The sequence below is a fragment of the Pinus tabuliformis genome, chromosome 1_1, assembly GCF_031772625.1.
Source record: "Pinus tabuliformis cultivar Carrire ecotype Pingquan chromosome 1_1, CPIR1, whole genome shotgun sequence".
Taxonomy (NCBI): Eukaryota; Viridiplantae; Streptophyta; class Pinopsida; order Pinales; family Pinaceae; genus Pinus; species Pinus tabuliformis.
Genome location: NC_142297.1, coordinates 798542066 through 798686244, shown reverse-complemented (window position 1 = coordinate 798686244; position 144179 = coordinate 798542066). Strand labels below are relative to the sequence as shown.

The following is a 144179-nucleotide window of genomic DNA, read 5'->3' as shown; positions in this document are numbered from 1 at the left end:
CCCAACTCAGCTAGCGATTCCTTCTTTGGCCTTAGTTCAATATATTGATGAAACACCAACCTATTCCTTACAACTAAGGCAACTGCAAATCCTTAAGCTAGAAGAGCAACGAGAACAGGCTAAAATAACTCATGCTCATCACCAAGCGTTAGTAAAAGCTTCTTTTGATTCAAACATGATATCCAGAAAGGACTTTCAGATTGGAGATTTAGTTTTAAAATGGGACAAGGTTGATGAGGAAAATGGAAAACATACGAAATTTCAACGAATGTGGCTTGGCTCTTTCCAAATTGCAGAAATCAGAGGTCCATCTACTTTTATGTTACAGCATTTAACAGGAAAAAGAGAGTCTTTACCTGCTAACGGGCAGATCCTCAAAAAATACTTTCCATAGGAGATCATTCTTCTATTTTTGTAAATTATTTTTTCCTTTATTTTGATAATAAAACCAGTTGTAAATGGTTACGTTTGGAATTCACGAAAAAGACAAGTATTTCTTTTAGATTTTGTTTTTTTGCTTGTATAAATAGAACTGATTTAGAAAATTTGTCATTATTATTCAAAGATACAGTCAAAGGTTATAAACCTGAAAATGATACTAGTTTCAACCTTGTAAATTTTGATAAAAAACGACCTTTAGTGGGAATTTGTTTTATATCAATCAAATGAAAGGTATTAATAACAAAACGAAGATTCTCTGTAGAAAGGCTCTTTCCAAAAACTCTACCATTGTCATCCAGAGCTATTCTTAAGGAAACAATGACTTCCTCCCCACCTAGGGAATTATGAGCTTCAAGGAATAATCCAGCAATACACTTTAACTTAAAGAATAAGAGGTCTCATCACGAGCCGACTTATCATGATCATAGATATTATAGCTTGCTAACTTTGCCAAAACTGCATACCACAACAGGGCAATGACTCAGGATTATTACAATCAAAAGACAAGGGGTCTCATCATGAGCTAGCTTGTTCAGCAAAGTTATAAATCAAGTGAATGACACTGTCATAATTTGGCTACCAAACCAAGGCATTGTTCTTTAAGGATTAAAAGAAAATGAAAGCAATAAGTGTGGATATGGATTTCTCTTTGAAAATTGTATATTTCTCCAAGTAGGATACATGATCATTGCTGGGTAATAGGTAACCCTGTTGAGGCTATAAACGCCTGCTGGCAGCAAAGGCTCTACCTACGACAAATGAGCATATTTAAAATGAATTTACAGAGAAGCCTTTGTTTTTTATCTTTATAAACCAAGTAGTGACTGATGTAGATACAATGACTAGCTTTAGGAAGTTAATAACCAAAGTTAAACATAGAAGGAACAAACTATCATTGACAACTAAAAGCATGATGTACTTTATCTTTCTATAATAAAGTTTGATTTTCTAGAAAAATTTCTTGTTTTGGAAGTTTAGAAAATTCAAAAGAGAAGCATAGATAACTAGTTCTTCCAAGTGAATCTCTAATTGTTGTGGCCAGCAACAACCCCCCTTCTTATTTAGTTTTATCACTAATACTAAATAAGTGGGGACCCTTATTCAAAAATTAAAAAAAATTAATTAGGGCTTGTATTTCCTTTTTGAATAAAACTTACTATCATAAACTTAGGAGAATACCCTCGAAAAATCTAAAAAACTTAAGTTTTATGATAAGTTAGAATAAAATCACTCCTTAAAGAGTGTCGCATCGCAAAAAGGTAATGGATGCCTTCATACGAGTGGTATTCTAAGTTACGAAATCGCGATGCGAACCATGTATCAAAAGACCCTCATCGCATCTCATGCCTCAAACATCACTAAAGCTGAAATGCCTCAAACCGCCGATATGCGATGGCGCATCTGGCAAATCGCATTTCACAGAAAACACAACAACAAATGATTTTCATATGCAACGGATTTGTGATATTGCGATTTGCGATATTGCGATCTGCGATATTGCGAAGCAAATCACAAAATCGCCTCATCGCAGATCTATAGGGCTCGCCGTTCAAAAAAGCTTTTTCCATAAATCAATGCCCAGTTATGCGCGTTAATATTAATTAATGAGTTAGTTGGAAATCATTAATGAAATATGGTTTTGATTTGATCGAAGAGCCATTTCACGTAAGGTGATATATTTTATATGTTTTCTACATTTAAAGCTTTCCCATCACATTTTTTCTTATCATTACTCTTACCTCATTTGTAAACTACAAGAGCAAAGAGCAAAGAAGTATACATAGCAGTGTTCAGAATATCATGGGAAAGAAGGGTGAAGCTCTGAGTTCTGAAGACAAAGAAATGACGCCCTTATACATGGACACCACCTGTAACAAATATGTCGGTATTACTACTTGGGAAGGCATGTACAGTCTACTCGAGGAAAAATCCAAAAATGATGGGGTTACAGCTACTGCAGGCTCACATGGGTCTTCTAAGGCGTTAATTACAGAAATAGCATGTTCGTTCTTGCACCGAATAGTGGCAAGGCTCAAAAATATTCCATATATGGACATGGTCAAATGGGTACTGGATAATGTTGATATCACGTAGAGAGAATTTAAAGCTCAGAACTACGAACTCACAAAGTCATTATTTTCACAAAATTTAAGCTTTATATCCTCTAACAAAAAGTGCGCAAGAGGCAAAAATCACACCAAGGAAGCCCAGATCGAGAAACAGAGGTAGTTTCCGATCGCGCATCACTGGGAAAAACCCTTTGAGATGGAAAGCCTCTAATTTCTTAGTCGCCTGTAAGCCCGGAAATTTGTAGGAAAAAGTACTAAAGGCGAAAAGCAAAACTTGAACTCTAAAACCAGTGGTATTTATCAGAAATATTCTCAAGTGGTATGAAGATATGTACAACATCTACAGACAAGCTAGAGATAGAAGGCTCAAGAAAGGGAAGAATCCATCAAAAGATTAACCACGTTGAATTGGGATTCTTACTGGACGTACTTGGTAAAACCACACAGCCAGTGCATGACTCTCAAATGTATCATTAATTCTGCCAAGAAGATGGCGCCACCTCTTGCCGATTCCATTTTCACAGGACAGCTAAAGTCGGAAGTCGGCCAGCCAACTCTACTCAAGCAAATGTTGAATGCTTACGACTACAGGGAACATATACATAGATAGTTAGTTGCTAGTTTTAGTTTTAGATTCAGTTTTAGTTTTAATTTTGCTTTATTTTTTCCTGAAATGAGGATGGTCATTTAAAGCATATCCTACATTTTTGTAATAATTTATTTTTAGATTTAGCTAATAGTATTTAAACCCTTCTCATGCATTTAGAGAAGGGTCCTAAAATTTGTCAAAAACTTGTCCTCAGAACATGCACTTTTGCACCCTCTGAGGAGGTTTTGATGAATGAATGGAACAAGATTTATTGATATCTGTGTTTAATATCTACTACTAATGTTGCATTTTTGTACGCTTAGTGGATGTTGGATTAAGAAGAGATAGATCATTATTGCTTGAAGCTCATGAGTAGAACTAGTTATAAATGGTACTTTTATCTCTTAACTATTTTTGCCTATTTGTTAAAGTGATATTCATGTTCAATTATTTATATATGAATGCTTAAATTCTTGAGTTATCATTTGGCACTTTTGTACGGTGATAGCTATTTATTTATGCTTAATATATGAGTAGCTTATTATGCGATATGTTTTTCACAATTGTTTCGTCTAAATTTTTATATGAAATGGTTTATCTTTATTGAATTCTTTTCTCATAGAAGTTGAATGATATTTATTACCAATTACCATTTGAAATCATTTTAGAATGCATAACGAAAAGATTAAATCTCGAGTTAGTTTAGAATTAGATATTTCTATTCGTTAGACTGCAATTAGATTAGATTTAGAATAAAAGCATTTTACTTAGGAATTATTAGGAAGGAAATATCAATTCTCAACACACACACACATAAATTGGGAAACTGGTCCCATATCCCCAGTCCGATCCACTATAACAAACAGAAAAGGAGCTGCTAACCAAGGTCTGAACCGGGTGAGTATCCCCCTTGTTGTAGACCCGATTTTCGGGGCTTCAATAGAACCATGGGGATTGATTCATGATGTTTGTTGTTAATCTTGTGCTTTTGGTATTTTGTGATTCTTGCGCTTGATTTGCATTTTTTATGTGTATAATGCATAGCTATTCCACTTTGTTGTTGTGTCGTGTTATTATTGGTTTTCATGGTTTTTCTTCTTGTTTGTTTCTTGGTATTGCTTTTTATGTCTTGAGTCTTTGGAATTGGTTGGGAAAGAGGAAATTTGATGGAGCTTGGAGAGAGTTGTGTGGTACCCAGCAGGTAATGTAAGATTTGGATGAAGCTTGGTGTATGAGTAAGACAGTGGAAGGTAAGATTGTGACAATTGGTTGGACTGGCTAGGTCCATTGTGCGAAATGGACGATGGCTATAAAGTCATTAGAAAGGTATCCAAAAGAGGTAAAGTAAATGGATCTGTGGTGTTTGATGCCTTGGCTATGTTGGGAACTGTTGTTCTCAATGTTGTGCATGTTGTGCATGAATAAAGGAAGTTCTCTTAACCTTGACCTTGATATATGGTAATTATTTTATGATCATGATTATGCTGATGTTTATATACGTATACACGTATGTATGTATGTCGTGTTCCGATAGGATGATGATTGTTTTATGCTAATGATTATATATGTATGCATGTATGTATTTGTGTCACTGTTTGACAGGGTTGTTAAGGATCATTCTTGTGGAGGAATGATTGCTTACTCAAGTGAATGATAGGAAGAGGTCCTTGATCATGAGGAATCAAGTGGGAAGAGTAGTCATGAAAAAAAATGAGGTCAGTATCATGTGAATATGAATTTATATTGTATGCTTGTATTATGCCTATGCTTATGTTATGGTCAGGTTATACCAAGGGATACAACAGCAAAATGAAAGCAGTGTGGCCTGCGAAATGATAGGACAAGACACAATAAGACACTGGAAGCAAGGTTGCTTGGTAAAGACAATGTGGTTTTGGATGTGTGGTACTATTGTTGAGCACACGTTGTATATGTTGTGCATGTTGCATATTCCATATTGTGCACATGCAGTGTTGTGTATACATAGCATGTGTACATGTTGCTTATGCAACGTTATGTATAGGATGGTACATATAGTGTTGTACAAGTATTGCATATGCAGTGTTGGATATGTGGTGCTATGTACATATTGTATTGTGTGTGGTGAGCGCCAGTATTGCAGCAAGAATTTTGCAACTCCTGGGCTGCCAACTTTACTTTTTTCAACCCGGTAGTTCGTAACAAACTTGGAAACCTCGGTGGTGTATGCGCAAGTACTAATTCTCACTGCAGGTTGTCACTTGGTTAGCTGACACGAGATCACTAGGAGCTCAAGCCAACTTCTATAGATTTCAGAAGAAGCTTTATATGTGATGAAAGAAAAGAAAGATTATTCTACAGAAGCTATTCTGATTGCAGAAAGGAGAAAGACTGGAATGTAAAGCAAGACCTAGTAAACCCTAATTAATAGGCTAATTCTACTTTTGCCAAAAACACTATGAAAACCATTAAATAAATGCCATTACCTACTCAAGAAAGTAAACAACATCTAACCATGATATTTCTAGAATTAAATAAGAAAAAAAACATCTTTTTGGATTTTTATGTGTTTTTATGTGAATTTGACATGCATCTTATTTATTGTGTGTGAGTGTGGCAGTGAACAGGTGGAGTTGGAGGGTGGTTTTGGAGCTTGGGAGGATGGAATATGGTGTGGATGGGTCCTAGGAGGTCTTAGGTGGCCTTCTGGAGGCTTTTTCTACACTCGGCCTTCAAAAGAAAGCCTACAGGAAAAACTACAAGAGGACAATAGGGAAACTACAAGAGGCCTACAGGAGGAGGCTGAGAGCAATTTCCGCTATTTTGAGGGTGTGAGAGTGGGTTGAAAAGGTAGATGAATTTTGTGGTGAGGTCTTAGGGTGCCTAAGGTCTACCATGAACTGCTAGGAGAGAGAAAGATGATTGGGTTTGCTCAAGGAGAGAGGAGGAAGTTCTATGAAAAATGCAGGAAACTAGGGCATAATTGATGTGAGGTTTGGGAGACCTGTAGGGTATGGATCAGATGGAGGATATGATTTTTTATGAGTTTTCCTACTACTGGAAGAGATCTACTGCCAAGGAACTTGACAGTCAACCAAGAGGATCAAGCAACAAATGAAATGAATGCATTTAGGAAAAACAGAGTTTTGCATTAAAATGGTCTAAACTATGATCTATGAAAGGAAATGCTGAGAAATGTTGTAAGAAAGGAAAGCATGAAATAGGACTATTGCAAATCAGGAAGTGAACATGATAAGGAAGATCTTAAGCAAAGAAAAACTGGACTATTAACCTACTAAAAAGCTGCAAACACTAGAAGTCCTATGAATGAGGAAAATCTGTGTTTTTGGGGCAGCAAGAGAGTCTTTGCCTCAAATCATGGTCCTAGAGGGAGGAAGAGAGGCCAAGGCACTATTGCTAGCCTTTTGAATCTTTTATGAACACTGCTTAACCTGCTACAGAAAGCACAAATGGAAGCAAACTACTAAATCATCAAAAGCAACCTATTCTTAACCATAAAAGAAATACATCTAACAGAAAACTAATCTACAACTGAAGCAAAGCATACAAATACAAGTAAAGATAAGCTTGGCTGCTTGGATTGGGCCCTAACCCAAGAGCTTTAGCTCTCTAAGGTAACTCAGTGCTAGCTCAAAAAGGATTCAATCTTCATTATCAAAACAATAGCAAGGTTACATAAAATTGTCACAAAATAATAAGCTCAAAATTTGAGCAGAGTTTACATAAGAAAAAAAAAAATCTGACCATAGTGAGGCCCTAGGCCTCTCTACTTATACATCTGAAGCTACCAATAGCTTCCTTAAAATCAGGGAGGGTTGGCTCCCAAAACTCGAGATAACTATCAGTCATCCTCCACTTGCTCGGCTACCTTCTAGTGCATGATTCGGCTGCTTGTACTCCGAGCTGAATGAAGGGGAATTCGAAGTGAAGAGTAATAAATGAAGGGGATTCCCTCCTATAATTCCTCTCCCTTGTCCACTTCGAGTTATTGATGCCATTTGACCACTGGATCCTTGACATTGACCTCGAAATCCATCAATAAACTACATTAAATACATGTTAGACCACATGGCATAATAACTAACTCAACTCACTCTATAAGCATAAATATAATAAGAAAATCATATAATAGGCTAAGAGAATGACTGATTTGACTAAGTTAGGAGGTAAAATGAGCCCATATAATTACCCATTTATGAGGCTCATCATCACCCCCCTACTAAAGGTGTTGCTCATCCTCTGAGCAACCTAGTCAATCTCCTCATCTTTTCTGGCCCTGGTGGCCTCCCTAGCATCCCAGGCCTCTACTGTGGTCTACTCATGTTCTCCATAAAATCTTGCCTTCCTGTCTATGTCCTTCCACTGCTCCTCCTCTTCTTCTTCTCTTCTGCCTTCCAGCATGCCTAATAGGAGTGGAAGGCTTAGTTTGAGGCCAATCCAGTTGACCTTCAGCTTTTGCATGGAGTGCTTGTACATTGGCACTCTTTTTAATGCCTCCTTTAGCCTCATTGGGGAATGGTATTCCCTGATCTACAAACTGTGAGGTAAGGTGTTCCATCTCCTCATGCTTGCATGCACATAGTCATCCCCAAGTAGCCTCTACATATCTTCAAAGTGTGCAATGGCTTGTGCCTGATTGACTAGATATCTAGGGGAAATTTGAGGGTCATTGGCAAGCAGGTTGTGTGTGTTCATGAGTGCCATAGGATCTGATCGCTCAGCTCTTATCATTAATGGCTCATTTTGCTCTTTAATCATCAATATTTCTATTTTTTCTTCCCTTAATTCTTTATGGTTCATCCATGAGGCCATGACCATTAATTGCAGGTCCCCTAGCTTGGCATTGGGGTCCCACACATTCATGTCTGTGAGGGCCATGTTGTGTAGGTATAACTTTGCCATCTTTGCCTTATCCTCTAAGGTTCTTTGGTCATACAACTCCATGAACTGCTTATAGTCTTGGAAAGCCTCTTTGTGCCAAAGTATTTATTTGGAATTGAAGCCATTGGTCCTTCAGATAGAGGCCATAAGATTGGGCTGGTGTTCTGCATTGTAATGCTTCCATGGATAAGCTGGCCATGTATGCCAATGGAGTCTCTTTCTCTTGCAGTTACCTCCTTAGGATTTCATTTTCATTCTCAAGGTGGCTTTAAGTGATGGCTTCTCTATCTCTGAGAGCACTCAATTCTCTGCCCATTTCCCCGAGTTTGTTTTCCATATGGCAAACATCCTCAACTCCTTTGGATTTGGCTATTTTCATCCACCTATGTGTTCTCACTCGTTCTTTCTCCAATTCGAACAACTGTGGAATTGCAAATTTCTGTGGGATTATTCTACCTCCCTCAAATAGATTGTAATAGGAGGAAATACTAGGCTGGGGGTTAGATTCTTGTAGCTCTTGTACTTCCTCCTTCACCTGTGTTTGTCCTTTTATCTCTTTCTCAAGCTTTTGGGTCTCCTGTAGTTTGGACAATGTCTCCTGTAAGACTATCTGGGCCTCCTGTAGATCTGGTTTTGGATCTTGTAGTATTGCCTTTCCCTTCCATGTAGAAGATCTGGGAGTCCCTCTTTCATTTGTTATAGGTGTCTTGGAGGGGGATTCTTTCACCTTGGTAGATGGTGAATCTTCAATGGTAATGGGAACTTTTGAAGAGGGTTGAGGTTTTCCTGTTTTAATTTGTGTGCTCTTCCTTGCCCTGAAATACATCGAGGTTTGTCTTTTCCTCTTCTGCTTTGGTTTGATTGGTGTACTGAGGGCAGTGAGGGAAGCTACTCCTTCCCTTTCTAAAGTTTCAGGGGACTCTTCTCCTTTCCCTGCCTTCTCTGCCTCGTTTTCTCCTTCTTCTATCTCTTTTTCTATCTCGTCAACTTTTCCCTCCTCTATTTCTTTTCCTTTCTCCTTCCTTTCTTGCTCTGTTCTGACGCCACTGGCTTCATCTTCTCCTCCTTGTTGTTCTTCCTCCTCACTACCAGTAGGACTAACATCATAGGTTGTTCTTCCTCCTCACTACCAGTAGGACTAACATCATAGGTTAATGCTTTTATGTCATCCTCAGCTGTCATATTTCGGAAAACTTCCCATGCTATAGGGAGTGTAAAGGTATGGAGGATTTCCTCTACTAGGATTTTTATTAAGCCATGGTGAGCTAATTGCCCTAAATTCCCTACTTGTACCTTGGTTCTGGAGTCAATGAGGGACTAAAGGAGAAATTAAGGGATACTGAGCTTTTGAGGTGTTGGGGTATCCATGCCATACCTCAAGTCATGGAGGATTCTGAAATGATAACCATAGACAATGTTGTGCCTCCCCTCACAAGAAGTGTATTTGATTATTTGATAGCTAACCTCATCCTAGGGATATGGTATACTAGCCCTTCTAATTCCATTTTTATCTTCAACAGGGGTTTCATTATTTTGGAAAAATTTCTTCTTGGCAGCCTAGCCAATTGGTTTTTCATCTTTACTCCAAGGCAACCCAAGAGGAAGGGTAGTGACCCTACCGATGAATTCTAGAGTTATTTTGATGGAGAGGCCTCTAATGGTTATAGTGGCAAGTGCTTTTGTGTGAGGGACCGGAGAGAGAGAGCAAATTCTTGGGCAATCTCCTCATCAAACCCTCAGAATTTCTCAAAGAAATTCATCCAGTTTGCCCTTGTGAATATGCCCACTACTTGAGGATGTGCATGGAGCCTAGTGGAGTTAGTGGGCTCCTTTCTCATAAGCCCTCCTATCATACTGCCTATACTTTTTTAAACCCAAATATGGAGGTGGAGACAAAATGCTTTGAGAAAAATAAAAAAACAGAGGAGACTATGTTTTTTTTTAAATAAACAGAATTTTTTTATGTATTTTCTACCCTCCTAAAGACTTATTTCACCCTCAAATTTAGATCACTTATTTCATATATTGATATTCAACAAGGGGCATGCATGAAACCTACCTCTTCAGACTGAATTTTGTGTCAAAAACCGTGTTTTGTCCCTTCAAAATGGCTCACTGCCCCTCCTGTAGAAGCTCGTTGTCCCTCCTGTAGATCTCTTGTAGGTGCTCCTGTAGATTTCCTATAGGTGCTCCTGTAGAAAACACCGAGAGCAAAGATAGGGAGGAAATCGATGGAGGATGGTGGTTACAAGGTTGTGGGGGCACAAGAAGGCTATTATAGCTGAGTTACGAGGAGAAAATGAAGAAAAGGTGGTGATAATACGCGAGGAGCGCTCATTACCCTTTATGGATATTTTCGGTTATGAGTGTTGAACTAGAAAGGTGTATGTTGGCCATATTCAAACCGTTGGTTCCCACCTACTTGGTCATCATGGCCCCTTCTCGTAATCATCCCTCATTATTGCATCGAAGTTCACACTTCCTCGCACTACTTGTCCTTGGCATATTGTGTTTGAATTAACTGTGTGCACGTGTGGGTGACATCTCAGAGGAGTGGAGTCAACTAAATTAAGGTGGCCTATTTGACTTTCCACCTTTCCCTCGTTCAATATCAACCATATCGTTACCTTCATACCACTCCTAATTACACAAATACAAATAGAGGAGTGACTTAGTTACTTTCCTATGATCCGAGTGTATTTGTTGTGAGGTGTTGTGGCTTTCTCTGTTGCATGCCTTCATTTCCCTTTTTGCATGATGTCCTGCTTGATGATGTGTGGTTGTGTGCTTGTGCAGGTTCTTCTCTTGCTAGGGTTGAGCTTCATGGGCCTTTTCAACCTTCATGTGTGCACTCTTTTGCTGCTGGTGATAGATTTCTATGGGATCAGATGCTACAGGAATTCCTACAGGAGCTCCTGTAGCTGCTTCTCCCCTTGAAACTTCAGCTTTATTCTGTGCTTGGAGCTTGAAAATAATGCCATAGGGGTCATGAATGATGGATGGATAATAGGTAAGCTTCAGGTAAGGTTATTGGTGCCTTCCCCCCTTTTTTTTTCCAATATTGGAAAACTGTTTTTTCTGTGTTTTTTTCTTGGATAGGAAAAAAATGATGCTTGGTGTGTGATGCAGGCTTGGAAATGATGGCAAGGAGGCTTGAAGGTGGTAAGAGGGATGATAATTTACTCATGAAACTCTGTTGGTCCCTCAAACTGCCTTCTGTAGGCACTTTTGGCTCTCTGTAATTACTACAAGAGCCTCCTGTAGAAAACACAGTTTTGGAAGAAAAAGGTATAGTGGGGTGAAATACATGCCAAAAATGATGGAGGAAGATGTGGATAAGATGAGATGGGTTCTAGTATGAATGTCAGGGTTCCCTTGGCACCTTCTCTTGCTCCCTGTAATCCTCTTGCAAACCTGCAATGCAAAAAAAATTCTTTTTTTTTTTTTGAAAACAACTAGGGCACCTCAAAGATGTTTTCACCCTAATTTCCTGCCCTGGGCACCTCTAAGGGAGGTTTTCGCCCAAGGATCTTATTCTCTTTTCTCCCTCTTTTTTTTTGACATCACTGGGCCGCCTCAGAAAAGTTTTTCAACCCAATGATAGGACTCAAGCACCTCATGGAGGTTTTCACTTGAGCCCTTATTTTTATTTTTTCTTTCTTCAGTGAGTGGGTGAAGTGTAAGCTAAGACATGCTCCACTACCATCACTGTTTTATTCAAATCTTCAATAAACTCTTGCTTGGAGAGGGGTTTCTTGTATACTTTCAACTAATGTCCATTGAAAAGCATGGGGATGGCTTCATCATCAATGGTTCTGATCAGAACTGAACCATTGTCATTACATTTCTCCATAGTGTAGGGTCCCAGCCATCTTGTCCTTAGCTTGCCTTTGAAATCTGTGTACCTTGAACCATAGAGTAGTGCCCAATCTCCCTCTTGGAATTGCTTCTCCTTGATTTTTTTGTCATGCCATATCTTTCTCTGATGTTGAACTACCTCTGTATGGAGAAGGGCTTGTAGTCTGTATTCATCCAATCCATTAAGCTAAAGTAATCTCTCTTTCTGTGCATGGTTGAGGTCTACATCCAGCTGAGCTTCCATCCTTAGGGTATTGAATTCAAATTATATTGACAGCAAAGCCTTCTTCCCATAGACTAGTTCATAGGGTGTGAACCCTGTGGTGGTTTTCCATGTTGTGTTGTAGGCCCAAGTGGCCTCAAATAATATGTCTCCACAGTATTTTCTGTTGCTGCTCACTACCTTGGTTAGGATCCCTTCCAATGCTCTGTTAGTGACCTCCACTTGCCCATTGGCTTGTGGACGATAAGGGGTGGAATTCATGTGCTTGATATTATGATGTGTGAGAAATTCTTCAATTAGGTTAGAAGTGAACTGACTACCTTTGTCTGTGAGCAATTCTCTCGGACACCTGAATTTGTAGAATATGTTTTCTCTCAAAAACTCAGCCACTTTTTCTTCTATTTCTGCTTTGATTTCTTTTGTCTTTGCCCACTTGGTCAGGTAGTAGATGCACAAAATGATGTATTGCTTCTGCTTTGAAGGGGGGTTGATAGGCTCCACAAAGTCCATGCCCCACTTCTGAAATGGCCACTTGAGGTTGCATGGGAATTTCATCCTCTGGAGTGGGTTTCCCCAGCCTCTGACACCGATCGCACTGGCTCATGTATCTCCTCACATCCTGATGAAGAGTGGTCCAGTAGTAGCCTGCTTGCAATATCTTGAAGGTGGTTCTTTTTGCTGCAAAATGACCTCCACAAGGCCTGTCGTGACAGGTTAGGAGGATGTCAAAGACTTCCTCCTCCCTGACACATCTTCTCAAGATCTGATTTGGGCCAAGTTTGAAGAGATTGCCTATCTCGCTTTTCTCTTTTGAGGACAGGTGTGGTGGGAACTGTGCTGAAACCAAGTAGTTTGCTATATCAGCAAACCATGGAGAGAGTACTGATATAGCAAATAGGTGTTCATCCAGCATTTGGTCATCCACCATTCCTTCTTCACCTGCACGCAAATTTACTTGAGACAAAAAGTCAGCAACAACATTCTCTTTACCAGGCTTATCAATAATGGTCAAATAAAACTACTGCAGTAAAAGCAACCATCTAATAATGTGAGCATTCACATCTGGTTTTTTTATTAAATATCTAATTGTAGCATGATCAGTGTGCACAAAGGTTTGATAGACTGTGATATAATGTTTAAATTTGTTTAAGGAATGCACGACAGCTAGGAGTTCCTTATCCGTCACTGTATAGTTTAACTTTGCCTTTGACAAGCTTTTGCTTATAAATTATATGACACAAGGTAACTTTTCATCAATTTGTCCTAAGGCTACTCTTATTTCTTTGTTCAAGGTATCTGTGTGAATGTGAAAGTGTAGGGCCCAGTTTGGGCCTCTAAGAATTGGGGCAGTCACTAGCTTGCTCTTCAAGGTATCTAGGGCTTCTTGATAGTTTTCCAACCATATGAACTCAACATATTTGCCTAAGAGGCCAATCAAAGGAGAGGCTATCTTGCTGAAGTCTTTAATGAATCTCCTATAATATCCAACTAAGCCTAGGAAACCTCTGACATCTCTCACCTTTTGAGGAGGTGGGACCCTTTGGATGATGGAAATTTTGTTGGGGTCCACCTACAGTCCTTATTGAGATATTGCATGACCTAGAACGATCCCTTCAGTCATCAAGAATTCGCCTTTTTCTGCATTGAGGGACAAGTTCATCTCAATACACTTATCCATAACTTTTCCTAGGTTAGACAAAGCATCCTGAAAGTTAGAACCATAAGGAGTAAAATCATCCATGTATATTTCTACTGCATCATGAACCAGTTCAGAAAATATACTCAATACCGCTCTTTGGAAAGTGGCTAGATCATTGCACAAACCAAAAGGAAGAACCCGGTATGCAAAGGTACCCCAAGGACAAGTGAAAGTGGTCTTATCTTGGTCTTCCAGGCTGATCTGAATCTGATTGTACAGGTTAAACCCATCTAGGAAAGAGAAAAACATTTTCCCTGCCAGACCATCTAACACTTGATCTATGAAAGGTAAAGGAAAATGGTCCTTTTTAGTGGCTTTGTTCAACTCCCGATAGTCAACACAAACTCTCCACTTACCATTTTTCTTTGGGACTAGCACCAAAGGAGAGACCCATTCACTGTCAGAAATGGGATAGATGAATCCTCCATTAAGCAATTTCTCCATTTCTTCCTTAACAATATCTTTAAGTGTTGGGTTCATCTTCCTTTAAGGTTGCCTGACTGGTTTGTAATCTTCCTTGATGTATATATTATGAGTGCATACTAAAGGGTGCACTCCCTTCATCTCTTTATAACTCCAGGTGAAGGCATTTAGATGTTTTCTCAATAGGCTGCATAGCTCCTTCTCCTAGGAAGTAGATAGGGATGGATTGATTTTCAATGTTCTCTCTGGGCCGAACTCTATATTTTTGACACGGAGAGAGGTAGGGTCAGCCACACAAAGATCATTTGAAAGGTTTTTTTTGGTTTCTCTTACTATGTCTTCTAATGGTGGTACATTGGGAGGTGGATTCGAATCAAATTTTCAATCATATCATCCTCATCTTGTGTTTTCCTCCCATGGCGATTTCCAATGCACAAAGTGGTGCAGAATAAACTTCATCCTCATCCTCCTCCTCCAACCAGAGAGGTAGATCATGTTCTAGTAGGGGTTGGGCAGGAGGATATAGGGTTAACTATTTGGACATGTGCCCCTTCTTTATAGTCATGTTCCTAGCTCGGTAGCTGATGTAGGCATCGGCTGTAGCCAACTAGGGTCTTCCTAGAATGAAAGGATACCCGGTGATCTTTTCCTTTGGCTGTATAACCAAGAAGTCAGCAGGGTACTCCCAAGAATCAATAGAGACCATCACATCTTCCACAATCCCCTCAGGGGTCACAGTGGAGCAGTCTGCTAGCTGCAACATTGTCGTGGTCTTCCTCAAGGAGCCTTGGAGGTTAAGTTTGAGCATTGTGTCCTTTGTCATCACATTAATGGCAGCTCCCAGATCAATCAAGGTATGTGGGACCATTGTGCTATTGATGTAGACATCAACTACTGGGCTTCCAGGGTCTAGATATTTTGGACAGATTATCTGCCCCAACATCAAGTCAGACAATTGTCCTATGACATTGATGTTTGGGGCATCTCTCTTGCACCTTCCTGGATGCCTAAAGCACTTCCCTTTGATCATCCTATTATAGATAGGCACATCTTTTATGTCTTGGAGAAGTGGTATCTTCACATATAAATGTTTCAATTCTCCCAGGAGTTCAGTCTCTTCTGGGGTAGGCTGGATTGTCATGGATAGTCTCTCAAGAAAGGGTGGATTTGCTTTTGGTTCACTTTCCTCTTTATCTTCCTCAACCTCTCTAGGTGGAGGCTAGCTATCTGGGAGAACTTTCCCATATCGCAAGTTAATTTCTTGAATCTCCACAACATAATTTGGGCATGATGGTTCCCCACTATACACTTGTTGAGCCTTTCTGTTGTTCGGGTTCAGATTTGTATGGGCAGGCATTTGGACTTTCTTTGGTGGAGCAAAAGGTAACGGCTGTGGTTTGGCAGGTGGTGGAGGCAAAAGAGCAGGAAGAGAGTTGTATTGGGGCCTCCACCCTGGATGAGGTGCATTCCACTGAGATTGCAGTTGAGTATAGGATTGAAATGAATGGGTGGCTAGTTGGGCATGATATTAAGATGTGAAGGACCAAGGAGGAGGTTTCAACCAGGAAGGATGAGCAGGGGGGCCCCAAGAAGGTATGGAAGTGACTTGGTTGGGGTTGTAGTATGCCTGAGATGTCCCTTGCATCGCCTGCTGGTATGGTCTAGGTCCATGCAGTCGCCTTTGGTTTATGTAATAGATTTGTTCAGTGACTCCTTCAGCCCCTTGGTATATAGCTTTAAGTCTGGGCAAGGAAGGGCACTTATCTGTACGATGATTTTCTTCACAGACTGAACAAACGTCTATAGAGTTCAATGGGCATTCATTCCTAGGATGCCTCCTGGTGCATCTAGGGCAAAAAATGGCCAAAGCCCTCTCTGCTTCCTCTTATTTTATTTTGATATGTAAGGTATCCATTTGCATGGCAAGAATCTGCAGCATCTCACTCTTGAAGTCTTCTAGCATGGTTCCAATTTCACCTTTAATGGATGAATTGGAAGAAGAGGTACTGGCGATAGGTTGACTCCCCCTACCTTTCTTTTTAGCTGCCCTAGAATGGTTTCTAAAAATAGTCTTTATGTCCTCATAGGATAGTTGGTAGATGTCTCCCCCGGCCAGTAGATGGAGGGTGTCTAGGAGGTCTTCCCGAATTCCCTTGAGCAAGACCAACCTCAGAGACTCAAGGTCAAGTGTACACCTAGCCCTTTTTTAATTAAGATGGAACCTCTCTTCATAGTCTTCCAGGGACTCATCACCTCCCATGGTCATTTGTAAGGTTTCCTCTTTAGTATCTTTTGTCATACAATAGTCTCAATACTTGTTGTTAAAGGCCTGTTGCATCTGAGCCCAAGTTGTGAAGTTATTTCCCCATGAACTAGTGCAGTGCTGCATCCTTGAGAGTAGAAAGGAACAATTCAACTTTTGCTTGTCTTCTACATAGTCATAAGTTTGACAGATGACAGCGAACTTGAATAAGAAGGTGTCAGGATCTTCTGTAGTCAGACCATGGAAGTGGGGTAGGGCTGAAGGACTTATATTCTTCATTTTAGTGTCCCCATTGGTCTCCAGAATGGGAAAGGTACTCTATATTCTCTCTCCATTTCCCCTATCATTTCTGTTTTCAGCCATTGGCTCAGGAGGAATGTTTTCTTCTTCTTCTTTCGCTATAGGTTCTTCAAATATTTCTAGTTGTCCACCTAAGGGTTCTTCTTGAGTGCAGCCACCGAAGAAGAAAGAAGGTTGGCTATGTGAGGTAGTGGGGGTGTTGGGAAAAAAATTTCCTGAGTTATCTTTATTCCTACGAGGCATGAAAGGAAATATTTTTGGTTGGCTTCTATTTCTTTTTCCCCACACTGAAAGTACCTGCAGAACTGAAATTGTGATTGAACAAAACAAACTAAAACTAACTGAAATAAACTTACTGAATGGAAATTTTCATACTTGAAAAGGAAAGCAAGGAGGTGCAGAATTGAAAGAAAAGAAATGACTAGTCTACTTTTGCTGAAATAAACTATTAGAAAAATGTTGTAAGAAGAAATAGAAGAAAGCAGTAATCACAGAATACTCTCACGCTTCCCCTGCAATGGCACCTGTTGAGTTCCAAAACTGCCTCTTTCTTAAGAAATTTCTTCATCCTTCTTCCTTTGTTTTCCCATGCCAATGCATCCTAAACCATCAAAAGCCATTGCATGTTTCTTTGAGGAGTCCATTTCAGTGATTTTCAAATTATATTATTATGTGTGTTATTTGTATAGGGTTTTGTTTTTCAGATATGGAACGTAGCCACATTCCACAACTAACCGGCCATCTCCATACTTTTGCAGGTTATAGGTGTCGATAGAAGAAACGAGCCACATGGGTAGCTAGGAAAATGTCAGTACATGGATGGAGTCCTATCCATTTGATCAAATTCAAGGAGAAAGACCCCGATCAAAGGGGCATCAATGGAGAAGTCCTACAACAACTAGAACTCTATTTTTGCACGTAAATGAATCCGAGGCATGTTCCTGCAGCTAAGGATGTCGTTTGCCACCTGCATAACCAATATCCAACAACCACTATTCAAAGATTTACTATTCAAGCCAACCAAAGAGTAAACTCCCGGATGCACAAACTATTCATGTGTTTGTTGTAGAAGACTCTTCTCTTAAAACAGTTGTGAATTTTTCCTATAAATCTCAGCATTTGGAACGTAGAACTAGTTAATGTTTTATGAGGATGAAGTAGTGCAATTTCCACTTGTAGCATGAGACATTTAGTACTATATTTTTAATACAAAAAACTATGTTTTTCTTATATGGCTACCTGAGAGTGTGAAGTGATTCTGCGTTGCTAGTCCTAGGCCGTGTAGAGGGCACCTGTGTCGTTGAGGTTCCTTTTCATTTCTGTACATTTCCATTTGTTGTCTTCCTTCGTTCAGTTGTACATTTATTGTGTTTTTATTTATGTCCATAATCGTTTCTAACACTGTGTTCATTGCAAATTTTGTCACTTGTTTCTACTAACTCTGATAGGTGCATTCTAGTGTAGAAGTAGTTCTTTAGTTTCCCTTATGCTTTAGCTTCTTAACTATAGTTTTTAAATTGTGTCAAGTAGCATCATTAGACTTATTTCTTCTGTTGTTCCTTAGTTTTTAGCTTTTTTGAATTTAAGTTGTTTCATGCCTTTGCTTATTAGGATAGTCACTCATTACATAAATGTATGTTTCCACAGCCTTTCGTTGATGGTTTATCCTCAAACTAAATGGTGAAATATGGGATTTATGAATGAGATTCTTTTGTTGTTCAGTACCTTTTCCTTTTTATTGTAGTCACTCATGATATAAGCAAATATTTCCAGAGCCTTTCGTTGATGATTGATCTTCAAACTAAATGGCGAAGTGTTGTGTTTATAAATGAGATTACTTGCTATTCATTAGTTTAGAATTAGATAGCTTGATGCCATTTTCTTGTCAATTTAAGCAACTCATGATTTAAAGAGATATTTCCAAAAGCCCTTCGTTGATGGTTGAACCTAAGACTAAGTGGTGAAATGCCTTACTAATGACTGAGTTTTTCCTTGCACTTTTAATGTTTACTTCTTTTAGAATGGTGAAGAATGGAATCTCTCAAATGTTGCTATCATAAGGAGTTAATTTCTCCCTAAATTATATAGCAGAGTGATAACAATGCTTCATTTAGTTTTTCTTTCACAAATAGAATAGTTGCAGTTTCAATTTTGTTTCTTTCCTTTAGTTTAATTGCAGTAGTTCATTAAGACTTTAATTTTGCAAGTAGACTAGACAACAGAAGTAGTTTTGTTTTCAGTATTTCATTTTTAGTTTGTTACAGATAGTTGCAATTCCATTTTCTCACTTAAAGTTTTGGTTTTGTAATTAGGTAGACAACAGTTTTTAAGAGTCTTTTAAGCTCATATTTTGGAAACCATTACAATAGCAAGAAGATAAGCTTTGTTCTTCACTTTCTTGTTTTGAAAACTCCACTTCCAAACTTGGCCTAAAAAGCACTTTCAGACTCTCATTTCATTTTTCTAGGATCTTATCAGCAGTAGATTAAGATTTCAATTACATTGCAGAACTATAGGAGTCAAAAGAACAAAAAACCAAAACAACATAAACTTTAAAATAGTGAGGTAAGAAAGGGTTATTTAGCACATATAGTGCACTAAACTTCATTAGTTTACAACACCCGGATTAATAATTTATGTAGCAATTTAGGACACTAAATTGACTAGACATTTTGGCATTATTGCCGAGGAAGTGTAACTAGGTAGCCTTACTTCTTACATTGATAAAAAAAAAATCAAAAACAAAAAAAATGACATGCATAGAGAAAGAGATTCTAGGGGTAGATTTATAGCTAGGGGTAGAAGTTTCGGTTTTCACAACTCCAACTACTCCACCAAGGATTAGAAAGGACACACCTCCATCCCAGACTCATACTCCCATCCTTACGATTCCTGGAATTCAAGGAGTAGAAACTCAATTAGAAGATTCTCCCACTTCATCTACTAAACCAGACCTAGGAGAGGAACCCTTTTTCACCTCTATAGGGGAGCCTATTGTAGTTGAAGAAGTAGGAATACCTAGAGAAGAAGAAGAAGTAGAAACTCTCTCTCATCAGCCATTAATAGAAGAACCAGAAGATTCTGAGGAAACTATCATGGCAGAAGAAGAGCAAGATGGAGAATTTTCACTATTTGGAGGAGGGGGTAGAGGTAGAGGTAGAGGAAACAATAATGGAGGTATAGGTAGCAATGGAGGAGGCAAAGGAAATAGGGAAGGAGATAACTCATTTGGATTCCCTATAGTAGATGAGGAAACACATACAACAATGAAAAACATTTCACCATCTGTCCTCCCAAACTTTTATGGGTTGAGAAGTGAGGATCCTGAAACATTTTTGTTTGAGTTTGAAGTCTTATGCCGAACGTATGACTACCTAAAATACTCTCAAAATCTCAAATTGTTCCCTTCAACACTAAAATGCGCTGCTCCGAAATGGTTTATGGGATTAGTCACTCAATCCATTAGGACTTGGAATGATATGAGGCTGGCATTTTCAGATAGATATTTGGATTATTGTATGCCTACCAATCATAAGGATGAGGTATTCAAAATGATGTAAAAGGAAGATGAAAACTTAGAGCATTTGCTTGAGAGGTTTAATTACAATTTGAAAAGAGAAAAAATGAACAATTTAGATGAAGAAACCTTGAAAGCTCTTTTGTTGAAGGCCATTAGAGATGAATGGATAGATATCCTTAACATGATGGGGAAGGGAGACATCTCTCAACTTCCATTGAATGATATAGCAGAAATATGTGTCCATCTCTCAAGGGGGAAATCTAAAACTTGGAAAGGCCCTAGAGATCCTTCTCTTATTAGCGCAAACGAATCTGCAACTAGAACTGTAAGTAGGGCAGAAATTAGCAACATGCTTGATGAGTTCAAAACTGATATTTTAGGGAGCCTTAGTGAGAAACTAGACACCCTTAAAATCCAAAACAAGCAGAAAACAGAAGCTGATGCTTTAGCCATTTTTTGTCCAAAATGCAGAAAGAAACATGCTCTAAGGGAATGTCCTTTAGATGCAAAAATTGTAGAAACTTGTATGATTTTTTCAGAAAGTCATGAGACCAGGGATTGTCCTTCAATCCCAGGTCTTAAGGCTATCTTTCAAGAGGAAGTAGTCCCAAATTCTGTAGAACCTCTTTGTTTTATTGCAAGAAGACCTTGGAAAGGGCCACAAAATCAAGGATTTAACAATCCAATGAATTTTCAGCCCCCACCAAACTGGAATTCTTGGCAACAACCTTGGCCTCAACCTCAAAATCAGTGCTAATCTCAACCATGGGCACAAGGAGTACAAAATCCTTATGGGAGAATTTCTCAATATTATCAATATCCTCCATCTTATTAAAGCTATCCTCCCCCACAAAATCAACAATCACAACTCCCAAATGAAAGCCCTCACCTTTCATTGCCATTCCTAGGACAACCTCCACAACAAAGTCAAAATCCTCAACTCTTACTTCCATTTCAACAAAAGCCAAATCAATTACCAGCCCAACCATTGCCAAACCCCAATAATAAAAGCCCTCAGAATGCTTACATGGTAGAAGGACAACAATTTCCTACTTACATGATTGTTCCTCTAGATCTTAATGATGTTCAACTTAGATCTGGTAGGATTTTAGAAAAGGAAAAACCTTCTATAGATATTCAAGAGCAAGATGTTTCTGAGGAGGATTCTCTGAAATTCAATAAAAGTTTTGAGGGAACATCCTTTCAAAACCAAAACATTCAAAAAGGAAAACAAAAAGAATTAATAAATACAACTCCTATAATTGAGCAACCTGCATCTACTTCTACACCTCCTTTTCCTAAGAGATTACAAATTGATAAAGGAGTGGAAAAATAGATCTTGTTGCCCAATTATGACTTCCTACATGAATTAAAGAATGTCTGTATCAAGATTCCGTTGTTACAAGCCATTAGACAAATTCCTATTCTAGTAAAAACAATAAAGGAGTTGAGCATCAAAAGACCAGGAAGAAAACCAAGAGACACAAAAAGAATTCACCTGCTAGGAAAAATAGCAGATATTATGATGGGAAAGATTACCATGGAGAAATATGTGGATCCAGGACCTCCAGTTGTCAAGACACACATAAATGGGATTGAAATTCCAAATACATTGATTGACTTAGGGGCAATTATAAACATTATGAGTAGACAGACTATGGAACAGCTTAAACTTCCTAATCTTCTTTACACACCTACCTTATTGCAACTTGCAGATAGATCAGTAATCAAACCAGATGGTGTGCTAGAAGAAATTTCAGTCTCCTTAGATTCTTGGGAATATCCTGTTGATTTCATGATTTTAACTCCCAAGAATAATCTAGGAGGACACCAACTTATCTTAGGAAGACTTTGGCTGGCCACAACAGATGCTTTTATTAGTTGTAGATCTAGCGACATGTATATTTCTAATGGTATTTCAACAAAGAAATTCACTTTGTATCTTCCAGCAAAAGCAATCACAGAAATAGATGACAGGGAATGGATCGATGATGAAGATGTTATACAACCTATCTTTACTATATCAGAAATTAGTGAAGATAATCAAATTTTGAACACATTAGAAAATTTTGAAACATCTTCAGAATATGATCATGCACAATTTCAGGTAAATTCTAATGTTGAATACTTTTCATCTAGGCAGATGTCTCTTTATTCTATGGAAGAGTTTGGTAGCTCTACAATTTAAATTTTTCCAGGTAGAACATTGAATATAAACAAAAACTTGGAGAAATTACAACAAGAGGAGCTAACCAAAATCTTACAAAAACATTCTGCTGCATTTGCATGGGAATATATTGATATGAAAGGTATTGACCCTAATAATTGTATCCATCATATCTATATTGAGGAAAACAGTAGACCAATCAGACAACCTCAAAGAAGGATGAATCCAAATCTTAGGGAGATTGTGAAAGAAGAGCTCCAAAAACTACTCAATATAAACTTCATTTACTCAATCTCAGATGGCCATTGGGTTTCTCCTTTGGTAATTGTGCCTATAAAGAATGGTAAATGGAGGGTGTGCATTGATTATAGAGAATTGAATAAAATAACCTTGAAGGATCACTTTCCTTTGCCCTTTATAGATCAGGTATTAAATACATTAGTAGGTAAAAAGTACTTTTCATTCTTGGATAGTTTTAGTGGTTATAATCAAATTTAGGTAGCACCTAAAGATCAGGATAAGACCACATTTACTTGTCCATGCGGAACTTTTGCCTATCGAGTGCTTCCTTTTGCATTGTAGTGCACCCGCAACATTCCAAAGAGCAGTACTAGGAATTGTTTCTGATCTAATACATGATTTTGTAGAGGTATATATGGATGATTTTACAGTCTATGGTAACACATTTGAAGAAGCCTTGGAAAATTTGGAAAAAGTCCTTAAAAGATGTAAAGAAACAAACCTTTCACTAAGCCATGAAAAATGATATATGATGTTTACGGAAGGTATTGTTTTAGGACATCACATTTTGGGAGATGGGATTAAAGTAGACAAATCTAAAGTTGAAGTCATCTCTAAGTTACCAATTCCAAATTTCCAAAAAGATGTTAGGAGTTTTATAGGATTTACAAGATATTACAAAAGTTTTATAGAAAACTTTACTAAAGTAGCATCTCCACTCTTCAAATTACTTACAAAATATTGTGAATTCAAGAGGAATCCTGATTGCCAACTAGCATTTGAAACCTTGAAAACAAAAATATCTGAAGCACCTATCTTAAGAGGACCAAATTGGAAACTTCCTTTTCATATTTCTACAGATGCTTCAGATACTAGTCTAGGAGCTGTTCTAGGACAAAAAGATTTGATTCCTTATCCCATTTACTATACAAGTAAGAATTTGACTCCTACTGAGTTGAATTATACTGTGACTAAAAAAGAGTTCTTAACTGTTGTTCATGCAATTAACAAGTTTAGACATTATATAACAGGCTATGAAACTTTTGTTCATACAAATCACTTTGCAATTAGATATTTGATGAATAAACCTATTACTAATGGCAAAGTTACAATATGGCGTTTACTTCTACAAGAATTCAATATTATTGTGCTAGATAGACCTAGAAAACAAAACACATTAGCTGATTTCTTGTCCAGGATTCAGAATATCAAAGAAGACTCTTCGGTTGAGGATAAGTTCCCTGATGAATATCTATTTGCAGTAACTACTCAAACTCCTTGGTTTGCAGATGTTAGTAACTATTTGGTTACAGGGAAGTTACCTTCACATTTATTTCCTAGAGAGAAAAGAAGGATTATTCAAAATAGTTCAAGATATTCATGGATATCTAATGAATTGTATAAAAAAGGGCCATATCTTATGATTAGAATATGTGTTAGGGAAGATGAGATGCCTGGTATTCTCAAAGCATGCCATGATGAGTCGTGTGGTGGACACTTTGCTAACAAGAGGACAGCCTATAAAATCCTTTCTTTAGGATATTATTGGCCATCTATCTTCATAGATGCAAAATAATATGTCAGAAGGTGTGACAGCTTCCAAAGGGTAGGGAAACCTGCTCCCTCAAACGAGATGCCATTACAACCTCAGGTACTTATCAAACCCTTTGAAAAATGGGCTTTAGACTTTATTGGACCTATTATTCCTCTATCCAAGTAGAAAAAGTATACATTGGTATGTACTGATTACGTCACCAAATGGGTAGAAGCCAGAGAATTAATTTTTTCTAATGAAAAGACAGTAGTTAGTTTTCTTTTTGAGGATATTTTTACTCACTTTGGTGTTCCAAGAGAAATTGTGACAGATCAGGGATGTCAATTCACATCCAAAATGATGGAGAGGCTTATGGAAGAGTACAAGATCAAGCATAGGAAATCCACTCCCTATCATCCACAAGCAAATCGTCAAGTGGAGTCTACAGATAAAGTAATTGAAGGAATCCTCACCAAGATTGTGCATCTACATAGAAGAGATTGGGCAGAAAGGCTTCCTAAAGCCTTGTGGGCCTATAGAACTACATGGAGGAACACAACAGGACATACACCTTATGAACTTGTTTATGGAAAACAAGTCATGTTCCCCATTGAGTTCCAAGTTAAAACTTTCAAGATGGCAGTTAAGTTGGGGATGGATTTATCAGAAGCTCAAAAGCATAGACTGGAGCAATTAAATGAACTTGATGAAATCAAACAAGAAGAGTTCAAAGGATTGGTCTAGTTCAGAAACAAAGAGCTAAGTGGCATGACAAGTACATCAAGGACAAAAGGTTTCAAGAAGGAGATTGGGCATTGCTATTTGATTCAAAGTTCAAGATTTTCAAGGTAAATTTCAAACTCATTGGCTTGGGCCATATGAGATTGAAAAACTTTTCAGTAATGGAGCAATAAGAATCAAAACCATAGATGAGCATCAAACTCCTCTCCTTGTGAATGGTCATAGGTTGAATATTTATCAAAAACCAATCTCAAAGGAGGATTTTATCAAGATCTTTCAAAATAATTCTGAAATGAAGTTGGTGAAAAAGAATCATTCTTCTCCACCAACTTAGTATTTGTTCTTTTCATCAATTTAAAAAAAAAAAAATAAAAAAAATATATATATATATATATATAAGGTTGAAAACCAATCACTGATTGACATCCTTATACAGAAAATATAGGGTGATAATCAGAAGACTCTGACACCCTATATTTTCCAGAAAAAAAGGGGTCCTTCATTATGAACTCTGAAAATTCATGGTTTATTTCATTCCATTCCATTTTATTTTTGCAAGTTTCACTCCATTTCACCACCACATCCCATCAATAAAATTTTCTTCAGTATTTCTTCCATATCCAATTTTCATCTTCATTCTACTATATTTCATCCACACAGTCATTTTCTATTTTCATTCATTCATCAAGTCATATTTTATTCACAGTGTTACATTCCACAGTTGTTCTCCAATTCCGCAGTTGTTCTAATTCCACAATTATTCTAGTTCCACAGTTGATCCTGTTCTGCAACTAATCTGACGCTGCAATAACAGTTTGATCATTAGGAAAAAAATAAAAATAAAAAGCCAGATGCAAGTACTGAAGGAAAAATCAACTTTTAAGACACATCAGCACCTAAACACCTACAAAAGCAAACAACCAAAGGTTAGCCAATGGAAAGGAATGGTTCTAGAGGTGAGAATAAAAACATATTTCAAATAGCATTATAAAAGCATAAGTTATATAATTTGAATAATCACTACTCCTTAACTTTTCATCATTCGATTTGATTGTTGTCATTACTCCACCATGCCTTCTGATTTAATGCTTAACGGTCTCATGATTTATTCTTTGACTTTAACTCGTACTTCACTGTACTTCTCTACTCCACTTGTTTAAATGGCTAATCATGTGAAGAAAACCCAGTTGGATACGACTCTTTTACACACCTATTTTTCCATTTTTCCTTACTCCCGAAGCCTTCTTATAAACGCAAAGCACTCAAACTATTCATTTAATTTTCGGTTCTATGTATGAGCAATACTTTGCCTCCACGCAGTCTATGTGTGCACCAGTCCTTACATCCTCCACACTGTTCCCGTGCATACGATCTTCCTACTTCGTATACTGTCCATAATTCATTCTCATATCCATCATTTTTCCCAGTTCCATATCCATCGATTTTATCTATAGTTCTCTGGTATTCCATTTCCGTCCCTATAACTACTCTGTTCCCACATAGCCATTGTTTACAGAGTTTCTACACAGTGAAGAAAAGCATAATGGGTCTCATTATAAGAACAGAACCCATAGGAGTCAAGTTTATGGAGGGATACCCTCAGTTGAAGGGGACATTGAAGAAGGCTGGCTCACTGAATTTTATCAAGAAATTCAATGGCTATCACAAAGAAATCACTAAAACATTTGCAAGATCTTTTGATGGGGTAGAGTAGATATTGGTGATATAAAGTTCTCAGTGACTGAGTCTTCCATTGCAGCTGCAACTGAACTTCCAAAAGATGGAGAGAGGTGGTTCAAAAATAAGGAATTCAATGATGAGGCTTGGAAAGTTATTCTCCAAAACCTAGGTATGGATATCTCAATTTTCAAAAGAGGAATTCCCATCTTTGCATTAAAGGATAAATGGAGTAGTTTGCTCTTGATTATTCATAAATTTATCACATGTGAGGGTAGATATGGTTCAATGTACATGTATCACATAAGGTTGTGAACGAAATTTTTGGAAAACGGAACCATCAATCTCCCTTACTTTCTGTTGAATAGCTTAAGGAAGATGTCCACCACTGTTTAGAAGAAAATAGAAGATATAGAACCTCACCTTTATCACCATGGTCTCATAAAAATTCTAGTTGAAAATTACTTGAAGGATATAGGAGACACATGGGAAAACTTCCTGATCAGGAACTTTTTCCAAGATCCACCTAAGTTACCTGAAGGGAGTTCAATAAAAAAGAGTAGGAGGAGGAGAACAAATCTTGCAATTCAAAACACTCCTACAAGTTTAGCAAAATAAAAAAGTGAGGAAGAACCTCTTTCTGAAACTCTAACCGAGATAATAAAGCAAACAAAACAGAGAGGAAAAATTAAAATAAAAGTTGAGGAAATTTATCAAACTCCTGAGCTTTCATTAGAGGAGGAACAATTACTCTCTGAAAAATTAGTTCACATTCAGGAACAATCCAAGAAAGAGAAAGAAAAAGGGAAAAGAAAACAGGTCATAGAGGAAGAAAACATAGGCTCACAAAGTCTGAGGAGAAGCTATAGGCATAAGGGAAGAATGAAGAAAACAAAGACAAAAGAGGCCCAATTCATAGATTTGGGAGAGGAGACTCCAACTCAATCCCAAGATAACATCTCATTTGAGCAGATTCCACAACATTCTCCTCAACTAGACTTTGAAAGTAGTCCAAGAAGAGTATCTCCAGAGATTGACCCAGTTCAACAGTAGATTTATGACTATATTGAGTCATTGGAGCAGAAGAATACAACAATAGATCAGGGGACCTCATCCAACCCTGAGTAGCTAGCTACATCACAAGAGACTCTGATTCACTCACTTAAGCAAGAAATCTATGAGTTGGAGGTCTTAAATAGGCATATTGAGAAGGAAAATGAAGCTTTAAAAGAGAAAAACAAGCTGGAAAAAATCATTCATGATAATACCATGCTTTATTTGGGTATGTGGCAAAAGAAGAACAGAAAATTGAAGAAGAAAAATAGGAAGCTAAGCAGGGCCCTCATCAACCTTAAATATAGATTCCTCATGAGGAAGCCTAGAATGGCAATGGCAGCAAAGAGAAACAAGAAAAGGCTGGATCTTCTAGCTAAGGTTTCATAGAAGATGCAGTAGAAGAAGGTTGTTACAATTTTGGTTGCGTGAGGACATGCAACAACTTCACAGTAGGGGTATGTTGAGCTCCAAAACTGCCTCTTTCTTAAGCAATTTCTTCATCCTTCTTCCTTTATTTTCCCATGCCAATGCATCCTAAACCTTCAAAAGCCATTGCATGTTGCTTCCAGGAGTCCATTTCAGTGATTTTCAAATTATATTATTATGTGTGTTATTTGGATAGGGTTTTGCTTTTCAGCTACGGAACATAGCCACATTCCGCAGCTAACCGGCCATTCCGTAGCCATCTCCATACTTTTGTAGGTTACAGGTGTCGATAGAAGAAATGAGACACATGCGTAGCTGGGAAAATGTTTGTACATGGATGGATTCCTATCCATTTGATCAAAGTCGAGGAGAAAGACCCTAGTCAAAGGGGAGTCAATGGAGAAGTCCTACATCAACTAGAACTCTGTTTTTGCACGTAAATGAATCCAAGGCATGTTCTTGAAGCTGAGGATGTCGTTTTCCACCTGCATAACCAATATTGAATAGCTGCTATTCAGAGATTTACTGTTCAAGCTAACTGAATACTAAATTCCCGGATGCACTACCTGTTCACGTGTCTGCTGTAGAAGACTTTTCTCTTAAAACAATTGTGAATTTTTCCTATAAATCTCAGCATTTGGAATGCAGAACTAGTTAATGTTTTATGATGATGAAGTAGTGCAATTTCCATTTGTAGCACGAGACATTCAGTACTCTATTTTTAATACAAAAAACTCTGTTTTTCTTATATGGCTACCTGAGCGTGTGAAGTGATTCTGCATTGCTAGTCCTAGGCCATGCAGAGGGCCCCTGTGTGGTCGAGGTTCCTTTTCATTTCTGTACATTTCCATTTGTTGTCTTCCTTCGTTCAGCTGTACATTTATTGTGTTTTTATTTATGTCCATAATCGTTTCTAACATTGTGTTCATTGCAGCTTTTGTCACTTGTTTCTACTAACTCTGATAGGTGCATTCCAGTGTAGAAGTAGTTCTTTAGTTTCCCTTATGCTTTAGCTTCTTAACTGTAGTTTTTAAATTGTGTCAAGTAGCATCATTAGACTTATTTATTTTGCTATTCCTTAGTTTTTAGCTTTTCGAATTTAAGTTATTTCATGCCTTTGCTTATTAGGATAGTCTCTCATTACATAAATGTATGTTTCCACGGCCTTTCGTTGATGGTTTATCCTCAAACTAAATGGTGAAATATGGGATTTATGAATGAGATTCTTTTGCTTTTCAGTACCTTTTCCTTTTTATTGTAGTCACTCATGATATAAGAAAATATTTCCAGAGCCTTTCATTGATGATTGATCTTCAAACTAAATGGTGAAGTGTTGTGTTTATAAATGAGATTACTTGTTGTTCATTAGTTTAGAATTAGATAGCTTGATGCCATTTTCTTGTCAATTTAAGCAACTCATGATTTAAAGAGATATTTCCAAAAGCCCTTCGTTGATGGTTGAACCTAATACTAAGTGGTGAAATGCCTTACTAATGACTGAGTTTTTCCTTGCACTTTTAATGCTTACTTCTTTTAGAATGGTGAATAATGGAATCTCTCAAATGTTTCTATCATAAGGAGTTAATTTCTCCCTAAATTATATAGCAGAGTGATAACAGTGCTTCATTTAGTTTTTCTTTCACAAATAGAATAGTTGCAGTTTCAGTTTTGTTTCTTTCCTTTAGTTTAATTGTAGTAGTTCATTAAGACTTTAATTTTGCAAGTGGACTAGATAGTAGAAGTAGTTGTGTTTCCATTATTTCATTTTCGGTTTGTTACAGATAGTTGCAATTCCGTTTTCTCACTTAAAGTTTTGGTTTTGTAATTAGGTAGACAGTAGTTTTTAAGAGTCTTTTAAGCTGATATTTTGGAAACCATTACAATAGCAAGAAGATAAGCTTTGTTCTCCACTTTCTTGTTTTGAAAACTCCACTTCCAAACTTGGCCTAAAAAGCATTTTCAGACTCTCATTTCATTTTTCTAGAATCTTATCAGCAATAGATTAAGATTTCAATTACATTGCAGAACTGTAGGAGTCAAAAGAACAAAACCCCAAATGACATAAACTTGAAAATAGTGAGGTAAGAAAGGGTTATTTAGCACATATAGTGCACTACACTTCATTAGTTTATGATACCCGGATTGATAATTTATCTAGCAATTTAGGACACTAAATTGACTAGACAACGCCAAAAAGTGGTGAACACTAGTATTGCAGCAAGAATGCTACAACTCCTAGGCTGCCAACTTTACTTTTATCAATCCGGTAGTTCGTAACAAACTTGGAAGCGTCAGTGCTGTATGCACAAGTACTAGTTCTCACTACAGGTTGTCACTTGGTCAGCCAGCGCGAGATCACTAGGAGCTCAAGCCAACTTCTATAGATTTCATAAGAAGCTTTATATGTGATGAAAGAAAAGAAATATTATTCTACAGAAGATATTCTGATTACAGAAAGGAAAAAGACTGGAATGTAAAGCAAGACCTAGTAAACCCTAATTAACAGGCTAATTCTACTTTTGGCAAAAACACTATGAAACCATGAAAGAAATGCCATTACCTACTCAAGAAAGTAAACAACATCTAACCATGCTATTTCTGGAAGTAAATAAGAAAAAAGACATATTTTTGGATATTTATGTGTTTTTATGTGAATTTGACATGCGTCTAATTTATTGTGTGTGAGTGTGGCAGTGAACAGGTGGCATTGGAGGGTGGTTTTGGAGCTTGGGAGGATGGAAGATGGTGTGGATGGGTCCTAGGAGGTATTAGGTGGCCTTCTAGAGGCTTTTCCCGAACTCGAACTTCAAAAGGAAGATTACAAGGAAAACTACAAGAGGACAACAGGGAAACTACAAGAGGCCTACAGGAGGAGGCCAAGAGAAATTTCCACTATTTTGAGGGTGTGAGAGTGGGTGCAAAAGGTAGATGAAGGTTGGGGTGAGGTGTTAGGGCACCTAGGTCTACCATGAACCACCAGGAGAGAGAAGTATGATTGGGTTTTCTCAAGGAGAGAGGGGGAAGTTCTATGAAAAATGCAGGAAACTAGGGCAGAATTGAGGTGAGGTTTGGGAGACCTGTAGGGAATGGATCAGATGGAGGATATGATTTCTGATGAGCTGGCCTACTGCTGGAAGAGATCTGCTGCAAAGGAACTTGATAGTCTACCAAGAGGATCAAGCAACAAATGAAATGAATGCATTTAGGAAAAACAGAGTTTTGCATTAAAATGGTCTAAACTATGATCTATGAAAGGAAATGTTGAGAATGATGCAAGCAATAAAAGCATGAAAGAAGACTATTGCAAATCAGGAAGTGAACATGATAAGGAAGATCTGAAGCAAAGCAAAATTGGACTATTAACCTACTAAAAAGCTGCAATCACTAGAAGTCCTATGAATGAGGAAAATTTGTGTTTTTGGGGCAGCAGGAGAGTCTTGCCTCAAATCATGGTCCTAGAGGGAGGAAGAGAGGCCAAGGCACTATTGCTAGCCTTTTGAATCTTTTCTGATCACTGCTTAACCTGCTACAGAAAGCACAAATGGAAGAAAACTACTAAATCATCAAAAGCAACCTATTCTTAACCATAAAAGAAATACATCTAACAGAAAACTAATCTACAGCTAAAGAAAAGCATACAAATACAAGTAAAGAGAAGCTTGGCTGCTTGGATTGGGCCCTAACCAAAGAGCTTTAGCTCTCTGAGGTAACTTAGTGCTAGCTCAAAAAGGATTCCATCTTCATTATCAAAACAATAGCAAGGTTACATAAAACTGTCACAAAATAATAAGCTCAAAATTTGAGCAGATTTTACATAAGCAAAAAAAAAATCCGATCGTAGTGAGGCCCTAGGCCTCTCTACTTATACATCTGAAGCTACCAATAGCTTCCTTAAAATTAGGGAGGATTGGCTCCTAAAACTCGAGATAACTATTAGTCATCCTCCACTTGCTCGGCTACCTTCTAGTGCATGATTCGACTGCTTGTACTCCAAGCTGAATGAAGGGGAATTCGAAGTGAAGAGTAATAAATGAGGGGGATTCCCTCCTATAAGTCCTATCCCTTGTACACTTTGAGTTATTGATGCCATTTGACCACTGGATCCTTGACATTGACCTCGAAATCCATAAATAATCTACATTAAATACATGTTAGAACACATGGCATAATAACTAACTCAACTCACTCTATAAGCATAAATATAATCAGAAAATCATACAATAGGCTAAGAGAATGACTGATTTGACTAAGTTAGGAGGTAAAATGAGCCCATATAATTACCCATTTATGAGGCTCATCAGTGTGCATGATGTATATGTAGCTTTGTGTGCATATAGTTCTCTGTGCGTGTTGGATATGTGGTATTGTGTACAAATGATGTTATGTACATGTTGGATATGCAGTATTATGTACGAATGGTGTTGTGCGCATGTAGCACATTGGTATTATGTGCATATGGTGTGGCATGCATGATTGTACAAGTGGTGTTGTGTGTATGGTGCTATGTACATGTTGTACAAGTGGCGTTGTGCGCATGTGCTACTATATACATGGCGTGCATGTGGCGTTGTGTACATGTGGTGTCGCGTACATGTCGTGCATGTGGTACTATGTAGATGTGGTATTGTGTACACATTGTACAGGTGGTGTGGTGTACATGTGGTGTTGTGTAAACATTGTGCAAGTGGTGTTGTGTACATGTGATGATGTGCACATGTTGTGCAAGTGGTGCAGTGTATAGGTGATATCGTGTACATATTATACATATGGTATTGGTGCACATGTGGTAGTGTGCGCATGTCATACATGTTGTGTTATGGGCATGCAGTATTATGTATGTGCATCATGTAGTCATGGTATTGCAGCGTGTGTACTCATTGTGTGGTATTTCTTGTAGGTATATGTATTGGGTGGTATTGCACATCAGGTATAGATGGATGCATTTTGTTGTACATCTGGTGTAGGTGCATGTATTGCTTGGTGATTTATGTTGTGTGTGGTTGTATATGTGGGATGCACACTGTGTGTATGTATACACGGTTGAGGAGAAGGCGCTGGCTGTTTGTTGGGTGTGGTAACCAATCTGTTGTGTGTACAGAAAGAATAAAGGCAGAAGTAAGGATCGATTAAAGGATAAGTATCGGTATATTATTTTAGTTTTATTATGCATCTGGTTTATGATTATGGGATGTCAAGATTACATGTGAATTATGATTCTAGTTTATGATGGTTACATGTGTCTTGTGATTTTGATAGTTATGTTTTGAGCTAACTTGATGTGATATTTTTATACATGTTTATTTGGTCAAATATTCTAGTTTGACTTGTTGTGAAAAGAAGCGATCAAGACTTCAAATGTACCTTATTGACGAGCTACAAATGAGGCATGATTTGAATTTATTTCAATTTATTTTAAATATAATGGAATTTATGTGCTTGGTACAGGAATGCATAAACATGCCTCGTTGGGTGCTTGAAATCAACTGCAAGAATTGGTAGTAGCAGCAAAAGAAATTGGATCATGTAGCAGTGTGTTGGTAGAGTACTACAGGAGCAAGGTCATTATGGGAAACTGGTACCCCATAGTGTCCATTGATTTCCATGAGCATGTTATGACCAGTGTGATGGTTTTGAAGCAGGTGTATCCCTTGGGTTTTGTATCTCCCGACGCGAGGAAGCCTTGCCAAGGGATGGACTACCCGAGATGGGGGTTCCAGCAGAACTTGGAAGGTGAGAAATTGCATGGAAGAGGTGATCGAAGTCTTGAGGGACTGTGTAGCGGAGAAGGGAAGTTCACTGATGGATTTGTTTTGGTCATTTGAATTTCTAGGTGGAATCAAATGCACATTGGGAGTGCACCATGGAACTATCAGCCTGTAATTGCTCGCTAAGAGGACAAATGGTGCAGGATTATAACGTTGTACATTGGATGCAGATTTGAATTTTCAGTGGATTATAGAATTCCTGGGAAGGAGGTGAATCTTGGTATTACTTTGAGGGTGGAGGTGTGAGCTTCTAGATTCCCTTGTTGCGGATGCAAGCATCGTATTCATTTGTTTTCTAGTTCAGCAGATGTGCATATCTGTATATGTGGTTATTGTAAATACTATAATGAGTTGCGTTATAAAGCTTCGGTACGAGGTATGGTTTTTATATTGTCATGTTGTCATGATGTTTTGCTTTTGAGAAAGTCTTTCATTGTAAACACTACAACAAGCTTTTTTATAAGGATCCATGGGCAGTAGGTTTTTGTTTTGAGCAGTCTTGTTGGTGTTGGTGTTATTGAACACCAAGGATGGTGTTCCCCCAAGGGGGAGGGTTCTGTAACAACCCTGGTGAAAATTCCATGTAAAAATATATTAAATACCACGAATGATGGGACACGTATTCCAAGCTAAATGGTGGGAAAGCCATCCTAGTGTGTGTTCATTTGATTGTTTATCGCTAAGGCTTTGGAAAGGCAAAATGGCATTTTGGAATTTATGAAAATAATGGAAATTGGGAGAAAAAGGAGGTGAAAGGTCATAGGTTTCATGTGAGAAGGAAAATGAAGGAAAATAATGGAAAATGAAGAAAATAGAGGCCTCGTCCATAAAAAGGCTTATGAGGATCAGTTGGTAACCTTTTTCCAGTTTAGCTTTGGAGCTCTCTTATTATTCTCTCTCTCTCATATTATTGTACACTTAGAGTTTTCTTGGAGCACTTTGGCATTGGAGCAAGAAATGAAAAGAAGGCAAGAGGAAGAAAATATCAAGCAAGAAAAGGCAAGATCAAGTAGCTACAACAGACGTCATTGTAGGTATTGACTTGCATGTATATTTTCCTTACTAGATTTAGCATGCATGGGATTGCATGTGTTTATTTTCTACCATGGCAAGGGTTTTTCTAGGTGTGGCAGTATTTTTAGCCTAGCCTTGCCATATCTTGATAGCTTTGATGAGATGGGTTCTCTCATGCAGTTTATGTGGGATGGCCAGATTGGATTCAAAGCTAAGTGGGGTGGATATCCGAATTGAAAAACACATGGTGGTAGTGCGAGGCTCTAAGTGTAAAGACAGTTTTTGGGAAGCAAGTAATAGATAGATGCGAAGGCATGTTTAGAGGATAAAAGTGGATCTAAAGTGTATTGGGTCATAGTGGTATGTAGAGGCTCTGTAACTATGTGCATAGAGGCCTAGTAGAGTCCGCAGCTGAGTGCGCGGACCCCTACAGTTGAGTGTGCAGGGCGGAGTTGGGTCTGTATTGCACTGAACTTGAAAAGGATTATTAATAAAGCTAATTTGATTCGGCATATTGTGCATCTATTTTGTAGATCTATATTTTGATGTTATGCATTAATGGTATCTGTTTATTTATATGCGCGCACTTGTATGAATGCTTATGTATGAAAACTTTCTAAGTAATTAAGCGAACAGAACCTAATTAAGGAAGACTTGAGTATTTAACACTAGTCGCACTATGGCTAGAGCTGTGTGAAGGCAGTACCACAGGAAGCAAGAAGCTCGGTGGTTGGCATAATCTAGTAAGCGCGAAGGTTGAATTGTGTCCCTGTTGCCACATATCAGACATCCCTAGGGTGCAAAAACCTGGTTCCAGCACCCTCCCATACTACTTTGGGTGAGACCTCAGTCCGCGCTCCGCGGACTATTGCCGAAAGGGCTAGTAGTACTGGGATTTGCTTGGCTAAATCACTTATCAACCTAGGTCAGGCCCCACGTAGCCAACAAATGGTTCCGTTGCTAGGTCCGGGATCTGCCCAAGGGATGTTTGATGTCGTGCCACTGGAACCCAACAAAGAAGGAAATTGAAGAGTGGTTGGACAAGAAGATTCACGAGTTCGTGTCACAGGAAAACAGAACTTCACAGCTATCTGAGAAAAGGTGGCTGGAGTGCTACATGTATGTGGAAATCCATGAGATTCTCTTTGCATCCTTTCCTTTTGAACTGTATGAGTGTATCGTGAGGTTAGCTGACAGTCAGGGAAGGTGTAGGCTCAACCAACTGATAGTGTGGACTCCGGAATTAGTGTGCAGACTAGAGGCATCAAAAGATAAGATCGCACGACCTATGGACCATTGGCTCGACCGAATAATAGGGGGATTCATCAATGAGTTCGCGGTAGACACAACCGTGAGCTACAGCGAAACAGAACGTCGTTTTCTCAAGGGACCACGAGGTAAGTATATTAAATCTTTGAATACCTGGATTAAGATGTTGTTATGTGAAAAGCGAGTTATGTGAATACATTAATGTTTGGAACAATGTAGAGTGGAATTATCTACAAAGGTAGTGAGGAATTAGGAAATAGTCCCTTAATTTCACCTTTGCGAGAAAGCGAGGAAGAGCTCGCTCGGGTCTCTCCGAGAAGTGCGGTCAGTTTGATAAAGCAGTGCATTCCGTAGTTACCACCTCCACCCATGCCACCACCCACTTCACCTCTCTCGCCTCCATCTCCATTCGCTCCACCTCCACCACCCTCACGGTTCAGCATGGCGTGCGCGATCAAACTACCCATATTCAGAGGTGTAGGGAATGAAGATCCTGACCAGTTCTGGTTCGTGGTAAGAGCAATGTGGGAAGCGCAAGGGGTCACGAATGACAAAATTCAGAAGGCTACATTGGTGAGCACATTGCAGGATCATGCATTGACCTGGTATATCAAGCACTCTAACAACCACCCAAACACAGGGATAGTAGAGATCTAGAATGCGTTGAACAGAGAATTTAGCCAGCTGAAATCAGAGACATAGTTAATCATCGGTTTAAATATATCGCGATGCTTCCAGGTGAGACCCCGTGGGATCTGGATCAGCAGCTGAAGAGTACAATTCGTGAGGCCAATATGATGCTAATGGATGCACAACATCGTGCATGGTTTGTGGCATCGCTAACACTGCACTTGAGGATGGCACTGTCACAACAGAAAATTTCCACCCAGGCCGAAGTGTTGGAAATGGCAATGAGGTTGCATGAGACCCCAATATAAGACCTTGGGTTGGGATTTCAACAAATCCACACGCAACTACAGAATCCATGCCTGGAAATGCAGAGTTTGAAGCAAAATAAAGCACCGCGGCCAGACGTGCGCGAGGAAGTATGGTGCATAAAATGCAAAGGCCTGAGCCATGAAAAGGACCACTATCCAATTTTTGTGAACTATTTGGAAGGAGGTGGGCCAATGTCATTGAGACCAGAGGCACAGGCAGGGCCGAGTGTGACACCCGCGTTATGGTGCATGATCTATCAGATAGGAGGAAAACACATGACGGATAATTGTCATTTGTTGCAGAAGTATACACCAACACCCCAGCAACTATTTGTAATTTTTGTAGGTCGGTAGGCCACGACGAGCATACTTGTCGCAGCTGTGAGTTAATGATGGATCAGACCCCAGCCTATAGGATGCAGACAGAAATGCGAGCCCTCGACCTAGCTGCGGGGATGGCTTGCACTAGATTTCAGGGGCAAGGTCGAGGACAAGGAAGAATGGGACTAGGAAGGGGTCGCGTACAGCTAATTTGTTACAATTGCGGAGGACCAGGGCACTATGCCCACGATTGCACCAATCCGATGAGGATATCTTGTTCGTACAGTGCTCAGTTTGATCACAAAATGATAGATTGACCTATGTTGATCACACAAATGCATGCAAAAGGGGTACTATAGCCTCCTCTGACTCAAAATATCCAAATGATGAGGTCTGAACCATGCGAAGAAGACCTAAATGTGAACATGATGCTCAGAAGTGGTGCGACCATAGGGGAGGATAAGGGGAAGTAGTCTGAGGAAGATACATGGGTTCACAAGGCTCCTACAAAGGAACCTGAGTTTGACTTAGAACGCACAAAGGAGACATTCATGGAAGCTAAGAAGAGCTTCGCAGAGGCCTCCACTTCAGGTAGAAAGGACCAACCAGTGCCAGGGATGGATCCTTCTATGCTTACTACCTTTTTGGAGACATGCATGAATCTACTGCACAACAACAAGGCAATTAAGGGACTACAGGAGTTGATCACCAAGTGCGCAGGTTCAGGAGAACCACGCGTAGTCCGGAAACTGGGAAAGCATGCATTGTGCACTGGGAGGGAAATGCGATTGATGATGCAGATTGGTGAGTACAAAATGGATCAGGTCATCCTAGATCTGGGATCGGAAGTGAATGTGTTACCGAAGCAAACACGGGAATGTATGGGAAGGCTTGCGTTACAGTGTTCCCCTATTCAATTACGAATGGCGAACCAACAGAAGATTCTGCCCATGGGGAGGTTGCAAGGGGTAACAGTTGATATTGAAGGTGCGAGCACACAGACAGATTCTGAAGTAATAGAGATTGTTGATGACAACAATCCCTATCCAACATTGTTAGGAATCAACTGGGCCACTGATATGAACAGAGTCTTCAATCTGAAGAAGCGCAAAGTGATCTTCAAGAAAAAGTCACTACGCATAGTAGTCCCAATGGACCAAGCCGAAGGGGCGTGCTACACTGAACCAATGTGCGACGCTGGAAGCGATGATGATCTTGATTGTATTTACAAGATAATTGCGTGAGACCAGGATTGGGTGAATCAGATTGCAGATGGGAGGATATCGTGGGAGCGCAAAATCTCTTGCACTTTGGATTCAGACGAAGAAGCAAAGCGCTGGCAAAATTGGTTGAACGAAGTAACAACACTGAATTGCAACATGATGGTTAGATCACTGCATTACATAACAGCAAGGCCCGAGATCTGCTAACATATGATGGATTGACAGTGGTGGATAAATTCTTGAGCAAGTTTGAAAGCGCAGTACTGAAACAACAACGATTCAATGAGTTGAAGTGGGCATTGCACACAACACCTGCGCGCTGGTGGGGAACACATCAAGGAAGTTTTGAGGACTAGCGCAGATGTAGAAGGATGATGTGCCTATGATTTTGGAAACTGCAGCTATGATTACAAGACAAATACAATGGACAAGATGAACTGTGCATGCACCTCATGAAATGGGCCAAGGCCTATGGAGAAGAACCACAGCCTGAATGGGTACATTTATTCTACCATACCCTGGATGTAATACCCATGAACTGGTATAATGAGACAAAACTCTGACATGGTACAAGAGAATGGGATGTCTTGTGTGAATGATTTTTGTTAACATTCACATTTGAAGACTGATGGTCAGATACTGTTGACGATGCATTACAAGCAGTTAAAGCCGCCATCTTCAAAATACCATAAGAGCCATTGGAAATGTTGCAGCCAGAATGGGCAGTACAGTTAAGTAGCGCGTTGGAGTGTTATAACATGCAGGTGGAGGAGGATGATGACGACCCCCGAAATATTGATATTCCAGAAACTGAAGGCTATCGCAAGGTTTGAGGACCATCAATTGAGGATCCCAAAATCACCGCACCACTCAAAACAAAGCAGGTAAACATTGGCATAGAATCAAAGCCGAAGTACATGATGCTTGAGGACTATTGGAAGGATGCTACGATAGATAACGTCACCGAGTTACTCCGCGAATATCAAGACTTGTTCCCAACCAAAATCATGCACTTAAAGGGGATCATTGGTGACTTAGGGATGATGAAGATCACTCTGAAACTGGACACGAAGCCAGTTAAGCAAAGACCTTACCGCTTGAATCCCAGGTATAAAGAAAATGGCTGTGACGAATTAGAAAAAATGCTCGTAGCCAAAATTATTGAACCAGTGGAAGAATCTGACTGGGTGAGTCCTATGGTAGTGCAGGAGAAAAAGCAGAAGGGCGAAATAAGAATATGTGTGGACCTTAGGAAGCTTAACGACGCCTATGTTCATGATCCATTCCCAACATCGTTCACTAATGAAGTATTGGAGAATGTTGGCGGTCAGGAAGCTTACTGATTCACGGATGGCTTCTCAGGGTACCGTCAGATCAAGATCGCGCTGGAAGATAGGAGAAAAACAACCTTCGCAATAGAATGGGGCTGCTTTCAATACACCGTTATGCCCTTTGGACTGAAGAACACGCCAATGATATTCTGGCGCATAGTGGTGGGCGCATTCAAAGAATACATCCATAAGTTCTTGGAAGTCTATCTGGACGATTGCACTGTCTTTGGATTAGTTAAGCACCATGTAGCGAGCTTACAGTTGATGTTGGATACTTACCTCTAACACCAGATTGCATTGAACCTTAAAAATTGCACCTTCCTCATTCCCTTTGGCAACCTGCTAGGCTAGGTGGTCTGAAAACAGGGCTTGATGGTGGACCCTATGAATATTACTGTTATTCTGAATCTGGAAGCACTGCATAGTGTCAAATAGTTACACGCTACTTTGGGGCACATTGGCTACTATAGGAATTTTATCAAGATTTATGCCCAAATAACCGCGCTGATGGAAAATCTATTGAAAAAATATGTTACGTACTGCTGGAATAATGATTGCATGAAGAGTTTGGATGTCCTAAAGGGGAAACTAGCCTTCGTGCCAATTTTGGTCTTCCCAAAATGTGACATGGAATTTCATGTACATGTTGATGTGTCATGCATCGTGATGGGAGTCGTACTCACGCAGGAGGGTGCGGAGGGGGTGGATCACCCGATCGCGTTTGCGAGTTGGATATTGTCCAAAGAAGGAAATAATTACACTACCACTTAACACGAGGGGTTGGCAATGGCGTATGCGCTCCAGAAATACCAACACTATTTACTTGGAGAACATTTTATACCGACCATTCCACATTGAAATACTTGGTGAACAAGCCTGTGTTGGGGGCGCATATGCAGATGGCTCTTATTGTTTCAAGAATATGATTTTAAGGTCATAGTCAAGCCAGGATGCTTAAACACAAGACCAGACCACTTGTCACAAATTGAGATGGACGAGGAACCAACAAATTTGGAGAAGGGACTACGTGATGCACAGCTCTTCGCAGTACATGTCGCTAACTAACACTTTGAGGATATAATCCATTTTCTAACAACAGGGACTGCACTGAAGGAGTACTCAATCCCACAGGAGAAGGAATTGGTGGTGCGCGCAACAGACTTTTCTGTCATCACAGGGCACCTTTACAAGATGGGAACTGATGAGATATTTCGAAGATATGTACTTGAATTTGAAAGGGGTTAGATCCTCATGGAAGCACATTGGGTTGCTGCAGGAGGACACTATGCAGGAAGCGCGACTGCACAAAAGATTCTTTGCATAGGGTTATGGTGGTCGACCCTGCACCAAGATTTGAAAACACATTGTAAGGCCTGTGATATATGTCAAAGGATGGGAAAACCATCACGAAGGGATGAGATTCTGTTAAATCCCCAAATGACACTGCAGCCATTTGAGAAATGGGCAATTGACCTTTTAGGCCCGATCAAACCTCAGGGAAAGACAGGTGCACGCTACATCATCACCGTGATAGAGTACCTGACACGATGGGCAGAAGCACAATCGGTCAAGGACTGCACGTCTGCCATGACTACAAAGGTTTTGTTCGAAAACGTGTTGACACAATTTGGCTACCTAAAAATCTTAATGAGTGATCGTGGAACACATTACTTGAATGAAACCATCAGCGCGCTCATGGAAGAGTTCCAGGTTTATCACTAGAAAAGTACACCATACCACCCATAGGCTAATGGAGCAGTAGAAGCATTCAATTAAATACTGGAGATTACGTTGACCAAAATATGTAACGCACAATAGAACGACTGGGACCTGCACATACCTGCTGTGTTATGGGCGTACAAGAAAACTTTCAAGAAATTGATGGGACAGACACCATTTCGGTTTGTCTATGGTATGGAAGCAGTCATGCCAATTGAATATATCATACCTAGTCTACGAATAACAGTGCTCACAGGCATGTCGGACCGCGAAGCTCTGGAAGAAAGGCTTGCGCAATTAGAAGAACTCAGGGAAGAACGATTTCTGGCCAAATTTCATCAGCAGGTACAAAAGCAGCGTGAGAAAGCCTGACACGACCGCCATATCAAGTTGCGCACCTTCAAAATAAATGACTTAGTGTTGTTGTATGACAATAAGTTTGAAAAATTTCCAAGAAAATTCTAAATGCACTGGTTGGGACCATATGTGGTAAAAGAGGTTACAGATGGAGGCGCGGTCCAACTAGTCAAACTTAATGGAGAACCCTTCCCAGGAAAAGTAAATGGCAGTTACCTGAAGCCCTACATAGGTGGGCCAACTATTTGATTAACTAACTGAAGCACAGTCTTTACGAACCAAGGAGCCGGACAGGGGTGCGGGACTATAAACATAAGCACTAGAAGCTGGTACCAAAGAAAAGACACGAGTCAGACGCAGATGATTCAGAAGAACGACTGGAGTAGATTCAGGAGACGATAGAACAGAGCAATGTGGACCTTCTCGCAACACAGGCACAGTTGGAGGGGCTCTGTGCAAAGATCACCGCACTTGCAGAGTGACTCGAGGCGAGTCACGATGATTGTGTTGGGGGCCTGTTGGGAAGCGGATCCCCCCACAGCATGATTTTGGGGCTTAAAGCCCAGGTGTTGGTCAATGTAATGTAAAGACTCTGCAAAATACGAGCACAAAGCGTGAGAGTCTAGGATGAGTCATAGGGTTGTCTGCCCTAAAATAATGTAATTTAGTGTAAAGTTGTGTCAGCCTACCCATGGTCCGCGAACCATGGGATTGTATAAATAGAGCGAGGCACTAAGTGTAAAGACAGTTTTTGGGAAGCAAGTAAATGATAGATGCGAAGGCATGGTTAGAGGATAGAAGTGGATCTGAAGCCTATTGGGTCATAGTAGTAGGTAGAGACTCTGCAGCTAAGTGTGCAGAGGCCTAGTAGAGTCTGCAGCTGAGTGCGCGGAACCCTACAGCTGAGTGCGCAGGGTGGAATCGGGTTTGTATTGAACTGAACTTGGAAAGGATTATTAATAAAGCTAAGTTTATTTGGCATATTGTGCATCTATTTTGTAGATCTATATTTTGATATTATGCGTTAATGGTATCTGTTTATTTATATGCGTGCACTTGTATGAATTCTTATGTATGAAAACCTTCTACGTAATTAAGTGAACAGAACCTAATTAAGGAAGACTTGGGTATTTAACATTGGTCGCACTGCAGCTAGAACTGCGTGAAGGAAGTACCGCAGGACGCAAGAAGATCATTGGTACGAGTAACCTAGTAAGTGCGAAGGTTGAATCACATCCCTATTGCCACCTATCAAACATCCCCACGGTGCGTAAACCTGGTTCCAACACCCTCCCATACTAATTCGGGTGAGACCTCAGTCCGCACTACGCGGACTGTTGCCGAAAGGGCCAATAGTACCAGGATTTTCTTGGCTAAATCACTTCTGAACCTGGGTCAGGCCCCACATAGCCAACACAAGGTTAATCATCTCTGCAGATAGAGATGATCCCTCTAGCCCAATGATTGGGTCTAGAAACTGAAGTGACAATCAACTAGACGTCTTCCTAGAATATAATTGAAAAGTAGAATGAGAGAGATGACCTACCTCACCCTGATGCTATTCCGATTTCCTTTATTGAGATCCTCGAACCACTTGTGTCATCGACTTGTTCTTGCTTATTTCAGCACTTATGTACCTACACAAGTGATCAAGAGACAACAAAGCATTCCAAATACCAATAGAAAATCCAATAATAACCTACTTAGCTGATCAAGGAATGCCAAGCTAAGACATACATGAACATATATATTTTGGGAAGGATAACTAACAGTTGTATATTATTTAAAGAATAAAGGGAAGCTTACAACCATAGCCTTGATGTTGAAAGACTCTCCTTGAGTGGTAATCCAAGTCCAAGCCAAGAAACTCTCAAAACACTCCTTCTCCAAGTCCAATGAATAGCCTTTAAGCACAAGCTCAACATAGGGGTGCAAATTGATATAGGCCAACCTAGCCTCTAACTTGACCAACCATTTGGGAATGGGAAAGTATGAATTTATAGACTGAGAAAGGGAGTTAGGAATTCTCCAAATATAGGATTAGGCCCACCTCTCAAGGAGGTATCTCATAGGGATGAGACAAAGAGGTCAAGATGGGCGGATTCAACCTCATCTATGTGAAACCACCTCCAACTCACCGCTTTAGAAGCTTCTAGATCACGAACCTTCTCATCTCCTTTGGGAAAATTACCTTTTTGGGATCATTGCGGGTATATGAGAAAATAGAGTGATGTCATCGTGGGTCTGGAATAGTGCAACATGTGACCATCGTGGTTTTAAGCCTCATAAGAGTGATAGTGCTCAAATTAGGGTTTAAGAGCTATTTCTTCAGTGAAAGCTCAAGACATTTTCCAAACAAAGTCTTAGGAGCGATCTGAGTTGTATACATGGATGAGTATACTGTATGATGGTCATGTTTTGGTTGCTTTAGGGTATGTCATAGGGAAGTGCAGGAGGCGTGACAAAATATTGTGTAACAAATGCCTACTAAAGCATGAAGGCAGAACGAGGAGTGATAGTTGAGATGCTTTACAAGCTTTTGGCAAGGACGAGGACACACACTATCAGGATACTTGCAAATCAGGGATGCATATACATATACATATCTAAGATCAAGACATGAATCCATGGCATGGACGCAACCATGCAGATGATCAAGACTAGATAAAAGATCCATGGTATGGGTGGAACCATCCAAATATCAAGGATCATCATAAATATAAAGTCTCACGGTATGGTCACAGCCATCTGTATAGTAGAAACATGTGTACAATCATGAATGACATATAACTCCATGCATCCTGCGATATAATTGATAAGACTCAGGGTCTTGCACTCCATCCTGACCTGATCAATGTATGAATTCTAACATGCAAATAAAAGTGTTGAAGTCAAACATGCTAGAAAACCATCTGATTGCCAACCAATGATGTGGACCGTTAACAAGTAGGAGAGAAACTACCAATAATGACAATGTCTCTCAAGGTACAACAGTACAATCTGTGAATGTGATAATGAATTTGAGGTTGAACACTTATGGAATCACCTAATCAAAATCCAATAATGAAGACCTATCATCAAATGCGAAGAATTGGCCATTAGGGCATGCCATCTCTAAGGTACTGAAAGGGAGTTCCAAAGTCATCTTCCTGGATAATGAGCTGAATTCGATAGGAAGTGACCCATCGAAGGAGGGAAATGGTGAACCCCCCATTATCGAAACGAAACAAGGAATAAAGTGGAATGATATTCAGGACTGTAGCAATGACTCAAACAATGTATAGTTAAATAACTACAGATTAGACTTCTCTTGAACATATTGGCGACACGACTCCGGAGTGTGGTAGAATTTGACTCAACATGGGACTAAAGGTCATGATGACAGTGTGGAATAGTCAAATGAGAGGTAAAATGGATAACCCAAACTTGGAAGGACAAGTGACTAAGCGAGGATATCCCAAACGCGACACGAGATGCAGAAGAGTGTCATGTTCAAGAGCGACAAGCTATCAATACAAAGGATGTTTCAACTTCCCTTTTCCCCTGTTATTTCTTGCGAGTAACTCTTTGTTTTTACACAAGATTGAAGAGGATACCATATTCTTGTCGTATAAGTTCATCCTTCAGATGAATCCATGCTAGTAAGTTTTACGAGCCCTAGGAAGAAGAAACTTGGTCTCATCATGGTGACGAGTGTTTCATCGTAAAAATTTTAATGAGTCTGAGAGAAGAATAGCTCGATATCTTTTTCGTATTTATAGAGATAGAAAAAGAGATGAAAAAAGAAAAATCCACCAGGTCCCTTTTCGTAATTTGTCTCTCGAATCTGAAAAGGTATAAAACAATATTCGAGAGAACCTCCTAACCATGTTCGACTAAGGTGTTCCTTTTTCATACAATGGTCTATCTCATTCTAGAAAAGGGTTAAAATTATACTGAGTAGACGTTAATTTCTTTACTTTAACGAGTTTGAAATGACAGGTACTCGGCAATCTTTTCATATTTTTGGATTCTGGAAAGAGCTTAAAGAGGACTCCACCTGCAGGAACGAGTGGTATGAAAGGATAGAAATTGGTTCTGGTCATGATGGAATTGCTCAAAACATGTAATGATTAAGAGGTTGGCTAATAAGACCACTCATCGCAGATGTTCGTTAGGTGTAGGTAAAACAACCAAGTGAAAGCATATGATCATCCAAAGAGATGGTGATGATGGAATGAAAGAAGCAAGGCTCATATGGGAAAAAATTGGTTGATAAAAATGGCAATCACAAGATGTAAAGTGGGAATGATTTCATTTTTACACAAGCTTGAAAGAAAGATAAACTACGCTTTAAAATGGTTTCATTTTTACACAAGCTTGAAACAAAGATAAACTATGCTTGAGATGAGTTTGCATGCCCCCAGCATAATGACTCGATTCGAAGTACATGCACCCAAAGCTTCATTTTGTTCACCTAAGTAGACTGCTAGTGACTAACAGGTAGATGGAATGAAAATTCACTTATGAGATCAAATGAAAGACTCGATTGGGATTTTACTATATCTAATCAAAGACTCGAATTGGAAGAGGGTTTGTTTCATTTTTTAACAAGCTTGAAACAAGAAAAGAATCATGATCATGAAACCTTGTTTCAATTTTTAACGAGCTTGACACAAGTAAAGTGTTGCCTTGTTGGGGCTTGACCCAGGTTCAGAGGTGATTTAGCCGAACAAATCCCGGTACTACTAGCGCTTTCAGCAACAGTCCGTGGAGCGCGGACTCAGGTCTCACCCAAAGTAGTATGGGAAGGTGCTAGAACAAGGTTTTCGCACCTTGGAGATGTCTGATGGTTTCAAGTGGTCCGCCGTTGCGCATGTTGCTACGCGCACTTCCCTGTACCTTGCAGCCTAAGATGCTACCTTCGTGTAGCCCTACTCGGAGGCTGAACAATTTTATTACCCAAGTCCTTACTAGTAGCCCAATATTAGCTGATTACCTTAGCTTATTTGTACGCTTTTAGTTATACTTAACAATATTCACAATTCATACAAGTGCGCGCAGTAAATAAACAGTATAATTGCAAATGATGTCAAACATGTAATAACTCAGAACAGATGCACAGAATTGGTAAAAAAAACATTTCTTTATTAATCTCTTCTCCAGTTACAGACTCAACTCTACCCTGCACACTCAACTGCAGGGGTCTGCGCACTCAACTGCGGACTCTACTACACCTCTACACACTCAACAGCTTAGCCTCTTCCTATTACTATGACTCAAGACACACTTAGTCTCTTATTCTATGCTTCATTATCTCATTCTATCCATCATATTTTCTCATATGATCTGATCTTTACTACTTAGAGCCTCACTCTATTTATACAATCCCATGGTCCATGACCATGGGTAGGCCTACATTACATTCAAACTTAGGGCGGACAACCCTATGAATCCAACATACATTTTGCACTCCGTACCTGCAATTCACGGAGCTTTACAATAATATCACTCAAAACTTGTGCTTTGAACCCCAAAACATGCTGCGGGGGGATTCCATGCCCAACAGGCCCCCAACACAAATATCGTGACTCACCCTCGAGTCACTCTGTTGGCGTGGCAATCTTGGCGCGAAGTCCCTCCAACTGGTCTCGAATGGTCCTAATTTCGCAGTGCACTGAGCTGCTACTTGTTGAACCTACTGTATCCGTTCCTCTGAGACCACTATGTTTGGCATAGTGTCCTGCATCTGCGCATGCATCCCCTGAATGTGCGAGATCTTCCCTTCAATATTCGTCGTGATTGTGAAGGCCTCGTATATCCATGGCTAAACACGCACTTTAAGAACTACTTCCTTATGACGCACCACGTCCATCTGCTCCTTTAATGCCTTGGCTTGTTGCAACCTTGCAAGCTGCTGAGTGAGGACTACCATCTACGCAGTCCTTCTGATGATGTCCTATTGCTGCTGGAGTTCATGCGTCTCTGTCTCTAGGCGTTGGATGTTGGGGTCCTCCTGCAAAGTCGTGAGGACCTCAAGTGCCTGTTCCAACATGTTGGTACAGTCATGCACTGCACTTCCAATTTCTTCCAACCCTACTGTAATAGCGCTGGCACATTGTTCTCTGATTTCTGGGGGAGTAGAAGGTTGCACCTTCAACCGCAGCTCGATGATATGGAGATTCAGCTCTAGCTGCACCTTTGTCGTCTCTTCCCTGGCCTCGCGGACTCTAGTTTCCAAACTTTGGATCCACACTTCTACCAGTAGATATGCTGCAATGGATAGCTCCAAGATGCATTGGCAAGCATCATCTACTGTGTGCACCAAATGTTGATTTTGTGACACAAACTCGTCGCGCTGCAAGCTAAGCTATTCTATGTTTATTTTCTTCTCGCTAAGAACCTAGATCGCACAGCTCTCCCTGGACCGTAGCTTTTCCATTATCCCTTCCTGTAACTGATATAATGTTTCCTAGGGAAGTACAGCCAGGTTAAGGCCAAGGTCTTTCATCATGCTAAGTGATAACCAATCCATCGCATTGGATGACACTAGAGCTCCCTCTTGCAACACTATTGTATTTTCCATCCTTGTGCGTAACATTTTCTCTGCTACTGAAGTGCCTGCAGTGACGTGTGCTGACAGGGTACCTTCCCAAGGGGACCACACTTGTAACACCTGCAGCTACACCCTAAGGGCCCCAACACAATTTGATGCTCCTGCATGAACTCCTGAAGCGCTTCACTTGTGACATAGTGGACTGTCTCGCCGATGTCATGGAGATCACCTTCGGTTAAGCTGATTGGGTCAATGGCCAACTTCGAGGCCTTGACCTTCTTCCTTAGGCCTAATCTCTCTGCAATGCATGGGCACTTTAACTGTGTAGACATGGCCCCTAGGTCCGTGCTCCCTTCTGTTGTTTCGGTTTCCCTTGGCTCCTGCCCTGAGGACGTTTCTTGGCCCTCGTCTTCCTGTGCTATTGTTGCCTCTGCTACCTGTGTTGCTGCTTCTACAACCTTTTTCTGCTCCATGGATTTTGGTGCTGCTTCTCACGCTGCCCTTACCTCAGCTGCTGCTTTTTCCCTTCTTCTTTTCTCTTCCAATTGGGTGACGTGCGGCTTGGCATCGTCCTTTTTCTTTTGTGTTGTCGCCTTTTCTAGTTTTCCAGATCCGGGGTGTGCCATTTGGGAGGCCATGTCTCCAAGACAGTAAAAATCACATCGTTAGTGGCTACAAATAGTAGCTTCATCCACTTCTTCGCCGGATCCTTTCGCGCCCTGATATAAATGTTGTGCATATCGGCTTTGAAGTCTGCAAAACTCTGCAAACTATTGTGCACCATAGGTGACAGGCGTGTTCTATGATTGATCCACATCTGGATGCTCACCTCCATGATCACCCAAAAAATTTTGGTGTCGCAAATCCGTTTCACGTCCTTTGTGGCCCAGAGCGCAGCGTACTTCACGGCCTCTGCTAACTCTCTGTCAATGTTGGGGAATTGACTATCCTCTGGCAATTCTCTCGATACTAGAAATATGGATAATAGCAACCACACGTAGTGGAAGGTTTTACCCTACTCCTAGGCTTCATGACAGTTTGTCAAAAATTCTTCACAAAGGAATTCGAACCAGTTGAACTAGACCCCCTCCGCGCACTGCTCGGCCAGTGTGACCACCGGCGCTTGTACCTCATCGGTACGGCACTTCCTCATAAATTTGTCAGCCAAGAGTTGGGTTGCTATGCACACCCATTTGTCCTTGACGTTGGAGATGGCGTAGCCCCTCTTCTTCTTCTCCAGCTTGTATTTTTCCTTCATGCCTTCTGCGAGAGCCAAATCATTGCTCTTTCCAGCTATGGTGGTGGGGTCCTTTCCCTTACAGAGGAGTTGAGAGATAGGGTGAATGAGGTTTGTCGTGATGGGAATAAGCTCCTCTAGCCATAAATACCCATCATGCACCAGGCAAAACAGTTGCCTGATGACGAAAATGGTGATGGGTGCATGATGAAAATGTGGTATTCATAACAAGTGCAGCAACCCTACCTTTTCAATATCGCACAACCATTTCCGCGTCTCTAACATGATCACCGCCCCCTTGGTGTTCTACTTCATTAAGTTCTCGGTCTCTAGGTGTGGGAACTTCTCACTATCAGCGAGGTCCCAGTCTTCAAATTTCATGGTTGGTACGCGGCCTGGCTATGTGCCCTCAAATACAATGTCATCGAGGAGGAGCGGGGTCTGGAGTGAGCTTTTCATTTCATCCAGGTCCTTCAGCACTTTGGTTTTCCCTTTCTGCAGAGGGACATATGCTGGCAGTTTTGTTGTAGAGCGCAACGATTGGATATTCTCCTCCATGTCTTCTTCTTCTTCTGCTACGACGATCAGGGCCTGTAAGTCTTCTTCTTCCTCATTTCTTTCTATTGTGACTGCTTTCCCCTTCTCTTCCATGGATAGTTTGTTGTGCCACGGATTCCTTGGGGACATGCGTATTAGGCCCATTGCCTGTTTATCATTCTTGGGCCTCAATGTTCGCGGTGATTTGGGGATTTCTGTCACCACCCCGGTGCCTTATGGAACATCCTCCACCATTTGGGTCTAAGCTGCCTCGCTGGCGGTTACCTCTTTAATTCCCAACCCATCCTTAGTGGTCATCATCATCTCTAGGCTATATTCTGTCTCTCACGAACTTAGGGGCTCAATTATGACTTGGCTCTCAATGCTCTGTGCTCTGCTCAAGCGCTCAATTCTCAAATTACCAAGTGTTGTTCGCTATCCAGCCCTCTGAGTTTTATAGTTCTTTTCAAATTTGAATTTGACTGTTCCCCCCAATTTCGGGCCATCAATGATTTCTTGGCGGAAATTTTCCCAAATCTTGCCCATAACTCATGTCTTAAATGTCCACTGCCCGCTCCATTTGACCTCAAATCGAACATCCCATCTTGAATAGTGACACCAACAGTCACTTCCTAGCCAACCCACATGGCAGCGCAGCCCTCCATGTGCGGTCATGAACCCTATGACATTATGATTTTGCGCGCATCTCCAATATCGCGCAGCCCCCAGGTAGAATACTTTATAGTCCTGCACTCCCTTTCAACTGCCTGGAGCGCTAAGACTGTACTTCTTACAGCTCGTCAGGTGGTCGTACCACTCGTGCAGGGCTCCATCCCGTACTCCACCATGCTTCATGGAGAATCCCCATCTTCCATTATGGTGATTGGTATCGCGCACTCTACTATTTGTAGTGCGCTACCCTGGTCACTACTTTTGGCAATATGCGGTCCAAGCAAAGGCAGTGAACTAACCAGTTCATGGCAATAGTCCTCCAACTTGTCAGTACGATCGTACACACCTTGCCTTGCCATATTTAGTTTTTTGACAAGAAATGCCTCTTTTATTTCATTTTCCAACTTCTTGACCTCTGAATTCATTAAATCTCTTTTCTCTCTTAGCCGTACCTGGTCTTTTTTCAAGTTCGCGAAGTCTAAAGTTTCCTTGTCGGATTTCTTCCTCAAGTCTTGTATGTTCTATTTCTCGCGGTCTGCGCGGACTGTCTTATATATAGGTGTTGTTATGTGCGGACTCGGCTTTGCATGCCCCACAAGTATTACAACCCCTACTTCCTACTTCATCTTCGGAAGTGCTTGCACAATCAAAGTTTTGCACATAGTCCTATAAGCCCATATAACTGCTAGTACATGTAGGTCCCAGTTGGTGCGTCTCACACGGTGGACCCTGTTCAACACTTCACACACCCTTTGAAAGGCTTCCCCGTGTATGGTTTTTGGCATGCTAGGTTTTATCATACTTCGTCGTTCGTGCACTTGTCTTATTTGCTTTTGCTTATTGTTCATGTCTCCTATTGTGAGAGCGGTGTGCATTCATGTAGGTTGTGTACCATACGCTTGTGCCCATCTAGAAAGGTGGGCATGCCGGCTGTTTTGTCCATCTTGCCTGGCTTCCATCCTCATCTAAGGCTTCCCAAATCGTAAGCGCATCATCTTTCTGCATTTGCACCAGTCCCTGAAATTCTGCTAGCGCGTACCCCACCACTTTGTTGGCGTAGCATGTAGTGCCCATTTCAGAGCATCAAACATTGCTATTTTGGCACTTCCCTTTCAAATTTGTTTAGGAATTCATCCACCATTGTCAACCCATCATACAAAGGCAAATCCCTCGCCTCTTTTGTCACGCAGCGCAGTGATCGTACCATCATGTTGCAATTGAGCGTGGTTACCTTGTGTAACCGGTTTTGCCATCATTCTATTTCTTTGTTCGAATCCTAAGTGCATGAGCTTTCACACTCCCATGAAATTCCGCCATCTGGTGTTGGCTTCACTAAATCCTGCTCTCGGGTGGTTATCTTGTAGATACAATCTAGCTCGTCGTCACTCTCGTCATCGCGCACTGGCTCTGTGTAGCGTGATCCTTCCGCAAGGTCTAAAGGTACCACTACACGTAGTGACTTTTTCATGAAAATCCTTTTGCGCTTCTTCAGATTTATCACTCTGTTCATATTAGTGGCCCAATCTATTCCTAGCAACGCGGGATAGGGATTGGATTCATCAACAATCTCTATCACCTCGAAATATGCAAGCGTGCTCGCACCTTCGATTTCAACTATTATCCCCTACAATATTCTCATCGATAGGATCTTCTACTGATTCGCCATTCGTAATTGAATAGGAGGCCACTACAACCCAAGCCTACCCATGCACTCCCATGTCTATTTTGGCAGTATGTTCGCGTCCAATCCTAGATCCAAAATCACTTGATCCATTTCATACTCTTTGATTTGCGTTGTCAATCTCATTTCCCTTCCCGTTCACAATGTATGTTTCCCGAGCTTCTGGACTACGCGCTGTTCTCCTGACCCAGCACACCTAGTGATAAGTTCCTGCAGTCCCTTCACCGCTTTGCTGTCGCGCAGCAACTTCATGCATGTCTCCAGAAAGGTAGTGAGCATTAAAGGATCCATCTCTGTTTCTAGTTGATCCTTACTACCTGAAGTGGAGGCCTCAGTAAAGCTCTTCTTAGCTTCCACGGATGTCTCCTTCGCGCACTCCAAATCAAATTCAGGTTCCTTTGTAGGAGCCTTGCGAACCCACACACTTTCTTCAGGCTACTTACTTTTTTCATCTCCTGTCATGATATCACTTTGAAGCTCGATGTTTACATTCGGGTCCTCTTCGTGTGGCTCAGACCTCATCATTTGTAGGTTCTGAGTCGAGGAAGGCTGGAGTACTCCTTTATCGTGCAACCTCGCTATCATTGTATGGAAGTCCTCTATATCATGATCAAACTAGGTACAATATGAACATGATTCCCTCATCGGATTTGTACAATCGTGGGCATAATTTTGTGGCCCTATGCAATTGTAACAAATCTGTTGTCTGCGACCCCTTCCTGTCTCATTGCACCTCGACCTCATCCGCGCCCCTGAAATCCAGAATGCGCCATCCCTGCATTTGGATCGAGGGCTCGCGTTTTAGTCTGCACTCTATAGGCAGCAGTTCAATCCATCATCAGCTCGTAACTTCTGTAGTTGCGCTCATCATGGCCTACCGACTTGCAGAAATTACAGAACAATTGTTAGAACGTCTACGTATACTTCTGTAATAGGTGATAGTTATCTGTAGCGTGTTTTCCTCCTATCTAAAAAATCATGCACCATAATGCAAGCATTGTGCTCGGTCCTGCTTGTGCCTCTAGTCTTAATGGCATTGGCCCTCCTCCTACTAAGTAATTCACGAAGACTGGGCGATGGTCCTTGTCATGCCCCTGGCATTTTCATTTTATGCACCATACCTCCTCGTGCACCTCTAGGCGAGTTATCCTGTCTTGTTTCAAACTTTGCATTTCCAGACACAAATTTTGCAGTTGCACGTGGATTTTTTGGACTCCCAAGTCAGGATCTTGTATTGGGGTCTCGTGCAGTCTCATTGCAATCTCCAAAGCTTCGGCCTAGGTGGAAAACTTCTGCTGTGAGAGTGTCATCCTTAGATGCGGTGTTAGTGACACTACAAACCATGCACGGTGCTATCCATCCATCAAGGTCATGTTGGCTTTGCGAATCATACTCTTCAGTCTCTGGTCCAGATCCCATGGGTTCTCGCTTGGAAGCATCGTAGTTTCCTTAAACCCTAATCTATTGTGTCTCTGATTTTGGTCTGCGAAATTCCCTGTTCAATGCGGCCTTGATATCTACGATCCCCGCATTTGGATGGTCATTAGAATGCTTAATGTACCATGTTAGTGCGCGATCCTGCAATGTTCTTACCAATGTTTCCTTATTTATATTGTCATCCACGACTCCTTGTGCTTCACATATAGCCTTTACTATGAACCAAAATTGGTCTGGATCTTTGTTCCCTACTCCTTTGAATACCGGAAATTTTATCGCACTCGCCATATTGAGCTGTGGTGGTGGCGGAGGTGGTGTGGGCAGAGATGGGGGTGACGATGGTGAAGCCAGTGGCGGTGTAGGTGCAGGTGGTATGTGCGGAATTCGCTACTTTATCAGACTGATCGCGCTTCTTAGAGAAACTTTCGCTAGCTCTTCCTCACTTTCCCACCACGGTGAAATGAAGGGGCTATTTTCCATCTTTGCACTACCTTAATTTCTATAGATCTTCCCACTTCGCGTAGCCCCAAACATTAATTAATTCGCATAACCCGCTTTTCACACAATAGCATTTTAATCCAAGTGTTCAACGACTTAATGTACTTACCTCGCAATCCTTTGAGGAAGCATCATTTTGCCTCGTTATAGCTGACAATCGTATCGACCGCGAACTCAGTGATAAACCCTCCCATAATTAAATCGAGCCAATGGTCCACAACGCACGCAATCTTATCTTCTGATGCTTCTACTCTGCGCACCAATTCTGGATTCCACACAATCAGTTTGTCGAGCCTACACCTTCCCTGGTTGTCTGCTAGCTTCGTGATCCACTCGTACAACTCAAAGGGGAAGGATGAAAAGAAAATTTCGTGGATTTCCGTATATAATTAGCACTCCAACCACTGTTCCTTTGATACTCGCAAATTCTGGTTTTCTTGCGCCTTGAACTCGTGAATATTTCTGTCGAACTACTCTTCAATTTCTTTTTTTGTTGGATTCTAGTGACACGACATTAGACACCCCTTATGCAGATCCTGGTCCCAGCAACGGAACCATTTGTTGGCTTGTTGCGGCATGACCCAGGTTCAGAGGTGATTTAGCCAAGAAAATCCCGGTACTTGATGAGCCCCATAAATGGGTAATTATATGGGCTCATTTTGCCTCCTAACTTAGCTTAATCCACCATTCTCATTAGTTTATTGCATGTTTTTTATTATGTTTATGCTAATAGAGTGAGTTGGGTTGGTCATTATGCCTTGAAGTCTAATGTGTGCTTAATGCAGATTTTTGGTCAATTTTGGAGACAAAGTCAAAGATTTAATGAACATTTGGCAACAAATATTCTAATAAAACAAGGGAGAGGATTTATAGGAGGATGTTCCCCTCATTTATGACTCCCTACTTCGAATTCTCCTTCAGAAAGCTCAGAGCACAAGAAGCCACATCAATGCACCAAAGAAGCAGCCGAGCAAATGGAGTATAACTGTTGTCTATCTCAAGTTTTGGGAGCCAAGCCTCCCTAATTTTAAGGGAGCTGTTGGGAGCTCCAGCTGTATAAGTAGAGAGGCCTATGGCCTCATTAGGTTGTTGGATGTTAGTCAAATTTTTCACTTTTGTTGCAGCGTTGCTCTGCTCAACTTCGAGCTTACTTTTGTAGATAATTTCATGTAATATTATTGTTATTTTGATAATGAAGATGAGATTGTTTCTGAGCTAGCACTGGGTTACCTCAAAGGGATGAAGCTCTTGGGTTAGGGCCCAATCCAAGTAGCCAAGCACCTCTTGTTTTGTATTTATATGCTTTGTTTCAGCTTATGAATGAGTTGCTGATAAATAGATTTCTTTCTTAGTTAAGAATAGGTTGCTTTTGGTAATTTAAAAGGTTGTTTCCATTTCAGTTTGTTGTAGTAGGTTGAATAGTGATAAAGGAAGATACAAAAATGCCATCAACAAAGCCTTGGCCTCTTTTCTCCCCTTTGGGACCATGAACTGAGGCCAAGACCCTATTGCTGCCACAAAAAACAGATTTGCCTTTGCCATAAGATTTCTAGTGTTGCACCTTGTTAGAAGGTTCATGCTTTGCTGTAGATCTATTTCACCATGTTCATTTCTATCTTTACAATAAATTGCCTTCCATGTTTTCTATCCATATAGCATTGTTCAACATTTACTTTCCTAGATCAGAATTTAGACTAGCTTGATGAACAGTTCTGGTTTTTAGTGTAGCTAGTTTCTTCGCTTGCTTAGTCTAGGTGTTTGATTTTCAGTTCTCTTGCAGTATATCTATGCTCACAATAAGTCAGCCAATCAGCCATCACCATCTCTCTTTGATCCATGTTCCACAGGTCATCCAAAGTCCCTCACAAATCTGCCCTAATTTTCTGCACTTTTCTCATGAACTTTCCTCTCTTTCCTTGAACAAGTCCAACCATATTTCTCTTCCCTAATCCTCCTTGATGAAACTTAGACACATTAACACATCCTCTTAGCCATCAGATACTCTTTCCACCCATTTTCCCACCTTCAAAACCTCTAAAACAGCTCTCAGCATCCTCCTGTAGACCTCCTGTAGATCCGCTGCAGCCTCTTGTAGATTTTCCTGTAGGTGTCTTTTTGAAGTCCGATTGTAGGGAAAGCCTCTAGAAGGCCACCTGGGATCTCCTATGACCCCCCCACACCTTCATACACCTCTTCCAACTCCAAAGTCACCCTCCATCACCACCTAATCGCTGCCACATTCACACACAAATAAATTACACACATGACAATTTCACCTAAAAATACATAAAAATCCAAAAAGATGTTTTTTTCTCATTTCTTTCTATAAATAGCTTGAATAGATGTTGTTTACTTCCTAAGTAGGTAATGGCATTCATTTTATGGTTTTTCATCTCTCTTTCTGCAAAAGTAGGATTAGCTAGTTAATCAGGGTTTGGTAGGGTTACTTCACATTTCAATCTTCTTTCATTTTCTACAAGTAGAGTAGCCTATGTAGGGTAAGCTTTCCTTTCTTTCATCACATATAAAGCTTCTTTTGGAATTCATAGAAGTTAGCTTGAGCTCCTAGTGATCTTGCGCTAGCTGACCAAGTGACAGCCTACAGTAAGAACTAGTACTTGTGCATACAGCAACATCGCTTCCAAGTTTGTTACGAACTACCGGGTTGATAAAAGTAAAGTAAGAAGCCCAGGAGTTGTATCATTATTGCTACAATACTGATGCTCACCACTTTTTGGCACCGTTGCTAGGGAAGCGTCAGAGTATTGTTTGATTACTGCTTTTCTTCTATTTCCTACTTCAACATTCTGCTAAGTAGTTTATTTCAGCAAAAGTAGAGTAGTTGATTTTTTCAATTCCTACATTTCCTTGCTTTCATTTCAATTCTGCAATTTCCATTCCTGCAAAAGTAGATTAGCCCTTTCCTTGCTTTCATTTCAATTTTGCAATTTCCATTCCAGCAAAAGTAGATTAGCCATTTCCTTGCTTTCATTTCAATTTTGCAATTTCCATTCCAGCAAAAGTAGATTAGCCATTTCCTTGCTTTCATTTCAATTTTGCAATTTCCATTTTAGCAAAAGTAGATTAGTCATTTCCTTTCTGCATTTCATTTCCTTTTTTCAGTTCTTCAATTTCATTTCAGAATGTTCATTTCAGTAGTTGCAATTTGTTTGTTCAATCAATTTCAGTTTTGTAGGTACAAGCAGAAAAAAAAAAAAAAAAAAAAAAAACCAACCAAAAAATATTTCCTTCATGCCTCGTAGGAATAGAGATAATTTAGGAAAATTCTTACCCAACACCCCCACCACATCACATAGCCACCCTTCTCTCTTCTTCGGTAGCAGTGATCAAGAAGAACCTTTAGGTGAACAACCAGAGATATTTGAAGAACCTATAGGGGAAGAAGAAGAAGAAAACATCCCTCCTGAGACAATGGCTGAAAACAGAAATTCCAGGGGGAATGGAGAAAGAGTAGAGGGTACCTTTCCCATCTGAGAGAGCAATGGGGACACTAAAATGAAAAACATAACCCCTTCAGCCCTACCTCACTTCCATGGATTGACTACAGAAGGTCCTGACACCTTCTTTTTTGAGTTTGTTGTTATCTGTCGAACTTATGACTATGCAAAAGATGAGCAAAAGTTGAAACTATTCCCTTCTACCCTCAAGGATGCAACATTGCGCTGGTTCATGGGGTTACCTAGTAATAGCATCACAAATTGGGCTCAGATGCAGCAAGCCTTAAATAACAAATATCGAGACTATTGTAGGTCAAAAGACACCAAGGAAGAAATCTTCTGAATGGCCATGGGAAGTGATGAATCATTGGAAGACTATGAAGAGAGGTTCCAGCTCAGTTATAAAAGGGCCAAGTGCACACTTGACCCCGAATTGCTAAAGTTGGTCCTTCTCGGGGGAATTCCGGAAGACCTTTTAGACACACTCCATCTACTGGCTGGGGGAGACATCTACCAACTACCTCATGAAGACATAAAGACTGTTTTTAGAAACCATTCTAGGGCAGCCAAAAAGAGAGGTAGGGGGAGTCAACCCATAACCAGTACCTCCTCATCCAGTTCATCCATAAAAGGTGAACTTGGACACATGCTGGAAGAATTCAAGAGTGAGATGTTGTAGACTCTTGCCATGCAAATGGATACCTTGCATATCAAAAGGAAACAAGAGGAAGTAGAGAGGGCTTTGGCCATTTTTTGTCCTAGGTGCACCAGAAGGCATCCTAGGAACGAATGTCCATTGAACTCTATAGAGGTTTGTTCAGTTTGTGAAGAAGATCATTCTAAAGATAAGTGTCCATCCTTGCCCGGACTTAAAGATGTATACCAAGGGGCTAAAAGAGCCACTGAACCACTCTATTTCATGAACCAAGGGAGATCACATGGACCTAGACCATACCAGCAGTGAATGCAAGGGACATATCAAGCATACTACAACCCCAACCAAGCCACTTCCATACCTTCTTGGGGGCCTCTTGCTCATCCTTTCTGGTCCACATGTCCTCCTTGGTCCTATCCATCTCAATATCATGCCCAACCAACTGCTCATGCATTTCAATCCTATGCTCAGCCACAACCTCAGTGGAATGCATCTCATCAAGGGTGGAGGCCCCAGTACAACTCTCCTCCCGCTCTTTTGCCTCCACTTCCTGCTCAACCACAACCATTGCCTCCTGCTCCACCAAGGCAACCCAAAATGCCTGCTCAACCGAACCCGAACCTGAACAACAGACAGGCTCAACAAGTATATAGTGGGGAACCATCATGCCCAACCTATGCTGTGGAGATTCAGGAGATTAACCTATGATCTGGGAAGGTTCTCCCAGATATCCAGCCTCCCCCTCAAGAGGTTGAGGAAGATAAAGAGGAAAGTGAACCAAAAGAAATTCCACCCTTTCCTGAGAGACTATCCGGGACAACACAACCCACCCCAGAAGAAACTGAACTTCTGGGAGAATTGAAACAGTTATGTGTAAAGATACAACTTCTCCAAGCCATAAAGGATGTGCCCATATACAATAAGATGATCAAAGAGAAGTGCTTCAGACATCCGGGCAAGCGCAAAAGAGATGCCCCAACCATCAATGTCATAGGACAACTATTTGACCTGATGTTGGGGCAAGTAATCTTTCCGAAATATCTAGACCACGGAAGCCCAGTAGTTGATGTCCACATCAATGGCACCATGATCCCACATACGTTGATTTATCTGGGAGCTTCCATTAATGTGATGACAAAGGACACCATGCTCAAGCTCAAACTCCATGGCTCCTTGAGAAAGACCACAACAGTACTGCAACTAGCAGACCGCTCCACCGTGACCCCTGAAGGGATTGTGGAGGATGTGATGGCATCCATTGATTCTTGGGAGTACCTTGTTGATTTCTTAGTTCTCTAATTGAAGGCAAAGCTCACTAGGTATCCTCTCATCCTGGGAAGACCCTAGTTGGCCACTGCCGATGCTTATATCAGTTGTCGGGCTGGGAACATGACCATCAAGAACAGATATATGTCCAAGTAGCTAATCCTATACTCTCCTACCCAACCCCTGCTAGAACATGATATACCTCTCTGGTTGGAGGAGGAGGATGAGGATGAAGTCTATTCTGCACCACTATGTGCAATAGAAACTGTCATGGGGGGCAACAACAAAATGAGGATGATATCATTGGAAATTTAATTCAGAATCCACCCCCCAGTATTTTTGCATTAGAAGATCTAGTGAAAGAAACCCAAGACAATCCCCTAACTGATCTTTGTGTGACTAACCCGCCATCTCTCCATGTTAATAATATAGATTTCAGCCCAGAAAGAACCTTGAAAATCAACCCATCCCTATCCACCTCCCAGGAGAAGGAACTGTGCAGCTTATTAAGAAAACATGTAGATGCCTTCACCTAGAGTTATAAGGAGATGAAGGGAGTGCACCCTTCAGTATGTACTCATCATATATACATTAAGCAAGATTGAAAACTAGTCAGGAAACCTCAAAGGAGGATGAATCCAGCCCTTAAAGACATTGTTAAGGAAGAATTGCAAAAACTACTTGATGCAGGATTCATCTACCTCATCTCTGATAGTGAATGGATCTCTCCTTTGGTGCTAGTGCCAAAGAAAAAATTTAGGTGGAGAATCTATGTCCATTATCAGGAGCTGAAAAAGGCCACTAAAAAAGACCATTTTCCTTTGCCTTTCATAGATCAAGTGTTAGATGGTCTGGTGGGGAAAAAGTTTTTCTCCTTCCCATATGGGTTTAGCAGGTATAATCAGATACAAATCAGCCCTGAAGACCAAGATAAGACCACTTTCACTTGTTCTTGGGCTGCCTTTGCATACTGGGTCCTTCCTTTTGGTTTGTGCAATGCTCCAACCACTTTCCAGAGAGCAGTATTGAGTATATTTTTTGAACTGGTTCATGATGCGGTGGAAATATGTATGGATGATTTTAATCCTTATGGTTCTAACTTTCAAGAAGCTTTATCTAACCTACGGAAAGTCTTGGACAAGTGTATTGAAATGAACTTGTCCCTCAGCCCAAAAAAATGTGAATTTTTGATGACTGAAGGGAATGTGCTAGGTCATGCAATATCTCAACAAGGATTGCAGGTGGACCCCAACAAAATTTCCATCATCCAAAGGGTCCCACCTTCTCAAAAGGTGAGAGATGTCCAAAGTTTACGAGGATTAGCAGGATATTATAAAAGATTCATTAAAGATTTTAGTAAGTTAGCCTCTCTGTTGTTTGGACTTTTGGGAAAAGATGTCGAGTTCATATGGACTGAAAACTGTCAAGAAGCCCTAGATACCTTGAAAAGCAAACTTTTGACTGCCCCAATTTTGAGAGGCCCAAATTGGGCCCTACCTTTCAACATTCACACAGATGCCTCAAACAAATAAATAGGAGCAACCTTGGGGCAAATTGATGATAACTTACCTTATGCCATATACTTTATAAGTAAAAAAATTTCAAAGGTAGAGTTAAACGACACGGTCACTGAGAAGGAACTCCTAACTGTAGTGCATTCCTTAAATAAGTTGAGACATTACATCACAGGCTATCAAACCTTTGTACACATTGATCATGTTGCAAATAGGTATTTAATGAATAAACCAGATGTAAATGCTCGCATTATTAGATGGTTGCTTTTACTGCAGCAATTTGATTTAACCATTATTGATAAGCCTGGTAAAGAAAATGTTTTTGCTGAATTTTTGTCTAGAGTAAATTTGCTTGCAGGTGAGGAAGGAATGGTGGATGATCAAATGCCAGATAAGCACCTATTTGCTATCTCAGTACTCTCTCCATGGTTTGTTGATATAGTAAATTACTTGGTTTCAACACAGTTCCCACCACACCTATCCTCAAAAGTGAAGAGAAAGATCGTGAGGAAAAGCACCCCTTTCACTTGGATTTGGGGCAATCTCTTCAAACTTGGCCCAGATCAGATATTAAGAAGATGTGTCAAGGAGGAGGAAGTTTTTGACATTCTCCTGACTTGCCATGATGGGCCTTGTGGAGGCCATTTTGCAGCAAATAGGACTGCCTACAAAATCTTGCAAGCAAGCTACTATTGGCCCACTCTTCATCAAGATGTGAAGAGATATACCAGCCAATGCGATCGGTGCCAAAGGATGGGGAAAACTACTCCAAAGGATGAGATTCCCATGCAACGTCAAGTGACTTTTGAGCCAATTGAGAAGTGGAGCATGGACTTTGTGGGTCCTATCAACCCTCCTTCAAAACAAAGGCAATACATCGTTGTGTGCACTGATTATCTGACAAAATTGGAAGAGACAAAAGCAATCAAGGCAAAACAGAGGAGAAAGTAGCTGAGTTTTTAAGAGAGAACACATTTTATAAGTTCAGGTATCCAAGAGAACTAGTTACAGATCAAGGCAATCAATTCACTTCCAATTTGATTGAAGACCTACTCACACATCATAAAATCAAGCACAGGACTTCCACCCTTTACCATCCACAAGCCAATGGGCAGGTGGAAGTCACTGACAGAGCTTTGGAAGGAATTCTGACCAAGGTAGTGAGCAGCAGAAAAGATTGGGTGGATAGACTAGTTGAGGCCACCTAGGCCTACAACACAACATGGAAGACCACCACAGGTTCACACCCTATGAACTAGTTTATGGGAAGAAGGTTTTGTTGTCAATAGAATCTGAATACAATACACTAAGGATGGAAGCTTAGTTGGACCTAGACCTCAGCCATGCACAGAGGGAAAGGCTACTCCAGCTCAATGGATTGGATGAACAAAGATTGCAAGCCCTTCTCCACACAGAGGTAGTCCAGCTTCAAAGGAAAATATGGCATGATCAAAATATCAGGGAGAAGCAATTCCAAGAGGGAGATTGGGCACTACTCTATGACCCAAGGTATAAAGACTTCAAAGGCAAGCTGAGGACAAGATGGCTAGAAACCTACACTGTGGAAAAATGTAATGACAATGGTTCAGTTCTAATTAAAACCATTGATGAGGAAGCCATCCCCATGCTTGTCAATGTACATAGGTTGAAAATCTACAAGAAACCCCTCTCCAAGCAAGAGTTCATTGAAGATCTAAATAATACAGTGTTGGTAGTGGAGCAGATCTCAGCCTCCACTCCACCCACTCACTAAAGAAGAAAAAAAAAAAGGAAAAATAATAAGGGCTCAAGTGAAAACCTCCATGAGGCGCTTGAGTCCCATCATTGGGTTGAAAACCTCTTTTGAGGCAGCCCAGGGATGACAAAAAAAGGAGAGAGAATAAGATCCCTAAGTGAAAACCTCCCTTGGAGGCACCCAGGGCAGGCAATTAGGGTGAAAACGTCCTTGAGGTGACCTAGTTGTCTTTCAAAAAAAAAAATAGAAAAAGCAGAGAAAATAAGGAAGAGGAAATTGACTTTTAAAATGCATTGCAGGTTACAGGTGGACCACAGGAAGCAAGAGAGGATTCCACAAAGCCTATTTCACCTCCTCCCTCTTCTCAATTATTTCTTACCTTTCTTCCACCTCACTGTGTGTTTCTTCCGAACACTGTGTATCCTACAGGAGGCCCTGTGTGTTCTACAGGAGGCTCCTGTAGAAATCACAGAGAGCTCGAAATGGATTTTAAAAATATTTTGAGGAGTTGGGAAGTTTCATGAAGAGCATGTAGGCCCTCCTAAAGCTATGCACCCTCCTAGCCATCCATCCCACACCTGCACCACCTCATTATCATGGATTTCTTTCCTTCTTGCTAAAAAAAAAGCACACAAAAACGAGTTTTTAGAAAAAAACAAAGAAATAAAAAGAATAGCACCTCCAAAGCTCACCTGTAGCTTACCAGATGCCTCTCCATCACCATCAGCATCTCTGGTAGCATCCTCATAACTCCCAGCACAAGAATCATCTAAAAATTTTAAAGGGAGAAGCAGCTACAGGAGCTCCTGTAGGATTTCCAGTAGCAGCTGATCCCTTTAAAATCAAGCCACAACAGCAAAATAAGTGCAGCCATAGGATTGAAGAGGATGTCTGAAGCCAGATCCAACCAGAGGGTACCTGCACAAAGAAAACAAGCCACACATCATGGAGAAGAAAGCAGACAGCAGAGGAGATACATGCATGCAACAACTGAAATACGAGCATGCAGCAACAAAGGAACCAAGATGCACCATAGCATGAACATTCGACTTGCAGGTAAGTGTCTAACCCTCTCCTCTGTTGCATCTGTGTAATTAAAAAATATGCATAAGAAAATGAGATGGTTAGGTTTGAACGAGAAAACATGGCCAGTTAATAGGCCACCCTCATCCAGTTGACTACACTCATTCGGAGATGCCACCACACGTGTGCCTAGTCAACTCATAGAAAATCCAAAGGATAGGTATTGGAGGTTATACAAATTCCGATGAACTTCGATGCAATGATGGCAAGTGATTGCGGGAAAGAGTCATGAAGAGCCATGATGATAGAGAAGTGGGGACCAATGGTCTGAATCTGGCAACGTACCTTTTTGCCAAATCACCCCATCACTGGAAATATCTCAAAGAAGACATAAGTATTCCTCCTCGAAACTCATTCACCACCTTTTCTTCCATTTTGTCCTCGTCCACTTAGCTGCAGCAAGCTCTATACCACCTCCATAGCCTCGAAAACATCATTCTCTATCGATTTCAGCCATCCTTCTGCTATCGGAGTCCTAGAGGAGCAGTAACAGGTTCTACAAGAACGGGTTTTACAGGAGCACCTATAGCCAGTTCTACAAGAGGGACAGTAAGCAGTTTAAACACGGTGTTTTTGCTCAAATTCTAGCTTGAAGAGGTAGGTTTTGTACAGACCCACCTTGAATATTAATATGTGCAAGAAATGATACAATTTTAAGGAGGAATTAAGCCTGTAAAAGAGACGAATTCCATAAAAACATTTATGCCTGTTTTCTTAAAAAAACACAGTTTTTCTTTGTTTCCTGTGTCTTCAAAAAATTTTGTCTCCATCTCTACCTGGGATGTTCCAAAAGGGTATAAGAAAAATGACAGGGTGATTCATGAGGAAGCAACCCACAAATTCAGTCAGGCACCATGAACATCCCAAGGTGGTAGCCATTTTCACCAGAGCCAATTGGATGCCATTTTTGAAAAATTTCGAGGGTTTGATGAAGAAGTGGCTTAGGAGTTTTCCCTTGCTTTAGTACCTCGCTCAAAGGCCCATGCCATTGTTACTTTCAGAGATCTCACCTTGTAAATCACCCCAGAATTTATCAGTAGAGTTACCAGCCTTCCCCTTGGATTACCTTGGAGCAAAGAAGAAAAGCCAATGGGACAAGTTGCCAAGAAAACCTTCTTCCAACCAGATGAACATCCTGTAGAAGACAAAAATGGCATTAGAAGAATAAGCATACCTTACCCTTGGGATGAGTTCAGTTACCAAATCATCAAGTATATTTCCTGTGAAGGGAGGTATAGCATAGTTTATGGCTACCATTTTAGACTTCTCCATGAGCTGAGATATGGAATGGACACTCCAACACCCAAAAAACTTATCATCCCCTATTTTCTCCTACAACCCCTTATAGACTCCAACATTAAGTTAAAGGCAGAGGTCTAGATAAGTTGGCTCACCATGGGTTAATTAAACTATTAGTGGAAGAAGCCATCCACACCTTCACAATCCCCATAGCATGGGAAATCTTCAGAAATATGACAAGACCACAGTCATATATGACTACAGTCCTTCTAAAAGTGAGGGGGAAGAGCAGCAAGGGGAAGAAGGGGAGGAAACTAAGGAACAAATAGAGATGGAAGACACCAAAATAGAGAATGAGGAAACTAAACCAAAGGAGGAAAAAACCAAAACAAAGCAAGAGCAAATAAAACCAGTAGAGAAAAATAAGACAAAAGAAGAGGAACAAGGGGAAGAAAAGGCAGAAGTGTCTCATGAGACCCTAGAAAGGGAGGCAGCAGCTATTCTTGCTACCCTTAGCACCCCTGTGAAACCCAAACAAAAGAGGAAGAGGTGAACATCAATGTACTTCAGGGCTCAGAAAAGCACAAGGATAAAAATGGGAAAACCACAACCATCTTCAACAGCGCCTATTGTAATTGAAGATTCACCCATTGTCAAAGGGGAAGAATCTCCCTCTAAAACCCCCATCACATATTAAAGAGGAAGTCCCAGATCTTCCACCTGGAAGGAAAGAGTGCAACTACAGGACTCAAAAACAATGCTACAGGAAGCAAGACTGTTCTACAGGAGACCCTAACTAAGCTACAGGAGACCGAAAAACTGGAGAAAAGGGTAGAAGAACAACCAAAGGGGAAGGAGGAAAGAACAGAGACCTAAGAACCTGACCCCCAGCCTAGTTTGGGCTCTTACTAAAATCTTCTTGAGGGGGGAAAATCATTCCACAGAAATTTACAGTCCCACTTTTCTTTGTGCTAGAGAAAGAAATAATAAGGAGCCATAGATGGATGCAAATTGCCAAATCCAAGGGGGTAGAGGATATTGGCCACATGGAGAACCAACTTAGAGAGATGGGTAGGGAATTAAGTGATGTAAGACATAGAGAGGCAATCAGAAGAACTCACTTGGAAACAGAAAATGAGTTGCTAAGAAGACAACTGCAAGAAAAGGAGACACAATTGGCATGCATGGCCAGCTGGTCTATGGAGGCACTATAGTGCAGGACACCAACAAAATCATATGGAGTATACCTCAAAGACCAATGGCTGTAGTTTCAGATCAAGACTTTGGCACAGAGAGGCACCATGCCTTTCCAAGATTATAAATAGTTTACAGACCTATGTGACCAAAGTTCAGCAGAAGACAAGGCAAAGATAGCAGAGTTCTATTTGCATAACATGGCCCTCACCGATATGAACCTATGGGACCCCAATGCTAGGCTAGGGGACTTGCAACTGATGGCCATGGCATCATGGATGAATCATGAGGAGAAAAGGGCAACAGAAATCAAAAATTTGATGGAAAAAGAGCAAAATGAACCCTTAATGATCAGAGCTGAGCCATTAGACCCCATGGCTCTCATCAGTGTCCACCAGTTGCTTGCAAACAATCCTCAAAGTGCCCCTAAAGATATCAATGAGCAGGCTCAGGCCATTTCACTTTTTGAGGACATGGAAAGATTACTTGGGGAAGATTGTATTATTGCTTGTATGAGGAGGTGGAACACTCTCCCACACAGTCTGCAAATCAGGGAGTATCACTCCCCAACAAGGATGAAAGAAGCATTAAGGAGAGTGCCACTGTATAAGTGCTCTATGCAGAGTTTGAAGGCCAATTGGATTGGCCTCAAATTGAGTCCCCCACTGCTGCTAGGCCTACTGGAAGGTGGAAAAGAGGAAGAACAACAAAAATAGTGGGAAAAGGTGGACAAAAAGGTAGGATTCCATGACAAAGAAGAGGACCTCACATCAAAAGCATGGGATGTCAAGGAGGCCATGGACTAGTTGCTCAGAGGATAGTAAACACATTCAGTAGGGGGTGATGATAAGCCCCATAAATGGGTAATTATATGGGCTCATTTTGCCTCCTAACTTAGCTTAATCCACCATTCTCATTAGTTTATTGCATGTTTTTTATTATGTTTATGCTAATAGAGTGAGTTGGGTTGGTCATTATGCCTTGAAGTCTAATGTGTGCTTAATGCAGATTTTTGGTCAACTTTAGAGACAAAGTCAAAGATTTAATGAACATTTGGCAGCAAATATTCGAAGAAAACAAGGGAGAGGATTTATAGGAGGTTGTTCCCCTCATTTATGACTCCCTACTTCGAATTCTCCTTCAGAAAGCTCGGAGCACAAGCAACCACATCAATGCACCAAAGAGGCAACCGAGTAAGTGGAGTATAACCGTTTTTTATCTCAAGTTCTTGTAGCCAAGCCTCCCTGATTTAAGGGAGCTGTTGGGAGCTCCAGTTGTATAAGTAGAGAGTCCTAGGACCTCATTAGTTTTTTGGATGTTAATCAAATTTTCGCACTTTTTTTGCAGCTTTGTTCTGCTCAACTTCAAGCTTACTTTTGTAGACAGTTTTATTTAATCTTACTGTTATTTTGATAATGAAGATGAGATTGTTTTTGAGCTAGCACTAAGTTACCTCAGAGGGCTGAAGCTCTTGGGTTAGGGCCCAATCCAAGAATCCAAGCACCTCTTGTTTTGTATTTATATGCTTTGTTTCATTTTATGAATGAGTTGTTGATAGATAGATAGATTTCTTAGTTAAGAATAGGTTGCTTTTGGTAATTTAAAAGGTTGTTTCCATTTTAGTTTGCTTTAGTAGGTTGAATAGTGATAGAGGAAGATACAAAAAGGCCATCAAAAGAGCCTTGGCCTCCTTTCTCCCCTTTGGGACCATGAACTGAGGCCAAGACCCTATTGCAGCCACAAAAAACAGATTTGCCTTTGCCATAGGATTTCTAGTGTTGCAGCTTGTTAGAAGGTTCATGCTTTGTTGTAGATATATTTCGTCATGTTCATTTCTATCTTTACAATAAATTTCCTTGCACATTTTCTAACCATATAGCATTGTTCAGCATTTGCTTTCCTAGATCAAAATTTAGACTAGCTTGATGAATAGTTCTATTTTTTAGTGTAGCTAGTTTCTTTGCTTGCTTAGTCTAGGTGTTTGATTTTCAATTTTCTTGCAGTACATCTATGCTCACAATAATTCAACCAATCATCCATCACCATCTCTCTTTGATCCATGTTCCACAAGTCATCCAAAGTCCCTCACAAATCTGCCCTAATTTTCTGCACTTTTCTCATGAACTTTCCTCTCTTTCCTTGAACAAGTCCAACCATCTTTCTCTTCCCTAATCCTCCTTGATGAACCTTAGACATCTTAACACATCCTCCTAGCCATCAGCTACCCTTTCCACCCATTTTCCCACCTTAAAAACCTCTAAAACAGCTCTTGGCATCCTCCTGTAGATCCCCTATAGCCTCCTGTAGATTTTCTTATAGGTGTCTTTTTGAAGTCTGATTGCAGGGAAAGCCTCTAGAAGGCCACCTGGGACCTCCTAGGACCCCTCCACACCTTCATACACCTTTGCCAACTCCAAAGTCACCCTCTTTTTGGATTTTTATGACAATTTCATCTAAAAATACATAAAAATCCAAAAAGATGTTTTGTTCTCATTTCCTTCTAGAAATAGCTTGAGTAGATGTTGTTTACTTCCTAAGTAGGTAATGGCATTCATTTTATGGTTTTTCATCTCTCTTCCTGCAAAATTAGGATTAGCTGGTTAATTTGGGTTTGATAGGGTTACTTCACATTTCAGTCTTCTTTCATTTTCTACAAGTAGAGTAGCCTATGTAGGTTAAGCTTTCCTTTCTTTCATCACATATAAAGCTTCTTCTAGAATTCATAGAAGTTGGCTTGAGCTCCTAGTGATCTTCCGCCAGCGAATCAAGTGACAGCCTGTAGTAAGAACTAGTACTTGTGCATACATCACCGTCGCTTCCAAGTTTGTTACGAACTACCAAGATGATAAAATCAAAGTAGGAAGCCTAGGAGTTGCAACATTATTGCTACAATACTGGTGATCACCAGTACTACTGGCCCTTTCGGCAATAGTCCACGAAGCGCAAACTGAGGTCTCACCCGAAGTAGTATGGGAGGGTGCTAGAACCAGGTTTCCGCACCCTGGATAGGTCTGATGGTTTCAAGTGGTCCGTGGTTGCGCACGTTTTTACGTGCACTTCCCTATACCTCATAGCCTGAGATGTTGCCTTCACGTAGCCATATTGGGAGGCCGAATAGTGTTATTACCCAAGTCCTTACTAGTAGCATGATATTAGCTGATTACCTTAGCTTATTTGTATGCTTTTAGTTATACTTGACAATATTCACAATTCATACAAGTGCGCACAGTAAATAACCAATATAATTGCAAATGATATCAAACATGTAATAACTCAGAACAACACAGAATTGGTAAAAAAACCTTTCTTTATTAATCTCTTCTCTGGTTACAGACTCAACTCTACCCTGAGCACTCAGCTGAAGGGGTCCACGCACTCAGCTGCAAACTCTATTAGGCCTCTATGCACTAAGGTGTAGAACCTCTTCCTACTACTATGACTCAGGACACACATAGAATCTTCTTCTATGCTTCGATATCTCATTCTATCCATTAGATTTTCTCATATGATCTGATCTTTACAACTTAGAGCCTCACTCTATTTATACAACCACGGACCATGGGTAGGCCGACATTACATTCAAAATTAGGGTGGGAAACCCTATGAATCCAACATACATTTCACACTCTGCGCCCGTAATTCGCAGAGCTTTACAATAATATCACTCAAAACTTGGGCTTTGAGCCGCAAAACATGTTGTAGGGGGATTCCATGCACAACATAAAGGAACTATGTTGATATGATCCTTTGATCACAGACCAACAAAGGCCATGGCTTCCAAGAGTTTCTCATCAGACGAGAGAACAAAAATCTGGAAGGGATGCATTTCCAGGGATCCAATTGAAAAAATGGGTTTGAATGCCCCCAGTACATGATGTACTACATCACCTACTAGATCATCAGTAGATGTGGGCATGGAATAGTGGCCACGTAATTAACCTATGGCAGGGGTGATACTGCTTTCATATAAGAACCATTTAGGGATGATGGGTGAGTGGGAGCTGATTCAGGACCAATGAATGTAAGTTGATCAATGATCACAATGTTTCCTTCATGTGGGAAACAAATCACTCGAAAGAGGGAATAAACAAGAGCTCCCATGACATAAACATAGTCACAGCCAAGGAGTAGGAGCATATTAAAATCCAATGGGCCTTGGACAACCATCATGTATATATAGACAGTCTTTCCTACCAAAGTAATAGGCAACTTAGGAAGGATCCCTAATAGTTGATTGGTTCCTCTGTTAAAACCTAACAAATTTTGGGTGATGAGGACAAGCTAAGGAGAACCTAAGCTTGCCAAGCAGTTGAGGACAGGATGCTAACAAATGCACCCTTTTTTATGGTTGTGCTAGGTACGACCATATGGTAAGCCTGTATTGTAATCTACAAAGGAACATAAGACAGAAGACGATATCCTTCCAGTCAACTCCGATCAAAAGAAGTGACTAAACTACTTAAAGGAGGTGTTGTAGGAATGTGAGAGCTACCCTCTTGCTTGATGGGAATAGGAGAAATTCTCTCATGCACCTTGGGAACAGAAGGATTTACCTCCAGTTCATTCGAAACTGAAGAAACCAGAAGAACCTGAGTAGTATGAGGTTCACTCTCTACCGAAAAGGTATGATTAACTGAAGGTGGAGTAAAGTTCACCAGTTTCTCAATCAATGGCTGGTCGAGAACGAACTCACAAGACTCACTTCTAGAGAGAGTGGGATTGACGCAAGATGAATTTTGATCAATCACTGGATCAGCCTGTGAAGGATCAGGGGAAAGATTTCGATATCCATTCGGAAGTCAAGATTGAGAAGATGTAAGGTTTTCCAACTCTTTGGAAGCTTCATACATAAGAGGAAAAAGGTGAACGGGATGATTACCTTCACAAAATTACAGGGAAATTTGACTTTTCCCTTCTTCCCATTAGCTTTACTATTACTAGTTAAGGGTTTGTCACTAGCATGATCGCCAAAGGCTGATGACAAAGGTCGATGCGAAGCTGTGGACCACACTTCTAAGACCTTGGGAATACTAGGACAAATCTGAAGAAGGTGGTCACCCTTACATAACATGCAAGGGAATTTTACCTTCTGGGGCTGATTGGAAGATTTTTCTACATTAGTTGCATCCGTAGCAATGGCTTCTTGGTTGCCCCCTTACTTATTTTGCTTCTTCTTCTTCTTCCTCTTCTTCTTCTTCTTCTTCTTCTTCTTAGCTTCCTGTTTACTAGAATCCAAAATTTCACCAGGTGAAGAAGGCGAGGGTTCAAATTTAGGATCAACATGAGGTTAATGTTGCTTAAGTGGAGGAGAATGTGGTTGAAAAGCAGTTCGAACACTCAGAACCATCGAGGCTGAAAAAAAACCAAACTAGCATACCAATGATAAATCCAGTAAGGGACAACATTGCCATATAAGGATCACCAGTATTTCCGAAAAAGGGAAAAGGACTAGGATTCCCATTAGAGGGGTTTCCTTGACTGGTGGACTCAGGAAATGTTTCCATTGGTATCAACCTAAGATCTATTAAGGAGTATTCCCATAGGAAGGATGTTATTCCACGGTCAATTTAATTTTAGAATTTGAAACAAAAAAATTTCCTTTTCATGTTTTAAGAGTCGAGAAAAGGACAAAAAGATGACTCTAGTCACTTTCATTGGTTTAGAGAGATTGAAAGGACAAGTGCTTTATGATCTTTTCAAATTTAAAGAGTCAGAAAAGATCAAATGACTTCTCAAGTGAATCTAGGTAAAATTAGTACCAAGTAACCATGAACTGCAATATACACCTCAGCAAATAAATTTACCAATGACTTTACGTATGTGCAGGAAAACTCCCCTAATGTTGTGTTTGGTGTATCAAGTTTATAGGGTGGCAGGCTCACCTTCCTATGGATAAAGGTTTGCAAACTATAGGGGTCTCCCTTCATATATGCGATGGTTCGAGGAGCACAAGTCCATGCTAGCGCTATCTAATGCCGAAGTGAATGACAACTGCTAAGTTTCAAGACTTTGGAACACGTCTCTAACCTAGACCACTAGATCTGAACGTTAATGTTTCAAATTCTCCTTAGATTGATTGATAGATTTTAGATATTATCTTCAATTATGTTTCAGTTTTGAGGCTCAAAATGATGGCACCTTAACATCTATGATGCAGCTATATGAGAAAAGAAAACTTTTCATTTCTATGCAAGCTAAACAAATCAAGGGAAGACATTTCAATCAATAATGCATCATGAAAAATGGTTTCCACTAACTTTCACTTTCGTCTTCCAAATGAAAAATGTGAAAATGAAATCTAATCTTTCATTTCACTAAATGCAATGCTAAAAGTAAAAAATATTTTCATTTTTCACTATCATAAATCCAACTTTTCGAAAGTAAAATGATTTTGACTTTACAAAGATGCACTTATATGAATTATGATTTTCTTTTCGTTTTGAATGATTTGACACACCTAATACAGTTTTTAGCTTTCAATCATAAAAAATGTGATCTATTCTCAATGATGAATCTCAAAAAATAACTTCTCAATGCAACTAATCTAATGCATTTTCACAAAAATTAAATTTCGAAATACAAGCTAAAACAGACGCAAAATGATGTTTTCATTGATCTCCACAGAAATCAAGACTCAACCAATCAACAAAAAAAGCATCGCAATGACACCAACAAGCAACAAGTGATGACCAATTGACTAGAAACCCTAGAATTCAGTCAGATTTCACTTTGAAGCCAATGAGACAAATTTTGCAAATTAATCAAGGAAATCAATCAAAACATTGACAAATCCAAGCATACAAGATAGGAAAAGACCTTAGGGGACAAGACACATTGGATTCTAAGGAAGAAATCTTAAAAACTCTCACATTCAAGAATCATCGCTACTTTACATACCCAAACCTGCAATTATTGCTACTTTGCATAGGCAAACCCGCGATGGAATCACTACTTTGTAAATCAAAAGTAGTGATGATTTCAGCATGACCAAAAAATGAAGAATTTTTTTTTATCGCGACTGTTAAGGGTAAACCCATGATGGACAAGGAATATGGGAAAAGACAAAAAAAATTCCAAGAAACAATCCCGACTTAGCACTCTAAGGTAGTAATCAGTGATGGTATAAACCCAGACTGATGCAGACAAGTAGAAAAATCGACAGTTGATCAAACTAGACAAAGTATCAGGGTGAAGGATTTTATGGAAAGGGTCATAGGCTCCCCAACGAAGTTGCCATTTTGTTGACAAGGTTAATCCTCTATGTGGATAGAGATGATCTCTCTAGCCCAATGAGTGGGTCTAGCAACTGAAGTGACAAACAACTAGACATCTTCCTAGATTATAATTGAAAAGTAGAACGAGAGAGACGACCTACCTCACCCTAATGTTATTCTGATTTCCTTTATTTAGATCCTCGAACCGCTTGTGTCACGGACTTGTTCCTTCTTCTTTCAGTGCTTATGTACCTACACAAGTGATCAAGAGAAAACAAAGCATGCCAAATACCAATAGCAAATCCAATAATAAACTACTTAGCTGATCAAGGAATGCCAAGATAATACATACATGAACATATATATTTTGGGAAGATGAACCAGCAGTTGTATATTATTTAAAGAATAAAGGGAATCTTACAACCATAGCTTTGATGTTGAAAGACTCTCCTTGAGTGGTAATCCAAGTCCAAGCCAATAAAATCTCCAAACACTCCTTCTCCAAGTCTAATGAATAGCCACTAAGCACAAGCTCAACATAGGGGTGCAAATGGACATAGACCAACCCAACCTCTAACATGACCAACCATTTGGGAATGGGAGGGGATGAATTTATAGACTGGGAAAGGGAGTTAGAACTTCTCCAAAGAGAGGATTAGGCCCACATCTCAAGGAGGTCGCTCATAGGGATAAGACAAAGAGGTCAAGATGGGAGGATTTGATCTAATCTATACGAAACCACCTCCATCTCGCTACTCTAGAAGCTTCTAGATCACGAAGCTTTTCATCTCCTTTGGGAAAATTACCTTTTTGGGATCATCACGGGTATATGAGAAAATAGAGTGATTTCGTCGTGGGTCTGGCATATTGCAACATGCGACCATCGTGGTTTTAAGTGTCATAAGAGCAATGGTGCTCAAATTAGGGTTTAAGAGCTATTTCTTCAGGGAAAGCTCAAGACATTTTCCAAACAAAGTCTTAGGAGGGATAGGAGTTGTATACATGGATGAGTATACTATATAATGGTAATGTTTCAAGAACTTTAGGGTATGTCACAGGCAAGTGCGGGAGGCGTGACAAATTACTGTGTAACACCTGTTCCTACCCCACCTAACACTGCAACTAGAATTACAGGATATCCACCCAATTGAAAGTTCTACCATGAGCCACTACTAGATTGAGTATGTATATTGAATTCTCTTCAAACACCTCAACATTATTATGCCCATAAAATCGATAATACATGGCTCTCAAATGCTAATATACATCTCTGAGAATCTTTGGCAGATAGATTGCAGATGGGCGATGGTGAAAATTGGCAGGCTCTCGACACCATGATTTGATGACAACACTAGTTTCAAGGGTTTCCCATCTTGTGTATAATTTTTCATTTGCATATTCATTGGGCTTGATAATCTTATGATATGTCTGCATATCTTCACCATAATAGGTGGCAAGTTGACAACCACTCTCACTACGTAGCACAAGGTGAGAGTCATCCATATGTGTAATGATCCATTCAATCACTTATGCACATGGCATGAGTGGGAATCTGCATGCGATCCTCTGCATCCAAGACTTTTTGATGTTGATGTATGCATGCAAATCTTCTAAGTCCTCAGCAAACCTTTCTTGCATGAATGTTTTGTAAATATTTCTCCATGTGACCTTTATATCCTTATCAACAAAGAACTTGTCTACGCATATATGGGAATATTTGTCTTTGTAACTTATACAGTTTCATCAATGTTTGCTTCTTAAAGTTATTTGGAGGCCACTTTGTGTGGCAACATGGCTCCAACAAATGATGATAGGGTGGCAACACTTGTAGCACGAACACCTGTTTGGGGCAACACACTCATATTAAAAATATTTGCCTAAAGAAACATAATTATGTAGAAACACCTGTATATCATGTACAAAGAGCCATCACAGATGATAGAACATGAAAAATTATGAATGAGAATGTAAAAAAACTTGCATGCATGAGAAAATGAGCATGCAAACTGGGAGGGCACACTTCCAAAATGTGAAGGAACATACATGATCATTGAGGGCTTTACAGTGCACTCATTCCCTCAAAGGAGTGGAAAAAAATCATCTAAGGCATATTGGCACACCTCAAAGGGTCAAAGGGATGGAGTGTTGGGCCTTCAGGTCTTCCCTATGAGCTCATGCACTCAAGGAGACAAGGAGGGTTCATTATAGCACTTTGAAAGGATGAAGGATGAGGTCGAAAAGTCTTTGGGCCTCCACAATGCACCCATGAGATCAAGGAAAAGGAGAGTGCACTGTCACATGCTAAAGGGTTGAATGAATATGCTTCATGCCTTCATGATGCGCTCATTTTCTCGAGAGAGGGCACAGTTCTTCGTGGTGAATAAGTGCACTATCAAGGAAAACTTGATCAAACATGGCATAATTTTTTAGGTTAATCGAGGTTCCAAGTAAATAAGTGTGCTCTACCCATTGGAATATTAGAAATAGTTTGAACAACAACATTTGATGCTAATATGAGGAAAGAAAGATCTGCAAGGCTTTATAGTTGTTTGTCATATTCAAGGTAGAAGATGAAAGGTTTCAAGAATGTGAAGAGTTTTTGCATGCAACAACAGATTAACAGTTGCAACCTGAAGATTCAACATAAATGCCAAAAAAAAATTAAAAGAAAAGGATCCACAACAAGAAAAGCAGGAATGGCAGTGAAATCATGAAAGGTAATGAAAAGATTCAATATGAAAAACTTACTTGTTGCAATGGTTAATGAAGAGACTCTTGATTCCCAGTTATGTGCCTAACTCAGATTGAATTATTATACAAGAAGAATTATTAATTGATTTCATTTAAATAATTTTACATTAAAAACTAACTTATGCATGAGTTCCACTTGTCATTGCATGAAAGGATTATTTAAGAGCAGTTAAGTGGGCTCATATTTTCTAGGAGTTTGCCCACATGCAACAATATGGCACATGCATGCATCAAGAAAGGGCACATGTTTTCGACACGAAGGAGTGCACTCATGGAGGGCACACTTGTTGAGCATGAAGGAGTGCACTCCAAAAGGGTGCACTTCTTCGACCCGAAGGAGTGTGCTCAAGTTGAACGAATGTCTTCACCAACTTGGAGTGCACTTCTTCTTTCCTAAGTGTTTTTCTTTCTTTTTTTTTTCTTTTCCGTGCTTTTGAGTATTTTTCTAGCATGTCCATGGCGATAAGGAAAGTTTCTAAGTAAATAAATATCATGAGTTCACCTAACCATGGAATAACTAACTCAAGCATTTTTAATGGTTAAGTGACGATGCTTAGGAAACATTGACTTAGGAGGATGCAACATTAGGAGAAAAAACATAGATAACAAATCAAACAACATGATGACTCAAAGGGGCTTGAAATTACAGTTATTGTAGGTCCCAAAATTGACATAGGAAAAATTTTTGGAGGGTTGTTGTCGCAGCGACACACTGGGAGAACCCTAGTTTCTCTTAAATGGTTTCATTGTAAGTGCAAAGTCTCATTTATTCAAGAAGTATTGATTCATTCAGTGGGTTACCTTTGTTCCCCATTCTTACATGGTTAAATATATAGTCTTCCTTGTTCCATTATTTATGGTAACACAACAATATAACAAGCCATATCATTATCTTGTCATTGTAAGTAGGGGTAATATAGTATGGTGATAAAAACCAATCAAAATGTGATTTTTACATCTCTATCATTGCTCCACTTCCAGCAGGCTTGGAAGGTACCTCAACAGAGATGATTCAGGAACAAAAATGTTTCTTCACTGCCAACAAGCCTCGTTAGTACCAAGTAAATTCACTTGCTTCACCTCCCCGCGTAAGAATCCTTTATCTTCTTTCACCCTTTATTTTTATTTTCTTTTTTCATAGGACTGTGCATTGTCACTTATTATTTTTCAACATGTAGAAGAGGGATCTCGACTTATTGAGAGCAGGGGAGGTTGTTATTTTAGTGACATGTTTTAACCTTTGATGCTTTTCTCACTAAAATTCCCCCCCTATCTTATTCTACACAAATAGATAATCAAGAACACATTATTCATAACAAGACCGAGCATAGGAATGAGAATGCTAATCATGGTTTTCTTAAATCTTCCCGACTAAAGGATCATGTTTTCCATCGAAAAAGAATCGACTCTAAAAATATAAACCAAATCGAGGAAGACGATAACATATAATCTAATGGTTATACGGCACTACATCTTTCCTTGCACAAAATATTAACCACGTCATCTGGAAGCTCAAAACCGACTTTATTTAAAGATAAATAAAACCAAAAGAATGAAGTTGAAACAATAAAGACCAAAGAACACAATAAGAATGCATTTCATCTAACTACATGCAATCTATCCTAACCTAACCCAAATAGTGCAGCATCAGGTCATGTAAAGTGAAATTTCCAATGCATTCAAACAAGTTGCTTCTAAACTTTAGACTAGAAGATATGATTGTGGAAAACCAAAATAGAAATTAATGCAGTCATAAGAGAAATTGTGCAAACATATGCACTAACTGATGGAAATAGGAAGCGCAACCACAATGGTGTACTGCACTCAACTGCTACTTCAAGTGATAAAATATACAACAACAAAAACTACCCAAACTATGACCATACAAGGTTTTGCTAAGAGCATACAAGTACAAGCCACGAGACATGGGTCTAGACTGAAAAGAGACTTCTAGCGAGTCTGCAATGGGATCATGGAAACAACCTTTAGGGAAATATAAACAAGAAACACTGAACAAGGACAGATCTGTGTCATAACCACTATTATTGGCTTGACCCCAATCTAAGCTATTGTGCATGTGATATTCTTTTATGGATAATGAAAATGATTTGTTAAGATTCTTCCTTGTTTCTACATTACATATTAGATATTTTCTTGAGAGGGGATGTAGCGATCGAAGATTAATATTCATATTAATTCTCCTCCCCTGGGGGTTGAATAATTTTATGTGGATAAAATAGGAATCCCTCAAGAGAGATTCAACATCCCATATGATGACCTGAATGATAAAATAGTGCAAAAAAAATGATAAACTTACCAAACTCACAAATATCGTCATGGTTATAGGAACCTGACATAACCATCAACGTAGGCTGAAGTGTCCTATCACCTGACCCATATTTGAATCCTGACAAGATTGATAATCAATTTGGGAAAACATGGTCAGTTTCTTATGAAAACAAGATCCATTACCCAAATCATGAGATTTAGAAGCAGATAGATTTTAAAGATTATTGCAAAAATATCTGATGATAAGCATATAATTTTCTTGATCAAACGGAGATATACCTGAAAGAAAATCTTCGATAATCGCATCAAACTCCATTTGAAATTGCTGCAATCCAACTCTTCATGTAAGAACAAAGATTCATCCATATGACTTGAACAATCATCACTGTATAATTCAAAGCAAAGGAAGTCATTAGGGTCATGATCATCCAAGGGTTCAATTTGATTTAACAAGTGGAAGATTGACTGGTAGAATATCAAGATTGGGAGATGGTTGATTGATAATATTAGATGAATCACCATCAAGGGAAATATGTGAGAGAAAAAACAATTCTTCATCTACTAATTGACCTTCTGATTGAATGATCACCTGAGGTTCAAAACACAAAACATCAAAAGGAGGAGGACATGGAACAAAAGGCAGGTACAATTCTTCCTCAAGATGTTGAAATTATTTTGGAGTAGGAGGACATGATGAGTCATATTCAAAATATTTCCTTGATGTCCAGACTAAGAAATGAAATTTCTCATCCAATCATTTCCATTCCACATCCTCGTCTAGGAATTTGTACCAAAGATGAAGGAATCAATCAGTGAAATGTTTAAGAGATTCATTGGGTTCCATTCTAAGTTGATCGATTTCATCAAGAACGTCTTAATAGCCATACTTTTCAAAGACGTGATGAAGCTCATTAACCAAATTATTGAAAGATATAATCGAAGTAGTGGGTAGAGAGTAGCACCATCGCTTCACATGACCATCCAATGTAAGGGTAAACAATCGAGTGAGAATTTCTTAAGAATAAATTCCACTTGAAAAACTAACTTGAATGAGTTCAATCATGTAATCAAGTATGGTTTTCATACCCTTTCCATTGAATTTAAGATGTGACAAGTTATGTAAAAATTCCACGGGGATTGAAATATTTAAAGCTTTGGAAAACACCCCGGGATTATAATCTGGGATGAAACCATTAAAGGTAATAGACTCAAATAGACTTCACAAGCTTGGCTTTTCATTTGGCCCTCCTTTGAGCGCCAAAAATTTTGACGGTGTTGGACGCCGGCAACATTGTAAGGGGATCTCCCCAATGTGAATTCCCAATTAGACCTCAGACCACTTGGTGTATGAGTCCCATCCATTCATACGGTTCAGCCACCATTGGAATGATTTAAATATTTTCATTGTTTATCAACCAACACAAGAGAACACACACTACTTTGGGGAAGAAAGAATGTGAGATTTGTGAGACACCCAATGTAAGGTATATGAGGGAGATTTCCATGGATAGTGAGTGAAACAAGGCACCAGTTAGAAAAGTAATAGTACTATCCTAAAGGGGAATCCAGGGATAAAGAGAAAGGCTTGTTAAATACCTGCATATTAATCCACATAATAAAGGAAAATCATTAAAACATAACAACACTTATTCAATAATAGCCATAGCTAAGCAATGAATTAGTTCATTAAGTTAGTATGTAAATAAAGCAACATATACCATAAATATAACCATAATAGTCCAACTACATCTATGATACATGTATGAAGACGTGTCAAATCATTGAGTTTCTGATTATAAGTGCAAGATACCAAAGTACATAATTACATGGATGAAACATTGTATCCAATAGTGGAACACGAAGCCAAAACTTGCTTCTCAAAAGAATGATATATCTCCTATGTCTTACAAGAGAATCCAAGGCAAGACCTCTAGAATCTAAACCTTCCAAAATCCCCCTTGATTGAGTTATGAGGATCTATTTATAAAAAATAACAATAACATTTGATCTTCCTCATGGCTCTTTGACTTCTATGACTATTCATATTCTATTCATGACTCATTACATTCAATATGCAACTATTCACATTCCACATGTGTCCCTTGGACTTCATTACATACCATTTATTACATAATACAAATTAAATATGAGACGGTGTCTTAATAAGACAAAAATGATAATCGGAACAAACGCTGATAAAATGGATAAATCATTTGCTTCCTTATGGAGTTCACTTGTAATGTAAGTGTGGCATTCTATGAACTCCTTTGTGATGGTTTCGACCCAAATTGGCATGTCCTCTTTGTAGCACATCTTCACCTCTAGTGCCTCCATCAGTATGTTCTTGGAGATTGGCTGCAAATTATTCCACATCCATGAGAGCTTCATGTGTGCTTTGAATGGTGCAAAGACGTACAGTAGAATAATGTATTTGGTTACCTCAAATCTTTCCTGTTTTTTTCCCGTTTCATTTGTTCAATATATTCATTGATCTCCTAGAAGATGACTTCTTCTCCGCCTCTGATTGCTTCAAATAATCCGATGGTAGGCATCCCATGTTTTCGTGTTAGATACTCAAACCCATTATGAAATCGATTATACACATCCATAGTACTAACAAACTATGCTCCAAGCTATGAGTAGTTCTATAGGTGGAGTCTCAACTGAACTATGTATATCTCTGTAACAGTCATATTCTTCTTTTCTAGATGTTGGGTAGCATCGAGATATTTGGCAGTCCACTCCTGCATCTCGTCAACTTCTCTATTTGATATCTTCAGGAGTTTCACCACTTCTTGTGTGTTCTTGTGAATGCCAACGAGAGGAGCCATGACCTGTTGTATAAGTATGATCTCATCATATAGTCGTGCCATGGTGTCGTCCATTGGCCCCAACTCTTCTTGTGTGGTTGATTGCCATTCTACAGTGTTGAATTTCTATTATGATAGGCGTTGATTCTCTGCCACAAGATGTTCCACCTATTTCTTCACCACAACAAGTTCTCTTCTCATTCTCGCATTCTCATTCAACAAGTAATCAGATTTCTCTTGTGTTGTTGTAGCAAATGCAACATTTACTGCTATGACTGACCTAGGATTCCTTCTGGTGTTTGAAGTTATTACCTTCTCTATAGACATTAAGACTAGATATTGGGTATCCTTTGAGAAATATCTATGTCTTTGTGGCATGATACTCTTCTTCAGCTAATCAAACGTTACACTACATATATGCATGACTCTGTCTGTTGGTGGAGGCGTGATCCCCATCTCTCCAAAGAGAATATGACCACCTGTGAGAGGATGTTCTCTTAGAGTATTAGGTTCTTCATCCATTGGTTGGATGGTAGCTTCTTCCTTGGATTGTTCCTCTTCCAATATTTGTATGGCTTCCTCCTCTTGGGACTGCCTCTTTTGTTCTTCTTCTATCCTTCTTTTCTCTTCTTCATCTACTTCTCTCCTCTCTTGCTCTGCTTGAATAGAAATTGAGTTTAAATGATCAACTTTCCATTTCTTTCTACTCTCACTTGTCGAGGAATACTTGATCCTTTTCTTTGGAGCTACTTTATTTGCTTGAGGTGTTATCTCCTCCTCCTACTGCACTTGCAAGTCTTGAGCTAGTGGATCATGGGGCAAACTAGTCTCCATTACTAGATGTATCTTCATGTTGGCATTGTACCAGTTCTTTATATTCTCATCTTCTGTTGTGGACGTCGATGAGTACCCCGTATTGTGATGAATCCTTTTACAAGGTTGCTTGACAATTCGCCTAGGATCATATCCATGGAATTCTTTAGTGGCGAAATGTAGGCGGTCCAACTCTTGTATCTCTGTTGTTGTTGCCTTGTGGCTCTTTAACTCATACAATTTGATCCTCAATGGAAAAATAGGCTTAGGGGATTTCTTCCTCCTGTGAAGAATACTTGACAATCCCTTGTCTATTTGATTTGTGACTTCTTAGATGAACACTTTGTTCGTCACATATCACGACATAAGATGAGGGGATATCTAACAACTAAAGCACCTGATGTATGTAACCTTGAGAGCTGTAAACCAGTCTGTGATACCTCGAAGTGACTCCTTTACTTGATTGGACATGCAAGGAGGATTGATCTTAAATATCATGTGAAAGATAACTACAAAGAAGTGTTTGGCCAATTTTTTGTATACGCCTTTGAAGCTTGCCTCTAATAACACTCTATAATGGAAGCAAACTGGGAAATTCTCCTCAGGGGTCTAGTTCTAGTTCATTCTTGGGAACTTATACTATGCATAGATTCTATCTAAGAGAAATGCAAACATATAAAATTTTGTTGCCTGGTTCACCCGTAAAGATGCTTTTTCCCACCCTACCTGATGCTGCAACTCCAATGACAAGATATCTGTCCAATTGAAAGTTCTACCACATGTCACTACTATATTGAGTGTGTATATCCAATTTTCTTTGAACACCTAAATGTTCTTACACCCATACAACCGAAAATACATGGCTATCAAGTACTAATATACATCTCTAAGAATCTTTGTCGGATTGACTGCAGATGGGCGATGGTGAAACTCGGTAGGCTCTCGACACCATGATTTGATAACGTCACTAGTTTCGAGGCTTGCCCATATTGTGTAGAAGTTGTCATTTGTATATTCATTGGGCATGGGAATCTTATAATATGTATACATATCTTCACTAGAATAGTCGGTGAGATGACCCACCACTCTCACTACGTAACATAAGGTGAGAGTCATCCATGTGTGTAATGATCCATTCAATCACTTCCTCACATGGAATGACTAGGAATATGCATGTGATCTTGTGCATCCTATACCTTTTTATGTTAATGTATGCATGCAAATATTCTAAGTCCTCAGCAAACCTTTCCTACATGAATGTGTTATACATCTTTCTCCATGTGATCGTTGTATCCTTATCAATAAAGCACTCTGTATCTGCATATATGGGTATATTTGTCTTTCTAACTTCTATAGGTTCATCAATGCTTGCTTCTGAAATTTATTTGGAGGCCACTTTATGAGGTGGGATGGCTCCAACAGATGATGACAAGGTGGAAATACTTGTTGCATGAACACTTGTTTGGGGAACACATTCATAGTGACAATATTAGCTTAAAACAACCTACGTATGCAATAACACTTGTAAATCATATACGAAGAACCATAAAAAATGATAGAACATGAAAAACTATGAATGGCAGTGCAAAAAAACTTGCATGCATGAGAAAATGATCACGCAAACTAGGAGGTCACACTTTCAAAGAATGAAAGAACATGCAGTGTCCTTCAGGTCTTTGTAATGTGCTCACACGCTCAACTAAGTGTAAAAAATCATCTAGGGCGCATTAGCAGACCCTAAAGGATCAAAGGGATGAAATGTTGGGCCTTCGTGTGTTCCCTATGCACTCATGCAGTCAAGGAGACAAGGAGGGTGCACTGTTGCACTCCAAATTGATGAAGGATGAGGTTGACAAGACTTTGGGCCTTCACAATGCCCCATGTGCTGAAGACAAAGGAGGGCACACTTTTGCATGCCGAAGGGATGAATGAAGATGCTTCGTGCCTTTGTGATGAGCTCAAGAGAGGGCACAGTTCTTCGTGGTGAAGAAGTGTGCTCTAGAGGAAAACTTGATCAAACAGGGCACAATTTTTGAGGTTGATTGGGCTTTGAGCTCAAGAAGTGCGCTATACCTATTGGAAGCTTAGAAACAAGTTTGAATAGCAAGATTTGATGCTAAGATGAGGAGAATAAATATTTGCAAGGCTTTATAGTTGTTGTCACATTCAAGGTGGAAGATGAAAGGTTTCAAGAATGTGAAGAGTTTCTACTATGACAAAAGATTAACACTTGCAACATGAAGATTCAACATAAGCACCAACAACCAAACTGAAAAACAAAGGATCAACAACGATAAAAGGAAGAATGACAGTGAAATTATGAAAGGAAATGAAAAGATTCAACATGCAAAACTTTCTTATTACACTGGTTGATGAAGAGACTCTTGATTTCCCGCTGTGTGCCCAACTCAGATGGAATGATTATGCAAGAAGAATGATTAGTTGTGTTGTTTTAAAGAAGTTTACATGAAAAATTGATTCATGCATGAGTTCCACTTGTCGTCCCATGAAAGGATTAGTTAAGATAAGTTAAGTGGGCTCCTACTTTCTAGGAGTGCGTCCACCTGCAATAAATGGCAAGTGCATGCATCCGGAAAGGATGCATGTCTTCATCACGAAGGAGCGTGCTCATGGAGGGCACACTTGTTCAGCATGAAGAAGTGCACTCAAGAAGGTTGCACTTCTTCGACCTGAAGCAGTGCGCTCAAGTTGAGCTCATGTCTTCACCAACTTGGAGTGCACTTTTTCTTTTGAGTGTTTTTCTTGCTTTTGTTTGTTTGTTCATGTTTTTGAGTGTTTTTCTAGTGTGTGCATGGCGATAAGGCAAGCTTTTAAGTCAAGAAAGATCATGAGTTCAGCTAACCATGGAATAACTAACTCAAGCACTTCTAATGGTTTAGTGACGATGCTTAGGAAACATTGATTTAGGAGGATGCGACACTAGGAGAAAACACATAGATAACAAATCAAACAACATGACAACTCAAGGGGGCTTGAAATGACAGTTATTATAGGCTCCAAAATTGACATAGGAAAATATTTTAGAGGGTCATTTTCGCACCGACAACATGACCTTAGCAAATATATTAATATTTAAATAAAATGATTAGGCCAGTGTTACTTTCTTCCTAAATAAAGTAATACTCCTTTGCATATATGTGCACTTAGTATCCTGCAATAGGTGGAATGAAATTCATTCTTGTGTGGTGATGCCATATCATTCATTTTTTTCAACGTGCTGCTTTTTTCTGTGAGATGAGGAAACAATTTAGCTTTTGACATCTAAAACATACATTAAACTTATCTGGTGATGAATATATAAAGTGGGTAAAGATTAACAATATATGTTTAAGAGAGATTGTGTGAACTATTAGTTCCATTTTTATTTTTATTTGTAATGTTATTATAAATAAATTGAGTATATATTTAGGTAACGAGATATGTTAGTAGAGCCCCAAGGGTTAGCTCAATTGGTCGAGTTCCAATTGCTAAGTACCTCATTGATGGGGAGGTCATAGGGTTAATTATCCTTGACACCCTTTGGGGTTAGGCCCTGCTAGTTTGGTCGTTGTGATGCGATTCCCTTCGGGGTTGATCTTCTCGGATTTTCCTATGGATGTAGCAACCACCTAGTATCCATGAACCACCATATAAAAAAAAAATGAGATATGGTAATAGAAAAGTTAAGTGTTAAGTTCTCTATTGCTATATTTGATTAATTAAATATAACATTGGGTTAAGGATAATTACGATGTTTTTTTATTTATTTTTTGAAAAAATAGCAAAAAATTTATTAGATACTTCTTCACATCCCATTATTGCATTAGCCCCTACCCTCACGTATGCCCCATTGTCAACCCGCCCCATTGTCAACCCCCATGCCAAGTACTTACCAATCACAAGGAAGGCTAATGCCATGGATTTGCATTGATTTGATGCATATTTTATACTTCTCTTCTTCATTCTGACGGAGTGCAAGAGTAAATTTGTTTTCATGCATTTCTATATAATTATCCTCCTCTTAAGATTTTATTTTGTAAGCAAATTCCGAAAAGAAATTGTAACTAAGGATTAACCAAACAAATAAATATTGTTAAATCCTATCTTTTTAAAATTTAGGTGTAGTTATCAACTTCCATTTAGCTAACTAAAATATCTTAAGCTCACCACGGTTTTTATATAAAAAAATAACATATATATAAATTCAAATAATATATGAATTTATAAAAACAAATAATATATATATAAAATAATATATATATAAATTCAAATAATATATGAATTTATAAAAACAAATAATATATATATATATATAAATTTGTTGGCCTTAGCAAATCTATTAAATTTTAAATAAAATGCTCAAGCCACCATAACTTTCTTTCTCAAGAATGGAATTCATTCTCATATGATGTGACGTCATATGATTCATTTTTTTCCCTTCATGTCGCTTATCTTTGTGAGATGAGGAAATATTTTAATTTTGACATCTAAAAAATATGTTAAACTTGTTTTGTTGTAAAAGGTGATGAATATATAAAATGGATAAAATTTAACAATATACGTTTAAAAGAGATTGTATGAATATGTTTTAAAGAGATTGTGTGAATTATTATTATTATTATATTTATATTTATATTCTTATTTATAATATTATAATGAAATTGAATGTATTTTTAGATAATGGATATGGTAATATATGATTTTATTTTTAATATTATTATCAATGTAAATTGAATGTATGTTTAGGTGATGGACATGGTAATAAAAATGTTATAGAAAAGCTATTGATTATTTAAATACAAAATTGGGCGAAAGATGGTTACGATGTTAATTATTTTTTAGAAAATTAAAAAAAAAATTATTAGATATTTCTCTTGAATAATTATAATTATGTTTTTAAAAGTTAAATTAATTTAAAAATAGTGAAAAATTAGTATTATTATCATTTTTATCAATACACAAATATTTCTAATAATATTGATACTCAAATATTCTCATGGTTAAGTATGTCCTTATTACAAGACATAACTAGAGTCAAGCTACTCGAAGTAAGGACATCCTCTGCTAGTGACATTAATGGTTCTGGCTATTCAATATGATCAAAATCATCTAAAATGCTAAGAGAGGGAAAATAAGAGAGATGCTTTGTAAGCTTCTTTATACCTTTAACAATATTATTTATTTTGTCAGACAACTGAGTTGAACCATGAAAAGGTGTACTCTGCAATGAATTCAAAGGGGTTTCTCAAACATCAAATAAAAAACAAGAACATTGGTAATTAGATCTCTTTCTATTGAAAAAATATTTTGTGAGGGTGGTTTTCTCAATCCCTCCAAATTCCACAATCCTTACGACATTTGCCTTCCTATTTTCATGCTACCATTATCACAACTCTTTCTTCAGAATATTTTATTTTTTCACCCAATCTAGTCGAATATTTGGAGACATAGAGGGGTGTTTTTGGAACTATTTTTAGCTCTCATTCCATGATATTATACAACAACAACCCCCTTGTCATTGTATAATATCGATAATAAAATTTCTAGTAAGAAAATCCTAGATATAATATGATATACCTTTGAATCTAATAAGTGAGGAAAACAAAGATGAATGTATAGGGATATTTGGAGATTTCATCAGCCATTATACAGCCCCAACTCAAAATTTATTTTATTTGCAACAACAAAAAGAGCTTACCTCCATTTTCCAATTGTGTCTAAGTTGTATGGTGACATTTGAGAGTTAATTGTCTTCTTTTTTTCTAGAATAAGCAAGGCTAGAGTATAAACTCCAATGTATCCCCCCATCCACTAAAGGATTGACATCTGACGACAACAATAGTTGACTCCGACTCCTGCATCAACTTCAACATCAGCAACAACTTATCCAAACATCAACACTACTTTTCAATAATTAGTAAAATGAATTAAAACCAGTAAAATTTCAGTGAGTGACGAAATAGATGTCTCATATCATTTTGGATTATTTTTCTCATTGTCGATTACATATTATTTTAACTATGAGAAATAGATAAATTAATTATTTGAATTTGAGGTATGAAATTGTTTGAAAGTTTTTCTCAACTAAGTTATTATTCACATATTTGACATGTTAGCTATTTAATATATTATTGATTAAGTAACACACTCTATAATAATAATAAAATCCAATTTGTGTGTGTGTGTTAAATGTCAAGAGTGATTAAATCTCTCAAGGTGCAAACCTCTTTTTTAGTGTAAAATTTGAGGGATGATATGCACCTTGAGAGGTTTGATTTCTCTCAACACTGATAGATTCAGAGTTAAGATATATTTATGCAGGTTCTTAATAATACTATTCATAATATATAAACTTTCACATTTATATTTATCATAATTTTTTATCATTATCAAGTGCCAAGAGTGATCAATTCTCTCAAGATGCAAACCTATTTTTGAGTATAAAAATTGAGGGAATGATTGAACCTTGAGAGATTTGATTTCTCTCAACAATTGGTAGATTCAGAGTTAAGATAGATTTATGTTGGTTCTTAATAATACTATTTATATTATATTTAAATTTCACATTTCTATATATAGAAATATTCATATTTTTAATTGCATCGAGAGGCGCTCTACAATGAGTATGGGGAGATGTGTAGGCATTAGATGTTAGATGTGTAGGTGTTAGATGTAAGATGTGTAGGAGTTAAATATGTGAATAGTTTTCAAATGTCGAGCTTACAAGTATAAATATGCTATGTTATGTTTTGTAAACATTTTGACTTGGTACAATTGCATAAATAAATAAAATTAATAAAAACATTTAAATTAATAATTAAAATAAAATTGATATAAAATAGTAAATTTAGCTAAGGTTTTTAGGGTCTAGGTTTTGAAAACCCATGGTTTTGCTTAAAACATAAAATGAAATAAAATAAAATACAAAGTTAATAATTAATAATTAAAATAAAATGTAGATAAAATAGTACATTTATGGATGGAAGTATTTGGGCTCTAGGTTTTAACAACCTATGATTTTGCGCATGATATTATTATCTAATGGTCAACTTACATAAATATTAGAAAAAACAAAAAATTAATAATTAATAATTAAAATAAAATTGAATAAAATAGTAAACTTATGGATGAAGGTGTTTCTCATCTAGGTTTTCACAACCTATGATTTTTCCCATGATATTCTTATCTAATGGTCAAATTACATCAATAAATAAATAAAAATAAAATAATTAATTAATAATTAAACTAGTAAATTTATGGATAGAGGTTTTTAGGGTCAAGTTTCACAACCCATGGTTTTTCCCATGGTATTCTTCTCTAATGGTCAAATTAAATAAAAATAAAAATAAAAAATAAAAAATAAAAATAAAATAAATAATTAATAATTGAGATAAAATAGTAAATTTAAAGATAGAGGTTTTTGGGCTCGACGTTTTCACAACCTATGGTTTTTCCCATCGTATTCTTCTCTAATGTAGCCTATTTAAAGGTATTCTTCACTAATCTCACACGTTCATTGCAATAAAAGCTTCTAGTTGGATCAAAGTAAACCCTACTTTCTCACACAAATATCATAACTCTAAGTAATTTTCATATCCGATTTGGAAAAGACAACCACTTAATAAAGGCACAATACATGAAGACTTTATAACTCTATGGATGCATGTCATCCACGTAAAACTTGGGAAAAACAACCTTGCTCACTTTGTTACATAACCTTCAAAGATTAGATTTTTCTAGGTTGTTTTTTATGTTATTCATTTTATTTTATATTTTTGAGATTTTACTCTTCAGTGTGAAGAGAAATGCGAACACGAAAAAATAAAATCGATTGCATGCATTCCTACATTTTGTTTATATTCTTTTGTGTATATTAAAATTTATTGGAGTTACTTCGTTTAGACTTTGTCGACCATTAGTTTTAACTTCATCATGAAAATTTACTAGAATATGTCTATTAGATGTTCATAACAACTTAGTTTAGATACAATTGTTATTGAGTTTTATTTAGGAGATGGAATGATAAAATTAAAAATAAAATTAAACCAGGGATAGTTAATATCAAGTATATAGTCTTATTGGGTTTTATGATATAGTAGAGGAGCTTATTAAGTTTTACGGTCTAACAACAAAGCTTCAAGTAGACTGTCTTAACTTCATACACTCATGATCTACTATTAGGCTTCAAGATCCATCTTAACTTCAGATCTATTAAGGGTTGAGATGGATCAAATCTTTTGAGGTCCGAACCTTTCCTCAAGTTTTGCACTCAAAAAAAGGGTTTGCACCATGAGAGATTTGATCCCTCTCGGCACTTGATAGATCCTAAGTTAAAATGGATCTAGGTTGGTTTTATTAAAACCTTAATAATACATATAGTTACATACATGTGCACTTGACATTTTTCTTTTAGGGGAAGAGAGTGTAGTTTTTTTATGTTAATAATCAAATTTAGATATGAAATTCTAAAATACCATAATTACGTATATGAATCATCTTTATTTTAATTTATATGATTAAATGAATGTAGATTATTTATATTTTATATATATTTCACATCTTTATATATAGAAATATTCTTATATGTTTATTAATTAAATTTAAATAATAAAATACAAAATACCATGATTACAAATATAAATAATCAATATCCCCTCGTTGCTAAGTACCTCGCCTATTGGGAGGTGAGGAGGTCAAATTTCCTCGATGCCCTTGGGGTTAGGCTCGATATATTAAGTCGTCTTTGATGAATCTGTGTAAATTACTGCCCGTGAACGTAGCAGCCACTGAGTGACCACAAACCATAATTGCCTTGCAAAATGAAAATAATCATTTTTTTTATAGTATATATATTTCAAATTGTTAGATCTTAGACTTTTGTGATCCATATTGATAATAGAATTGTCGTAAAAATTAATCACATTTTTGAAATTTGGTCGACATTTCAAACCAACTAATGTGGTTCATCCTCAAGACAAAGGTGAAAAAATCAATCTTCTCAAATGTTTAAATAGTCGAGCAACATCCATGTCAGAAATTAGTCATTAAGACATGGCTATTTAAACATTTGAGAAGATTGATTTTTTCACCTTTGACTTAAAGATAAACCACATAAATTAATTCGAACCATCGACGAAATTTCAAAAATATATCACAAATTCCTTCCAAAATAATTATTTATAATTTTATTAAAACAACACATTAAATTTAATCTTATTATTTTTATTATTATTATTTTTCAATATAACCCACACATTATTTTTTATTTATCCCTCAATAAAAACACCCGTCGATATTAAAAAATAATTATTCCATTTCCATATATAATATATGTTATTAATATAACAAAGTTTCAAATAACTATTCCATTTCCATATATAATATATGTTATTAATATAACAAATTTTTTGTTGTCAGACACTCGCGAAGGCCTAATACAAGTTGGATCTTTTAAAAGACCAAAGACTTTGCATCATTAAAACACTTTTAAAAATAGATATAATAATTAGAAAAGACAAATTGGATTATTAATATAATGATTTGCCTTTTAAGACCAGAAAGAGTTTGAATCATTAAAGCACTTAAAAAACCTATATGCGTGGATCTAGACCCATGCTGGATATCATAAGGTGGGGTGGGTAGTGGTGTGGTGTTACATGTTTTACTAAATTTATGATATAAATTCCGTGGGTCGTGGCCCATTTGAACGAGTATTGAAGGACTTATTAAACATAGAATTATTAAACGTAGTGAGTGGCCTCTTGGCCTCTTATCTCATTCTCGTGTTAACCACTAAATACCAATCTTTTCTCTGATATTTAGAGAAAATCGGGCAAGGATTTTTGTAAATCCGAGTTATAGTTGTTAAACTTCAATTTTAGGTGCCCTATCTGTTTTTGATGGTGTTGAATCCATTTCCACCATCAAAAACATGATTCAAACACTGTCTTTACAAGATTTTTGAAAAAAAATTGCCCAGATTCCAGCCACTTTTAACCATCCGGGAAATTCCTCCGCCTCGTTAGACGACTCCTAACTATTCTATTTCCCTACACATATTATATAATATGTTATAACAACGTATTTGCTCCGAAAAACTCGTTTGACCTAGACTTAATGCAAGTTGGATCTTTTAAAAAACCAAGTTCCTACGTACAGTTAATTGATAATCATATCTATATTAATAGATTGGAGAAATGTTATTAATTGATAATCATGTGTATATTAATAGATAGGAGAAATGTTATTAACTATTATTTACTAATGTAATTGGTTTATATAAATATTATTTTTTGATATTTGAAAAATTGGTTGATAGTATTTAAAAAGAGAGAAATTTTATTCTTGTGATCTCTAACAAAAATAGTACAATGGAGCTAGCATTCTGTGGAGAGCAAAGATTCTTATTGTTCAATTAAGAATTAATTCGCCTCAATTTCGGTGTGAAACGAGAGAGTGGAAAAGACCTAAAGAAGGTTGGAAAGAACGGATGTTTATTTTTTGCACTTGTGGGAAGTAGAATCGAAAAAACATTTCATTTTGGAATGTGATGCTTTCAGAGACATCAGAGATAGTTATGGGAATATGTTAGCATCGATCCCTTGGCATTGTCTTTTGAGTGAGGGGATTGTTAGAAGGTTGGGTCAACTCATCATCAATTTGAATAAGAAAATGATTGAATTGCAAAGGACGAAAAGCAGGGAGGTTGGTGGTCCCATAAACTAATTTTAGCCTCGTGAATGTTAAAATATCATTTATTCATTCATTCTTCCATATTCATAGTGATTTTATGGTAAAGCTAATTTTTCATGCCCAACACCATACAAATATATGGTTTAATCTTTATATAAAAAACTGCGTAGCTTAACTAATAAATGAAATGGCCTTTTTCAAGGAATTTTTTTAGGTTAATTTTAACCAAAATGTAGTTGAGATTTTTTAAAACTTGAGTTTAAGTTGTTTAGTTTGTAGAGATGACATGACCTTTTTTATGGCATTTTTTTTTGTTAATTTTTAACCAAAATGTGACAAATATTTTAAAAACTTGAGTTTAAGTTGTTTAATTTGTAGGATTCAAGTACCCGGGGATTTTTCAGAACATTAAATCCATTTATGAATTTAGAAATATATTTCAAACAAAAAAAATCACCAAATTACTTAAATTTATACCTCCAAATTTATTGAAAAAAATCACTTCATCTTCTTTAAAAAAAACTATGTTATTATACCTAATTGACTCTTTATCACCATTATACCAAGTCAAGTATATTCTATACCCTATGAATAAACAAAGGGAAGGGGGTAAATTACGTGCTAATTTATTAGTCCCTACCGCAGGCAAGGCAGGGATTATTGTAATCGAAATGATGTCCAATAATATTAGTTTCACTGATTCGTCATGGATATAACCAATGTTTTTAGGCCCAATTTCATTTTCGACAGTGCAATTCTTTTTTGCCATCTTATTTGGCCTCTTCCTGAGACGAGAGGCCATAAAAATATGTTATATTTATTTCTATTCATCTTTTTTCTTCACATTTTGAAATCACTAAACTAATGCTAACATTAGTTTAGAGCATTAAATGTTATAAATGTTATGCTTTATGACTTGCATTTTGACAAAAGTGTTTTTTTTTAAAAGACTTCCATGCTACCATGGAGTACCGCTACATGTATGTCTCCCATGGATTCTGTGGCAGGTATCATCATACACTTCTTGCACTGTGATTGTTTTTCCAGCGCCCTCGCTGGAAGAAACTAGAAGAAGAGCACCTGTAAGAACCCCTGCATTGACAAGGTAAGATTTATTTTAGATAACTGGAACAGAAATATAATTTACTGGAGCATCTTAAGGGAGGAACTGAGTGAATTTTTTAGCGAACCACGCAGATGGTGTAGCAACATATAACGAAATAGGGTAAACGTTGTAGCAAACCACGCAAATGTTGTAGCAACCAGATAGATAAAGCTTGCATAGATAATGAAAGCTTACTTATGTGTATATCATATTCTTCTTATTTGATAGGTTTTGGCGGGGACGATTGAATTTCCATTTAGTTGAGAAGTATCTGATGGGGACATTGTGATTTTCGCAATGGAGTAAGAAGATGGTCAGGCTCCGATATGAAGTATCTGTGCCACCTCGGACTCGCGTGCGGCATAGAGAGTCATCAGAACCATATGCGACCTGTTTTGATCCTTCACCCCATGCGAATTTTTCCCTATCTGTTCGATTTGGAATGGAGGACGCAAAATTTCAAAGAGAACAACGCTTGGAAGAAGGCTGAGCGAGGTCCTAGCTGTGCCAAGTCTATTTCTGCTTCTCTGACCTACTCTTGTGTCTAGTGGTATGTCAGGTTCAAAAAATAGATTAATCGGGTAACCTGCTTCTTCGACTTCTCTTTCTTCCACCTATGTTGTTGCTACAAAGTAAAATTATCATGGATATGGAAAGGACCATGCTAGAAAAGTTATTGAAGCATGAAAACTAGACCAAGAACTATTCACGGGTGCTGCCAACGCTCAAATGGGGTTTGCGCTTGGCTTTTAAGCTTCAACTTCTACCTGAATGCTTGATCTTGGGTCATCACCTTGGAATCAGAAGTTATCACTATTTTATAAAAAAAATTACATGATACGTTAATAGTTGTTGTTACAAGTGCCGTGATATGTTAAAAGAAGCACAAGTGGTGAAAAACGAACCACGATGTGGGCCCATCTGTGAAACACTTATCCACACCGATCCTATGCATGTGCTTCATGTGGACTTATTTGTGTCGTTTTTTTTAGAAGTTTTGAAAAACACCCTTCAAGATCGAGGTTTAACCACATGAACTTTGTTGCAGCTTAGGTGCTAGGTTATTGTTGTTCAATGCTGAGGAAGATGGCATAGTTATTTATTTGAAATGGAGGCGTTATTATGTTATTTAGCAATTAAATAATGTTGTAGTTAATGTATGTTGAAGAAATAACTGGGGGTTGATTTATCAGTTGGGAGATGGAACATATGTGTTTGAGTTCTCGTTCATGGTGTCCCTTATTGTTGCTTCTAGAGACGAGTGAAGGAATCTGGTATTTGTTGAAGGCGAAGATTAAAGTTGAAGTCCTAAAGAAGTAGCCATGGTATACTACAAATGCCAGAAGGTCGATGAATGAATATCTTGAAATCCAAGTTTTCCTTTCAAATTATTACGATATTTTCCCAAACATGCAAATGATGGAACTGAGCCAATAGATGTGCCCTGGTTCTTCTCTACTACCACGATTACATTAACTTAGACTGGAATAAGTTTTCTTTGGAATGTCCAGTAAATATTGTCGTTTAGTTCTGACTTTATGTCCAAAAGTGTCCTTTAGGCTATATAAGAATTCAATAGAAAGGGGAAATAGATGTGCCCTGGTTCTTCCCTACTACCATTGTTACATTAACTTAGACCAAAAGAAGTTTTCTTTGGAATGTCCATTACACTTTGTCGTTTAGTTCCGACTTTATGTCCAAAGGGGTCCTTTAGGCTTCTTCCAGGGAACGCTCTAGAGTATAATGGGTGGTGGCATGTTATTTTAGTATGATGGTGGGTTACAGGTAAGGACTTATACAGAGTGGATACCTTATACAAGTTGCACATTTCTGCTAAAATGTAGTTTGTGCTTGCAAATATTACATGCAACAAGTGATTCTGTCACTCAGCTTGGCTGCTTACGTATGTTTTACCTTGAACTTTAACAATATTGATTCTACAGCCTTTTCATAATTTACTAGCAAAGGGAAATGCTAATCATGGAGGGATTTTGTTCAGATGTTTTGTATACCTCATGCCTGCTTATACTTCTAAAAGGATCTGCTGCCCCAACATGCTACAAATGTACTTCATGCAAGTCAGACGTAAGCCTCTCTTTAGTTTGCTTTACTGCTAACCTATTAGTTGAAGCTCCCTTGTTCTGTTTGGGACAGGAGTCTAGAGTGTAATGCTCTGTTGTTTCTATTTCCATTCCCATAAGGATATACTTTTGTTACTTATTGTATCAACCCATATTATTTTCCCAAAGCATATTTATTGTGTTATGTCTACATCATCAATGAGATTTAATAGCTTACTAATTTTAAGCACTGGATAACAAAGCATTCCTTTGGAAATTTAGGTTCACAGAATAACTATGTAAATATCACAGGCTAAACTTTTAAGATGTTACATATTCTACGTTATATGATTTTGGGAACTTAAATTGTTAACTAGACTTTGTGGTTTAATTCCAATTAATATACTAAGCCAAGATTTGATTCGATGATAGAAATAAGATTCCTTCAAAGCATTATATATAGTGCAGATTTTGTTTATTAACAGTATGGTGTTTTTTATTTTCAGATGTCGCCTACAAAGTGGCATTTTGTTAGTTCTGGTTCTATCCTTGCCAAACACTTGGAGGAGCTCTTTACAAAGGTACAAATTATATATACCATCCAACGAATATCTTGTATCTAATGTTTTTTTTTTATTATGTTGAATTACAAGATGCTTTCCTTTTAGTATACATGCATTCTAATGGTAATTGAGATAATTGCATATCCCAACTAATCGTATTTCCCTTCCTATTGAAGAGATATATTGCGATGTTGGACAATAATGCTCTATTACGATTAGCGTGTGAACTATTGCCAAATCTATCTGACATTTCAGGCAAAGGAATAGCTAGGTCGCTCTCAGTAGATCGAACAACAGTTTTTAGCTTATCATCACCTCTTGCAGAAATACACAAGGATCAGACTATTGAGAAGATGCCATTGAACTGCATTCTTAATGATCTCAATCCACTAAATAATGATGAACTAACTTTCGAACCAAGTATAATCACAGATATCGAAGCTACAAAATCTAGTTTCCCTACCATTGTGACTGTAGAGCCTGTTGGAAGCCCAAAGCGTGTTGTAGGTGTTTTCTTGCCAATATATTTAAGTTGATTCTATGATTTGATAGTTTTATTTTGTTAATATCAGTTATAGAGTCCTTATTTTAAAGCTATCAATCAATTTGTGGGGGGATAAAATACTAGTTCTGCTCTCTTACTGGAACGAGTATACTAATAGCTGGACCAACCTTATGGAGATAAAGAATGGTTGTATTTCAAAGTCAAGGACTTTATGGTATTAGCTATGTATGACTGGCGTATCATCCTAAACAGTGATTTACAATGTGCTTATTGAGCATAATGTACTGGTATATAGTAATCAGTTACTTGTATTAGTATAAGTAATCGGCCTTAATACCTCTTTCCATGTATAGTAGCTCATTAATCGGTCTTAGTACCTCTTTCCATGTATAGTAGCTCATTATGTATTTCATTATGTTTGCACTGGTATCTCTAGAGGCTTCTAAGATATTAATTCCTTCGCTCATTATGTATTTCATTATGTTTTTATTGGTATCTCTCGAGGCTTCTAAGCTATTAATTCCTTCTACTGAACCTAGGTGTTGTATCTAGTTACCTAAATTTAAGATTCTAGGTGTATGATTTTCAATAGTTTAAGGGTTTTCCCATCCTATCACAAGAGTCCAATCCAATGGTACATCTCTCCTAGTATATGAAAAGTACCAATGATCACCTAAAATATTTTTCATGCAAAAGCAACGGCATGGACTTGCTGCGTGTGCAACCACTCTCGTTAGTTTAGGTTCCATATTGACTCTTTATCACCATTACACCAAATCAAGTATATTCTATATCCCAGGACTAAACAAAAGGAAGTGGGTAAATTATGTGCTAATTTATTAATTTAGGTTTCATAAAGTGTGACACATTGATCCGAGTTGATTCAACTCCTGGATTTAACCAAGATATTTTGCTTTCGTGATGTGATTAGAATTGCAATTAAGATAGCATAAAGGTACATAAATGCATGTTGTAAAGAAGAAGGAACATGACAATCATCAGCAACATAAAACTCAAGACGTTGATAACGTAGTAAGTCCAGGAGGGACTACGTCTCTAGGCCCCAGTGTCAAGATGGTGTAGGCCGCTGCATTAAGTGTTGTCAATAGTGATGATGTACATAGGTGGTGACGTCGCTATCATACAAGGAAAATGCCCTCACGCGGGATTGGCTCCACGAGATGTTCCACTACACAAACTCTCACACACAAAAATACTCCTATTAGTATGACACAAACTCATGCATGATGATAATGAACATCCTGTCAACATGGCATCTAAGGGATCTCAATGCAAACATACATGGTGACACATGAGTATCCCGTCAACATGACGATAAAGGAATCTCAAACAAAACATGACGAATCATGACAACAAGTATATCCCACAGATGATTCTGCATCAGATCAAGCAGGAATCATGAAACAAGTAAGAAAATAAGATCCCACATCAAACATCAAATAGGTATCTATGCAGCACAATTCATCTCATAGCAAAAAGAAGTACATGAACACACTGCATATACCTCACATCATGGGGCCATCTGAAGAAAAGGATGTCAAACTGCTGAAGCTGGTTGTACCATCAATCTCGCGACGTCGAATCGCATGGAAATCACTGCTCACACATGAATGTTGACACCTGCACTCCACTTTGAAAAGTGGTCAAAAAATAGAATGGTAAAATGGAAAATCTACATGTAACATCAGATTTGTGGCATCGAATAGGGTAAAATTTACTATCAAATTTCTGAATTCTAACAAAGTGAGAATCTTGGGCTACAAGAATCTTTTAGATTCCCCCTAGATTCCTCAAAGATTCCCTCCTCCGGGTCGTCTGAAAATATTCTGCTCAGATCAAAATTCTGATTGTGCCATCAAGTTTGTGTCACTGAGAGGTGTAGGATCGACATAAAGTTTGTCCAATTTGGACACTAGGAAAATTTCGCCCCCTTGAGAATTTGGCTCAATCATGGTTCCACCTGCTCTTTTCCCAGGTTCATAGTTCCACCTGCAAAAATTAATTAAAATAATGCATATGCCTTGGACTTTGTGCCACGTTCTGCGTCCATCCTCCTAGGTGCACTAAGAAAAATGGGTTTATATGGCAATTCGTCAGCAGACTTTCCAAAGAAGATCATTTGGTGCATTGGCAAACTGGGCAAATTTGTTAAGGGGAGGACGGGGGATCAAATCCCGCCTCCCCACAAAATCCGCATGTACATTTTTTTTGGGCACGCTATTTTGTTTGGTAACCAAAATTTGGCATATTGTTTAAGTTTTAATACATGGTGACTGTTTGAGTGGAGTGCACTAAATGGTGGAATTTTTGGTGTGTGGTTTTGGCGTATGCCACATGGGGCCGCCCGGTGGGGGCTAGCCCACGTGGGCTGGGCAGGTTCAATCCCCACCGGCTCCACTTAATCAATGCATAAGTATAGTGGTTTGTTGTGGGGTGGCGGGGTTGGTGGCCTGCCACCCCAAAAATATATATTTTTATATATTTTTACATTATATAAAAAATAATTAGTCATTTGGAAAATTTAGAAAATTAATCGTAGGAGTCAATTTAAGTAGGCCACAAAATTTCACAGAATCTAGCCCTGGTTGGCCGGAATCTGGTGGCTAGATTTTGTCCAAATTGTTGTCTCCTTAAGCCTGCCGAGTCACCCAAGTCAACCCTGAACTTTGACTGCTCCTAACTTTCGCATACAGACTTGATTTGACGAATGTTCGCACCACCGCGATCACGACGACGAGATCTTTAACACGAACCTAGTTCGAGCACAATCCAAACACTTTAATTTTTTACCCTTCATAAGTCCTCTTGGACTTATGCATGTGTCTGGAGCCACCTGGATAAATCCCCCCCACTGAGGAGCTTTTGGTCCTCCAAAATCTTGAAAAATAGTTTGCAACTTCTATATACCTTGTCTGCATCGCAAGCGTCCTGAAAAGGTCTCACTTCAATCTCCTTCACCTTTGTTCTTCGGAGCCTTAAGTGATGAGCTGACACTTTCAACCTCTACAACCTATAGTACATTGTTTTTGCAAATTACATGCTTGACTTTCATGACCATCTAATTACCCAAGCATCCCATACTTTCCACGAGTTTATAACACATACTTGGTGGTCAAGTTTACATCGAAATGGAAACAATACCCTAGCTACAAAAACAAGGCCAACATATCATTGTTGCTTCAACAAGTGATGGAAAAAACATCATCACTGCAACACATGATTTACAAAAATAAGGCCAAACACTATTTTTGCATTGATAAGTGATGGAAACACAACATCACTTTCATAGTTTAAAATGCAACTCAAAATAAGACTAGACATCATTGTTGCTTAACAAGTGATGGAAAACACATCATCACTTTTACATTTTAAAATGCAAAAAATTATTTACAAAAGCACGACCATGACAAGATAACATATCTAGAAACCATTTTTCACTTATGGATGTGAATGGGTCATCCCCTTGTGGTGGTTTTGCTTGTTGAATAACTGCTTCACCTGGTTCATGCACCGACACTTTGTCTTTAAGGCGCTACTCTGGATGGAGCCTCTATCATGTGGCCCTTTGGTGACCACTTCTATTGCAATGAATGTAATATGTCTTCTTCCTCCATATCTACTTAACATGTTTCTTTACCTATTGTTGAGAGGGTCGTTCATGCCTCCTCCTTTTGTGTGCTGATATTCTTTTCTAACACTTAGAAAATGTATGGTTATGTAATCCACAAAAGGTACATTTTTTTGATGCCTCGATTTACATTCATATTTAACAACATGATTATAATCGAAATGAACATTCGAATATAGATACTGGTTATACCTTTCCTTGTCATCTTTGGTGTCATTATGGTGATAAGAGCTTGCCTCAGCTCTCTCCCTGCAATGGCCACTCCATGGGATGATGGTGATTTGTTCCCATCATTCTCTTCCCTTGATGATTTCATCGATTCTCGGAAGCATCTGACACCTTCGAGAATTCTCCTTTGGTGTATCCCAAGCTTGCAAATTGAGGTCTATGTACAACCTCCAATGGTTGAGTTGTGCCTTGGTTATTAACACCAAGTTCTTTTTCCTCCTCGTGCCTCATCCTGGTAAGGAGCCTCATGTTTTTCCCTGCAATTGGTATCTCCACATCTCCAACAGAAATCATACTATGTGAAGACGAAACAGAAAGGAAATCAACCTCTTTTACATTCCCTGTCGTGTTGGAAAGAACTGATGAGGGTTGCTCACCATCTGTTGTTGGTGGTGCACTGTCTGTCTTGGTGCATTCCCCAACTTCCTTCCTGACATATCCAAGTGATGCCTGACGGGGTAATTCTTCTACTTTGATGGGGTTGACAATGCCTTGGCCATTTATTCCCAAGCCCTTTCCTTCATAACCCATTTTCTTCAACAGTTTGGAGCCAATCCCCGTGGTATGATTTTCAAAAACAATGAAATCATCATAAGGACAAATACATGAATTTAGAGAATTGCTTTTTACCTCACATGGGTTACGCTGCATCTTTTCCAAGGCCTCATCCTTGGCTTGCAGTTGTTGTAGCAGACTCTACTTTTCCTCTTCCCCTTCATGTAGGAGAATCTTCAATTTAGTGTTCTATGTTTGAAGATTCTGGTTGTTGTGCTTCAGTTCTTCCAGGGCTTCTTTCGTGGCTCGCAACTAAAGCTGCAGTCGCTCATTTTCCTCTGTCTCTTTTTGTAGAGTTGCATACATTATTTCCACCCTTTGGGAAATTTTGAGCATGGTCTCGTACATCGCTTTTTCACCCTTTATTTTTGCACGTTCCATTTTTCACGCTTGCAATTCACATCCACGCAAAGACCGCTCTCATACCAAACTTGATCCGAGTTGACTCAACTCCCGAATTTAACCAAGATCTTTTTCTTTCGTGATGTGATTAGAATTACAATTAAAATAGCATAAAGGGACATAAATTCATGTTGTAAAGAAGAAGGAACATGACAATCATTAGCAACATAAAACTCAAGACGTTGATAACGAAGTTTGTCTAGGAGGGACTACGTCTCTAGGCCCCGGTGTCAAGATGGTGTAGGCCACTGCATTAAGTGCTGCCAAAAGTGATAATATACATAGGTGGTGACATCGCTATCATACAAGGAAAATGCCCTCACACGGGAGTGGCTCCATGAGATGTTCCACTACAGGAACTCTCACGCACAAAAAGACTCCTATTAGTATGACCCAAACTCATGCATGATGATAATGAACATCCCACCAACATGGCATCAAAGGAATCTCAATGCAAACATACATGGCGACACATGAGTATCCCGTCAACATGAAAACAAAGGGATCTCAAACAAAACATGACGAATCATGACAACAAGTACATCCCACAGATGATTCCGCGTCACATCAAGCAGGAAGCTTGAAACAAGTAAGAAAACAAGATCCCACATCAAACATCAAACAGGGATCTATCCAACACAATGCATCTCATAGCAAAAAGAAGTATATGAACACACTGCACATACCTCACATCCTGGGGCCATCTGAAGAAAAGGATGTCAAACTGCTGAAGCTGGCCATACCATCAATCTCGCGGCGTCGAATTATATGGAAATCACTGCTTCCACATGAATGCTGACACCTGCACTCCACTTTGAAAAGTGGTTGAAAAATATAATGATCAAATAGAAAATCTGAATGCGCCATTAGATTTGTGGCATCGAATAGGGTGAAATCAACTATCAAATTTCTGAATTCTAACAAAGTGAGAATTTGGGGCTACATGAATCTTTTAGTTTCCCCTAGATTCCTCAAAGATTCCCTCCTCCAGGTCGTCTAAAAATCTGCTGCTCAGATCAAAATTCTAACTGCACCATCAGGTCTGTGTCGTCGAGAGGTGTAGGATCGACATAATGTTTGTCCAATTTGGACACTGCAAAAATTTCACCCTCCTAAGAATTTGGATGAATCATGGTTTTGCCTGCTCTTTTCCTAGCTTCATGGTTCCACCTGCAAAAATTAATTAAAAAAATACATATTCCTCGGTCTCCTTGATGTGTTCTGCCTCCATCCCTCTGGGTGCACTAAAAAAAAAATGAGTTTATACGGCAATCTGTCGACAGACTTTCCAAAGAAGGTCGTTTGGTGCATTGGTGAATTTGGGCAAATTTGTTAAGGGGAGGTTGGGGGATCAAATCCGGCCTCCCCACAAAATCCTCGCGTACCTTTTTTTTGGGCACACTATTTTGTTTGGTAACCAAAATTTGGCATATTTTTTAAGTGTTAATACATGGTGACTGTTTGAGTGGAGCGCATTAAATGGTGGACTTGTTGGTGTGTGGTTTTGGCGTATGCCACATGGGGCTGCCCAGTGGGGGTCGTCCCACATGGGACGGGCGGGTTCAATCCCCGCCGTCTCCACCTAATCAACACATAAGTATAGTCAGTCGTTGTGGGGGTGGCGGAGTTGGTGGCCTCCACCCCAAAAATATATATATATTTTATATTTTTATATTATATATAAAATAATTAGTCATTTGGAAAATTTAGAAAACTGATTGTAGGAGTCAATTTAGGTAGGCCACAAAATTGCCCGGAATCTGGCCCACGTTGGCCGGATTTTGTCCAAATTGTTGTCTCCTTAAGCCTGCCGAGTCACCCAAGTGAACCCTGAACTTTCACTGCTCCTAACTTTCACATACGGACTCGGTTTGACGAACCACCAAGATCACGACGACGAGATCTTCAACATGAACCTAGTTCGAGCACACTCCAAACACTTTGATTTTTTACCCTTCCTGAGTCCTCTTGGACTTCTGCATGTGTCTGGAGCCACCTAGATCACACATATATACCACCGATGCTGAGGATTAGACGATGCTTTAAAAATATAACATCACATCACATTGGAGAAATGTCACATCCCAACATTGTTAAATATGTTTTGAGCATTGAAAGACGGTAAAGCATATATATATAATTTTTTCCTTTTTCTTTTTATTCCTATAATTATTCAAATACTATATAATATTGTCATATATACCTAATTGTACCTTTGTCAAATTCATATAAACAAAATAATAAATATTCTTTACACTAATCCTCAATCCACTTTAACACTTCACATCAAAATGAATACATAGACCTCTCATATTGCATTGAAATAGATACACACTCTCTTGTTATAAGACTAACCTAGATCTATTTTAACTATGGATCTACCAAACACCAAGAGGGATCAATTTTCTCTTTTGAAATGTAAACCTCTTCTACAGTGAAAAGAGATTTGATCTCTCTTAACATTTGACAAATCCAAAGTTAAGATAGATCTATGGTGGTTTAATTTTTAGCCTTTAAATAGGGCACATAAAAAAAAATACCATGCGAAAAAAATAAGTCAGAAAATTTTAAGTTTTTTTTAATTAATTTAATTTTGTTTTATTTTGACTAAGTTAAAATGTTGAACATTATATCTCTTCCTCTATATTAAGCTAGAGAAGACCTCTCAATGTAACAAATGAAATATATATAAATTATCATATACTTTTTAGAGATTCAAATACATTTAAAAAATTAAAAATTAAAAATTAAAAATTAAAAATTATCCATGATTATATATATTAACTTGTTACAAGTGAGATCTAGTATATATCAATGAAATCGTTTGATTTAAGATTGTATTATAGGTTGAGCTATTACAATGTCATGATTTATAAGTTATATTATACTTTTAAGTAATAGTGTTCGTATAGCCTGAAGAATTATATATACATGGTTAAAGATCCATTTAAAAATAATGACTATCCTAATTGAGAGAGGAGGAAGATATGATGAAAATTCTATTACATATTTACAATGGCTTTAGATAGACCAAATTCAATGCTTGTCATGTATATTTAGTCTTGGTATATTGACAAAAATGTTTTCCTTGGAATGATCACATTAATCCTACATTTCCACCCCAATGATGGCTTCATTGTATCATTTATTTGAACATGTAAAACATTGGATTAAGTCTTTTTTTCCTTTCGATTATCTATATATATATTAATATTATTGGTATGAAATATATATAATTATGGTAGAGGTTTAAACATGTAAATATAAAGGTTTAACTTTTATAACCCATGAATAGTTGCCAAGGATGATAAGAGAACATTGTCATGTCTATTTACTTGAGCACAAAATTTGTCATTTTGATTTGGTTGTGAAACTTAAAAATTAAAAAAATGTAGTTTCTTATACTTGAAATGATGATATAATCATTAGTGAAATTTTAAAGTCTAAAATGGGTCTCTTAAGGAATATTATAAAATAATAGTGAAAATAATAAAATTAGATTAGATTACAACATCAAATTTTAGAGGGAAAAAGGAAAAACTACATTTTCAACTCGCATTTTAAACTCATCTCCATATAGTTTTACTCAAATTTTGAGTGTGAGAATTCGTTGGATTCATAATTTAATTCATCATCCAAGGATTACCCATGTTGCATACTTTCGATAGAACTAAATACATGAAAAATGAAAAAAACATGAAACAGCGTGATTGCAATCATGTTTTCATGTATTTCTCATTTTTCATATTGCAGTGTCCATTGAAAATATGCAATATGAGTACTCCTTAGATGAGGAATTAAATTATGCATCCAACAAGTGCTCATGCTCGAAATTTGAGAAAAACTGTAGGGAGATAATTTGATATTTTTACTTTTATACTCCAAAAATGATGAATCATCGCCCATGGTTGACATCATCATCTTGAATCCTATTGGTTCTTATAAATTTGATTTTGGTTGTACATTTTTGTTTTGAAACCCATTTTAGACCTCAAAATCTCTCTAATGGGTAGGTATTTGCATAAAACTACCTTTTTAGTGATGTATATGAATCTTGTAGGCGTTAGGCATCCATACTACTTATAAAGAGTGGGTTTGGGTGTAGGAACAATTTTTTTTTATAAACCCACAATATTTTTTTTGATATTATGGTTTGTATACCTACATGAAATTGTATAAGTTAAACGATTATGGTTATGTTGTAAATGTTATAATATGTATATTAGAGTAACTATGCCTATAATTTAGTAAAAAGTTCACATATGCATTGATGTATGGCTATAAAACATGTGTGAAGGTGTATTCTTACATTTATAACTTAGAAATGCTTTATAGGGTCTAAGGCTAAGTTCTACTACACATGCATATACATTTATAAGGGATACACATTTCTATTTTTACTTATAAACTCGTTGAATAAGGATGTGGGCCATCGAAAGATACACTGGAATCAAGTCTATGGTCTCTAGAAATTTCCACCATGTTTGTAAAATAGGAGGTACATTGCTAAATAATTCTAGATAGAAATTGATTATGTGTGTATCGGCTGAGGAACATGATCTATTACAATTCATTTTATATCTTATGTATGACTTCAATAGCTATAACATTTTATCTTTCATGAATAATATCATCTACATGGAAGCCAAAAATGTGAATTACAAGAATCTCTCAATTGTTTTTTTTTAGTTCATAATACCCTCTCCTTCATTCTTAGCAAGAGCCTTTTGTATTTTCTTTAAAGTTTCTTTTAACAATACTTTAAAGCCATCACATCTGTCAATTTTCTTCTGGAATGTTTTCCATTGAATTTGCTTATGATGACATCATTCAAAATATCAACACACACAATGTGATGGAAAAATGCATATTGAAAGGCCAAATATTTGATAAAAAACATTTTTCAATGATAAATTATGTGGGTAGTTATCATGTATAATTAGTCTTTACATTGGGAAGATGTACAATTTGGAGAGCAACTATGATCAAAATGATACCGAGTATCTTTTGACTGATGTAGACAAATGAGACGCAAAGTAGGTTGCATGCCAAAAAATAAAGATTGTTGCATGTCACCATAAGAAATCAAAGTCCTCACCCATAAATTCCATGCTTTGCATCAAAAAAATCACATCCCACCTCAAGAAACGCACGCCCTACCTAAGAAAATACACACTCTACCTCAGGAAATGCACACCCTAGCTCAAGAAATTTGTATGCCCTCCCTCAAGAAATGAATTCCATACCTGTGATGCTTCAACAAAATAACATTTGAAAAGTTTTCTATAGACACCTTGCTATCAATGATTATGTCCACAATTGTCCATTTTGATCAAATTGGAGCCCATCCCTGCTCTGAAATATTCATAGAATCAATTTGGCAATGAAATTTTTTTATTCTTATCATGACATACATGGGTATGCCTTGAAAACCCTCTCAAACTCTTCTAGGGGAATCCATGAATATTACAGGAAAGATATTGACTTCCACTTCATTAAATATTTTTGACTATTTTTTCCCCCGTTTGATAATACATATTTTTATACACATTGACGGCAGCTCCATATGTCACAAAAGAAAAACAATTAGTGGTGTAACCGAGCATATAAGGGGGTATACAATAGGACCTGTATCACAAATGCATGTGCCTCAAAACCAGTAAGGTGCCTTGTGTCCAATGCATCATAAGCATGTATTTCATTAGACAACATCAATTTTTTTCAACTTGTAATAACTTCGACGAATCCTATCACCATTGAATATCTAATAGAAAAATTTTGCCAAGGTTGTGTTGAAATTGCCCCCCTTAGCATGTTAAGGCTCTAATGGTATCTACAGTGGAATTTTCCCACTAGCTTGTCACAACTCCGACAGACGATGTAGGAAAATGTGTTGGAAATTTCCTTACTTCTACAAGTTGTTAATTCAAAGTTATACCATCATCTCGGTAGATATTGTGATGATCGCTTAGCAATTGAAACCTATCCATAAAATTCCAAATGATATTATTTTTTCTCGAACACATTGCAACACAAAGGTTCAATGAAAGTTTGGTGGAATAAATCTTTCCATATCTCCCACATGGCATTTATTTTGCAATGAACACATGACAACTGGATATGTTTATTGATGGTACAACACAAATCGTGTTCATTGGAATTCTTTGTTTGTTCATGGCACTGTCCTCTATAAAATGTTAGAAATTATTCCAATGTATTAGTGTGATATATTCATCTTCAATGATTTTATTTTTTATCAACCATAAACCATCTTTAGAAAGGGTTTCATCATGAAGATTGAGCTCCCTATAGACGTACTTGAAATATACCTCCCAAAACTACCTTGAAATCTCATTCAAATGCTTAGCTAATGGGGATAAACTAGTGTTATGGACATAAGGTTGATCCTACATCTAATTTTAGTGAGAGTTGAATCCCAAAAGTATGAAGCTTGATAATTCCTTTGTTAAGTGCATATTACATAGGAAAAATAATACCTTGAATTACCCAAAATTAGTTGTTCTTTTCTAGATTATCCCTTGTGGTGAAGAAATTAGAATCTGATAGAAATAGAACAAAACAAAAACTACATGTATTCCTTGGTCATTGACAAGCCACATTGAAGAAACTCCATGCATAAGGCCTATCCACCAAAAGTGTTCCCATATAACCCTATGCTCCTTTATACGTGGTTTATACTCACATTAAGTTTAAAAATTGATAACATAACAAATACTTGAGAAAATATTTGAATATATGGGATTGGTTTGTCTTCAAATGAAATAGAGTTGTGGGCCAAACATATTCCCCAAGTGACCAAGAAGGGAACTATCCTAAAATAATTCAACTCTCTTCTTATAAACCACTCTTGGAAGTTCATATCCATAGTCCCTTTATGCCACAAATATTGAAAACCTAATTAAGTCTCCAAATCCTTCCAAACCTACATCAAGAATGGGCAAGATAAGAAAAGGTGAAAGTAATTTACTCTTTTGTTTTACACATTGAACACCTTCTAAGGACAATCTTGTTCCTCTTTTGAAGAAATTCCCAAGTCAATACTCTATTATTCATAATCATCCACATGAGTCATATACTCTCAGGTGGAGCCTTAACCTTCCATAATTTTGATCGCCACCACTTGATCTTAGCATAAATGAGGGATTGTAGAGATAATAATTGAACTTCATAGTTGAATCACACAAAGTCTTATATGTTTCACATGCTAAATCTTTGATATCACCACTCAGCCTTATATGGACACTTTTCAATTTAGTTATAAAGTACTCCCATCCTTGACTCATCTTATCATTCAACTCTAATGCCTGCACCAACAACTAACCTTGGGACCAAAGGGTAGTTTGAGTTGGATTGATAACCATATTTAGTGTGCAACTCCCTAACTCTTCCAATGTTAAGACCATATTTTCAATGGGAAATATCTCCTGGCCACATCCCATGATTGCATTAGTTTGTATCCTCACCTATGCCCCATTTCAAACCCTCAATGCCAAGTACTTAGCAATCATAAGGAAGGTTAATGCCATGGATAACCATTGATTTTATGCATTTTTTTTACTTCTCCTCTCCATTCTTATCTAGTCCAATAGATAATTTGTTGCAAAATATTTCTATATGATTATGCTCCTCTAAAAAAGTTCTTTTGTAAGTGAATTGCACAAAGAATTTGTAGCTAAGGATTGAATATATATATCTCTATATATATATAAGCATGGATTTGTCGGCCTTGGAAAATTTCATAAGAGTTAAATAAAATGTTTAGGCCAATGTTACTTCTTTCTAAAGAAAGTTAAGTTCAACATCATATATGAATTTAAAGATAAATAGATGAATATTCATGTCAATTAAACGACTTGAGTGGGCTTAATGGTTAACAGCATGTGGTTCCTCCTAAGAAGTCACAGGTTCAAAGCCGAAGGGGGATAGAGTATATATGCCTTTGTAGACTTTAGTAGCCAAATACATGAGGTCTTATACACCAATTTAGTGTCTAACTTAATAGTAACCTTAATATTAGATAATAATAATTCTAATTATATAATTGTCAAAAATTCAAATGAGATCATTAGACTATTATTACACCAAATTTTCTTGCAATATCTTTATCATAACATTTTAACCCTATCCAAGTTTTCTTTCCACCATAATGGATGGGGACTATGTGACTAAAGAAATTCTTCAATGCTAACAAGGATCGTCTTTTCTGTTCGATGTGGCCAAAAAGTCTTTACCATCTTTACAGAGGAAACTTATTAAGGATCTTAAAGGTATAGATATCGAAATTCAGAGTTCCATTGAAGGGTTGGGAGAACTTGAGAGGAACCTGTCCAATTGTTACGGTGTAATAGTACTAGATGATATAGGAGTCGTCTAACGACGGGGAATTGTCTGGACCGCCAAAAGTGGCTGGAATCCGAGCAAAAAAATTTCAAAAAATCTTGTAAAAGCAGTGTTTGATTTGTGGATTTAGCACCATCAAAAACGTCTAAGACACCTAAAATTTTGAAGTTTAACAACTATAACTTGGATTTACAAAATTCCTTGCCAAATTTTCTCTAAATATGACTAGAATTTCCATAACTTTTCGGGCAACTCCTCCACGTTGTTAGACTACACGGATGATATAGATAATGATGATCAACTGGATTCCTTCTTGCCAATAAAGAATGTACTTCACCCCAATAGCTTGCTTTCGCTTACAACTCGGGACAAGCGGGTCCTTAGAAGTGCAAACATCGAAGTCATTTATCACTTAAATGAACTTAATACAAAACACTGCCGAGAGATTTTTTGCTTTCATGCTTTTTCAAAGCCACGTCCACCACCAGAATTTAATGATGTTGTAGATGGCTTTTTAAAGCCCTGCGGTGGATTGCCACTATCTCTGAAAGTGCTTGGAGCTTCGCTATGTGGGAAAATAGCATATTTTAGTGGCAAGAGCTATTGAATGGATTTGGCTGTTAGAAATATTTGGCGAATTTAATTTTCGTTTTCGCAAATGGGAGAGACAAAGAGTTATGACTTTCGCGAAGCTACTTTCGCGAAACTAGGTTCGCGCACCCGAAGCAGATTTCGTGGAGCTACCTTCGCGAACCGCGAGGCTAATTTCCCAGACTTGGATTTTGCGCACCTCGGAACTATTCCAGAGACTTAATGAATACTCACAATAAAAATAACAAGATAGGTTTGGAGTAACACACTAAAACTTAGTGTTCATTTCTTAAACATGAAAATACCTCTACATGAGACTCTGCGGCTCATTTACAAAATAAAATAAAATTTTATAGAGATTTAAACTTACACAGAGTAACACACAGTAAAACAGAGTAACTGTTGTTTTCACGCGCCCACCAAAAATTGCTCCACCATTTTCTCCACAGAGACTTGCGCTCTTTTCTTACTTCTTACTCTCTAACCTCTCTACACATTCTAACTCTTACAAAATGACTTTTACATTCATATATAACTCAACATACAATTTTACATTTAATTCATGACAGAGTGAAATTAATTTTGATGTTGTTGTTGAGTGTGATCAGAGTCGCGCAGGTGTTTCTGGAGTGTGGGCAAGGTTGTTGAATTAATGCTTGCCCATATTTGTTTACCTAAGTACATAAATTCTTTAAATGCCTTTGTTGGGTTTCTGAATGGTTCGCGTCTGACTTCAGACCTTCTATCTTCACGCTGAGACGCAACCTGCAAAAATGTCTTCAAGCAGAGACGCAACCTGCAAAAGTGTCTGACATGTATGGCTGCTGTCAGACTATTTATTGTGGTGGTTGGGATTATTATTTCCAACACTCCCCCTTAATCACAACTGCCGCCATTGACAATTCCCAAACAATTTTTGAGATAAACAAAATTTTCTCCTGCCAATGGCTTTGTGAAAATATCAGCAAGGTGTTCATGTGACCTACAATGTTGCAACAAAATTTCATCATTGTTAATCAACTGTCTAATAAAATGATATTTAGCATCAATATGCTTGGTCCTTTTGTGGAAGACAAAATTCTTTGACAATGCAATTGCTGAGGTGTTGTCGCAGAAAATAGTTGTCGCGCCCTCTTGGTCATGACGAAGATCCCTCAACATCCTTCTCATCCAAACTGCTTGACACGCTGCCGTTGTTGCTGTGACATATTCATCTTCCGTTGTTGATAGTGAAACTATTGGCTGCTTCTTGAAGGCCCATGAAATAGCTCCGAAACCCAAATGAAAAACATATCTTGATGTGCTCTTTCTGTCATCGACACTACCTACCCAATCACTGTCAGTGTAACCAACCAGCCTGAAATCACTGGTTGATGTGTACAAAACGCCATATTGTTTTGTCCCATTGACATACCTTAGAATCCTTTTCGCTGCTTGCCAATGTGTCTCCTTCGGTGTCTCCATGAACCTTGACACCAAACTTACTGCATACATTATATCTGACCTAGTGGCGGTCAAATACATCAGGCTGCCTATCATGCTTTTGTATAATTTCAAATTGACATTGATCCTGCAATCTTCTTTGCTCAACTTCAACCCTATGATAGTTGGAGTTGGTGCGGACTTGTTGTTCTGCATTTTAAACCTCTCCAAAATTTCTGCCACATACTTTGCTTGAGAGATAAAAATGCCATTTTTTGTTTGCTTCACTTCTATGCCCAAAAAATATCTTAGCAATCTCAAGTCAATCATTTCAAGCTCACTCTTCATTACTTGTTTAAAATCAGCGATGAGGAAATCATCACTGCCTGTAAAGATCAAATCATCTACATATAAGATGACAATGAGAATTTTACCTTCACTCTCTTTGATGTAGAGATTATGCTCACAATCACATTTGTCGAAACCATTGTTCAACAAGTAAGCATCTATCATGTTGTACCATGCGCACGGTGCTTGCTTCAATCCATAAAGATCTTTCTTCAACCGATATACTTTGTCTTCTTGTCCTTCAATCACATAACCAGGCGGTTGCGCAACATACACTTCCTCTTTCAGCACTCCATTCAAAAACGCTAACTTTACGTCCATCTGATACACTGTCCATTTATGTTGCGCGACAATCGCCACAACTGCGCACACTGTCTCCATCTGCACGACTGGCGTGAACGTCTCTGCGTAATCTCTTCCATGTTGTTGCTTGTATCCTTTGAAAACTAGCCTTGCTTTGTGCCTTTCAATCTTTCCCCCAATGTTGCTTTTGGTCTTGTAGACCCACTTTACTCCAATAGCATGTTTTCCTTTCGGAAGGCTCACTAACTCCCATGTATCATTCCTTTCTATTGCTTCTATTTCTTCCTCCATTGCCGCAACCCATTTTTCTTCTTTGACTGCATCTTCAAAATGGATTGGGTCATCTACATGGCAAAATAATGCAAATAAGGAATTCAGACCTGCGCCACTATCAACTTCATCTTACTCATAAATTTCACTTCAATTTCTGAATTTTGGCCTTCTTGTGCTTGCTGAAGATGGACTTGATATGTCACTTGGTGGCGCACTTTGCGGTGTGCTTGGAGAAGCACTTGCTTGGCCGCGCGAAACTGACCTATTATTTGTTGATGGTGTTGCTTGTTGCCTGCTTTGCTATGCTTGAATAGGAGTATAGGGAGTTACAGTTGAGGAATTAATTGCTGCTGTTAATTTCTCTCTGTCCTCATGTGGTATGCATGCTTTGACATTGATTGTCTTTTCTAAACCTCCATCCCATGCTTCCTCTTCTATGAACTGCACATCGCTGCTGATTATGACCTTCTTGGTTAATGGATTGTAGAGTTTGTATGCCTTGGATTCATCACTATATCCTACAAATATGCATTTCTCCCCCTTGTTGTCCAACTTCTTTCTCAACTCATCCAGGACATGTGCATAAGCCACACATCCAAAAACTCTCATGTGAGTGACACTATGCTTTCTTCCACTCCATGCCTCTCCAAGGACAATGTTCTGGACACTTTTCGTTGGACATCTATTCACGATATATACTGCACAAGAGACAACTTCAGCCCAATAGTCATTTGGCAAATGCTTTGCCTTCAACATACTCCTTGCCATCTTTATAATGGTCGTATTCTTCCTTTCTGCCACACCATTTTGCTATGGTGTATATCTTGTTGTAAATTTCTTATGAATTCCATGTTCCTTGCAAAATCGAAGGAAGCCATTTGAGATGTATTCTCCACCTCTGTCTGTCCTAAGGACTTTGATGAAATGTCTGCTTTGCTTTTCAACAGGAGCCTTGTATTGGTGAAAGCGCTCAAACACTTCACTTTTCTGTTTTAGGAGAAAGACCCATGTATTCCTTGTGTAGTCATCTATGAAGGTCAGTACATAGTGACTGCCACCAATTGACGGTGTCTGCATTGCTCCACATAAATTTGAGTGGACAATCTCCAAAGGTGCCTTTGCCCTCACTGACTTTCCTGCTGGAAATGTCTCCCTATGTTGCTTGCCCAAGATACATCCTTCACATATGTTGCTTGGTTTTTTTATGAGTGGTAAACTCTTCACCATGCCTTTCTATGCAGCAGATTCAAACCTCCAAAGTTGAGATGTCCAAATCTCAAGTACCATAACCAGTTTTCATCTTTTACCTTTGCTTGAAAGTTTACTTGTGTGACAGCTGCCCCTTTTCTTCCATTTTCTTGTGAGTTCATAGATAGTTGTGCTTGTGCACCTTCTTTCTGAAAATCTAATATTATTTTTAGGGGAAACATTCTATTGTCTGTCATCTGAACCTTTGCAATCAACTGTTTGCTTGGAGGCCTATCCAAAATTGTGCACACATCATTTTTGAAGAAGACATTGTAGCCTTTTTGCATGAATTGTCCAATGCTCATGAGATTATGTTTCAGACCGGGGACAAAGTAAACATCAGAGATGCATTTCTTCTCCCCCTTCTTTGTTAGGATATTAACTCTTCCTCTTCCCATGACGGAGACTTTGCTATTAGTCCCTAATGCCACTTTAGATTTCACACTCTCATATAGATTAGAAAACATTTCTATGTTTCCTAACATCTGGTTGCTACACCCTGAATCTAGATACCATATATCACTCTATTTTTCTTGTGCTACATTACAAGCTAGAAACATGCTATCATGGTTGTGATTTTCTCTTGTGAAATTTACACTTGGTTTGTTACTAATATCATATTGTTTCTTTCTACATTTATTTGTATAATGACCATACTTCTTATAGTGATGACATTGAACTTGATATTTATCATACCTGTGACCTTGTGCTTGATTTTGGCTTGGGCCTTGAATTGGATTTTGATTGCTGCCTCTTCCACTTGAGCTTGAAGCGCTGCTTCTTCCACCTCTATGTGGGCTTCTTCCTCTTCCTCTAACATATGATCTTCCTCTACCTCAACTTTAACCAAATGATACTTGTGTCGTGAAAGCATGCTCCATATATGGTGTGGCACGTTCAGAGGAATTTTCGTTCTCTTAAAGGAATCCTTACATGTAAGTGCTTCAATCCTGCAATCGTTATATGTTTCCGGCTAAATAACTAATTTCAATGTTCTTTATTCAGTGACTGTGCGGTTTACCATGTGATGAATCGTTATTGATTTTAAATAACTAACAGTAAACAATAGAAGTGCGCGGAATTAGAATGGCTAGAGATACTGATCACACCGAGGAATCGGTCCGGTTAAAATTAGAAAAGCTACTAAACCGTAAGAAGGTGTTCCGAATCAAGACGTTGCAAATTCTTGAAGGTGAGGGCGATTTTGTAGAAAGAATGTTGAAGCTGAAGTTTCTGTCATGTAACCACATATCGCTCCGCTGGAATGACTGTCGCTGCTCATGCTTGCCTTCTTTTTCAATGCAAGATTTAAGAGTTGAAGTGAACGGGAGGGAATTGGGAAGATTGTGGCCGGAAGACGAATATGAGGTATGTAGACGTAGATGCGGTAATTTTCTCCTTGTTATTTGATCCTTTTATTAGTTAATGAAACATGAACATTGCAGGCACCTCAGCAGTCGCTGCAGTTGAATAATGATGCTCCACTATTAGAGTTTCCAAAATCATTAGGGAAGCTGCGGCATCTCGAAAAGATTGTAGTGGCAAGTGCTCATCTAACGAGGAAGCCAGATCCATTGTGGGATTTGAGAGATCTCCAACACATCGCTTTGGTTGGGTGTGAAAATTTGGAGATGCCTCCAGATTCTCGGGGAATTTGACAAATCTCCGATACTTGAATCTTAGTTTGTGCACAAGTTTGAGGGTGCTTCCAGATTCAATGGAGAAATTGAAAAAACTTCAATTCATCAATCTAGACTTGTGCAGAAAATTGGAGAAGCTTCCACATTCCTTGCTGAATTTTCCCAAATATCCATTGCAACCCAGCCATCAAATACGAGGATCACGACGGGTACCTATTAAACTCAGTGGGTTCCCTTGTTTGAAGATGCTTCCAGATTCCTTAAGGTATATGAAAGGTCTCACAAGCATCAACCTTACTAGTTGCCAACGTTTAAAGAGTCTTCTTCCAGACTTTTTGGGAGAGTTAACGTGTCTCAATTATATCAATCTGAGACTATGCAAAGGTTTGGAGATGCTTCTTGAGTCTTTTGGGAATCTAACTTCTCTCTATGGCATCAATCTCAGTGGATGTGAAAGTTTAAAGAGGCTTCTAGATTCTTTGGGGAAGTTGACATCTCTAGGATCTATCAATCTGGGACTGTGCAAAAGTTTGAAGATGGGATTGTGCAAAAGTTTGGAGATGGTTCCAGACTCTCTTGAGAATTTGACTCCTCTCTATGACATCAATCTCAGTGGATGTGAAAGTTTAAAGAGGCTTCCAGATTTTTTGGGGAAGTTGACATCTCTAAGATATATCAATCTGGCACTGTGCAAAAGTTTGGAAATGCTTCCAGACTCTTTTGAGAATTTGACATGCATGCCTCAATGTTGTTCTATGAACTAAGAACTTTCCAAAGCTGTGAAAATCATCTTAATCAGAGTTCATATGTGACATGTATGCCTCAATGTGGTTCTATGAACCAAGAACTTTCCAACTCTGTGAAAATCACATCAATCAGAGTTCATATGTGACATGTATGCCTCAATGTTGTGAAAATCACATCAATCAGAGTTCATATGTGACATGTATGCCTCAATGTGGTTCTATGAACCAAGAAATTTCCAAAGCTGTGAAAATCACCTCAATCAGAGTTCATATGTGACATGTATGCCTCAATGTGGTTCTATAAACCAAGAACTTTCCAATGCTATGAAAATCAACTCAATCAGAGTTCATATGTGACATGTATGCCTCTTACAAGTTAAGTACCCTCTTGACCATCATTACTAAGTGGATGCCTTGTCAACCCTCATTACTTGCATATGTGGGGCCAGTCACACATGGAATTTTAAGAAGAATCTATAGGGTCCAAAATTCTAACATAAATTTAGGGTTGAAGCATGTAAAAATTCTAATCCTAATCCTAAACGCCTATCATACTATGTTAAACATTGAGTTGTTAGGAAGATAAGAGGTTCCATTCTTTTAGCATTGCACTTGTTCCATAGTCGACAAGAACATCTAGGAGTGATATTTGAGTGCATAACATAGGAGTTGGAAGATTTTGTAGGAGCCATTTAAGCCCCAATATCAAAAGAAACCCCATAATAAGTGCACATTTCTTGGTACCTCCATTTCGTAATTAAAGAAAAAAGATTATAGCATAAACCTCACCTTCTAGTTTAATTTTCTCCTATGTCACATTTTCTATTTATTTGTGTGAATGGTGTACTCATTTACTTGTTTTTTCATTTTCAAATTTCAATTATTTTCATAAATGTAACCACTCTGCTAATAATAATAAATCTAAATTCTAAAAAAATAAATCACATAATAACATTTTTCAAAATATTACAATATCTTTTATGACAAATTACTCTAATAAAATATCTAATTACAACACGAAAATAAAACAATGAAACAATAACCTTAAAACAAGTCTAAAAATAATAACTTTAAAAAAAAAATTATAATCTTATAAATATTGCTAAATTTTGTTTTAATAAATAAACCTAAAAAAGCAACTTGCTTAGTTTTATTTAAATAATTCTTTAAAAAATATTATTAAATAAAATATTCCCCAAATCTAGAGTTTTTGCCTTCTATACATTTCCTGGTTCTTCTACTTAGAGTGGAGATCAAAACAAAGATATCCACCGACACCCACTTAATTAAATATTTGCGAAAGCCCCTCAAAAAAAATGTAAATGTATTGTTAAATGATAATCTCCCTAGTGTTTAAAGTTTATCCATGTTATACAATTTCTCAACAACTAAAAAGCTACAAAGAAATTAAAACCTAAGATAACATTTCCGACTTAAATCTTCTTCAAATTTAAAACATAAAACAACATTGAAGGAAGATATTCCATCCTCCGAATATCCTTCACATCCTTTTAAGTTTAACCATTATGTGTGAAAAGAAACTTTCATTTGCTTTGTAGTTCAAAGATGTTTTAACTTTATAGAAGGTCTCCATGCAAATCATTATAAGGCACATCTCTACACAACATTAAGGACATAAACAAAAGGTTCAAAAGAATTCAATAAAATAACAAGGAAGCTGCATGGCAGCTAGTCCCTACCCGGGGCTCGAAGAAAACTAGATATCAGTGTCGCGAAAATCCAAGGAGGGTTTTGAAGATTTTCAAGCGCACTAATAAACAACATTAAGGGTAATTTTAGTTTAGTTCAAGGTTATGTTGGTGAAATGATTATTGCACACTAGACTAGCTAATATAATAATTCACTGCTGGAAAGAAGCTGGGATGCTACCCTTCCTTCTTAAACCAACTAGATCGACGGGTTTAACAACTGGATATGGCCATGAATAGACAGATCTCCCTCTCCTTGTTCTCTGCCATCGCTTGCTTGCTCAAACTGCCAACCAGTGTTATTGCTATGGAGAGTGTTGTTTGAAAGCACCAACATCTAGTCCAGAAAATGCTGCTAAAAGTTCCAAACCAAAATAATTGCAATGACATGATACCTAGGCTTCCACAATTAAATTTGAGAGTGACTTATCATCTAATTTAAAACGACATATGCACGTTACAAATGGATTCACTTAAATTAGCCATGTTTGCGCTTAGTTGGGGAGTAAGATGAGGTGAACAAAGTCATTGTTCATTGGATGTTATTTCAAATTAGTCACTGGTGGTTCTGAAAAAGTGGATCATTTATTTGTTTAGATTTAATAGTCGACATATATAGTTTCTGCGAAAAAGTGGATCATTTATTTGTTTAGATTTAATATTCTGCCTATATAGTTTCTGCGTATTAATTGTCTGGCAATAAACAAAGGATTTAAGACCTTAAGCCAACGGACAACAAGCTACAAGGTTTGCACTCCATTCCTGTCTCTACTCGTGCTATCCCATTTTTCTTTACTTTATTGCAGAATTGCATTCACATTTGCATTATCATAGCTAAAGGGTATGGGATGGACGATTCGCCCTTATATTGTTCCTTTTGGCTAACTGTCTTTGTATGGTTTTGGCTCTAGACTCGAAGATCGTTTATGAGTTCTAGGCAGATTGATAAGTTTCTATAGCTAATGAGTTGAGGGTTTTGTTCAAATGTCTACCGTTTCTGGTTGAGAAAAAGTAATACAAACAGGTTAATAGATTGTTGAATTCATACTTATCTTGATTTTCTTTTTGATGTTGATGAATGTAGACTTGTAGATTTTAATTTCTATATTTCAAGTGCGTGTTTATGTAAAAAAATAAATTCACCATACAGGGACCTGAAGTTCGATTTCAACGCACTTCTTCCATAATCGCAGTGAGTATAAAGTTAACAGAATTCAAATTGAAATGCAATTGTTCTTGTTTAATTGAAATTGTTGTTGTTTCCATTGGATATCGAGTTTAATTTGAACACTAGAGTTGCGTTATAACGAACAGTATGTGATAGAGTTAAGGCAAGCCTTGCTTTTTATTTAAATGTACAATCAAGGAAACGATTTTAGTAGGCAATTTTTTACATGGTTCGACGTGGATTCAACAAAGTTGCCTTGTCAGAAATGGAAGAACAATTGGTTGAGATATGTTGTTCGTCTCCATTTGCAAGTAGCAGTTGCACTGCATCAAGGTATGGATAAGGTATGTATAAGTTAGTTCTTTGCCAGATTCGCGCGACATGATTTCAACTTTGTTTTTCTCAAAATTTATTTTCTTGTTTTTCTCATCATTTAGTTTTTCTGTAAAATAAATTCTAAAACTCTTCAGAGATATAGTTTAAGAGTTGTGTAAACTCTTAAACTCACTCTTAAACTCTTTAGTAGCAGCAAATCTGTCTTCAAAGAGAAATTACTGCAGAACACAACGCAAAATATGGTTAAAAAAATTTAAAAATCAAGACTTTCAAATTTTAAATTGTCTGGAAAATATTTCTCATTTCAACAGAAATTACTGTAGAACACAACGCAAAATATGGTTAAAAAAATTTAAAAAATCAACACTTTCAAATTTTACTCGTTTCAACAGAAATTACTGTAGAACACAACACAAAATATGGTTAAAAAATTAAAAAATCAACACTTTCAAATTTTAAATTGTCTGGAAAATATTTCTCGTTTCAACTTTGCATTTCTCAGCGTTTTATTTTTGGTTTTTCTCATCATTCAGTTTTTCTATAAAATCCTCTAAAACGCTTCAGAGATATAGTTTAAGGGTTGTGTAAACTCTTAAACTCTTTAGTAGCAGAACACAACGCAAAATATGGTTTAAAAAATTAAAAAATCAAGACTTTCAAATTTTAAATTGTCTGGAAAATATTTCTCGTTTCAACAGAAATTACTGTAGAACACAATGTAAAATATGGATAAATATATATATATATAACACTTTCAAATTTTAAATTGTCTGAAAAATATTTCTCGTTTTCCGCCCTACTAACTAAACCATATATTGTTTTTTTTACTCTCGTTGCTTGCTTAGGTACTTGCAGTGGAACAAACATCAAACATAAATATCACCTCACCTACTAACTCACTTGGCACGTGTTAAAGAATAGTTAACGCACATAGAAAAACAGCCACCTTCTCCTTCCAGACATGGGAAATCGATAAAAGCACGTAGAACACAAGTATATGATATGCAAAGTGGTTAACATGCCTGCTGGACAAATGGCAATCCTTGGTGTATAAAATTATGTTATTAGCCACATATAAATAAACATTAAATATTGTAAAAAAATTATAAAAGTTGTATGGTAAGCATTTAGGCTTGCATGTAGCCCACGTGATTTCTTTGGAAATCCCACACATAGCATCACATCCGTGTAGCCAATCCATCTATATCTTTCCTTGCCCTTCGTGGGTTCGTTGGCATTAAATTCTTATATGAACGCAGGAGAAAAGTTACTAACACAAGATCCATTCTCTACACAAGATCTGAGACAGTGGATGGTGAATAACAGTCGATGCTCTAAGAAGCAGTAAGGTAGTTTCGCATCCCATTTTAAACATGCAATATATTCTTTGGAGGCGGGACAAGAAGCATATACATGATTAAGCAAATAATCCACTATGCTACAGTTTACCAAGTTAAAACACTATTTTAGGTAGAAGCATTCGTTTCAACATCATAGCCACCAGAGAAGAGGGTATGTTTCATGCAGTGCAGTGGGAGGCGTAATGAACCCATTCTTTCCAGCGTGAATGGGGATTGGCTTATTTGACCCCTAGTATGGTTCTCAGGTATTATTGTTGGGTTGGGCTGAATCAATGGAGTTGGCAGCCTTGGAACCATTGCTTAATATGTATACGTATTTCTTAGAATGGTATTAAGGTTATATTTTATAAGACAAGAATTCATTGGTTACCAATTCTATCTTCTTATTGATTATCCATAGCTACAAGGAAAAGGTATCTTTTTCTATTTATTGAGCTGAACTTTTCGCTAGTTCTGGAACCACTCATTTTCTAGGAAATGCGCTTGAATCACCTTTCAGAATTCCTAGAGTGATCACCACTTGCTCTCGTTTTGATTCGTTTTACATGGGGTTACCAACTCTTTCGACCACTTACTCACAGAATAAGATTGATGTAGGTGATAGCCGCGTTAGGGTTAAAGTGTTGATTGCATAATATTTTGAGGCGGTTTCACCTGCCAATTTTTGAAGGTTTCACTGGTTTTGAAACCATTCAGTTGCTAGGAAATGCGCTTGAATCACCTTTCAGAATTCCTAGAGTGACCACTGCTTGCTCCCGTTTTGATTCATTTTACGTGGGGTTACCGGCTCTTTCGACCACTTACTCACAGAATAAGATTGATTTAGGTGATAGCCGCTTTAGGGTTAAAGTGTTGATTGCATAATATTTTGAGGCAGTTTCACCTGCCAATTTTTTAAGGTGTTGATCGCATACTTTGTCTCTTAATTTTTTTGTTTCTTAAAAGATGTTCTATCTAGTCTAGCTTCTTTATCTAGTTTCCTCTGTGCTGAGCTGCAACAGAATGTTTCTCTCCCTCCAGAATGTTTCTCTAGCTCCAAGATGGCATCCCTGAGCATATATGAAATATTTCAGGTTTCTTATTTAACGCTGATTTAATATTTGTCTTTTTAAGAATTTAAGTATCTCTCTTTTTCAAAGAAATTTGTATAGATTTAATATTTGTTTTTTCAAGCTATTGTATCCATACTATCAAATATCTCAAATTTTTTCAAAGCACTAAATGCCTAAGTATTTTGATTTTTTTATTTTTGTATTCAATATTTTTTGCTTGAGTGTCTCAGGATTTTTGTATTCAAGATATTTTATACAGTCTTTCCTAGATATATCCATGGAATTATAAACCTGAATATGTATAATGGTGACACCATAGAATATCAATATCAATATGATTTCAGTATTGAACAAATATTTTCAAACCTTTACAAAGGTGATAGTTAGCTTATTAGTCTCTACCATTTCTCTTTTATCTTATCCTATTAGCTTGTAAATAGCGATATCGTTGGTTACTACACAATGAGAGATTCAAGCTAGTGTAATTAATAGTTCATAGTCAAATACATCAGACTCGTCAATTTATTCGATCTCAGCAATATCAAATCCATTACTAGATGTTGGCCTTAATCTTTTGCAGGCCAGCAGTATCAAATCCATTACTAGATGTTGGTTGGCCTTAATCTTTTGCAGGCCTACAAAAATCGAGTATATACAGGAAAGGCTAACAACAGCTACACATATACCAGAAGAAAGAGGTCACAACCACAAGAAGAGGTCTCTCACATGCTAAAAACTTATAGCAAGCAAAGGTAGGAGAGGCATCAATGAAAGAGATAGTTTGTTACCTAGTTTGAGTTTGAATTTGAAAACAGTTTGAGTAGAAAATTAACCGAGCTAAGACTACAGTAGAAGAGCCAATTCAAGCTCCAGCTTCCCATGACCAGAGTTCCTGATTCAATTGCCTGAAGCCTAGGCAAGCTCCAGCTTCCCATGACCAGAGTTCCTGATTCAATTCCTTGAAGCCTAGGCAAGCTCCAGCTTCCCATGACCAGAGTTCCTCATTCAATTGCCTGAAGCCTGGGCACCTGAAGAAGCCGCCTGAAGCCTATCCACCTGAACACCTGAACAGGAATAGGAAAAGTGCAGGTGGAAGTTACGTTAAACTGGAACTATAGGTGGCAATGGAACCATAGGTGGCAATGCATGGTGTGCAGTTGAAAGTTATAAGACAGAGTAATGCATGGTGTGCAGGTGGCAGAGCCAAGTTATATGGCCTAGCCAATTACCCAAACAAGTATAACATATAACATAGCATTTAACACTGGAGACTAATGTTAGTGTTAGTCTAGGTTGTGAACTTATACCATTAATACAACACTTTTAAAAAGTAAATAATATATGGTTCTTCTTTGTCCGCCTCAGGAAGAGGCCAAATAACATGGTGAAACCATATGTGATTAAAAAAATTGATTATAAGTGATGAGGAAAGCTAACAAGCAACTCAACAAGCAGCTCAATTAATGTTTAACATCGCGATATCGATTACTATAGTCCCAACCTTGTTTGCGGCAAGGACTAATAACCATAGAATAATGAATAATATATTTTATTAGAAGGACATGAGGCCCACAATGACCTCATTTGGAATTTTATATTTTATTAAAATATTTTCATTATAATCCATTTGAAATTAGATTTAGGGGTGAAAAGGGATAGGTTTATATATATGTATATGTATATGTATATATAGTTATAGTTTTAAAGAAGGTTTAAATATGTAAATATAAAAGTTTAATTTTTATAATTTATGAATATTTTTTGGGATGATAAGAGAATGATGTCTGGTTTTTTAGCATAATATTTATCAATTTTCTTTAATTATGGAATTTGTTTTGGCTCATATGTAATATATAACAAAATAATAATAATAATAATAATAAATTTTGGTTGGCATGCCACCAACCCCGCCGATCGAACGACAAATACATTCCAACGATATTTTTCATATAATATAACTATGGGTTGGGCCACCGAAGACCCAGGCTCGCCCGACCATATGACAGTGCCATGTGGAGGATGTCGACGGGCTTCAAACTTGCCCGACCCATGTGGGCCGACGTGCTAACGGGTGACCCCAAATATTACACTGCTAACTGTAAAACATAACCGCTAGGTAATAAAACATAATCTTCGGGGAATACATGATAACGTGCCATATATAACACTTGATACGGCCAAATAAGGGTTCCCTGGGGTTGGACCTTGGAACCTCCCACCACTTGCGCACTAATTATATGCTGCCAGCCAACAAATGACCCTTGGTTGGAAAATTCCACCGACCACCATTATTTAAACCTTAAACATTTTCTCATCTTGAGAGGAGTGGCAAAACTGAGAAGTAGTAGGATGAATTTTGCAGGTGGAACCAGGAGTGCCTAGGTCAGAATCGTGCCCAGGAGGGCACTGAATTTGAGAAATATTCCTAGGGAAACTTGGGAGAATCTTTTTATAAGGAACCTTGAGGGAATCTAAAGAATTCTTGGAGCTCTAGAGGTCACTTGCTCAGAATATGGTCAAATTTATAGTCGTTTGACATGATTTCACAACACAAACCCAATGGTGATGTCTGTTTCTCCATTTGATCTTTGCAATTTTCGTCCATGACAAAAATTGGATGTATAAGGGTCATTTATGTAAAGTTTATTGTAATTCATTTTTTCTTCCATTTAATGAAGGAGGTCTCCCCACATTGAGTAGGGCCCAGAGATGTAGCCCACATTAGGGGGACTTCGTAATCAAATCATTTTGTGCCTTTGACCTCATGGTTACTTTATGATTTCTACTTCTTTTTCATGTCTTTAAGTTACTTGGCTACATGCTCTTTTATATGAAATTTTGTATGCATCCTTGAAGTTAAAATATCTGGATCAAGTTTAGTATCTAAGAAGGTCTTCTTGATGCGAGTTGCATGAGTGAATGATTACTAGGAACAAGATCCAAAGAGGAGAAGGAAAACTCAAATCCTTTGATCCTGAAGCAGGGCATGCACCAAAAAGATGGAACATGGCAGATGAGGAAGCTCGCATGGAGGAAGAGAGAAACTATCATAAGATCTTGTTCATCATGGCAGAGAAAGTTGAAAAGTTATTTGTAGAATATGAGAAGACAATCAAGCCTGAGAAAAAAGAACGAGATGACCATGCTTTAGCAAATCATGAATTTGGAAGAGGAGAGCCTCCTGAAATTCCCTCTCCATCCTCTAGTGACAGTCCTTCTTCTTCTTCTTCTCATCACTCTAATAGGCATCATAGGAATACATCTAAGCAACCATTTTTTTTTTCTAAGTAATATTGATCTATTGATATGGTACAAAAAAGTTACAGAGAGGCCTGGCCTCAGAGTTGTTGATCATCTATCATCATCAAAATTGAAACTGTTTGTTTTGGACTGCCCCAACATAGGGGAAACCAGTCCAAGAAGCCTTTAAAGACTGCCCCTACTAAGGGGGAAACTAGCCATTGAACCAGAAAAAACTATAGTCGAGTAGACCTTGGTTTTCTTGAAAAACAAAAAGAGAATGCAATTCTAGAACCAAAGACAGGGACATAACCAAGAGACAGAGAAACATGTCCACCTGGCAGAGACTCAACCAAAGGATCCAAGACACATGGCGGAGAAACATCCAGACCACAAAACCACGAAACCACAAAACAGTGAGACATATCCACCTGGAAGCCGGATGCCTTAGCAAGAGGCCACGTGTTAAGCCGGTGGCTCCTCCGGAGCTGGCTCCTCCTCAATCCGGTAGGCAAATTGATACCAGTCGTCATCCTCTTCAGACGCGCCTCGTCCCTGAGCAGGTGGAGCTTCCTCAGTGCCTTCTGCATCCATCTGTCTCTCACAAGTGTCGTTCTGCCTGCTTCCTGATGCTTTCGTGTTGTTATGCTTGTCCTCCTCACCTGAAGTGTCACCAGCTTTAGCTTTGCCATGCAGAGCCTTTCTGCTTTCACTTTGCTGCTTGTTGCCCAGGATGCTGATCCCATGGCTACCAGGCACTTCCCTGCTCTGCTTGTCCCCGCGACTTAACAGAGGAGCTTGCGTCGCAGACTCTTCCTCGAAGGAAATTGTGATAGTTGCAGTGATTGTAGGCCTATTTAAGGAACTACGGAAGCGAAATTGAGTGTTGTGAGGGGCGGGAAAAGGAGGAAGTGGGAAATCCGTAAAGCGAACAACATTGTCCCTCCTACCTCTGCCACTTCTGGTATTCGGGTAGCGATGAGTGGGGTAAATGAGCGGGTTGGGCATCTCAGTGGTTGAGTCTGGGGAATCAGAGGCGGAGCTGGTCGAAGCTTGCGAGCGGGTAAATCCTCCACGAGTTCCTCTGCGTCTACTGCGCATGCGGTGCCTGAGGCGAGCCATGGCAGAATTGTAAGGTATATTGACAGCAGAGGAATTGGAGGAAAGGCGACGCTGAGGGTGAGCAGGGGTGGTCGGGCCTCGGTCTAAAAGACAATGACTAGAATGCGAAAAATGGAAACCATTACCAAGATCCAGGCAAGGAAGAATCAGGCAGCGACTGCCTGTTGCAGTTCTAATGCACGGTTCAGCAGCTTGCGGAGAACAAACGCCATGGAGAAGAGGAGGATTAACAAAACGATCTGCAGGGGCCATGGTGATGAGGGAGATGAACTTGTCACAGCTTTTGGGGTAATTAATTATTGCCTGCAATGTGTTATTAATCCGCTTAAGGTAGGCTCTCAGGACGATGCAGTTAGCCAGATGGCTCTCCATTCTGCCGGAGGTCCGTCTTGTCACCTTAATTACCATTGTTGACACCCGCATCTGGGTGCTAAGCAACCATTTTTTAAGATAGATGTAAAATTTGATTTACCCACATATAATCGAGAATGTAATGTAGATAAACTAAACAATTGGAGTATACAGATCGATGTTTATTGTTGGATTCAACAGATCGAGGAAGATGAGGCCAAGTTCCAATTAGTATCTCTTCAGTTGAGTGGCACCGCTCTCATCTGGTGGGAGAGCAAGTTGCAGAAACACATCAAAAACTTGGGTAATCTCCTTTCTTCTTGGTCCAATTTTTTTTTTGCATTAAAAGATCAGTTTTATCCTTTGGGTTATTGACAAAAGGCTTTAATGGAATGGAAATATTTGAGGCAAGGAAAGGGTTAAAATTTACAAAGCTTCACAGAAGAGTTTAGAAAACAAGCTTTGAATTTGGGCATTTCACTTGATTCACCAAAAACTGTAACAATGTATATTGGTGCTTTTCATGGTTACACCAGACATTCTTTATTGTTATTTGATCCTATTGTTGGGTGCTAAAAGGTGCCTTTTAAAACTCCTAATTATCCCACATTAATTATCAACCCAAGCAAGTCCTCTTATTTCAAGAGTGTGCACAATTTGTGCACGCTATAATCCCAGAGAGTAATGTTTCCTAAATTGCAGTATAGATCTTTAAATATAAGAGTGAACGAATGCACCTAATAAATTCCAATTGCAATTATTAAAGGAAATATGACATCTAAGCTTCAAAACTCAATCCTCTACTAAAATCAAATCTCACACAAGAAATTCAATTAACAACAGCATCAACCAAGAGTACAGTAGCAATAACTCATCTCTTCTTGGCTGATTCAATCTAAATTATACTCAATCTTTGCAAAGCAATCAAAATAGAAATGATATCAATCTGAGAGTTCAATAGTGATAACCAAACTCTTTACAGTTGATTAAACCAATACTATTCACAATCTAAGTAATTGAATCTAGAATAAGCGTAAATCGAATCAAATGATAGTGTTGTAAATCATATAAAGCGAAGATATTCCTTCAATACAGGAAAACACTAAAAAGCACATAAGATGGGAAAATTAACAAATTAATCAAACTTGCGGAAATCAGAAAGATATAATACAGAGAAGAAGCTTAATCCACCAGAGGTCGGTCCCTTAGCCGCCAGCGAATGTTGTTGAGTTACTTCAGATAAGGTGAATGAACGGCAACATCAAATTATATATTAATCATTGAACTTGAGTATCATTACAATATGATCACGTTCTCTTGACAACACAAGTCTGTAAATTAAAATTACAGTTTGAAATAACAAGGCTTGATCCCTCCCCTTTCCTCCTATCCTGTCCTATCCTATCTCTAATAATCTCTAATCTCTCTCTTTGACCTCTATTTTGATTTAAATACACATAGAGAAAAGAGAAGCTACGACCGAGATGATTACAATATGATTCCCATTACAAAATTGGATTTTTCACAACAAATTGATCAGCAAGATCATATCTGAAATATCTTTCCATCAACATTCAATAGGAACAGGTCGGATTTGGTATTGCAACTGGGATAATTTGGAAACAGCCACAACAGCGAATCTGAGAAAAACGTCTTCAGAGAACCTTCCGTTTCTCTTAATACAGACAAAATTTGGGAAAAGTGTTCAATACAAAACTAATCTGGTCCATTCTGAACAAAACCCATGTTTCAGATTTTCCAAATTCTTCTCCATTTTCTTGAAACATTCAATGAAAAACTGTCACTTATTATTCCAACGAATTTCTGAGTTGGCATATTTAATGATGAGCTAGAGATCAAATCTGCAATCTGGAAAATATCTTGGAGGCTAAAATGGTGAGTGATGTTACAACAAATTTATTAATAAATCATCATTGGTAAAAACATGCATAATACTCATCAATTTATTAAAAATAAAGGAGAAGAAATAATATTTATCCATAAGAGTATAAATAGTTATAAAATGGAATTATATGATAAATCATGATAAATTACATGATAAAGAATGGTAGAAATGGATGAAACACGCGTTAAAGAGTGATAATAATAATGAAAAACTAGTGGCCCAACACTTATCACTATTGATGCACCTAGTGTGAAGGCCATTCACCTTGAAATCATGGGCAAGAATGATAAATAAGAGCAACCAAATAAATCAATTTTCAAACCTCATAATGGCAAGTTCAAAGGAACAGGCAAGGGAAAGGACAAGAAGGAAGATACAACCAAGAAGGACGAAGGAGCAAAGCCGTAAATTGCACACATTGCAAGAAGGATGGCCATGATGATGAACATTACTGGAAATTGCACCGGGAGTTGAAACCAAAGAGATGTGGTGGGAAGAACAAGAAAAAGATAGTGGAAACCATGCAGCGGGTTCTTGGATCTGATTCTGGTGACGAGACACAGATCGTAATAGTGGGCACAAAAGGTACTCTTTCTCTTCACACTAATGAAAATTCTGAATTGCATGCAAGTACAATTTCTTCAAATGAGTCTCTTGTTAATGAATCAAAGAGGATTGAATTATTCCACATTAGAGTCATAATGAAACATACTAAAGTGGAAACCATGTTTGATTCAGGCTCTTGATTTTCGAATCCTTGGTTAAGAAGTTAGGATTAGAGACCAAGCCTCATCTGAAAGCCTACCCTATTGGTTGGGTGTGTGATAAAGCCAAATTGCATGTAACCAAGCAATGTAGAACCAGAATTGTGATTGCATCCAAACTAGTATATGAGGTTTATCTTGATGTTGTACCTTTGGATATCTATGGTATTGTATTGGGGAATCCATATTTGTATGAAAGGAAAGAAATTTTATTTCGCCATGAAAACAAGCATCATCTCACGAAAGATGATGTGGAATACATTCTAAGAGCTCATCGTGTCAAAATCAGTGTCAGTTTTGTAAGTGCAGGTTAGCTGAAGAGATTGATCAATCCCAGCAAAGGATGCATGCTCATGGTTGTGAGAGAAAAAGATGCAGAGACATCCGAAGCTTTCGAAGGTTGTGATCCCACTCATAAAAAGGAATTGTATGAAATTATTTCTAACTATAATGGGATTTTTCATGAACCAAGTGGGTTACCTCCAAAGTGTGAGATCCAACATGAGATTCACTTGCAGCAGGTTTCTCCTTTACCCAACATTGGTATGTACAGGTTGTCAACCATTGAGATGGAGGAGATAAAGAAGAAGGTGAAGGAAATGATGAACCAAGGGGTCATAAGGCAAAGTTCTTCTCCATGCAGTTCACCTATTGTGTTGGTGCCAAATAAGGATGACACATGGAGGATGTGCGTGGACCACAGAGAACTCAACAAAATAATGGTGAAGAATCAGTACCCTCTCCCTTTCATTGATGATTTATTAGATCAATTGAAAAATGTTGTCTATTTCACAAAAATGGACTTGCGCGGTGGGTATCATAAGGTCAGTACTTCAAAATAGGATGTATGGAAGACTATATTCAAGATGAAACAAGGGTTGTTTGAATGGCCAGTGATGCCAATGCCATTCAGACTATGCAATGCTTCAACCACATTCATGAAGGTGATGAATGATATTTTCAGACCTTTTCTTAATGATTGTGTGCTTGTGTATCTTGATGACATTCTTATTTTCAGTAGGACATGGGAAGATCATGTGAGTCATGTTAAAAAGGTGCTTCATGTTTTGAAAAAAGAAAATTTGTATGTCAAAATGTCTAAGTGTGAATTTGGTAAGACCTCTTTGGTTTACTTAGGTCACATTGTTTTAGGTGGAAAATTAAAAATTGATCCTTATAAATTTGATGTGATTGTAAAGTGGCCTAAACCCACAAATTATACAGAGATTCATAGCCTTTTGGGTATAGTCTAATACTGGAGAAGTTTCATTGCCAACTTCTCTGTCATTGCATCCCCTTTACATGCATTGAAAAGTGTGAAGAAAAGCTTTCAGTTGGGAGAAAAGCAGCAGAAATCCTTTGATACAATGAAAGAGAATATCAGTACCACACTAGGTTTGGCCTTACCTGACATCTAATAACCTTTTAAGATCAAGATAGATGCCAATGGATACGCCATGGGAAAAATGTTGATGCAGCAGAGGGAACACATATGTTACCATTCAGAGACATTCTCCTAAGATGTTGTGAACTATCCCACATATGACAAGGAGTTGTATGCCTTGGTTCAAAGCATGAAGTAGTGGAAGCACTATTTGATTAGCAAGGATACCCTCATTTAGATAGATCACAATCCCTTGCAGTACCTCCAGTCACAGACCAAGCTTCAACAAGCACATCATTTTAGATGGATGAGATTCCTCCAGCGGTTTCACTTGGTAATAAAATACAAGAAGGGAACCAGCAACAAAGTGGCATATATGCTTTCTCGCCCTCCTATTTCTACCTCTATAGTTTTGCAAAATTCTCCTTTATCTTTTGAAAGTTATGCTAAACAGTATGTTGATGATTATGATTTTAAGGAGATTTATGCAAAGTTGACTCATGGATCGCAGGTGGAAAATTACCATTTGCAGGGAAAGTTGTTATACCACCTTGGCAAACTTTGTATACCCACCAATGACAGAATATATGTAATCAAAGAGGCACATACCTCTCTTGTGTCAGGTGTTATGAAACCAGCTCACAAATAGATATAAAAGATAGATCAATGCCTTAGAATTCAGCCTCTTCGAGGGGGCAACCTTCTTTACATTACAAAAATGAACAATTCTTGGATGATTCAAATGGCAAAACCTCCTTTCTATATATAGGAGTCTAAGGGGTCACAATATAACCAAGTCAACCTAACAATAATAATATAAAGGCACAACTCATTAATCTTGTTATTTTGGACTCATGAAAAATATTTTTTTTCAAGGGTAACGAATGCTACCTCTGTTAGGGTTTCAGAACTATCCCGTCGTCCTTCTCCATTGCGCCCTCGGCCTCTCTACCCTTCGACATCGCTGACCTCCTCTCCATGGACCAGCCGCCTGGAGGGGTGGGCTCCGCCCCCCCTCCCTCATCAGATACCTTTCCCGACAATTCTGAAAATGAAGATGCTCCAGTTGGTCAAGGCCTGAACCCATCTGATGGCACTCGCGCAGATCCTGCTACTGACAATAATGGAGACGCTGTTGCATATCAGACAGCAGCCAAAGATAAGAGAACAGATCAGAACAAATCAACGTCACGGCCAAAAGCATTCTCTGCAACATGCATTCCCAAGTCTGCAGAGAGAATAAGGATAGATCTCCCCAGTGATCGAATAAACACCCAAATCCAATACATGAGTGATCATGCACTCATAGGCAAGTTCCTCGGATTCTGGCCAACTGAAAAGGCCTTATATGGATGGATCGCCTCTAAATGGAAGCATAAAGGTCAAGTTTCCCTGCAACTAGGCCCCAAAGGCTTTTTCACTGCTATCTTCAATTGCCTGGAGGACAAAACCCACATCTTCGAAGGAGGTCCGTACTTCTTCAACTCTGCGGGCCTTTATCTTCGGGATTGGAAAGCAAGGTTCGATCCGAACAAAGAGGATTTTACCTGGGCTCCAATATGGATACACTTGTATTCCCTCCTTGTGGAATATTGGAATGAGGAGACCTTAAAGGACATTGGCAATAGCCTAGTAGTCTTCATCAAAGTTGCTGAGGAAACCAAATACCGAAGATACACTTCCTATGCCAGAATCTGTGTACACATGCATCTGGATAAAGAACTCACAGACAAGGTAAGTTTATTTCATGACGATTATGAATGAACTCAAACAATAAACTACGAACATATCCCTTTTCGTTGTAGAAAGTTCCATGAGCATGGCCATCTTTTCAGGGACTGCCCTTTTAATCTTCAGTCAAAAGCTTCCGCACCTGAGACTAGTAAAGATGCAGAAGGATTCACGAGAGTTCCGAGCTATAGAAAGCAAGCCAAGAAACCTCCAGCTGCTCCAGAAGTTCCAAAGCAACCTGTAACTCGGAACATCTTTGGAATCCTGTCCTCCTCAAATCTTATGGAGGATCATGATCCATCCCCTCTTTCAAATCCTTCCCCTTCAACCCCTATGCCTCTCCCAAATCCCTCAGCTCTGTCCTCTAAGTCCGCTCCAGCCAGTACTCCCGCCTCAACCTCCATTGATAAAAAACATGCTTCAGAAATAGCCATACAATCCTCCATCATGGAGATTGACGCTTCTCAAGCTCTCAATATCAATCATGAGTCAGACGAAGAGGAACAGGACAAACCAACACACATGGAGGAGGAACCAGAAAGTGAAGATCTAGGAAGTATGGACATTCTCAAATTGTATGCAGGAAGTCTAGATCTACTCAAACTGGAAGCAACGTGTCGACAGAAAAATTTCAGTGATATTCCTCCAAGGGAGATTGACAAACTTGAAGGAGTTATAATCAAAGCACAGCAAAACAAATATCTTGGCATTCAAGCAGGCAGTCCTTGGGATGGTAAAAAAATTCTGAAAGACTTGAAAAAACTAGGGCGCAAAATAGATCTGCAAAGGACTATCATTATTGGAGAAATGCTAGTGGACTCTGGAAGTTTCCCCAAGCTGACCAAGTTTTTTAAGGCTCTCCCCCATGGTTCCTCATGAAGCTCATCTCATGGAATGTGCGAGGGCTTAACAGCTCTGCAAAACATCAAATGTTAAAAAACTTGATTCAAAAAGAAAATCCTACTTTAGTCTTTCTACAAGAAACCAAAGGCAATAGTATTGTTCTGGAGAAAATTCTAAACAAAGTTTGGACTGGTTGTTGATCAGTCTCTGTGGATGCATTAGGTGCCTCTGAAGGGCTTGCGATCGTATGGAACCCTCAAATTCTATCTCTTCAGGATTTCCATGCCTCTCACTTCTTCATTCAAACTACTTTCCATCTTATTGGTACTAATATCCACGGTCTCCTAACTAATGTGTACTTTCCTCAAGATCATCAACAAAAGCAGGATCTGCTGAACACTCTCATAGATCTTAGCTCAAGCAAAAGCTATCCCCTCTGGATCAGTGGTGGTGACTTCAACACTATTACAACGCTGGAGGAAAAATCTGGAGGTCGAGCAAGATTAGAAGGGGACAGTATTGGCTTCAAAGACTTCATATCGAATAATCAGCTCATGGACCTTCAAACCTCGAACGGTATGTTCACATGGACTAACAAACAAAGAGGATCTCAGCACATAGCATCCAGACTGGATCGTTTCCTCCTGTTGGATAACACCATTCATCTGGGCGGAGATTTCCATGCTTCCATTCTGCCTCATGTAGGTTCAGATCACTAGCCCATAATGCTATAATGGTCACGTTCAAAGTCAAAGAGCAATAAACCTTTTCGCTTCGAATCCTTCTGGTTTTCTGATCCTAATTTCAAAGATGTGGTCATAGCAGCCTGGAAATCCTTCACTCCCCCCGAAGGAGCCAAAATGTATCAATTTCAACAAAAGTTAAAATATCTTAAACTAGTGTTGAAAAATTGGAATCGCACTAAGTTCGGCAATATATTTGATCAAAGGAAAGAGTTGGAGCAGCAAATGAACACGGTGCAACAACGCATCATATTAGAGGGCAGAACGAGGACTATGCGTCACAAGAGCAAGTACTCCTAAACCAAATTGAAATGCGTAGGCAGCAAGAAGAGACTCTCTGGCGTCAAAAATCCAGGATCAGATGGCTCAAGGATGGGGAGGAAAATACTAAGTTCCTTCACAGGTCAACCATTCAAAGGAAAATGCACAACAATATCGCCTTCATCAACAATCAACACGGGGAGCGCCTAGAGAAGCATGAAGATATAGTACAGGAATTCCAAGAATACTTTCAGGACATTCTCAGAGAACCGCCTGGTAGCAGAAATCAAGCCATTCAAACTATTGTGCAGCACATTCCTAAAATCATTAATGAGGATCACAACAACAGGCTTCTCCAGCTTATTTCCATGCAGGAAGTGGAGGACGCGATGGCCCAGCTCAAAGATGGTAAGCCGCCCGGCCCTGACAGATTCACAGCCAATTTCTTTCATGCCTTCTGGGAGTATATCAAAACAGAGGTCTAGGAGCTCGTGGATGAATCTCGTTCAAATGCACTGGGTTCTACCTTCTCTAAATACGACCTTCATAGCGCTTGTTCCTAAAGTGGAAGATTCCAAAACTCCTGATAAATATAGGCCGATTGCATTATGTAATGTCATCTACAAGCTTATATCTAAAGTTGTGGTGAACAGACTCAAACCTCTTCTCCCTCTCCTTATTTTGCCAGAGCAGACAGGATATGTAGAAGGGCGCCAGATTATGGATGGTATCATTCTCTCCCACGAAGTGATCCACTCTCTCAAGATATTGAAAAAGCCAGGTATGATCCTCAAACTAGATCTCTCCAAAGCTTTCGACAAACTCAGCTGGACCTATATTAATCACATCTTACCTGCATTTGGATTCAATGCCACCTGGACTAGATGGATTATGAACCTTGTTTCCTCCCCCTGTTTCTCCATCTTTCTCAATGGATCCCCCTCCCCTGCATTTCACCGTTCTCGAGGTATTCGTCAAGGAGACCCGCTTTCCCCGTTCATCTTTGTTCTCATGGCTGAAGGTTTAAGCCGCCTTCTTCACTCGACATCCAATTCTCACTCTCTCAAGGGAAATTCTCTGCATGGCCAATCCCCCATCACTCACCAATAGTTTGTTAATGATAATATGCTTTTTGGCCATCCATCAGTGCAAGAAGCCTCTGATTTAAACATTTGCTCAATCTTTTCTCAGAAGCCTCTGGTACTTCCATCAATGCTTCCAAATCCCAACTCTTTTTCTTCCATACTCCCACTCTCACTCAAAGGAATATATCTCAGATTTTGGGCTTTTCGATAGCCAAGCTTCCCTCAAAATATCTGGGGGCACCCCTGTTTGACTCCACCATCAAACATTTCGCCTGGAGGACCCTCCTTGACAAACTCGAAACTCGGCTTTCCTCCTGGACATACTGCTCTCTCAACATTTCCAGCAGAAGCATCCTCATCAAATCTGTCCTCCAATCAATGCCTCTATACCTGTTCTCAATCTTGGCTGCCCCAAAATGGGTTCTCAAATACATTCGTGACCTTCAAAGAAATTTTCTTTGGGGTTCCTCTAGCCATAACAGAAAATGGGCCCTAGTCAAATGGTCGAAGGTTTGTCTCCCGAAATCAGATGGGGGATTAGGCCTGAGGGATCCTCTTCACAACAATAACATCATGGGGGCGCGCATATGGTGGAATTGGCTCTCCAAACCGCTTACTCCTTGAGGTCGCCTTTGGCAAGCCAAATACGCTCCTGGGAGTTCTGTGGAGGATCTTATCCGCTTCAGTTCATCCACATCGGGCTCTCCAATTTGGAACGCTGCCAAAATCCATAGTGCCTTCATTCAAGCACACAGCTTTTGGGAAATCCACTTAGGCAATACTGCAAGATTCTGGGAATATTCCTGGCAACAACTTCCCAAACTTGCCTCACTTTTTCATAAACCCAAGTGGCAAACAACCATGCAGCAAAATGAGCAAATCCATGTAAATCAATTCTGGCAATAGCACTCTTCCCACAGATTTCAGAATTGGAGATCGGCGGATACATGGCAAGACAACTGGCAGTAGAAACCTATGATGAAATTGACAATGAGCTCAAACTCAAGAAAATTAAATTATCAGATCAGAAAGATCGACTGAGATGGGGATACACTACCAGGGGCCTGTTCACAACCAAGGAAGCTTATCAAATCCTTCATCATCCTCGGCAGTTTATAAAAGATCCACTTTGGGACCAAGTCTGGCAAACTAACATTTGGCCTAAGGTCTCCACCTTCCTCTAGCTTCTAAGTAAACAAAGGATCCTCACATGGGATAACCTGTAGAAGCGTGGATTCATAAGGCCATCCAGATGCTCCAACTGCATTCTTCATACAGAGACCATTAAAAAACTCTTGGATACTTGCCCATTGGCAGCTCAAATGTGGGAGAGAGCAACTCAATGCAATAGCCAATCAGGAAGAAGAGAGGGTGACATAGTTAATACTATCCAGAATTGGCCTCGTAACCCTTTTGTTAGTCCTCTTCTTAACGCCCTCTGGATCCTCCTCCCAGGCTTCATCTACTGGATCATTTGGAAGGAAAGAAACAACCGAATTTTCAAAAACCATAATTTGCCTTTTGATACCCTTTGGCTCCTTCTCAAGCAGAATCTGTGAGAAACCTTGGCTCTTAGACAATGGCAAGATTCAGATATGCCTGCCCTTCCCTAGGAGTGTCTCATTCTTGCAAACTAGAATCTTGATCTCACTGCTGTAAATCACACCAAACCCAGTCTCTCAAATCACTCTGATTTAGCTCATTCGTGGTCGTCTCCCGCAACCCATCCTTACAAGCTGAACTTTGATGGTGCGACTAAAGGAAATCTTGGCCCGGCTGGATATGGCGATATCTTTAGAAACGCTGAAGGCTCAATGCTGCATATCTATCATGGATCACTAGGCAGAGAAACCAAAAATGTTGCCGAGTTGGAAAGCTTATGGCAGGGCTTATGCATTGCAGATACCGAAAATTTTCTCCCCCTAGAGGTCGAAAGCGATTCACAGATCCTTATAGAGGCTGCAATCTGAATCCAATCAGGATCCTCAGCTGCAAAAATAGCTTCGAGTTGGAGGCTATTGAGTAGATTGGAACAAATTGAAGAATGGCTCAAAATTCCTCGCAGCATATCCTTTAAGCACATCAGGAGCACTGCTAATAAGGTAGCAGACAGACTGGCTAATAAAGGGGCCAATCAACAGTTTCCTTTTTACTCTGGTCCGCTGAACAATTCTAATGATGCACAACTCAAGCGCAACTACACTCTCCTGGTGCAACAAGATCTATCTCCCCCGTATGCGGGTGCATCACATGGCCTGTAGCTCGATGGTGGTACGGAAAGAAAGCGCGTGGCACATCACTCGCGCCAGCCAGCCTCGCATGAGTATTGTTTCCATGCCCCAGGACTACAATTTGAATGCAACATTTATGCTGCTACCCACCGCCCGTCAGGTTCACAGTTTATTTGTTATGGCTCTTTGTTTGTTCTCCATTATGGCTCTTCCCTTATGCTCCAACGTAACCTCTGCACCTGGCTTTCGAGAAATATTAGCTCTCCATCCAGCCTGGGACCTCATCGCTGCCTTTCATCTACACATCCATCTTCCCTTCAATATGTTCTGCTCTATCCTCAGTCATTCCCTCTCTGTCTCCTCAGTAGTTGTTTGTCCTGTTCCCCCCGCCTTCCTCAACATGCCCAGAGTCTGCTCTAGGATGAGCTGCAAGCGAGACAGTTCCCGTGGTAAAATCCCTCGCCAGCCATCCTCCAGGACCTTGGTATCTCTGTCTGATGCTTCGGACTTCAATTTTTCCAATTACCCTGTTACCAGAAGTGGCAGGGGTAGAGGAAGGAGGCAAATCACCACTGAAGCTTGCTCCTCCCATTCCCAATCCCATACTGCTCGCCTCCGCATTCCCTGCTCCCTTAGCAACTCTACCATCATTGCGTCTATTACAATTGAGTTAAGTGAAGACTTTGTTGGTCCAGAAGCTGAAGGTTCGGGAGCTGTTGGTCTAAGTGCTCCAATGGAGGCGAAGATAGCAGACAAGAACGAGGCCACTCAAAGAAAGGATCCTGGTGGCCCAGTTAATCAGGAAGCTAACACTCGCGCCAGTCCCAGCGCTACTGTAGAGGGTGATTCTTCAGGGAAAGATAGCCAGCTCTCTGAACCTGAAGATTCTGACCATTTCGGCTGTCGAATCATTGAGGAATTGCCTCCTACTTCGCATGGTGATTGATCAGGTTTGCTACTTCTGTTTTTGGCACTGTAGCTGCAAGAAGTCGTCATATCCTCTCAGAATCCTCAGTGTTTTCGTGTCTCACTTTCAGTATCAGTATCAGGTCTCTGTTATTTTTGGCTCGCTGATGTCCCCTGCGTGGGTGGCTCATTTCAGTTCGGCTTGCAGCCATGTTCTATGTCTTATGGCTTATGTCCTCTTGGACTCTGTACTGGGTAATTATGCTTATGGGCTCTCTTCCGGTCATAAAAAGGCCTTGCAGTTCTTAGTTTTTGAATGGTTCCCAACTCTTATTTATCAGATTCCAGTTACAATTCCAAGCCTCAAAGCAAGTATCTACAGAAAATCTTGTCAGGTTTTCAAGCGACTTTTGTAAGCATGCCTCTCAGAGGCTAGAATCCCCGAGACCTCGGTCTCTCTGTAATTATATTTTGTATTAATATAGAAGTAGCCCAATTTAGAAAAAAAAAAAATATAAAGGCACAAAAATAACAATAGTGGGATACTATGGGGCACAATAATAACAATATGGGGACAATAGGGACACAACAATAACAATAAGGGACACAATGACAATAGTAATGGGGGAATCACTAGTATTATAGGGACCTAACATTAGGTCATTTTGGTGTAGGGAAAAATTTGTGTCATTTGCAGAGGTTGTGTTATTGACCTCACATGAAAAATATTATGATTCTCCTTTGTAACTTGGTTCGTTTCTTCGAGGCTATTGTGGCAAACATCCCAAGTTGTGGTACGGGCAACTTCCTTATGTACAACTTGCATACAATCGGATAGTGCATTCATCCACTTAGAGCTCATTTGGGTATTTTCCAAAGGATTCCTTAGACATGGTCTTTGGGAGAGATGAAGATTCTAGTGGGCAAGATGACAGGGACAAAGCACGAAATTTCAATCACCTGATTCAGATGATTCATCAGGGAGTGCAGGAGCAGTTGGAGAAAATTCAAGCTTAATACAAGGCTCGACATGCCAAGCACTAAGTCAACCACCAATTCCAAGTTGGAGACAAAGTGTGGCTCCACATCAACAAAGAAAAATATGGCTCATTCACCAATCTGATATGGCCCATTCACCATATTCCAAAAGATTGGAGACAATGATTTTCATCTCGATTTGCCAACATACATGTAGATGTACACATTGGTGAACATTGAAAACTTGAAGCATTATGAGCCTCCTTTGATTAGGGACACCCAAGAGGTTTGACAGGTTCCTACAGTGGATGACTTTGCACCTGAATACTCAGAAAAGCTACCAGAGGACATCATTCTTAACAGAAAGACCAGGACTTCACGACGGGGAGATGTAGAGTACCTTCATATTGGTTTCGAGGGAATGCATCCAAGTAAGGTCCGACAGATTGAAAATGAGAAATTGGTGTTGAAATATGGAAACAAGAATATTCCAATTTAATTTGTCCTTGAATTAAATTGTGAATTAAAATCAAATTTAGTCTTAACAACTACTTGGAAATAATTAATTAATTTATTTTAAATTAATTGGTTGGAGAAATTCAAGTTAGAAGTCTTTCTGAAGTCATGCAAGAGTTATCCCTTAAATTAAGGAGATAAAATTGAGTTATATTTGAGTTGTAATTAGTTAACTTAGTTTACTGAGTTAAGTCCAGTTAAATAGTTCCAAACTTTTTGAGGAACTAATAGTGAGCTAACAATCAGTTGATGCATTAATGCATCCAACTAGTGCTACTCGAGTTAACTGAAGATTCCCTCATCAGTAACTCATGCATGTCTATTCTGAGAAAGACACAGTTGAGATTAATGTCAAGGACTGTGTACTATCAGTTGCATGTGTTTTATCATGGATAAAACTCATGCATGTAGTCAAGGGATTAATCCTTGAATATTACGCAGTTTTGGAGGTTGATCATCCACTTGGTAACAAGAAATAATCCACAAGGAACAACGCAAGGAAATAGGAGCTTGGAGGATAGAGAGGAACGCTGGAGAGAAGCCAAGATTTCCTGTGAGTATCTGTGAGGATTGTACTGAGAGCTGGCTAGCTGTGAGAGCTAAGGCTTTGTATAATTCATATGTATTTCCACCGTGTATGATAATACAATAGATGGGTTTTTTAGCTGAGGCTTTCCCCAAAGTATTTTCATGTGTATTGTGCCATTGATTCTTCTTCTTCTAGTTATATTGTTCAGCTCGATCTTTAGGCTTCTGCAAATTGATAGTAGAAGTAGGTTATAGTATTCTGCTTTGATTTATATTGCATTATCGGGTTAACCTACCATCAAATTTTCTACATGGTATTAGAGCTGTGCACAGTATCCTGGGAAGAGAATTCGAAGTTTCAAGTTCAAGGTTACAAGTGAAAATCAAATTCATATCATACTTCAAGGTTGGCCAATGGCGTTCTATGGCTTAAGACTCGAGTATGCCTTGAAAGGTATCTCGAATTACATAGCATGGAAAGATAGAATGGAGGCTGTATTAGAAGACAATGGCTTGAAGGAATTCATTGATCAAGAAATCCCAAAGCTAGCTTCAACTAATGCACAAGAGTTGGTTGAGTGGAAGAAGTGTGTGTCGAAGGTGAGACAGATCATCCTTGAGGGAGTTTGAGACCATATTGTCTCAAGTTTCCATGGGAAGGATACTCCATTTTCAATGTGGAAGACATTGAAGGACCTCTACTAGAACAGTAGCTACCAGAGGAAATTGGCGCTCAAGGATAAGCTTCGAAGAACCAAGATGGAGAAGGGTGATACTATTTCCACATATATGAACAAGCTCACCACCTGAAGAGATGTGCTTGGCAATGTGGGAATAACTACTGCCGATGATGATATGGTGAGCCTCACTCTCCTTGGCCTTCCAAAGAGTTGGAATAACTACCAGGACTCTGTGAATGGAAGGGAGAAACTGTCGGATTGGGAATGACTGTGGTTGGATCTTATGTAGGAGGAGATCAGGAGGAGCACACGAGATGGTTCTTCATCCAAGAATGATGATGAAGAAAATCTAGCCTTAGCAAGTAAGGCAAAGAAAGGGAAGGGGAAGGATTCCCATTTCAAATTGAATTCTTCTCATGGAGGAAAGAAGGGTGACATGTCTAAAGTAAGATGCTTTAATTGTCACAAGATGGGACATTATGCGACTAATTTCCCATCGAAGAAGTCCAAGAAGGGATCCTCGGAAGGATCGGAAGGATCAGAAGGTGAGGCATTAGCCTCTTAGTTCGAAATTGGCCTTACCCTCATCGCATGCATGGTGTCATCGATGATGGGTTGCGTCTGGTATCTTGACAATGGAGCCTCATTCTATTGGTTTTAACCCCGTACATAAATTACCTACATACGAATTCAAAAACACATAAAATAAAAAATGCGAGAGCATAACACATAAAACACATATACACAGAGATTTTCCCCTGGATCCCAAAACCGGGACTACCATCTTGATTTTTCATTATGTTCCTTTCAATGTTATAATACATATTTATACATGCCGAAGCATCCAGTACCATGGACCGAAAACCATCGCGTCCAAAACCATGGACCGAAAAACATCACGTCCAAAAACATATGCGAAAATCATGCTCAAAACCATAGGTGGGTCTGCCCAACCTAACATACGTTCCAAAACCAAAATTTTCCAGGGTGCTACCTTGGACCCCATAGAGTGAGGCTACCTGCACCCCTCAAACCCCTTGTGACCCACCCACTACGCAATCGGCGCAACGAATGGGGGGCTCCGCCCCCCCTGTAACCCCCCGGTTAACTACGTGGGCTAGTCATGGAAATAATATAACACAACCCAAAGTTCTCCCACTTGTTGTTTTCTTTCCACAGGGGCCACAAGAGAGCTTATTCATTGATCCATCCCTGCAATGCCCATTGTTTCTCTACACCAAGAGAGCTTCTCAGAGCTCACAGATTTTGTCAATGCATCTGCAGTATTCTTCAAAGTGTCCACCTTTACCAGCAACACCTTTTTGTCTTCTATAATATCCCTCACAAAGTGATACTGAACATCAATGTGCTTTGTCTTTGAATGATATGCAGGGTTCTTTGCCAAGAAAATTGCACTTTGGCTGTCACAGTCTATCCTTATAGCTCCCTGTACTAACCCCATACTTGAACACAATCTCTGCAACCAAACTGCTTCCTTGCTTGCATGAGTGGTTGCTATGTATTCTGCCTCTGTAGTTGATAGTGCCACTACAGATTGTTTCTTACTCATCCAACTGACTACACCTCCAAATAGCTTAAACACATACCCAATTTTAGATCTTATTTGATCCAAATCTCCAACCCAGTCTGCATCAACAAAGCCACGAATATCCAATACTCTGTCCAATCCTAATCTTCCTTAGTAGCACAAACCATAATCCCTAGCGCCACGCAAATACCTGAAAACCCGCTTCACTGTTGTCCAACGCTCCTTTCCTAGTTTTGACATAAACCTACTCAATACTCCCACTGCATGTGCAATGTCTGGTCTAATACAGACCATTGCATACATCAGGCTACTGACTGCACTTGCATATGGAACACGGGACATGTCCTCTTCCTCTTCTTGTGTCTTGGGACACTGTTCAGCA

General features: G+C 38.7%; 1 pseudogene; it reads left to right on the top strand.

The window, feature by feature from the left end:
- Positions 1–41849: 41849 nt before the first annotated feature.
- On the top strand, positions 41850–97349 carry LOC149216418 (uncharacterized; annotated as a pseudogene).
- Positions 97350–144179: the final 46830 nt, after the last annotated feature.